General features: G+C 38.4%; 7 protein-coding genes across 11 annotated transcripts; 4 read left to right on the forward strand and 3 right to left on the reverse strand.

The window, feature by feature from the left end:
- Window positions 1-400: 400 nt before the first annotated feature.
- Window positions 401-10416, forward strand: JOSD1 (Josephin domain containing 1). 3 transcript variants are annotated; one of them, XM_007441786.4, is made up of 5 exons: window positions 401-542; window positions 1243-2059; window positions 6236-6364; window positions 6458-6652; window positions 8284-10416. In XM_007441786.4, exons 2-5 carry the CDS (start codon window positions 1875-1877, stop codon window positions 8381-8383), a joined length of 609 nt encoding a protein of 202 aa, XP_007441848.1. In that variant the 5' UTR covers window positions 401-542; window positions 1243-1874; the 3' UTR covers window positions 8384-10416. The 3 variants fall into 3 exon arrangements, with proteins under 3 accessions (XP_007441848.1, XP_025031181.1, XP_025031180.1); XM_025175413.2 differs by having other exon boundaries at window positions 434-762; XM_025175412.2 differs by having other exon boundaries at window positions 434-2059.
- A 524-nt stretch (window positions 10417-10940) lies between these two features.
- Window positions 10941-15767, reverse strand: TOMM22 (translocase of outer mitochondrial membrane 22). The gene is made up of 4 exons (XM_007441787.4): window positions 15609-15767; window positions 15187-15305; window positions 13210-13327; window positions 10941-11566 (listed from the first exon to the last, which is right to left on the reverse strand). The coding sequence occupies exons 1-4, from the start codon at window positions 15711-15713 to the stop codon at window positions 11492-11494; spliced, it is 417 nt and encodes a 138-aa protein (XP_007441849.1). The 5' UTR covers window positions 15714-15767; the 3' UTR covers window positions 10941-11491.
- A 1603-nt stretch (window positions 15768-17370) lies between these two features.
- On the reverse strand, window positions 17371-27112 carry CBY1 (chibby 1, beta catenin antagonist). 2 transcript variants are annotated; one of them, XM_088141034.1, is made up of 5 exons: window positions 27012-27112; window positions 25439-25536; window positions 24459-24564; window positions 20606-20721; window positions 17371-18342 (listed from the first exon to the last, which is right to left on the reverse strand). In XM_088141034.1, exons 2-5 carry the CDS (start codon window positions 25514-25516, stop codon window positions 18265-18267), a joined length of 378 nt encoding a protein of 125 aa, XP_087997160.1. In that variant the 5' UTR covers window positions 25517-25536; window positions 27012-27112; the 3' UTR covers window positions 17371-18264. The 2 variants fall into 2 exon arrangements, with proteins under 2 accessions (XP_087997160.1, XP_087997161.1); XM_088141035.1 differs by having other exon boundaries at window positions 26956-27043.
- Window positions 27113-27647: 535 nt separating this feature from the next.
- Window positions 27648-51425, forward strand: FAM227A (family with sequence similarity 227 member A). Its single transcript, XM_088141036.1, has 16 exons — window positions 27648-27788; window positions 28815-28936; window positions 29662-29747; window positions 30441-30519; window positions 31109-31197; window positions 33356-33502; window positions 34399-34500; window positions 35878-35982; window positions 37288-37411; window positions 38592-38699; window positions 39916-39977; window positions 40960-41074; window positions 42947-43065; window positions 43791-43948; window positions 44627-44776; window positions 48083-51425. The coding sequence occupies exons 1-16, from the start codon at window positions 27763-27765 to the stop codon at window positions 48216-48218; spliced, it is 1728 nt and encodes a 575-aa protein (XP_087997162.1). The 5' UTR covers window positions 27648-27762; the 3' UTR covers window positions 48219-51425.
- Window positions 51426-52629: 1204 nt separating this feature from the next.
- Window positions 52630-69877, forward strand: DMC1 (DNA meiotic recombinase 1). Of its 2 annotated transcripts, XM_007442988.2 has the most exons (13): window positions 52630-52686; window positions 53242-53286; window positions 58236-58382; window positions 60253-60335; window positions 60982-61034; window positions 61739-61780; window positions 62997-63069; window positions 63795-63886; window positions 64887-64960; window positions 65078-65192; window positions 65755-65815; window positions 67127-67243; window positions 69808-69877. In XM_007442988.2, the coding sequence occupies exons 1-13, from the start codon at window positions 52630-52632 to the stop codon at window positions 69875-69877; spliced, it is 1029 nt and encodes a 342-aa protein (XP_007443050.1). The 2 variants fall into 2 exon arrangements, with proteins under 2 accessions (XP_007443050.1, XP_007443051.1); XM_007442989.2 differs by lacking the exons at window positions 62997-63069; window positions 63795-63886.
- Window positions 69878-74242: 4365 nt separating this feature from the next.
- On the forward strand, window positions 74243-95325 carry DDX17 (DEAD-box helicase 17). Its single transcript, XM_007441547.3, has 13 exons — window positions 74243-74563; window positions 78189-78327; window positions 79701-79800; window positions 80046-80179; window positions 83149-83214; window positions 83384-83525; window positions 84026-84186; window positions 84271-84443; window positions 84867-84977; window positions 87126-87187; window positions 87381-87440; window positions 91260-91496; window positions 92484-95325. Exons 1-13 carry the CDS (start codon window positions 74520-74522, stop codon window positions 92996-92998), a joined length of 1944 nt encoding a protein of 647 aa, XP_007441609.1. The 5' UTR covers window positions 74243-74519; the 3' UTR covers window positions 92999-95325.
- Window positions 95326-95956: 631 nt separating this feature from the next.
- Window positions 95957-109418, reverse strand: KDELR3 (KDEL endoplasmic reticulum protein retention receptor 3). Its single transcript, XM_007441546.3, has 5 exons — window positions 108892-109418; window positions 101473-101573; window positions 97450-97608; window positions 97066-97318; window positions 95957-96263 (listed from the first exon to the last, which is right to left on the reverse strand). Exons 1-5 carry the CDS (start codon window positions 108980-108982, stop codon window positions 96223-96225), a joined length of 645 nt encoding a protein of 214 aa, XP_007441608.1. The 5' UTR covers window positions 108983-109418; the 3' UTR covers window positions 95957-96222.
- Window positions 109419-144179: the final 34761 nt, after the last annotated feature.

The following is a 144179-nucleotide window of genomic DNA, read 5'->3' on the forward strand; positions in this document are numbered from 1 at the left end:
CTACAGATATGAATATTGTTTGTGGGAGGGTATTGCTCAATAAAGATAATGGAAATCCAATACATCAGAAGATCAGATTAAAAATAGACTGGTGTGCGCGCGCGCGTACACGCAAAACCTCCTAGGGCGCTCAGCAAGGACTACGTCCCCATTTGATTTTCATATCAGCCATGCTCTGAAGCAAGTCGAGAGAGGAATACCGTAACCAGAACGGTCTTCGTGATACAGCAGGACCCTATCTACAGTCTAATTCACCGGAAAATTCCACACATAACGCAGATTGGTGGCCCGAGTCCCCCAGTAGCCTGCAATAATCAGAATTCAATTTGCACAGACCGCCGACTAGCGCCGAACTGCGCGCGCCCTCCAGCAGGCGGAGGGAAACTGGGCGGCCTCTGACATCAGGCGCCCAGACGCTCGCGACGTAAAGCTGCGGTGAGGCTGAGCGAGCGTCGGCGCGACGGGCCAGGACTCCGTGGAGGGCTGCGCATGCGCCTCCTGCTAGGTGGCTGTTGGTCCAAGCAGGCTGGGGCTGCGAGAGGGTAAGTACCGTGACGGCCGCCTCGGGAGGACTGGGGTGTGCTCGCGAAGGAGGCGTTTTGGTTCCCGCTCCCCTCCGGCGGGGAGCCTGGTTCGGGAGTCTGGAAGAAGGCGGGGAAACCTCTGGGGCTGTTTGAGTAGGGGAGCCCTCTCCCCAGCGTCCCCCTGGCTGGTCGCCCTCCTCGCGGGCAGTGGGTGTCTCGGCTCCGTCCAAGTATGCAGGTATTTAGCCCCGCCGCCGCCGCCGCCGCCGCTTTTCTCCTCTCGAAGGAGGGGCTTACCTGAGCTTTGGTTTGCCCACCCTGAGAAAGAGAGGGGCGCTTCGAAGGGCCTCCTGGCTGCACCACTGCGGTTTGGAGAGGACAAGCCAGAATTGCTGAGATTGTAAACACAGAGTCCCCTCCGCGGCCACGCACGCATGAACCACACGCAGGCTCTGAAGGGCTTTTCTTCTGACAGCGCGTGACGCTGGAAAGTGGCAGCTTGTCACGGTAAAGGGTCCGAAAGGGTTGGAGGACTGAGAGCTTAGCTTTCCCGAGGGCGGATCCTAGAAAAGCGCAGGCCTTGAATCTTCGTTGGGTTGTTAGTTTGCGAGTATTTCTGGCTCGAGAAGCTTGTTTGGGAGCCGTTTAGAAACTGATGGCCCTTGCCCACTGATCAGCAAAATCCTATGCTTAATTGAATATTTTCTTTCTCCATCAGGAATACGAGGCCGGGCAAGGACTCTTTGCTTATCGAAGGTGGAGCAGTTTTCTCCCCCCCCCCATCTTAGGGGAAGTAGCTTCTTCCCTGTTTTTTGATATCTGTGTTTCGGAGGCCTAGTAACTCTTTCCAGAATGCAAAGATGCACTTGATGCTTTCCTGGGGGCCTGGTGTTCTTTATGAACAGTAGTAGCACCCTGGGCTTGTTGAATTTCAGACTCTCTTTTCCTATATTGGGGAGAGAGGCAGGCCGTGGATTTTGGCTTTACAGTCATCATTGACCAAAAGAAATGGAGGAGAAGGAGCGATGTGATCAATTCAATCTGACACTCCTATGTTAAATTCTCTTAAACTATTTTTCAAGGCAAGATCAGAGGAGAAGAGAACAATATACTAAAAGCAATTTCTGCAAGTTAAGGAAGCAGGTAGGAGAATGGAAGAAGAATTATTCAAATTTTGAAGTTGCTTTTGCAGCTATCAAGTAAAGATAACAATTGAAATCAACCATAGGTTTATTATTTGTGCTGAAGTTGTCTATAAAGAAAAGGGCAGTTTGTTCTTTGTTTCTTTTGTACAAAAAGAACCTTCACAAACGTTATCTCCAATCTTCACATCTACACTGCTTTAAAAAAATGAGTTGCATGCCATGGAAAGGTGACAAAACAAAATCTGAATCGCCAGAAATGCCACAGGTGATGCCAGTGCACATTTATCATGAAAAACAACGCAGAGAGCTATGTGCCCTCCATGCTCTTAATAATGTCTTCCAGGACAGCAATGCCTTTACACGAGACACATTACAGGACATTTTCCAGAGGTAGGAAAAATGGTTTTATCATATTATTGTGGAGTGCTTGTTTACATTTCTTTGGATAGATTAGAGCCTTTGAAAGCCTAGATCTTCTAGTGATTTCCTGATGTTTTACTATTAAGCCCTCCTAGCACTCAGTTCAATTTGACCTTTGTGTATTAGTCTACCTGCCTGTCTTAACTTCAGACAAAGAAGTAAAATCCACTTAGGGTTGCATTACACATTTTTAATGTAAATTATGTAGTGAATGAGTCAGTAGTTAGGTACAATTTTCTGTTAAGGGGAACTGATACTAATTCATGGTATAAAATTCAACTCTAGCTATTGTGCGGTGGCCCCTAATCCATTAAGCTTCAACTGGCAAACTTAATCAGCAAGTCTGTGAGCCTTCCTGTCTTTTCCTATCCATTTTTAACTGCAAGAGTTGAGATTGTTTGTGCCAAGTGCCTAATACATCTGTCTTCCTGATTTACTCATGAGTAAAAGATATGAAAAAAATTCAACTGTTCTATTAATATTTCCTTTAAAAAGCAGCATCATGAGTGCCCTATATGACTCATCTAAAAATCAGAGCGCCCAATTTTTTACTTCATGTGATTATTGTGCTTGTGTTCAAAATTTATGATACACCTTTAAATTCTCTACTATAGAACAGTTTTTGTTCTCAGTGATATACTTACATGGTTGGCTTTAACTGCTTAGGTACCTTTTTCCTATACGGTAGCTATGGCACTGCCACAGTTCATCTCTAAAAGTAGCCAGTAATTTTCTTCTATTTTTCCTTGAGCAATGTTGGTGGCTTAAAATAGACTTGGCAATTTTTATACAAATAGAAAACCTAAAAATCATCCTGATGCACATTAAAATATAATACTACTGAAGTCTTTTTTGGTTAGAGGAGTCATTGAGATACTAGTCCAATCCCCTACCTTTTTTAAAGGATTGGAAAGAGAGAAGGACCATCTGCTGTCTCCATCTGCCATTCCTGTCTGTAGGACAAACTGGCACTTCCTATAGGACCTGCTAAAATACTTCTGTACTGCAGGATCTGATTTGCATGCAGAACAGTCCAGGTTCTTGCAATTACTAGGTAATGCTGAGAAGAACTGATATCCACAAGAGCTGCTGCCAATCAATACTGAACTAGATGAACCAATGGTTTGACATTATAAGGCTATTCCCCACGTTTTATATTTGATATCAACTTCTAAAGCAAAAATAGATAATAGGTTTCTACCAAAATATTGTGAGTAATTGCAGACTGGCTTGAGTTAAAAAGCTGTGCTCCTGTTTACAAACTTCATTTTTCTAACACTAGGTACATTTCTTTGCCCATTTACAAGATGTAAATGCATAGAATCATGCTTTATATTTGGAAATATAGCAATTTGTAATAGTCATTAAAATGAAAACTATAATGCAGTTAATTCAATAGCTCCTTGTGTTGTTTATGCAGTGACTTCTTGGTGGTATGAGAGTTATACTATATCTGGGCTTTACAAGAATCATTAAGAAGCAATGCATTAAAAGTTAATTCTTGTGAATGATGAACTTAGTGAATTTTCTTGAGTTGTGATCTTTAATTTATTGTAGCTGAAAACGTAAATTTATTAAATGTTCAGGAACTTTGAGAAGAGTTATTAAAATTAGGATTTTGATTTTAAAAATATAGTTTGCATGCTTACAAATATATGGGAGTATTACACTAATAATTAATTAGTCACCAGAACACTCGTCCTTGCCACATCAAAAATGTATGGTTTTATTTCTTTTAATACATTTTGGTGCCCATTTTCTGTGCTAACTAGCCTTGGATAACAGAAGCTATGCAATTTGTACTTGGAAGAAAGACTATTAGGGAATACTAGATTGTGAGGTTTAAAAAAATCCTGGAATAAGGTAATGGCAAGCCACCTTTGCATTATTGTCAAGAAAACCATGTGATCCATGAAGTCACCAGGAGTCATACTCGACTTACAGAGTTTACTTTTTAACAAACATTTTATTGCTGTAATTTATAAACAAAAAGAAGACATGAATTCAATACAAGAAAAAAATTAAAAGGTGACAGATGAAAAAAAAGTAAACCAAAAAACCCATAATAAAATAAATGTATAGCCAAACCTTGATTAGTTCTCAAACAGCAAATTAAACTCTAACTACATGGAATAATATTGACTGAGGCATCTGGTATTGATAAAAAGCCAGTTCATTTGTAGAGATTGAACACATATCTTCAATCAAGGGCTTCAAATCACATGCAGTAAAGAATTCTTCACATGTCAGTAGATTCTGAACTTTCAATATACATTTAACAACACATTCATTTCTCTTCCCAATATTATATTAACAGCTGTATGAGAATTAAACCAAAATAGTACAACCATAGAACAAACTCAAAACAACAGAGTTTCCTCTATAACATTATACTTTCAGGTTAAAAAGTTGGAATTGAATCCTTTCTTAATAACCCGGGGGCTGGGGGAAGTCCAGTAAATATGAAAAAGATTCTCTTGTTGAATTAATTCAATTAATTAATTAAATCGCCCTCTGGGGGAGATGGGCTGCATATAAATTTAATTAATAAATAAATAAATAAATAGTATATTATAGGATACAAATTTAACATTCTTTAATTCTTAAAACTGTAGCCCAGTGATACAGGATATTCTGGCTCTATCCCAGATTTCCTATATCTGTCTTAGTAATACATTGAAATTAAATGTAGGTTTAGGAAACTCTAAAACTTTTTCCAGTTATATTAATAACTTAGGAGTTTTGGACATTGCTAATACATTGAGTCAAAACTATAGGGTCAAAAGATAGGGCAATTCAGTTTTTTTTTTAAATTTTATATATATATCATATAATAGCAATTTCTCATAATTTAGAAACTTTATTTATTTGATCAGCTATAGTGTAACTGCTACTAAGAACTTCAGAAGCATATAAAAATAGATTTCCCCAATCCATAAAGTAGAACCGTTCCTTTTTAATCCTAGGAAGAAATAAAAAGTGCTATTATACATCCATAACAATTATGAATTTTTAAAAATACCATCTGCCTGTAGAGAGAAGGCTCTTGATATGGTAACTGCTCTGAGGGTAACTGAGTTTCAGATGTAGTCTGAATGACTGATGGATATTGCTAGAGCACAGTATATTCCTGGTCTAACCTACCTGGCTATAGATACTTGATGTTTGCATTTTTCAGCAGGTTTATACAATTAAGCATGAGATTGCTTTTTAGATCATGCTCCCAAAAGTTAGGATTTTCTTTTTTTCTTAAAATGTTTTTTTTTAAAGTGTTCTGTATTAAAGTCTTTGTTACTGTCATGAGATTTATTTAACATTAAGTTTATATTTTTGCTTTAAGATAATTTGGAACCTTATGTTGCAGGTTCTGTAGTGGTTTCTGTGTGTTAGTAGTATCTTTTCAAGAGATACATTGATTGGTAATAGGAAAATGCCAGGCTTACTTATTAATTCATAGGTGCCAAGAAGAACTGGGAGAGAAAAATGCAAAGTTTTGGGTTGCAAGTGCATAAAGAGTATTGGCAGTTTTTAATAGGCAGCTTTCTTTACTCAACCAGGTTATCTAGTACCTCCGTCATATAATTTAGGATAGACGCTACAGTTATACTCTTTGTTTCATGCACTGATACTCTGCCTTTTCTCTGAATGATCAAGATAATGTCTAGAAGGATTTCCCCTAATTTTATGTTTACACAAAAAAACTTTGTGTAACTTGGGCTGAGAGAGTCTGACTGGCTTAAAGAAACCTGGTGAGCTCTTTGGTCAAATGGGAACTTGAACTGGAACTTCCTCAATCCAAGTTCATGTAATGACATGTTGAGAATTGGAGAGAAATCCACTTTCTAACTAGCTGGACATTCCTCCATTATCAGTTAAGAAAATTGTTCACACATGAACCATTAGGAGATGGAGAAAGTCTCTGCCTTAGGAAACAAATTCTAAAGGGGGAAAACAAGCCAATTGTTGAGATTTCTGTAACCTTATCCTGCCTTCTTTCAATAAATCTTGGTAAAGAAAGATTCTTATTGGAAAAAGCATGCTTATTCTGAGGGATGAGGAAGCCAAAAACTTGACAAGTCAACACCCTAATTACTACAGTACAGTGTTTCAGTGTTTATACATTTGTACTATTTGTTTCATAACTAGGTTATCTCCTAATACCATGGTGACACCACACAAGAAAAGTATGCTGGGGAATGGGAACTATGATGTGAATGTCATCATGGCAGCTCTTCAAACCAAAGGTTATGAAGCAGTTTGGTGGGATAAACGCAGGTAAAGTGAAGCAGGGTATAAGTTTACCACCATCAAGTTTCCTAACTGAAAGGATGTAAGAACTTACTTTTTCCCTCCTCTTTCCTGGTTCAGGGATGTTAACGTAATTGCCCTCTCTAATGTCATGGGTTTCATAATGAATCTGCCCTCAAGCTTGTGCTGGGGTCCACTGAAACTTCCTCTTAAACGGCAACATTGGATCTGTGTCCGGGAAGTGGGAGGAGCCTACTATAACCTTGACTCCAAACTCAAGGTTCCTGAATGGATTGGTGGTGAAAGTGAGCTCAGGTAGGTTGTCTTTGTTAGCCTGTGACGTGGGTGCTATTGTCTGCACACACTGAATCTATCATCTGAATAGCATTGTTTGGTTTTAGCCAATGAGTCCCCCCCAACCCCTCCAAATTAATAAAATGTTCCAACAAAGGTAAATAATTGAAATTGTCTCACATTGGATTCTGTTCTTATACCTTCACATTTCAAGAGATTTAGGAATACCATCAGTATTATAGTAAAGACTTTTATGTCATTATTTTCACTGCTCATGGCAAATATAAGTTTTGAACTGAGTTGCTCAGCAGTCTGGAGATAGTATCAGTTGCTGGATTACAGCTGAATTCGGCAAAATTTGTACAACTCGGTAATAAACTATCTAATGCCAAGATCAAGCCACTAGCACCAGTTGAATTTTAGCCACCAAAAGTCAGCACACAGAGAGGTCCTAGCTGCTTTAGGCTTCAGCAGATCCAAACCACAGATTTGCTATTTTTATTTTGACATAGTGTTTAAATGGCTTGATCTCAGAACAAAATGGGAAGTGAATATGGAAGGAAACAGCACAATTGAAAATGTTTTGTTTCAAGTAGTGTGCTGCTGAATCCGGCAAAGATCCAACAGCAGTGCATGAAGAACATGAAAAGCAAAAATACACTTCTCTGGTTATTAGATTGAGGCTTCTCTCAATCGCACATTCACAGTATGTATTTTTACATCTGACATGTAAAACTCAGCAAGCAGAGCAACATAGCTTTTATGCTTGGTTACCTATAGACTCAACAGTGTAAGAATGCTATCTGTGAGGCAAAATGCACACTGCTATATTTGGCAACCTGCCTAAAAAAAGCATACCAAATAACATATTGCAACCCATGAACTCTTAAATTTCACTGTAGCAAAATATTTAAAAACAGCACAAACTAACCCGTTGGCAGCAGTCCTTTTCTTATGTTTAAAATGGTTCTCAATCTCTGAATACAGGCATACCTCAGAAATATTGCAGGTTCAGTTCCAGACCACGGCAATAAAGTGAATGTCCCAATAAAGGAAGTCATATGAATTTTTTGGTTTCCCAGTGCATATAAAAGTTATGTTTACACTATACTGTAGTCTATTAAGCGTGCAGTAGCATTATGTCTAAAAATACAACGTATGTACCTTAATTAAAAAAATTCTTAAAATAAGACAACGGTGAAGTTTGCCACATTGACTTTCTTTCACGAAAGATTTCTTTGTACCATGTGATGGTTTGATAAACACAGTATCTGCGAAGCGCAGTAAAGCAAAGCACAATAAAACGAGGTATGCCTGTATATAACTTAGTGTCTCTTCCATTACTGCTTTGTCCCATTAACTAGCTCCAATAAATCCAGCAGAGATGTTATCTGTGCCTCCCATTTCATTGATTACTATGCTTTCTCTGAGTCTCTATGATTGAAGAAAGTAATAAGTTCCAGGTAGGACAGTGGAACTTTCAAATCACCAGACAGGATGTTTTTTTCTGAGTTTAGAACACTTGACATGGTTATGTTGAGCTCAGAATACTTTGCATATTCCTAACATTCAGCTACTTTACAAAAACTCCAAAATATACTCAAACTTTATTTGTGTCTTTTGTTTTTGTTGCTTCCTTTTTATCTCCACAGGAAGTTTTTAAGAAACCAGCTGCAAGGAAAGAACTGTGAACTTCTGCTGGTAGTACCTGAAGAGGTAGAAGTACATCAAAGTTGGAGAGTTGATGCATGACCTGCAAAATATCTTATCTTTGCACTACAGTACTGGTCCTTATCCCTTCCAATTTCTGATGTCCTGTGATGTGGATAATGAGCACTCTTCTCTTCCCAGGAACTTTGGAATTCTTTCCATTATGAGGGTGCAATAAGGCAGTCACAAGGTACTGTCAGGGCCAAACCAGACAGATAATAGAAGCTGGACTTACTAGGGGAGGAAGTAGAAGAAAGCCAGTTTTGCATTCTTTCATTATAATGCATAGTGTGAATTAGGAATGGGGTATTGGAATCCTCTCCTTTAATTTCTGATTCACTTCCTTACCCATCATCCTAAAATACTTTATATTGAATTGCACACTACTGTCTCCAGGAGTCTCTACAGCTAGATGGTTTGTCTCTCCTTCAGGGGAGGATTGAGGCCAAGCATGTTCCCTCCATATCTGACTCCCTTCTCTACCAAACTTATGTTGAAGAAATTTGCAAACGGTATGGGTCTCTCAGGAAATTTTAGATACTCTTAGCAATGGTATGGTGCTTGCAGATTCCCTTTTTAAATAGCAATTGTGCCAAGAGTTAAGGGGCATATTGACAAAACGGGACCATAATTCTAGAACTCCTATTGGAGTTTGGGGCTTTTCTTTGTCCTACTTGATATTTTTGTTGGTCTGAGAATGAAAGAATGAATAATTTGGGGAGATAATTGATGCTTATTTTTTAAAAGCCTCAAATATTTTTGGTTAGGTAGGTCAGGTATAGCCTATTTTTATTTATCTTGTCTGTCCTGTAATTCAGGGAAATAATTCACTGAGCAGGGAATATATCTACAGACTGCTTGAGGATGAAATCATGACATAAAAGGAAATCATAGCCAAGTTTTAGCAAAGTAGGACGCTGTTGAAAGGGCAAATGTTAATTTTACAAGCTATAATGGGGAACAAATCTAAGGATTAGATTTTTGTTGCTCCTATTTCAGCTGGTAATAGCTGAGGTAAAAAGCTTCTAGGGAAGTTTGATGCGGGTAGATGAAGACTATTTAAAACAGGTAGGCTGAGTCACATTCTTCCATTCCGTCTGGCAGGAAAACATAACCTGTTTCCCACTAAATTAATAAAAGAGCTGAAGTCTGGCAATAACCTTATTAGTTTTCCCTTTCACTTCATCTAAGTGTGCCTCATTTATTCTTGCCACGGGTTTACCCTGTTGCATTTTTCATTATTACTTTGTACCAGTGTCATTTACATTAGTATTGGAACATCAAAAATAGGACCCATATTTCCAGCATCACCTAGTAAAGGAAAGATGAAAGTAGCCCTTGTAACTTTCAAGGATGCCTTTTGGTTTCCATTTTGAGTAAGAGCAAGATAGACACCTTTTAATTTGGTATTTGAACTCTCCTTTCACAATCAAATACTTTGGAGATGAGAATGAGATCAAGATGAATCTTGTTTAATGATGCCTGGATAACTTGCAGCCATTATAGTGGGAAACTGAGTTGGCTCTTCTCTGCATGTACTGCAGTCCAAACACAATACTTCTATTTTAATAGAAGCTCTCTTTTCTTCTGGACTATACATTCCAGTGACAAAACCAGCTGACATAATTTGTATACATACATTTTTCATCAGCAGAACATCAGGCCTGAAGTTCTGCTTCTGACTTGAAGCCATTTTTTTCATGAGACTATTCTCTATGCTGACTAAAATAGCACTTTGGAGAGACCCTGTTTGCATGGAAGCCAATGGACCAGTGCATAATATACAAATACCTTTAAAACATAAGGCTATTTCTTTCCTCTCTGTATACTGTCATTGTTCTGGCCATAGGGAAAGCAGTGTGATTCAGCAGCTCAGGAACAGGGAACATGTAATCACACGCACTTCTGGACCAGAGTTATGGCATGAGAGGAGAATGATCAGCCCAGTCCAATTGCTTGGGAATGGGAAAGCCCATGGTTGTTTTCTTGCTTGTTTGGTTTTGTTATAGCCTTGTCTTGGGTTTGTTTACAGAGATGTATTTTGTTTAACTAAATATTAAAAATGAGAAAACCTTTCCAAGTGTCCTGACACTTTTGTGTGAAATTGAGCTGCTCTGCATGAATGTAAAAGGGGGGAAATTTTGCACCTCATAAACCCAACTTAGTTTACATGCACACATTCTATCTCAGACTATAACTTAGGACAGATATAACTAACAACCTTTACTTTTCCTCACCAGTATTTAAGATATTCTACCCACTGAAAAGTTCAGCTCAAAAATCATTTTATAACCCTGGAATTGGCCTAATGAAATTATTGCTTTATTAAACATTTATATTCCCCCCCAAGGCCAGCTCAGCTACCTTGATTTTTTAAAAAGCTATTGATTCAAAGCTGAAGACTTAAGACTGTGCTGGTAGCCTTTTAATACCCAGCTTGAAAATATGGTTCAACAGAGAACCTATTGCCAGTGTGGTCAACTTTTTATCATAGAATGCAATTAAGCAGAAAGTGAATAGCCACCACTAGAAAGGCTTCAGAGGTGGCAACTTTGAATTCTATGGTTAAAGCTGAAATAATGAAGAAAACATTCCATGGTTGCACTCAAACTATTTAATACAAAATTGCTGTAGCTGACTTCAGTACTAATAGATGCAGCAGAATTGGTGAAAATGATTATCCAGCTTCCCTCATTATTGAAACAACATGTAACTCAAGTAGAAGTTCACTCGGTGAAATTTAGTATACACCAGATTGTTCCATACACTGTACTTGTAGTATATATATTTCAGTTTTTGCTGTTTCTACTCTGAAATCCATCTTCAGTACACCAGGAGAGAAACACAGGACTATATAGACAAACATTACTAAATTTGCCAGAATCTGGCATGTCCTGAGGTGGTTTTCTGGAGATAAGGATACCAAAATAGAAGCTTCCAAAGTCCTTGTTAATTGCTTTGATTATAAACTGAGAGAGGAAATGAAAAAAAAAATCATGACTGCCTAAGAATTAAAGGAAAGGTCAATGTCGTGAAATTCATATTGGGTTTGCCTCCATCATGAACAGATGTCCAAGAAAAAAAAATACTTCTGCCTAACAAACAAACAATTTCAGTATTTTTTTCCATAATATGGCTCCAGTGGCTTGATTAAATCTTTCCAGGAAGAGAAGGCAGAGCACCTGGCATTCCTCCAGAGAGCCCTGTATTTGGTCCTAATAAAATCTGTAAGAAATGAAAACATGTCAAAAATGGTTGAAATGCCAAACTAACGTTCAAATTTCTGCAACTTGAGAAGAATTTCTATTTCAAATGTCACAAACACAACAATTACCTTGTTATCATTTTTACCCATAAAGAATACAAATCCAGCATTTCTTGTTTTCTGTCTTTCACTATAAAAATATACTTCTCAGTTCACATGATTAGATTTACTGTACATGAAGCAACATTTGTAAGATGCACTGCCCAGTGCACTCTTATGTTTTTGAATTCTGAAATGTGCAAATACCTTGCTATACTAAATCTCAATATTCTGGTTAGGTATGAGACCTGTAAAGTTTTCTTCTGTCAAGAATTCATTTGGTTTTCTCCAAAGGTGGCTGCTATTGTTCTATTTCCTAGTTTACCAGATTGGCTTTATTTTTGTTCTTTAAATTTGTAAATAATCCTGTTCATATTTTCAATGAAGACTGGTGTATAAATCCAAGTAATTATAATACTCCAGCAAGAGAGGGAAATCAACAATCAAAAACAAATTTACCCATACTGGTAAGGGAGCAATGACACTGCTTACAAAAATGACATGATGAAATACATTTTTACTATGTAAGAAAGCAGTGTCAGATAGTCCACTTCAAGGAGTTGATTTTCTGAAAGTACTAACAATGCAATACTGCAGCAGCCATACTAATCACCACAAAATATGCCACTTTCAGCTGAGAATTATGGCCTCCAGTGTAAAGGCTAAAAGATACCCATGACATCCAGCAGTAACTGGAACATCTATTGGAATAACTAGACATCACTGTGATAAAAATACAAACATACATATTTATTAATGTGAATTATTACATAAGCTAATGAGTTACACTGTTGTTAGTATTACTATTATGGGTGAATGTGTTTAAGGGACGGGGAATACATACGTATACATATATACAGTGAATATATGTATTTCCTTTGAGTCAATTTTGACTTGTGGCAAATATATGGACAAGCCCACTCAGTTTTCTTGGCAATTGTTTCAGAAGTGGTGATGAGCTACCAGGCCAAATGGCCGCAGTCTAGTTTTTCTAGTGTCCTAACATGTTGCCAGCAGCTGTTAGGACACCAGAAAACTCGATTGCGACCATTTAGCCTGGAAGCTCATCATTGCTTGATTGACGCCAGCCATGAAAGCCTGCATCAGCATATTTTCAGAAGTGGTTTGCCATTGCCTTTTTCCTAGTGCTGAGAGAGAGCAACTGGCCCATGATTACCTAGCTGCTTTCCGTACCCAAGGTAGAATTAGAACTCAGTCTCCTGCCTTCTGGTCCAGTGTCTTTAACCATTACACTACAACTGACTCTCACGGTAATCAGAGACAGGTATACAGAACTTTCACCAATCTTGTGCTTTCCAAATGTGTTGGACTAATAGTGTGCAGAATTCCAAGCCAGTAGAGTGAATGAAAAACATTAAACTGGGGAAGACTGGTATAGAAACTGAATTACAGTTGAAGAGCTACGTTAAATAAAATACAGCTTTCCAAAGAGTTTCTTTGATAGCTCAGAGAATAAGGACATGGGAAGTTCACAGATAAAAGGAACTTATTCTGAGAAAATGATTAGATTAATTAAATTAGAGCTATAGAAGACAGTATTCACCTGCCGTTGTTGTAACTGCTGCTGCTGCTCCATTTGCAGTTTCTCGGTTTCAAAAACAACAGGAAGAACTAGGATCATGAAAGAAGTGGTCCCAATCCATAAAGCTGCCCTGGAGAATCTTGGGGAAGATGGGAGAAAGCAGAAGTATATTCTGATTTTTGCTGTGATGAAAAGCAGCTACTCTACAGTTCTGGTATGAAAGTGACCCATTTCACATGGAAAGATTCATGTAGTCTGAAATGAATTATATTTTGCTGTTCTATTTTTGCTTCCAATTTTTGCTTCCTCCAAATTTCATATCCATCACAATTTGAAAAAACATCTTTTAAAACTACCAATACACCATTCAGACCCATCATAAAGCATACATTAAGAAATATACATTAAATTCACCCAGTCTTTGATTGTACACATAATTAAAACTGATCTTTTGATCCTGTAACAGGATTTAAAAAAATAAATTCTCACTGTTTAAGGAAGAAGTTGTGACCATAGGGTTGTGCTAGCCTGAGAAACTAAGAGTGGTACTCTTTAACACAGATGTACAGCACTTAGGATTTGATTTCCAAAAGGTACTTCAAAATGCATAGTAGCATGAACATAAAACCTGTCTGCAACATTTTAAAACAGCTACATCTTTTTTTCTGGGATTGTACAACTGTCCTCCATAGTTGTTCCAAAATCACAGGAAAAGGGGCAGCTGCTTTAACCCACTGTAAACAGGTGCTACATTTATACTTTGAAGTACTTTTTGAAGATTGAACCCAAAATGCTACACAGCCCTGCTTTTCAAACAAGATATAACACCATTTTTATTTTATTCTGTAATCCAGCCACCAAAGCGTTTAGGATGCCTTTCCAAACAAGAACCAGGGGATAAAATCCACATTCAGTTGAATACAACGACCGATATGAGATAGACGTATGGAGGGAGGGAGGGAAAACAGCTGTTGGTTTAGTAGGTTCATCTTGCAGAAATGTGAATCATATTGTTAGATTTATATTCTGCCTTTTCTTTAGGACTTCAATGTGGCATATATAGAACCCACTCCTACATTGTTCCCTCACAACAACCATTCCTTGAGGTATGCTAGGCTTCTTTAGTCATACTACTGAACTCCAGCAAGACCAGAGAGGCTATAACATATAAAATAATGAGTTGTCTTACTGCCAAAAAATATTTGGATAGAGTTACTTCATTACGTTCAGGAAAAAAAGAAAAGCATTCTCTAACAGAATTTTGGGGGGGAATACCAAGAAATTGGAACCATAATTTATGACACAGTGATATTTGGCTTCTGATTATTTTAACTCTGTATAGCTTTTTTCTACATACATGGATATTTTGTGTTTAGTTTTAATTTCAATTATGTGTTAGAAGAACATAAAGAACGAAGGCTCCAATATATTTAATAATGAACCCTTTATTGACCAGAATGTATTAGTAAATGTGCCTATGCTGTGCAAAATCACATAGCTTCCTATAATTTACGCTGCTCTTTCTAAGTCCATCTCTCCACTCCAACAACTTCAGTGACCCTAGCATCTCAAGTAATAATTTACAATCCTGGCCCTCTGGATCTCTTGCAGCTTTTGATACCATCAACCGTGTATCCTGCACCAGTTTCAGGGGCTGCGCCTCTTAAGCAGACTCAATCCTTATTTGGTTTGCATTTTAGTTATTACATAATTGCTACTGTGTAATTGCTACATTAGATACTGCAAGATGAATTAAAGCTTTATTCGTAGCTTCATCTGAACTGCCTTAAGCGGAACAGATTCTGACCACATACTGAAGCAATGTCTCTCCAGCAGACTGATATATATGAAACAGACACCAGTTCTGTATTCCTTTTGCAATAGACATATAATACTGAAATAGTGGTAGGTTATCAAATCACCCAGAAAATACATCCCACATAATCTCAGCATCTTTGGACTATGTGCCTACTCTACTTTTCCATTTCCTTATCTCACCTGTACATTTTCTGAGCTACAGAAAGGGATACATCGAAGGTAGCTCCAGCTGCCGATCGAAGGCTCTCTGGAAACATCTCTGTCAGACCCCAAAGTCTCTCTGCCAGGGTCTCATCCAGCTGCAACAAGGCGAGAAATACGAAAGCTAGGAGCCTGCCTGACCCTCCAGTCTGCTCTCCCACACTGCAGTTGAAGACGCGTGCACTTCAACTGTTGGGACTACGACTATTCATGCACCCCGCCTGGAGGCCCTCCTCCAAAGCACCGAGATCGCACAGCGCCCTCACCGACGCGCTCGAAGTAACCGCGTGGGCCTGCAGCCCGACCCGCTCTGCTCCGCCCCCAGGAGAGGTCATGTCTTGCATGTCTTGGCACAGCCCACCAAGGCACCGTACGGAATTCCGCGGCAACGGCCTGCTTACCTCATCTTCCTCCTCCTCTGTATCCTCTTCCAGCTCCTCAGTTTTACCGGTGCCTCCCTTGGACAGCAGCAGGTCTTCAGGAGACAGTGGCGTCGAGTCAGCCATGACTGCAACTGAGGGAATAAAGAGTGCGGAAACAGGGGCCCGGCAGCGGCTAGACCGTTACCGGAAGTGAAGACTTTGAGTCCGCAGCCTCGCGGCCCTACTGCGGTTGCACAGCGACGCTTAGCGCACCGGAAGAGGTGGCGGCGGCATAAAGGCCTAGCCCTAAAAAAGAGACGGATTCACCCCCGGACAGATATGAGGAAGTGCATGTGTTGATTTATAAATAGGATCTGCAATATTAATGCCTCTCGCTTTCCTCTCTGGGACTCGACCCAGTCACCTTTTCTTCCAGGATAACGATATTAGGCGTTCAGGGTTTTTCACCCATGTTTTGCGATTCTCAGCTGAAATTCAATGTTCTGAGCCTCTTGTGCAGATTCAGTCCTCATTTGGTTTGCGTTTTAATTATTACACAATTGCTATTACGGGATATGATTTGCTACATTAGAACAACATGTTAGAATTACATTAACTTTTTTTTTTTTCTTCCGAGGAGATCGGGGAGAGCATAAAGCGTTAACCAATCTCGCTAAAACCTGCAAGGTAGGCAGTGACTAAACCAGAAAATCCTATGGGCTGCAGGCATTTATTATGAAAAAGATCAAATCCTAAAGCTTTATTTCTCTATAAAAATAGAAATATTCTAAAAATAAGGGAAAAAAACCTTTAATGATTGAGTTCATATATGCTAAGTCATAATGTGGTTTGTGTGATTTTGGCTTAGCGTATTGCGTGAATCTGGCTTTTCAAATCATGATTTATGACAATATGTTCCATAAAGTCAGCCAATTGTACATTATGCATTAAATCATGGTTATATAAGACATAGCTTAGCGCCATCCATCCATCCATCCATGCATGCATGCATGCATGCATGCATGCATCCCAGGCAATATAATAAATGCTAATGTGTAGCTTTCTATAGAGTTAATAATTTCCTGTTGAATTAATCTTGAAAATGGCCACTTTTCCTGTACTTAATCTGTACTAAAAGAAAAACACACACAGGAGTACAATTAATAAAATTAATGAAAAAAGTAAACAGGGAACCAATATTTATTTTAAAATATAAAAATAGACTTAAAAAGTGATTCAATATTTTTCTTTAAAATGGTCTGAGTGTATCTGCAAATTACACAAAAGTAAATACCTTAAAAAGAAAAAAAATGCCCCCCATCCCCCCTCAGATAACAGCTAAAGGTGTAATATATAGAATTCCACAAGAAGTGATTATTATGAACTAAGGAACAGAAATAATAAGAATTGGCTGTTCAATGTGAAGTTCATAGAAATAAGGCTGTTCAGCACAGGCTTGGGTATGATATAAAAAAGCAGTGATTTTTGCACTTTACAGGTAAATTCTTGTAGTATGTAAGGTAACTAAAGTCTATTGTAGAATTGTAGAATAAATAGGCCATTTTTGAGATGAATAAACGTATTATGTCATCAAAGTTCTTGTCTGTGAACAAGTGACAGTACTCTATAAAAGCAGATGCCTCAACAATTTTGTTAGCTTTTAAAGTTCTTCAAGATTTGTCCTTTTTCTGATGCCATAGATAAGCAAGATTATCTCACTGGTGACTGTACTATATAATTTTAGGAAAAGATGCAGAGGCATTTGTGATACCTCCTATAATAACAGATCCTTCACAAGAACTACATAAAAAGATGTGGTGCACCATTTATTTTGTCTGCCATATACCAGCTCATTGGCATTAACTACAATCCAGAGGTATTTTGCACCCCAAACATTAGATTCCTGCCAAGGAATACATGACTAATGAACCTAAAGTAGATTAAGGAGAGATAATGGCATATTTTAGACACGTGAATCCAGACATGATAAGCCAGAACAATGAGCATGTGTTCAAGTGCATTCCCTTTGCAGGCAGCCAATTCCTCTATTTGTGTGAAGAAAAAGCAGGCTAGATTGCTTAGTTCACACTTAACACCTGTTAAGTGTGAACTAAGAACTTCCAGTTAAGTCAGGATTTATAATATAAAGCTGACTTCCATTCCTGACTTGTTTAGATGCAATTTACTATGTTTTCAGTCTGATGAATTATGGGTAAATTCAGCTTTCTAGCTTGTTTTACAATTCACATAAAGTGAAGGAAGTGAGTACATGCCACTTGTACACATGCCAGAATATGTATTCTGGCTTAATAAACTGACATTTCATTATCAGTAAGTGTCCTGAGATATACTGCAGGGAGTGTTCATATCCTCTCTTCTGACACCTTCCAGAATGGTTGCTAACTTCTTGGGAAGATAACATACATGTTATCTATACATCACCAGTTATTAGTAACATAATATATATTAAGAGCACTTGGATAGAAGTTTCACAAAGAAGAGGAGAAAGTAGATAACAGCTTCCTGACAGCACTGGAACCTACTAATATTTCTTACTTGGGACCCTGGTTATCAAGTGTCCAGGATAGCAAAGTCTTCCAAGGCAGATGTGACTTCACCAGCAGTGAGTATCACTGCTTTAAATCATACTTGTCTGTTCTTTCCTCCCCTGTCCTAGTGATTGCCAATTTATAGTTCACTTTCTCCTTCGGCTGTAATTTTTCAGTTCTAATTCCTTCTCCATGAGGTGGGATTCAGCAGTTGTCTCAGAGAGCTGAAAATGAAAGGCATAAATGGTAATGAAAATACATTCATTTCCTCCTGTTATACTAATGCTGCCAGCACACCCAGAAGTATTATTGTTTTGGTTCTATTCTAAAGCAGTGGGATTTAGTCAGATGGGCTATGTTTAAATATGTATTTGGGGTAAAAGTAATACTTTAAAAATAAATCATTAGCTGCAGATAATCTATAATATATATGGATTAATGAATGGCAGGTTTTGTCCACTGGGAATTTTCCTTATGGACTATCGTGTGTTGTGGCCAAAATCTGGCTCACCTAAAGCAATCAAATCAATCTGAAGATACAACACAAATTTATTAAGCATGAAAACAACAAACAGCGTACATCAGGCTCCCAGCAAAGCATTGGCAGCTTGCTGAGCAGCCCTGTGCAAAAGCAGAACCACAGTTTATATACCTTTGGCCCACTACCTTTTACCACAATGCTTGGAACTGACATGTCTGACACCCATGCAGCCTATTAGGGAGGAGTGGGATGCAATAGCACAACAAACCTTCAAATCATGTTAGTTAATAATAGGAAGAAATCCAAATCTGAAAATAGCAAAGCAGTCTTTTTTGTTGGAAAACATGCATGGAGTGGAGTGTATTTTTTTATTTATTTATGGATTTATAAATTGCTTCAGCCAACTGACTTTTAACTCTGTAAACAAAACCAAATGATTTTTTGCTATCTGAGGGGCTGCAGCATAAATATTAGTCAAAAAATGTTAAGTGGCGATATCTTCAGCTGACAGGCTTCTTAATATCTTCGTATGGGCCAGCAGCACTACAGAACCTCCTTAATGTATAAAACAAGGTAACAAACTCCCTACAAAATATGCTAATTGTTAAAATTATTTATAAGTAGTTGTTAAAATAGATTGTTAGGTATTATTTGGGAAAGCGTGGAATAGGGAATTGGCCCATCCAATAATCCACACCAATGAAAAGCTACTTAGCATCTCTAAATTATATTTATATAGACTTAAAATTACAATGAATTCAATAACAATAATTATTCTGTGTATATTGGACACACATGCATCTTTCAGGAAGAAATTAAGGGATACAGCTAATTGCTGGAGCTCTGGTTGTCACAATACAACCATGGTTATACAAAGTGGTCATGCTGTAATAACTGACATTTGGCCAGAAGTCATCTCACATATTAACTTGGTTTTGGTTTTTGTAGCAAGCTAATTCACCACTGAACACAATTCGGCTAACCTTTATATTTCTGCAGACATAATGTAAAGAAACCCAAACATAATTTTTAAGCAGGAGAATATTAGAATGATGATCATGTTAAAGCTCTCATATTTTATGGAGTTCAACAAGAAATAATAATAGGATTTGGGGTAGATTCCTTTTTTCATTCAAACATGTATGTTCTGTTGTTTCCCTTCAAAATAGCATAACTCAAAGCAGCTTACAAAATGTAAAAACAAATACTAAAAGCGATAATTTGTGTCCTAATGATTACCAGACAAAAACAAATCACTTGTTAACACTAACACTAACAATACAGTAATTAAAATTACTAAATTATGCAATAACACAATTATTGTTTTAAGAAAATGTTTACTAGAGGAACATAAACCTAAGCTTTAAGATAAAGAGGACAAAGAAATTCCACATGTTCATGTCTTGGCATCAGTCTCAAAGATGATGGCAATCAAGAGAAGGATGACAGCAGATCTTAAAGAATGGCAGATCCACAAAGGAAAAGAAAGGTTTTCAAGTATCTTGGTAACCTTGTCCCAAGCAATTTTAAACATTAAACAGAATCTGGACTCTTGCAAGAATGAATTCTTAAAATGGCCTCCAACTTAGTGTTGCATTTTCTACAATACTGCATTAGGAAGTCATATTAGTGTAAATCCTAGGATTTTTTTTAATCAAGAGAATTTTCAGAGTTGTCTTTTTAATTTACCAAAAAAAACCCAATAGAGGATCTAATGGCACTTAAAATGAATATGTATAGCATATAACTGTAAACTAGAATCTACTTCATTAGAGAAATGTTACTCTAAATTGGCATATACTCTGTGGTGTGTGTACGTAAAAAGTGGGAGGGATAGTAAGCAATGAGGTTCAAGGGAAGTGAAATGATGTAAGCTCAGAGGTAAAATGTTAAGTGTAATTCATAAAGCAATAATATAAACTGATAATATAATATCCTGGCATTAGAAAACTAAATAACTCCTGAAGTGTGATAAAAAGAGAGATGACACATTGACCTATTCTCACCATATCCAACAAAAGGTCCACTTTCAGCCGAAGGAGGTTGTTCTCTTCTTCCAACTGCTGATTCCGTTTGCGAAGACGCTGTGTCTCCCTGCGGTCTCCACTGCTTCCAAATGATTCTGGAACAGAGAAGAGCTGGCATTAGAATCACACAACACAAGGTTATTTAATTTCTCTTGCTCTAGGGATCTAATGGAGGATGATCACTAAACCAGAACCACAGCAAAAGCCAGTCAGTCTAGATTTATTAAAATAGAGAAAATGATATGTCAGAAAAACAATGAAAATCTGATACAAAATAACATTGTATATAGGATTATTAAAGCATAATAAATGAAACTATTGCAAACCATATATTACAACAAATGGTTTAGGTCTGGCCTAGTATAAAACCGAGGTTAGAAGAGATATTTCTGCATATGTTAACATTTTACTTGCAGCTAAAAATTCTAAAATTACAGTGGTTACAGCCAGAATTTTTAATGATGACTGTAAAAATAAAGTCTTTATTAGTAAGGTTGAGTTTGTAAATGCTTTATGTAATACGATATCTATCAAATTATTAACATCTGTGGCTGTTCAGCTTTAAAGGTGGTATTTCATCATGTATGTCTGTGACTGATCAGGAGACCTTTCCATGAATCCTTTCTGCATTCCAGTCTGCAAGATAGCTTTACCTTTCATCTCCCAGTTGGACAGATAGAAGCCCATTATAGTTTTCAGAGCAAGACTCCAACTCAGGCCCAGTTTGATTCAGGCCCTGTTCTTTCCTCCTTGTTTACAGCATCCCAGAATTCAGAATAAGTATCCCAAAGTTTCCAAATACTACTCATATTAGGATACATGTCCACCCCTTACAGCATTGTAATATAGCCAGTCTGTCTTGAAGTAATACTTCTCATTTGCAATTCATGATTATTTTAGATTTTTAATAACTGAAGTTCTCTGGGCATTACAACTTTATTTAAAATAATAAGTATTTCTGAAAATATTAAAAAACTGAAACAATAAAATACAAACACAATATAACACAGGGAATATAAAATCCATCACTCTGTTGTAAAACAAGACCTTAAAATCAAACTGAAGACCTAACAACAGAAACACCTATCAGTATGTTTTGGTGCATATTAAGACTATTATTGGTGCTGGAGGGCGGAGCTGGCGTCGCGGCGATACGGCGGGCGATCCTGGGCTCCCAGGATCGCAGCCGATATCTCCTCCCCCGGACGGTCCCGATGGACCTAAGCCGTCCCGTAGAGATGGCGATCGCAAAGGGCGCGTCCCGCGGATCTCAGGGACGCCGCAAGTCCCAGATTGATCCCGGGAGAAGCTCTTGAAGCCGGCGGAGGAGAGGCAGCCAAAATGGCTGCGAAAGCCGGGACAGCTCCAAAGGAAGAAGGAAGAGAGGGGTGTCAACTGGGTGAGATGGACTTTTACTATTCAACTATTCTTAGAGAACACCTTAAGTAACTTAAAGAGATTTTTAAAAGTGAAGAAAAGTGGATTAAGTGGCGAGATTGAGCCTTATAAAAAAAGGGGCGAAAATTTTTTTTCTTTTCAACTTTCCCTTTTTAGTGGAATTGGCAAGATGTTTTTCTTTTAAAAAAATATATTTTTAACTGGATTGGCTTTTTCTTTTTAATACTCAATAACTCTTTATCTTAAGCCTTTTTTTTGACTAAGATTTCTTTATTGTTATAAGAAATTTATACTTTTTGATTTTGAAATGGGGAAAGTGGAGTTAAGAGAAAGTAAATGAAAGAAAGTTGCACTGCCATCTAGAGGCTCGACATAGTGCTTTTTCTCTTCTATTGTGACGCATGCTCAAGGACCCTGTGCTTTCTAAAAAGATAGTGGGATGTGCATGTTTATACAGGTGCCATCCGTAACTATAAACAAGAAAGTGGAGTTGAAAGCGATTTTGAAAATATCAAGATGGAAAGTTTGAGCTAGTCACAAGAGCCCTGATTAGTGGCAGTAGCTCTTCTTTCTGCTAGAAGCTCTGCTTTGCTCTCCATTCCCCCCTCAGTTGGATTTTTTTTTTAAAGAGACTTAGTCTTTTCCCTCCTCTTCTTTTTTTTTTTTTCTCCTCTTGCTTTTTTTTTTTCTTATTTTTGGCAAGAACAAAGATAAAGAATCCTTTGACTCAATAAAGGTTTATCAAGATAATAAATTATACGAGAAACACAATGCAGAAAAAGATCTTTAAACTATTGAGGATGACTATAAAAAACTGGAAGAAGAGCTGCAGAAATTCCCGCAAAAAAAAAAGAAAAAAGATATTAAAGCTAAAATGGACTTAATTAAACATAAAACGGGATCAATGGAAAAGGAAGAAATAGTACAAGAAATCAGAACATTAAACAGAATTATTGTGAGGCCTATAAACTGAGAATTAAAAGGGTTAATCAACTGATAAATGAAGAGGGACAGACTTGTTCTTGGCACTGAGGGTGAGAAAAAGATTATACAAGATTATAATGGAAAATCGTACTAAGAGAATGCACAAAAAGAAGAAGTAAAACAATATTGAAAGAAACTACTTCAGATGTTTAAAGAAAAAACGAGGGGAATACAACAATGATGGAACTGACAGAAGCTTCAAAAAGCAGAATGTTTGAAAGGACATTTATTATTGCTTTCTTTTATCCAATAATATAGAAAAAGGAATAAACAGCTAGATATTTTGGGATATTGAATGAAAAGGGTGAACTCAAAATTATGCAAGCGCTGGAATAAAGTATAAATCCGAGATATATAGTTAAAAATTGTATTTGATTGTAAATGTTTCAAGAGATTAGACTAAAATTTATACATGGTTGAATATAGTAACATATAGATTTTAAACTAGAGACATTTTTGTTGAAACATGTAGTGAAGAATCTGGTTAGAACTGTAATTCGGTTAGAACTGTAACTGATATTGTAACTGATACTGGTTAGAACTGTAACTTTTAAGAATTGGAAAAATTAAAAAGTACTTATGCAGGAGGAAGTTATTGAAAATTATGGAATGTGCAGAGATGAGTTAAATTGAGATTTGAAATTAGAGTAAGAAGATAAGTAATTTTATATGACACTGAGAAAATATAGTAATGTAATGGATTAGGAAATTTTATAATAGAAATTTGATATTAATTATTATATATATACACATATAATCGATAGATGAAAATGTATTACTAATCCTATTGAAAGTTAAAATTTCTTGTAATAAATGATTCTATAGATTAGCTATGAATGATTAATAATTGTCAATTGATAAGTATACAAGTATATTTTGAATAGATGATATGAGAATTTAAGATTATGAAAGGGGCACCAACGAGTTGGTAACTGGTTGACACACGGTATAAAATGGAAGATGCTTTTTTTATGCCTTTTTATGTTTTTGTTTGTTCATGTATGTTCTGTGTTTGTTGTAAAAATAAAAAAATATTTTTTTAAAAAAAAGACTATTATTGGTGCTATAAAATTAGAATTGGTGCTATAAAAAAGATTAGATGGAACAAGGTCTCTCTCAACCTCTAATTTAGCAAAAATACCAAAGCGGATCCAAACTATGGCATGAATGCCACCCCAACACAATAACAGTCATTACTACTTGCACACCCAACACAATAACGATCATCAGGTTTTGCAGAAGCACATCAAAAGAAAGATGATGGTAGGAAGCACTTCAGCCTCATTGAATATGCTCCCTTTTGGAAGGAATCAGGATGTAAACTATCTCATCCTTAAGCACTTAGGGTAGTGGCCATACATGCCTGGATATATACTGCCAGATTAGAGCTATACCTCTGATACTATGCAGAATACTGCAGTCACTGAGATAATTGCTCCTTTTCTCTTACCAGTTATCCACTGGCCATTCTCAAACTTCAGACTCTGTCCAGTAAGTGTCATAACAGGAGTTCCATATTCTAAGCCTAACTCAATTTCACGGGTAGATCTGTCCAGCTGTAAAGAAGAGAAGTCAATGCAATACTTTCCCAAATATTTTATTTCCCTTAGTTCCTGTTCATTTTCTTAGCATTAGGCAAACCTGTACAAAATATGCTAAATCAATTTATTCCAGAGCATAAAAACATATATCCTATTTAAGTATGCCTGGGAAGTTGTTTATCATCCCAACACAGATGCTCCCATAATGTTGCATCATACTAAGGGAGCATGGATGCAATTCTATAGCTCTACAGTGCCACAGGCATTGCAGAATATGTTGGATTCCCACCATCAAGATCAGGAAACTTCCAATATCAGATTTCTTTTCCAACTTCCTCTGAAGCCAGCTCCTCCTGAGATTGGGAAATCTGAACCACAAAAAGTCCAGAACAAAAGAATAGTAAGAGGTGGACTAGGCTGAGCTAGAATGTAAATCCCACTCACTCCTCTATCTTCCAATACAGAATGGAAATTTCATAGAGCTTGAGAACTGCTCTAAATCTCTTTGTTTGCACACAATGCAAGGAATTTTTAAAAGTATTTTATTTATTCAGTACTTTCTTCAAAGAAAGATAGATGGCCAAGTTCATTTTGCTTATAAAATAGAAATATTATGTGGTTCCTGTAGCCAACTATTTCATATTTTTCTGTTCACGCAGTTTTAGGGTTTGTTATTTATTGTAAATAGGTTATTTTATTATTTATTTTACATAAATAAAAATGGGTAAAGGTGGAGCTATACCTGTATAACATCACAAATGGGATTCAACAAATAACAGTACTGGTTCTCCCTTTCTGAATAATTATTTGTATGTGACAGTGGCTTAAAGACTCTCATATTCTGATGAAAAACATTGCATAAGTCTCTTCAGTCCCCTCCAGAACTTACCGAATGGAGGTTGGAAAGTGAGGCTGATTTTCTGGGTGGAGTTTTCTTTGGACTGAATGTGTTTCCAAAAAGTGGCATCTTATCTAAATTCCTCTTATCTTTGTTAAAAAAAAAAAAGGATTGTTATTTCATTTAATAATATATACATTTTTTTTACTAAGGGCATTGTTATGTCCCAGGCTGCTTTCATACTAGACATTTGCTATGGAATCACCAAGCATCATTTGCCTATATTTTACATGGGATCCAGAAAATATGGTAGCTTTTTTTCCTATCATACAAAACCCAACATTGTTTTTTAGAAACAATAATAGAACAATAGCACAACTTTGATAGGTGTGGATACTCCTAAAAGGTTTTTTTTCCCCTTCAATCTTATGTTGGGGCAAATATCTCATCAAAGAGTATGGCCATGCTGGCTAGAGAAAATGCAAGATGTAATTCAAAATATCTGGTTTGGGGCACCAGGTAAATGAAAATTGACATGAATTATTTTCTTTACACACAATTATCAAGTCTTTATACCTTTCATTATTGTTGCTTCTTACTTATATTCTACCTTCCCCCTCAGAGGATACATATTATTTACCCCAGACATCAAGATTAATAAGTACCATAACATCTTCCACAAATGATCTTATCTCAGAAGGAGTTTTACTGGATGTATATCAAGCTTGGAATTAACTACACCAGTAATCTTAAATTTCTCATGAAAAAAAGCTCTTACTATACTATGTGCATAAATTCCCTGCAAGAGGTAAGGTTACTAGACGTCCGGCAAAAGGAGGGCATGTCCTCCTTTTTGTCCTCTTGTCTTCTGTCCAGCAGGCAATTCTATATTATATTATCACTAGCATATATTCTTGAAAATAAAGAGTTCTTGGAAAAATATTGCAATTAAAAAACTGGTCTTTCTGATGCTGGAAAAAGTAATTTCATATATGTGTAGGCCTAAGTGTGTTTTTTTTTGTTGTTTTTTTGTTTTTTGCTGTTTTAGATAATTGGTAACTCTATGCAAGAGTGACATCACTGTGTCTTGCCTGGTTAAGCTCAGTGCAGAAATGAATCACTGCCCACAACGGTTGGAAACAGAGAAGTATCTGACCTCAACCAGACTATAAATTCCCAGCTACCATGGGCTATATAGTAGCCCAACATCTCCAGGAGGTACCAGGTTAGGCAAAACAGCCTTGCACAACCATGCAAACAAACTGCTTTAATCAGATGCAACATGTGAGCATGTGTGCAATTGTGGCTGCTCAGCTGAATCTTAGCCTGACGTGCCGCTGGGTAGAGACCGTCTCCTCAAGGGGGTGGGTTGCAATTTTAATGTATCTCAAGCGACCCACCCCTATCAGCCATCTCTGCTCCAAGCAAAATCCCGCTCCAGGATGTTTATGAGAACCTGACATTCCAGACTTCCCGTGCTAGAAATGCCGAATCCAAGCTAACACCACCTTTAAAGGAGCATCATGACAAAGGGCGCTGTGTTCTTGAAGCCCCTCCGTGTTTCGTACCTAGTACGTCGAGCCAAATTTGGGGGACTTTCACACTCAACAAAGACAACACATACCACAGCTGCAACCTTCGAAAACAATCTGCGCAGGCGTACTCTTAACCGATGTTTGAAGCTTCGCGACCCGCCGTAGCCCAGGGACGATCGCGCTGGGGTAGCTGGGCCAGCAGGCACTACCACACAAGGAGAGGGGAAATTATTTTTATTGCAAAATTACGAACGTGAGCCTTTATATACAGGCATTTAAATTGAATATATAAAACTAATAACGCGTAACTGAATCTCTGAACATGAGAAAGATGGTCGTATGTGTAGAAAGCTTGCGAAGTTATAACCCCAATCAGAAGATACAGCCCGTTCTCGTGTAATGGTAGCGACCTAAGCTGCTGTGAATGGAGTGAAGAACAGCCGCGCCGGTGGGATCTTACCATCATTGTAACCTGGGGGGGGAGGAAGAAACAAAAAATAATAATTTTGATACAGATTTTTTTAATGCTGCTGTTCAGTAGCTGAGTTCTCATATAAATTATTCCCAACATATTACATTCTCCGCTAATAGCGAAGAGGTGCTAGGCTCTCCTTAAGACTGGTATACAGGTGGACTAAGGAAATAGTTTCTTCCGCCTGGTTGCTGCGGTAACAGAGAGGACGCCTCGTGAGGGAGCGAACTTCCGGGAGAGGGCGGTCCGTGGCGCAAGCCGAGGGTTGGCTGCCCCCGGAAAGTGAGCATTTTATCCCCGTAATAGCCGTCCCCAAACTGAGCGGTGGCTGGGAGTTCTGAGTGTGGTGTGTGGTTCCTGAGTGGACAATGACTCAGCAGATTGTAGTTCCCAGGTACCAAATTAGAGAATTGGAAAAGGCATTTAGGCCGTCGAGTCTCAGCCCGCCTAGTCTCCTCTTGGACAGATTTAGACAGGAAAAGGAGCGCGGAACGTTTAGTTCTACTGTCGAATTTCTGGCGTTGTTAGGAAGCTTTTTTTTTTTTTTAATATTCTATCGGAATCTATGTTCCAGTAACTTAAATCCATTATTCCGGATCCTACACTTTGGAACAGTAGAGAAGAGATCTTCATTATTTTCTGTGTGACATCTTTTTAGTGACAGCTTGATTTACCATACCCGGATGTAACGTGGTGGACTTAATTTCCACTGTGATTTATGTCATCACATAAATACATGTATTCCCCACAGTGCCCTCTTTTCCAATTCAGTGGACATTTCTGAATGTGCCCACCCCCCAACAATTCAGGTTAGAAACTGGGCAGTAATTATCCAATATAGCTAGATCCAAGGTCACTCTCTTGAGGAGGGTCACACTGGAGCCCACTTCAGAGTCCCCAGCATCTCCCCCCTGCTGCATTCATGATAGCCCCAATCCAATCTCCTCCTCCCTCCCTGGCAGCTGATGCAACTACTTGCCACTCTGGCCACTTCCTCAAGATCAACAGGTGCAAATTCTTCCCAGATGACATCACAAAGAGTCACCCTGGAAGACAAAGAACCCTCACAGTCCCATTACTGGACTCTGGCCAGCCAGCCTCTAACTCCAAAGAAAAATAAATAATTCTATCTACAAAATACTTTGCTAATATAGCTCAGCAGCTCATCTTCCTTAATAGGGTCCAGGCCATTTTAAAAAGGGCAGTTCAACAGCAGCCTGCAGATACAGTTTACTATGTAAGTGACTCCTTTTGATTCCACAAGGAGATCCTAAAATACATTCCAGCACAATCTGATGATAATTTGGTCACTCCAAGGAAGATTGAGCTTTAGGAGCAGGAAAGTAAAATGACTGAATAAAAGTGTGTTTCAAATGGAAATGTGTTTTCCTTCCCGCTTTTTTAATGTTGTTTTCTGCAGGATGGACTTAATACATACTAAAGCATTTTTAAGCCCCCTAAAGGGGTTCCTGATTTTGCCATCCTCAACCCAAGAAGAGAGAAGTGACACCATGAATTGCAATTTAGATGACCTTCCACATTGTATCCTTTTTTCCCTAATTATAAACAACATGAAGTCTGCATGAAAATATTGCTTGTAGATACACATATATATTTCCATTTAGCTGAAAGATGCTTTTGTTATAAAATTGTTATTGGACTAAGTCCCTACTCAATTTTTTTTTTTTAAATAAATCCACTTGAAGTGGACCTCTGAACCTAAGTGCTTGTTATGAAAAATACAAGTAAACGCAACTAAACATACTAGATTCTGTTTGAATTGTGATAAAAATAATTATTTGTTCAGAGCCTTACAAATCAGAATAAGCTTCAGATCTGTGATAGGCAACAAGAGGGTCAAATCTGGCAATCAAATGGACATCCTTTGGTTCCCCACATGGTTATAAAAGAAATTTTTGTATCTGCAGTTCGGTCTCATTGCAGAATTTGGAGTCAGGGAGAGAAGCTACCAGAGTTAAACCCCAACAACTCCTTCTGAAAACTCTATCTTCCAGCAAATGTCATCTAAGAATTTAGTAGTATTAATTATGAGAAGTAAATGCAACTAATTCAGAAACTGAATTCCAGCCTTGCACTGACCAAGATCAGTATTCTAGGAAGTCTACTTTCTATAGTCTTCAATTAAATAATACATATTATATTTAAAAAGCGATATTTAAACCAAAGGAAAAACAGATAGAAATAACAGCAACATTTATATACTGTCTCTATAGACTTTTGAAAAAATCCTTAACAAGATCTATTAGTGTATGCCATTGGCAATATACAAAATGTGAATCAAAAAATCTCTCATTTAGAACTGGGAGTGAGAAGATATGACAGTAGTGATGTAGTAAGTAAAGATATATTGCAGCATTTTTAGCATGCAGAATCCCAGTGTGTTTTTCTTATCTAACTTTAAGCAATTTAGGAATTGTCAAGTACCTTGCTTAGCCTTTCTGATGACAAGGTAAAAATCAATGCAATTTTTCTCTTTTTAAATAGAAAAGAAATTCTAGAGTTACACTTATATAACTAAGTAGGTGCAGAGAATAAAAAGCACATGCCAAGTTGATGATGCTGTTGCATGAACTGGGTTTAAATGATGGAAGCTTTTCAGCTTGAAAGTACTTATGCACAAATGTACATAGCACAAGAAGACAAAAGTAGTTATCAGTATTTGGAGTAGGGTACTAGTGACTATTAGCTGTACTGTTATTCTTCAGACCACTATTAGAGCACTCTTGATCTACATGACTGAATTATTTATCAGCTTGAACATTGCTAGGCATATAGAGATTTTAATTTCTTTAAGTAAATTAAAATTTATAGAGCAACTGAAAATGAACATGATTCTACTAAAGATAAGCATTTTTAAATCCCATTACTTTCAATGGAGGAGATGTAGTATTTTAACTGTTCAGATAAACAGGAATTACAGAATAGAGAATATTTCCTTTTACAGTTCTCCACAAATAAAATAAATTTCAGAACTTTTAAAGAAACTGATATCTATTTATCTTTTTCTTCATTGTTATCACTGAAGGTGATTGAGGATACGATGCTGAGGAAATATACAGGACTGAAGGGTCCTAGAAAAGGAAGACATATAACCAAGGGGAAAGGTAAACATAATGACAATATTAAATCAGTGGTCTAATTGTTTCAAACATAAGGTTTCATTAGAACATATATAATAATGTTCCTTTTTGTCACTGTTGCTTAACTCAAATGTCTTACTAAACTGTTCTTCTAGAATCCAGAATGTTTGAGGAAACTGCCATTAGACTTGGACATCTACTTTTTTCCCTCTTCTATCTACTCAACATACAGCTTCAAAAGTTCACTCATGCAGTCTCTTGAGGTGGAGCATGGGTGCATTGGGGAGAAGGGGCAGAGCAATGGTCCTAATTTTGGCTTGTCAGAGGACTATGATTCAGGGCTAATACCAAATCACAATAGCTGGTTTCATACTATAATGTTGTTTGTTTATGACTTTATGAAATACTACATGTGAACTAAATCATTAGTTTTTTGTGTATATATTGGCTCCCTCTAGCTTTCAGTGCAATGACAAAACAAAATTATTGACATGGAACTTATCAGTATTGACATGGAACACTCTGTGCCTAGATAATTACATACCAACCAAGTTTGCATATTTTGTGAGCTTCTGCTCAGTTGCTCAGTAGGAGTATTCTTCTTACGTTGCAGAGAAGGATCAGGTAGTGATGCAGAAGTCTGGCAGGCACAGTTCAGACGTGGATACTTTAAGACATCAGAGCAAAATAGCTCAGAAAAAGGTATAATACTGAGTGATAAGTCAAGAGTCACCCTTTCCTATAAGCATATGTAATATTTAGAAAAAGTTAGAAGCTATATTATTCTTAATGGTCAGGATATACAAGCCTTACTGGGAGATGTATGCTGTGAAGAAATCATGCAGGATAAGGATCTTTATCTTGTGTGGCCATTAAACTAGCATTTGTAACCTATTCCACCAATTATGCTGATATTGCAAAAGATTTGATTGTGCTTGCTTGGAATTCTGGGAGCTTCTGTAAAAAAACATCTAAAATGTGCGTGTTTGAAAAAAATTTATAAATGTTCTTAAAATATTTTCATTTATGTAATAAAGTATTTAGCATTTAGTAAGGGGTAAGCAACTTATGGCCTAGAAAACCTTTTTTTTAAAACTCACAGAACCTATTTTGACTCCTCTTGCTGAAAATTGACAGTATAATTTCCCACCATACTTAGGCAAGATACATATAAAACCATAGTTGAAATCCCCTAAAATAAAATTAAAATAGTTATAAAAACCAAGAAAACTCTGGAAGCTAAAGAAAAAATGAAATCCTAGCCCTCTCCATGTATATGTGACATATTTATGCTCATTTTGTATTATTGCCACACCCACTGAAACTTTTGGCCTCACCCCTAAATATTAAATGGTTCCCCACTCCTGATTAACACAGGAGTTCTGAATATTCAAGGAATTTCTTTTTTAAATTATATTTTATTGTTAAAATATTGAAATACAAAAGAAGGAAATGAGATAGAACAAAAAAAAAAGACTACTATGTATGGAGTAAAAAAAGAAAAAGGCATAGTAAAAACATTCTGATGATAGATCCTCCCCTTCCTTTCTACTTGTTTCTCCAACCCCTAACCATAGTTTGAATATTTATACTTTACATTGAACATTAGTAGTTATTAATTTCTATTTAAGTCCTAAAAACGGTATTCCATATTACATTCAAGAAGTTTCTGAATTCATTTTCTTATTGTAGCCTATAAAATAACCCAGAATCCGTATCAACTCCATATTGTAAATAAGAGTTGAGGGTGAAGGCCAAACCACACATGAAATGGAACACCTGGCAAGTAATTACTTATATTAGCCAGGGTAGGTGGGAGTTCTGTCAGAATCACTGTGCATGGAAGATAATCCTTTCCTCCCATGAGAAAATCTTCCTCCTACTTGCACTTGCTGGTAAGCCCAGGGAAGTAAGCTCTGACTGGTATAAATGACAGCTTGCTTTCTTTTATCTACCAGGACGTAACCTTTGTTTCAAGTATTCCACAGCTTGGCCTGGAATGACTTTATACAGCTTCATTTGGACACTAATGCTAGCCTTTCCTGCTAAAGGAAGATCTAGCCTTAGTTATGAATCCCATAGTCTGAGGTTGGACTACGATAATATACTCTGTACAAAAATGAAAATATTATTTTCCTAATAATTATAATTACATTAATAATTAAATAAAATACAGTATTCATAATTATAATAATCAAATATTGTTATGGAAATAATGTAGAATCTTCAGCAGCTAGAGTTTATTGTTGTCATCATGCACCACTTGTATGTGAGGAAAAAAGTTAAATACTCCCTCATGCTTGAATAATCATATACATTGTCCCTCCCGTGTCAATTCAAATCCTCTAATATTGCTTGTTTAGTAAAAGAAATGTTTAAAAGAGCCAATAAAGAATTCCTGTCTATTATGTAGTTTGGCCCACAGTCACACGCTAAGCAAGCAAATTTAATCTACAAACTCTGTAAGGATCAGGAAGCATAAAGTAGTTTGTTCTGGCCTGTTGCTGTATATGGTAACTGTGTCATTTTACTTAGCCTCTTACAGTGTCTTCCTTTAATCAGATCTGAGGCTTGAATTCCACTTAATAATTCTTAGGTCATCACTACCAGAACAACTGGGGCTTAATTTGTTTCATACATTGAGAGACACTCAAGTCCACAGTCCAGACTTACTTATTAAGACATTACACTGAACTTAATATATTCTGGGACAATCTTGCACCTTGATTAAAAGGTAGCCAACCATGCATTTTATTACGCATAGGACATTCATTTTTCCTGAACAGATTGCCCCAGTAGAAACCACTGGATTTTGGGCCTCCTACGTTTCTCATGTATTATTTCTTCCTTTGATCCCTAGGTGGTCACAGAAAAGAATAAACTTGTAGAATTGTATCAGTACCCAGGATATCGTAAGGAGGAACTGACACCACTGCCCAATGGAATACAGATGGATGAAATTTTGGAGAAAGTGATTCATGCTCAAAGTAAAACTGCAGCTGGGAAGGTACTTCAGACCTTCACTATTATGTGGCAATACTCTTATCTTCTGGAGAGAAATAGTAGGGATAGATTAATTATGTATTTACTTGTTTTAATGTCTGTTGGCACCTGATATTTATGAGCAGCCATAATGCCTAATTGTGGCGACTGCACAGTGTACTTGTTTTTTTTCCTTGCTGAGGAAAAAAAGTGAGTTCATTAGGTCTAGTTATCTTTCTAATTAAAGGAGTATCTAGACATAGCTACCTGACACAAACAGGAGACCTGCCATTACTCAGTTAAACAGAGGATAAATGTTGTGTCTATGTGCTCCTCCTCATTTCATTTCCCCTTCTGTCTTGTGATTGACAATGTTCATAGTGAATCACCATTTGTCATTACATCCAAAACTGGAAGCTTCCGCTTATCTCAGATGCCAGGATATAAAACCAAGGATGTAAGGAACAACTTTCCTGATTTACAAACTGAGATAAAACCAGTTTTATAGTTTGAATTGATTTGGTTGAGAGTGTGATCTTAATTATTTTTTTCAGGTTTTAACCATGCTTCCTTATTCAGATTAGCTCACAGTCTGGAGAGCTGAGATTCAAAGTAATTTAAATCCCTTGCTATGACTGCTTAATATACTGTAGTTCTGATTAGGCCCCCTAGATCTAAGGTTAAAAAGGACAATGGAGTAAAATATACAGAAAAATATTCTTTCCAGACAGTTTTTAAAATATCTTGACTAGCTGTTCCCAGCTGACTTCCTCCAGATGTGTAAGGTAGCAAGTCCCATTGTTGCCAAGCTTTGTCCATGCTCAGAGGGAAGTCAGGGAATTGCAGTTCCACACATGTGGAGGTCATTACATTAGGAAAGACACATCTAGACTATGGTGTTACTCTTTTGTTTGTTTACAGACACAGTGGGCTGTGAAAATGCTGCACAGGTTTCTTGATGCTCCATGTACCCGAGCTGTTTTGCTGGATAGTTTCTGGTGGCAGTTCCTGCACCTGTATCATGTAAGGATAAGGGCTGATTATTGATTAGATTGTTAGATTCCATTTTTTCTGATTTTCTATTTTTGATTCACCATTTTTTTTATTGTTCCACTTGTTTTGAAATGATGCTATACCAAATTTAGTGCCATTTATATCTCTCATGTGTACTATACAAATACAAAATTACAATAACATATTCAAAACTTTGAAATAATTGGCAAAGAAACAAATATAACAGATTTTTTTTTAAAAAAAAGATCTTATAACTATTGTTTTAATTTGGATTTTTGCATTAACAGGAATGGGTTCACCAGCCTAAGGGGACCCTTCCAACTCTGTGATTCTCTACCAAATAATGTTAAAACAATGTTGTTGTTAAAACCAGTGAGGTACATATTTATTGTATTCACTTATGTATCATGTTAAAGATTTTGTAGAGGGGAGAGAAAGAATATCTGATCATATATCTCAAAAATATGTATATTGCAAACCAAGGGCATCAATGTCACAAGATTACTACAAGGATAAAGCGGGAGGAAACCTGATAGTATCTATCTATCTATCTATCTATCTATCTATCTATCTATCTATCTATCTATCTATCTATCTATGGTGTTTTTGGAAAACCCATATATGATTTTCTCTTCCTACTCTCCCTCTCTCTCTTCCTGGCTAACTTGTGACATTTTATAAATGACTGTGGCCATTCTAGGGATGTTATGAGGATAGTCTAGTTTGTTCTTGCTTTTGTTTCCTCATTCCCCACCCAAAAAATTCTATTTCTTAAGTAAAATTGTGTGATAAGCCTGGAATTGATGGATAGCTTTCTTTTGTTTAGGAAACTTGAATTATCTATATATTGGAGGCCTTTTGGAAAGAAAATTAGGAACCTAGAGAAGTAGATTTTACTAGAAGCCTGGGATAGAGGAGAATATTAAGTTTTACTTTTGACAATAATAAAAATAAAAGCCATCTAAAATCTAAGTGTTGATGCAGAACTGTACTTATAAGGCCTAGAAGTATATGATACATGCCACAGATGTTAATTAAAAACTTAGTTGATTGCCCTTAAATGATAGCATTGAGGAAGGCTGATGAACCTCCAAAGTCTGTAAGTTAACATTCATACTCTATATTACGCTGAGCTATAGATTTCAATTTTCAAAATTCAGTTCAAAAAGCAATGATGAATATAGTATGTTCCAGTTACAGGAACAGTATTTTAAGTGAACTGAAGTTTCTAAATACTTCTCAAAGGCTGTCCCATTTATAAACAACTATGCTTTTCCTATAGGCTTCTTGTAACTACAGTTTTCCTTCCTAGAGTTCCATTGCTATGGCATTGTGATTAAATAAATATGCCTTCAATAACCATGCAATTTATTCTTCTCCCAATAGCCAAATCGAGAAATTCAGGGGCATTTGTTTGAACGTATTGCAGAAAATTATGCCCGCATTCTATTAGGCTGTCACAAGGTTTCCAACCAGGAATGCATCCTCAAAGTGAGTAAAAATTTGAAGTATTGGATTTTAAGCAAGATTAATGTTATTTTTTAAAATCAAATCTTAAGTGTGATATGATGCTTTAAATTTCAGAAATACAAGAAGACGTTTTAAATGTAAGGGTTAAAGTCTAGAAATGGGGCACTGTTGAATGTTACACTGAAATTTCCTTTTGAAAAATCAACTTAAGGCTCTTTATTCTTGTGTAAAATGTGTGCTATCTCTTCTTGATTCCCAGTTGATGCTGATGCTTGCCCCTCCTAGGAAAATGAGATCAAAATAAAGATCCACTTAATCTACTACTCTGTTTTCCTAAGGGGTCAGTGTTTCTGGGAAGCTTGCAAACAGAATATAATGACAACAACTTTTCTCTATTGCTTATCTCTAGCATCTGGTTTTCAAGGAATATGGAAATTTACCTGAATGTGCAAGTTCTCTCTAGCTTTCATTAATAGTAAATTAATTAATTAAAACTCATTATCTGTGTAATTCTCTACATCTTTTTTTTTTACTGTAATTATTGCTCCAACAGCATACACAGACATTTTCTATTCTTGCGCTTGTGACAAGTTACGGTTTTTGAGGACTAAGCTAGATTCAGCATCACCACTTGAGCTATTATGTAATGTTTTCCCTCAGGTCTGCTTCCATAGTATGACAGAGCAAGCTCCTAGTTATGAGTTACCCTTTATCTCTCCCTCATCTGTTTATTCTTGAAACAACAACTTGTTATTTTTACTTGATGTTTTAATCCTATTGTGAAAACTGCCTAGAATAAATTCTGTGATCCATAAATAAATAAAAATAAGAGTTGCTATTGCTAATTATATCAATAGTATCAGTTCTTTTTTGCCTTTAGTACTTGATCATGTATCTCTTTTTAGCTTTTCTTAACTGATAGACATACTTTCCATGTTCAGGGAACACTTTTAACTTTTAGCAAGTAATCTTTCCACGTTTGCCCATAAGCAGTATAGAAAAATTAGTAATTCAATAATGTATGTGGAATACTGATGTGACCCATTGGTCTGCATGAACTGAGAATGCAAAAAAATCACACACAAACTCTTGTGGCTGTGCTCTGCTGGAAGAAGGTTAGTTATAGATAACAAGATGATTTTCAGTGAAGCGTGACTGCCACCATTAAGCTTCTAATTGAGGAACTTGTGAAAAGGTTTTAAGGAGGCTTGATATTCCTATAACATAGTTTGAAAAATAATTGGCTGAGAAATTTAAATATTCAAAACACAATTGCCATAATTTTATTTGAGATTCCCCCCACTCCTGCTTTGTTTGAGTCTTTAGTTTTTTCCATCACTACTGAGTCAAGCCGTGTACACCTGCTTCTGCTCCTGTTTCCCGAGGTCCTGGTTTAATACCTCTGAATTCAAGGCCCAGCTCTGTGATGTATTCTCCGAGTGGCTGGGAGGTGAGATGCCCTGATATCCTTACTCAAGGAATGGATCATACAGGTTTTGACCAGGGATTTGTGTTCCATATTATGCAATACCACATTGGGTTTGGCAGTATTTCAAAATATGATCTATCTCACTTCCCCTCAGCTTACTTTGCTCATCCTAGGTGGGAATCAAAGGATTAATCTACTACTTACACATTCCAGAAATTAGTTTTTTAAATGATTGCAACAAAAATGTTGATCATGGCATAGGTTTTTGCGAACTAGAGGACAGAGTATGCCATAATAATCATTCTTTAAAATGTTGTGAGATTCTTTGTTGTTTCAACTAGTTATGCGCCCAAGAGAATTTGTCCTTGTATTTTTTAAGCACAGTATTTCTTATGTCAGTTAGGTAACTTCTTGAATAGACATTTAAATGCAGCATGTAATATGACATATGGAAGAAAGCTGTTTATAGAGAAGACAGCATATTCCACGCCTATAGTGTTTTATTAGCTTCTGGTGGTATAATCCTTTTATGGTTATCCTGCAAGAACTCAGGGAAAATATCTGAAAAGGGGTAGCAATATTCTGTCTCCAAAGTTTTCCTAATTGCTTGAATACTTGGAATTCTACCACCCTCAGCAGCTACTGTACCTGTAGTTAGGCTGTCTACCAGTATATACGACACGCTAGCCTTCCATAATTTACTACCTTCCAGATGCATTAAAGTTTAGTTCTGTTGCCTAAGCTGCTTAGACATTATAGGAGTTGAAGTTTTAATATATTTGGATGGCCCAAGTTGTAAGGCATATGCACCAAAGGCTTTTTCCCAGTATAAAGTGGTGGTTCATAATCTGAAAAAAAAAACATGATGTAGTGCTGAAACAAAGCAGATCTATCCCTCTTGGCTGTCTGAATGGAGACTGCTTGGGAAAAATAAACATTGAATTCTTTAGATAATCTTTAAATAATCTGATACAACATTTAAGTAAACTAAAATATTACATTACTTGCAAAACACATCCTGTTGTATTCATTTGAATTCATTTAGTTCTTTAAATTGTTTTGATTGTGGTCTTCCATCAATTTCTCCTTCTCACTCCTTTTGTTTCAGCATAAAAAGCAAGTTACACACAACATCATCCAATAGATTATGTTAATAATGTTTTGTTTTTCACCATGAATCCTTTTTTGCACAACCTTGTAGGTACACTGCATGAACCAAGAAGTTTCAATAAATGGGATTATTCCCAGTTGGAACCAGAACGATCCAGGAGAGAAGATTTGATGTCAGGAAAGAAAAAATTAGGGACTGGTAAAAATCCTGATCAAATTTATGTTTTCTTTCTTATGTAAAGAAAAATGCTCACTGTTTTAAATGAAGTATTTTCTCATTATGAACCATTACAAAGTGTTATGTGGTAAACAAAAAAATTATCAGTAAAATTTAAACAATATGCCAATTCGCCCTTCTGTTACATTTCAACTATGCTAAGGAGTCAAAATAAAACCATGTTTTGTATAGAGTTGGCATGGATTAGTCCTAAATACATGTTTTGTTTGCAGAAGATCCCAATTTTAGATATCCCCAATTAATAGCATTTCAATAGAGAACATGAGAAATCTTGAATCTTCTTGCCAGAGTATAATGCAGGGCTGGATAGATAGATCAATGGCCTAAATCAGTACAAATTACCCCTATCATATATTCTTCTGAGTTTTCAAAATTAAAGTTTTAGCCAAAGCTAAAATTTATATGGGGGTAGATATTAAGGTAAAATATCATTAACAGTACACAAATCTTAAAGCAAAGATCAACTGCAGTGAATAGATTAATCTGAAAAAAAATGTACACAATTTGTTTACTATTATTCTGTTTAAGATTTTATAGAATGTGAGCATTACTGGATGAAGATGGCTATTGCAAGTCCTATTCCTACTTTCTAACCCACTCTATCACATGAACTATAATATAAGCCTAGACACTTGCTTTAGTTTTCTCAGGATCATGTACCTGCACAATACCAGAAATTTCCCATATGGAGATAAATGGCAAGCTAAAACAGCTCTGATCATACTATGCCTTAGATATTGAGAGCAACTCATAGGTTGTGTGTTTCCATCCCTGCCTCTTTCGAAAATAAGTTGCAAGTATTGTAGAGTGTGCACTGGATTCAAGGCAGGGAGAGAGTTCCAGCTTTGTATTGTCGAAGGCTTTCACGGCCGGAATACGATGGCTGGTGTGGGTCTTCCAGACTGTGTGGCCATGTTCTGGAAGTTTTGTTTCCTAACGTTTCGCCAGCATCTGTGACCGGCATCTTCAGAGAGCAGGAGCACAGACAGGAGCAGTTCCTGGGCAGAGAGAGAACTGTTCCTGTCTGTGCTCCTGCTCTCTGAAGATGCCGGTCACAGATGCTGGTGAAACGTTAGGAAACAAAACTTCCAGAACACGGCCACACAGCCCGGAAGACCCACACCAGCCATAGTTCCAGCTTTCTTCATTAAATTTCAAGGCTCTTTCATTTCTATAGACACTGATGTTCCCTTTGAGAGCTACAAGCAATACAGTTCAAAGGGAAAAGCTCACTTGCAAGTTCAGAAGGTAAAATATGAATTAGTTTATCTATTAGTATTGGAGATACAGCCATTTCTATTTCTATTCTGTTTGGAATGTGAAGAAAAGAATTTACCAAATGCTAAGGCTAGATTTCATGTCAATTAGCCCTTTAAGAATATGATTTTACCAAAAAAATCAAAACAATTTTTGCAGCAAGGAATCATGTACAATTATTTGGCTTGTTCTTTTCAAAGAGCAAGGGATCTTAGGTTTCCAAATATATAGTGAAGTGGCTACATGGATGACTGTTAGGGAATTTCTCCATAGTCATCAGTTTCACTTCCCAATTCCTCAGAAACATTTTTGCATCAGCCCTCAAATGCTCACTGCTACCAACCTCTCCATGAACTAATTAGTGCTCTTTCCAGTTGACCAAAGGGGAGAGCAAAAATCAGCCTATGGTCTTTCCTCTCTATTCTTATCCTTGCCTCACCACATTTGTTTTGAGAGAGAAAAAAAAGCCAGTTTTTGCTCAGTTTAAGCCTATGCACCTTGACTTCAACAGAGAAGGGAAAGAGTGAAGAGGTGGGACAACACAAGAGTTCCTTTGAAAGAGAAACTACCTGCACTGAACTAGCTGAACTATTAACATTGATAATTACCATTATCAACATTAATAGTTCATCTTTTATCACAGGCACCTATTGGATAATACCTGTGACAAAATTGCCTGGGACAGTTTTACCGCTGTTGAGTTCAATAAAAGATCCACATTATTGTGGGTGTTCAAAGAAAAATGGGTCTTTAAAGAAAAATGCCAAGATACCTACTCCTTCTGTAATGCCTTACTACCCTTCTAAAGTCTTCCCCCTCATCTACACCATTTGAACTCTATTTTTCTTTGAAAATTGTGCCAACCCATACATCATACTGTAAGACACCTCTAGTTCTCTTTTCTAAAGTCTGATATTCTGATATGATGTGATATTCAAGTTTTCTTCATCTTCTGATCTTGAAGCAGATTCCTTCAAGAAAAGCATTTAACATATTCATTAAAAAAGCCAGGAAAACTGTATCTGGGAAAAAAGATCAAAAGCAGCTTTCCAAAAAAGTTAGCACATTGAAAAGTAAAGGTAATATACACAGAATTTTCTGCAATACCTACTTTAACAATGTATATGTGGGATTTTTACAGATTAAGGAAGCAATAATAATGTAGAATGCTCCAATTACAAAGAGTATGTTATTTGTATATATCACCTAACCGTATTCCTATGACAGAAAGATACAAATGTGCTACTTAGTTGATTTGTAGAGAATTCACAAGAGGGTAACCTTGTATTGCAGAGAAGCAATTCTGTGCTTTTTAGATCATATAATACTGCATTTTCTCCTAAGGATTCTGTGGAAGCACAGAAGTTCTAGACTGTTGTGCTTCCATAGCATCAGCATTGTTGAAGATGAGCTGATTTATTTTCAGGTCAGCTTCTATGTAACTGAAAATTCTGTGAAGCTACAGTTGTTTTTAAAAATGCTATCTACTTCCCCATTGATTACAAGAAAATTTGCTTCATCCCCCTTCCTAGCTCCTGAACTTCAGCTACAGTAGCTTGATGGCTTTGTAACTCCACCTCAGTAGCCAGTTACCCAGACAAAGCTCTTGTCTGCTTAGTTTTTCCTTTCCCTTTGATAGGGTGGTGTTGGTAAGAGGAATCAGCAGGACGAACTGAGGCAGCCTGTTCTCTAGTCTGTCTGGTTGTCTGTGTTTCAGCAGACTTCCAAGTGCTATTGCTGCCTTTAGTTTTTTCTGATTTCTCTTGCTAATATCTTCTGTTTGACTCTGTTGTTCTTCAGAAATAGTTATTAATCTCTATAAGATTGTTATGGCTGTTTGGGCTGTAAGAAACCAGTAACTGGCAATTGGTGTCTATTTGGGAACAGACAGGTTCAGTTTGGGAATACCCCTTGACTCCCAACTGTCACTGGATTTGCAGGTGGAGGCTGTAGTAAGGAACACAATTACAGCTAGAGTGCTGACTGCAGCTCTTCCTGAACCAGTTGGACCTAGTGACAGTTATTCAGGCCTTGATACAACCCATTTCAGCTACTGTTACGTTTATAAAGATGTCATAAATAAGTAAAGAAATAATAGTAATACAAGTTTAATCACTCAATTACTTATTTATTTATGACATCTTTAAACCTCAAGGAGCCTGAGTGGTGTAAAGGAATAATGGAAACATAGCCAAGGCAACATACAGTATGATAAATACAGTTAATCCAAAACATAACTATTATTATAATACTAATATTCATACCAGCTAATCTGTGCAGAGTACATGGATCATATGATGCATGTATTAAACATTTTGCTCTGGCTAATTGGCTCCCAAGCACAATTTAAGTGCTGATGTTGATCTCTAAAGCCCTAAACAGCTTATGGCCAAAACATCTGTGGACGACATCTGTACCTGTGAATCTGTACAGTTATTTAGATCAGCAGGGGAGGCTCTTCTGAAGATGTTCCCACTGCCAGAACGTCAACTATCAGGTATATGGGAAAGAGAATGTGGCTCCTAAGCTATAGTATATGCTCCCTAAGGAAGACTCTCACTCTTCCAATATTTAGGAAGATGGTAAAAATGTATCCTTTTCACCAAGCTTTTAATTGTCAATTATTTTGATGGCTGATTTTAATTTTGGTTTTAATTGTATTAATTTTGTTGTTTTCTGCTTCGTATTTTTTTAAAAGCCATCTTGAGTATTGGAATTGTATAAGAAAGCATAAGATTACAATCTCAATGAAATATATTAAGGAGCCCTGACTCTGATCTGCTAATAGAACAGCATATTTGCTCATCTTTCTTCCATACCTGATTAAGAGTAATCACTCCTTTGGAAAGTAAACTATGCATATTATTTATTTATTGATGGGTTATTTGAATATATAATTCCTAATAAATACATAACTGATTAATACTTATCAAATGGATGCTCTTTTTTAGAAATAAAGCATGCTGCATCAAGTATTGACCAGCTTAAAGAGGATAGTGAGAAAGATGTATGGAGCAGCCACCAGAACTTACCCCCTCAAAAATTAAAGATAACTTTGCTTCCTCGAGAGGTGATATCATTTATGAATAATAAAAATGTTAAAATAATGTAATTACTAGTGGTTCTGGGTAAAATAAAAATTTATTCCTTACTCCTGTCCAAATTAGCCTTTGACTTAATAACTTAATGCTTTTCAATTATTTCAACATAATATTTGCTTGATTTATTTTGAGGCAAAAGAAATCAGCTCTCTCCAAGACAATGAAAATAGTTTGTCTAAAATGAACTAATGATACAGATGTGTTTTACAAATCAGAGAGCTGTTCAAGATTATGTTTTAAATTGGTTCATATTCAGTAGCAGCCTCCTTGAGAGTGTGATGGGTTCAGAGTCAGCCTGACAATAAGCATCACTCATATAGAAAGACTCGCTGCATTTAGATGCAGTAACTTGTTTTATATAATAGTTAAGATTAGTATATGTTGGATATTGAATAGAATATTCATATATATGAAGAACGTTATTTACCAAAATTCATAAGAGAATTTAAGAAGAAAATTATCCAGATTACAGATTTTCCAATATATGCATATAAAATATGTTATTAGAAACAGCTATACAGAAGCAAGATCTAAACAGTGACCATTGTGAACAGTTTTAAATATATTGCCAAAGTTGTGGCATAATTATTCACTTAAGATAATTATGCCCGGATAAAAACTATTCATCCTGAATGTTGCTGTAGTAATAGATCTAGCCCAAAATCACTAATAGCTGTGTTTATTTACTTTCTAGTCACACCCAGCTTGCCGTGGTCCTGAGTTTACATGGCATCGCTTCAATATTAGTGGTCACAGCCCACTAATTCAACATTTCTTCCAGAAACAGTGTGCTGAATCAAAATCGGGATGTGACATATTTCTGTCTAGGAGGGAGATATGCAAACCAATGCCATATCCTTATGATGTTCAGAAAAGAAGTGTTGATGGAAAATTCTTAAGACTGAGCTTCATGGCTCTCTAATATAATTTTTGTCAGTATAATCTATTAAGAAATGCATTGTTAAACTTACACATAAATGTGTAGGTTAGAGTTTTATCCAAGTTCCTTTGAATTTAAATGTTTTGACTTATTAAGTAAAAGTTTAATCTTTGTAAACTTAAAAAATGATAAGCCATTGAGTCAATTTAAAGATAAGAGTGGTTTTCTAACTGGTTTTGGGGGAATCTTATCATTTCTCTAAACTTTATGAGGGATTACTCAATAATGGTAACCAAACATTCATAAAGAACAACTCTGCTCAGTATTATGTATCTTCCCCTGAAATAATATATAACTTCAGAGCAGTATGTGTCTTCTGGTAAGCAATTTAGCCAAATTGGCTTGCCAAGACCCCATATGAATTGTGTACATGCTTAAAATAATTTCAAGCAACTGCAGAATGAAGAGATTCTTCAGAAATGAAAGAATGTGTAAAACCAGTATCTAGAATATTCATCAATAAATTTGCCCTTTTTTTCCCCAGATCATTAGCAAAATATTTTGGGGTGTGGGGAACCCATTACTTTTTCTTTGTGGTTTACTTAAGAAAAAGAAATCTGAGTAGAATTTTCCTTTACATTTAAATTCACTGATTCTGTCCAAACATATGCAGAAGTGATCAAGGAAGGTTTTCATATCCTCCACCAGAGGCGCAAAGCCTTCAGAAAATGTTATTGGAAACAATACAGAGAAATGAGGAATTTTGAGGAACAGAACAAGTATAACCAGGAACTTTACAGGTACATAAAGTGTATATTGAAACCATGTAATCTTATGCATATAATGTCCACATTTTAAGACTGTTACGGAATGTAGATACGGCTTATGTATCAGCCACGTTCTTTTCTTCCTACACTACTTTCAATTTTTGTTTTTTATCATCTTGTCTGATGAAGAGATCTTACTCATTATTTTGTAACAGAATTGGCCAAAGAAATCTATTGCTTTAATAAAGAATTGAAATGACTTCTAGCATTACAATATCAATATCAATATTTATTTATTTATTTATTTATATTTATTTATTTATTATTAAATTTTTATGCCACCCATCTCCCCTAATGGGTGACTCTGGGCGGCTCACAATTAAAATCAAAAACCCATAAACAATTAAAAATACCCCATAAATAATTAAAATTAATTAATCCATTAAAAGTCAACTGTAAAACAAACCCTATCTATACATATGAGGGAAACAGGAATTTCCAGATTCTTACACAATGCATTTATCGTTAATTCTTATTTCTTCATTCACTACTATGAACTATTCATTACACTAACCTAATACATTGGTTTATACAGTACATTCTTGTTTTTTTTTTTTAATTCTCACACTTACATGCTTTATTTGCCCTGAGTTTCATAGTTCAACAAATCCAAGCCTTTACTTTGTACCATCTGTATGTTGTCTCCAAGAATTGTTGGGTGGGTGTTACATCTTTCCTGCAATTAACGTGATTTTTTTAACCTGGAAAAAAAAACAAAGTAAATTAAATATATAAATGTTTTTCTTTTCCTACACTGGAGAACTCAACTGCTTAAATACTTTTAATAAGATGACAGCAGCAAGTTCTTATCGCATCCGCACTCCTGCAGCCTAGTTGTCTCCCCATCCCCACCCCTCATCTATTATATTTGGATGAAATATGTATTTGTTTTAGGAAAAGAATGTGCAGTGTCTCATAAGTAGTTGGACTGTAATTTGGACTCACTGTGAAAGGCTCCATTTATGTATATATGTATACATATATTTCAAGCATTTACAAGTTTATTTATTTATTTATTTATTTATTAAATTTTTCAACCACCCATCTCCCCCCAATGGGGGAACTCTGGGCGATTCACAACAAACATTAAAAACATAAATATATATAAATACATAAAACATTAATTAAAAACATTACTAAAAAGGAGAAGGAGAGTCCAAGAGGATGAACAATCTGAGGCTGAAGGCAGAGGCCTCTATGGGGCTAGCCATCCCCATGCTTGAGGTATTCCCTCCCCACCCCAGGCCAGGTGGCAGAACCAGGTCTTCAAAGCCTTACGGAAGGCCAGGAGTGTGGGGGCCAATCGCACCTCCGGGGGCAGAATGTTCCAAAGAGCAGGGGCTACCGCAGAGAAGGCCCACCTTCTGGACCCCGCCAGTTAAAGTTCTTTCACTGAGGGGGTCTGAAGCATGCCCTCTCTGTGTGATTGGGTGGGACGGGTTGAAGTCATAGGGGAGAGGCGGTCCCTTAGATAACCTGGTCCCATGCCATGTAGGGCTTTAAAGGTGATAACCAACACCTTGAATTGGACCCAGAAGCAAACTGGCACCCAATGCAGCTCGGGGAGCAGAGGCATTACATGGGCCCTCCTTGGGGCTCCAACAATAGCCTGCGCGGCTGCATTCTGGACCAGCTGCAGCTTCCGGATACTCTTCAAGGGTAGCCCCATGTAGAGCGCATTGCAGTAGTCTATATGGGAGATAACAAGGGTGTGAGTGACTGTTTGAAGGGCATCCCAATCCAGGAAAGGGCATAACTGATGCATAACCCGAAGTTGTGCAAAGGCCCTCCTTGCCACGGCTGCCACCTGCTCTTCAAGCAGGAGCCGTGAGTCTAGGAGGACCCCCAGATTATGCACTGGGTCTGTCTGGGGCAGTGCCACCCCGTCCAGCACCAAAGATGACAAAATCCCGGATACAGAGGAGTCATTAACCCACAGCCACTCCGTCTTACCAGGGTTCAGCCGAAGCCTGTTGCTCCCCATCCAAACCCTTACAGCCTCCAGGCACCGCGAAAGGGTGGCCACAGCATCACTTACTTCACCAGGGATGGAGATGTATAGCTGCATATCATCAGCATACTGATGATACCTCATCCCATGATGACGGATGTTCTCACCCAGTGGTTTCATGTAGATGTTGAAAAGGGGCGGAGAGAGAACCGAGCCCTGCGGCACCCCACAAAGGAGGGGCCAAGGATGTCCCCTCTCGCTCCCTATCACCACCGATTGGGATCGGCCCTGGAGAAAGGAGGCGAACCAGCACAAGACTGTGCCGCCCCCCCCCCAATTCCCTGAGCCATCCCAACAGGATACCGTGGTCGACGGTATCGAACGCCGCTGAGAGATCAAGGAGAGCAAGGATGGTCGCACTTCCACCATCCCGCTCCCACCAGAGGTCATCCATAAGTGTGACCAATGCCATTTCCGTTCCATATCCGGGCCTGAAACCTGACTGGAAGGGATCCAGATAATCCGTTTCCTCCAGAACCCTTTGGAGCTGTGAGGCCACCACTTTCTCAACCACCTTCCCCAAAAAGGGGAGGTGGGAGACTGGACGAAAATTGTCCAGCACAGTAGGATCCAGGGAGGGTTTCTTGAGGAGGGGGTGCACCAATGCCTCCTTAAAAGCAGCTGGAAACACTCCCTCCTGCAAGGATGTAGTAACCATCGCCTGGATCCAACCACATGTCACCTCCCGAGCTGCTTTCACTAGCCAGGTGGGGCATGGGTCCAGATGGCAAGTGGTGGCCTTCACAGTCCCCAGGATCCTGTCCACTTCCTCAGGAGCAACAGGATCAAACCGTTCCCAGATAACTGGATAAGAAGAGTCCCCCAGTATCTCCCCAGACCCTGCACCACGCTCGGAGTCTAACTTGGAATGAATCCGAGCGACTTTGTCCTGCAGATGCTCTGAAAATTCCTCTGCACGGCCCTGCAAATGAACCCCCACATCCCCCTTACCAAGGAGGGACCTAGTGATCCTAAACAGGGCTGCCGGGCGGCATTCTGCGGACACGATAAGGGCGGAGAAGTAGTGGCGCTTTGCCGCTCTTATTGCCACAAGGTAGGCCTTGATAGTGGCTCTAACCTGTGTTGGGTCAGATTCTGTCTTTGTTTTCCTCCAGCGGTGCTCTTGACAGCTTTATTAGAAAACATGGGTTCAGTCTTTAGCTATAATCATAACCTAGGTTTCTTCTCAGCTTCAACATTCAGATAATTTCTATTACTTGCACTATTCAAATTAATTTCAAGTTTTCTCTTGTCTCCTTATTCTGCAGACAAGCTATACAAGAAGAGATGAAGAAGAGAAAGGCACAAAAACAAAAAGAATTGCTTTCTCTCAGGGATGGGCAGAATAGTTCAGAACCTTCATCCCTGTTTTCAAAAGATTCATCTGGGAAACACTCTAGTTAACTTAGATGTCTCCTTTTGAACTGGACAAGGATTAAATTCACTGGAAGCATGTTACAAAAAGACAATTTAAATAAAATTAGTGAACCTAGGTTTGGTACAAAATGTAAATGCATTGCTAATTAAAAATAAATGAGTACTACTACATTAAGGGGGAAGCATAAGATAATGCTTTGAGAACACTACTGGATATAGTTTCTTTTATTACTTCTGAATATGACATGTATAATTATTTCCCATTATATTTGATTTTGTTGTCATTTTTTGTCCAGTTTAAGAATATATTGACTCTAAATTGGATTATTTTCAGCTTTTCTAACACCAGTTTCATCTTAGACTGAACAGATAAAGTATTAACAGCAATACTTCTTTTTTAAAGAATTATAATATGTAGGTTTCCTTTAGAATGTTTAATCTGTTATCTGAATTCTACATTTTAGCTCCTAATGAATCTTATGTGCCGGGTGTTATTTTTCTTTGTTCCCCCACCTCAGCCCTAGTAAAAGAAATTTTTTAAAGTATCTCTTTTTAAAGAACAGCATTTCCAAATATTAAAATGTTTATCCATATTGCAGTACATAATGTATTTTTCAACTTATGCTAGCACTGTTATGTCTGTAATATGTTATAATTATGTTGTAATTTGATTATGTTGTAATTATTACAACAATAGATATGGATTGTAAATATATCAAATTAAGAGAAGTCATTGTTTCTTTCTATTCTGTGTTTGTCAGACCTCATCTAGAATATTAAGTTCTGAGCACTTCCTTTTAAGGAGGACATTGCTAAACTGGAGCATGTGCAGAGGAGAGCAACCAAGATAATAAGTGGCCTAGAAATTTAAATTTGTAAGGAACCATTGGAAGTGTTGAGTATTCTCAGCCTGAAGGGAAAACTGGGGAGACATGATAAGTCTCCTCAAGTATCTGAAGGGCTGCTATATACAAGTTGGGGCAGAATTGTTCAAGTTGTTCCTGACGATATGACAAGAAAAATTGAGCTTAAAGGAGGTAGATGTTTTCATTTGGTCACAAGAAAAAATCCTAACAGTAAGAGCTGCTCTTCTATCTAGCTGTTCTTAATTGTTAGGAAGCTTTTTCTTAAATCCATTATTCTGTGTTCTTTGGAATGGTACAGCAGCGTTTCCCAATCTTGGCAACTTACTGTGGAATTCTGGGAGTTGAAGCCCACATATCTGGAAATTGCCAGGGTTGGGAAAGTGATACAGAGCAAGGCTTGACCATCTTCTGTGGACATCCTTTCAGGTTTTTGAAGAGTACTATTATATCCCTGCTCAGTCTTAAGTACTCTCTTCATAGTACTTAAAGATTAGTCCTGAGGTCATCCATTTTTCTGAATATGTTCCAGTTCCTCTGAATCTTTGAAGGGTGGTGCCCAAAACTGGGGAGAATACTTCAGTTGGGAGTCTGACGAAGCAGAATAAAATTGGATTTTTTGCCCCAGGTGTCTTGTGCTATTGTGCATATGCCGCAACCATCCATGTCACAGTCACTTAAATCCTAAAAACCTCTGGCGCTTAACCAAGGCTGAAAGCAACCTGGCATAATCAGATCCCAGAGTTTCCTTTTTGGACCAGCCATCCTGGGAATCCTCCACTGGAAAATGTGACCAATAAGCATCAACAACTCTTTTTACTTTATCATTTTGGACCATCTCTGGTCATTCCTCATCATGCCTCATCACACATACAACTGGTGTCTGTGTGAACTGAAAACATCTTTATTTGCATTTCTATTGTATCATGAATTAATCTACTTCAACTTTCCTTGCCATGAAACAGTAAATTTCTTTTGGACTGTGAGAAACCTTTGTACTGTATAAAATAAAGCTGTGTATTAAATGGTATGTATGTATTCTTGTGAAAGCAAAATAATGGAATTATTACTTTACATTATTAGAATCTATACTTTTTTTTTTACTTTTTGTACAATGTTTATTAGTCAATTTTTAAACAAATGTAAAATAAAATAAAAATGATTGATTTACCTTATACAAATACTCAAGGAAAGAAAAACATTATACAACCAACCAACCAACAAAAACTGTAATTTTGTAATATATCCCAAGTACACCTGTTCTTGTAAGTCTTAAAAAAAGAACCCTAAGCTTTCAATGTTGACCAAGCATGTTCAAGAATTTTTTCCAAAGGGAAAGATAATCAGATAACATTTTCTGATTAACTGAATATATAATTTTCTCAAAAACTGCTAAGTCACACATCTCTGAAATTCAATCCTTTATATCTGTAATTATAGTATTATTTTTTTTTAGCTAGGGAATTCTGGGAGTTGAAGTCTACACATCTTAAAGTTGCCAAGTTTCAAAAACACCGCTTGAGAACCTAACTTCTTTTTCCCTTCCCATTTGGGAGCTCCGTCCCCAGCAGCTGTAACTTTGTCCTTCAAACTCCATGTCTGAGTTGCAGGCCGGTCTGTTTCAACTTGGGCCAAACTCAGCTACGTATAAAGCAAGGTCTGAGCAGCATTTCAGGTGAAGGGAAATGATCATCTCTGTCCCTAAAGCTGCAAACTATTCTCCCAGGTTTTCTCTCCCAGCTAGGTTTACTTTTAATATTATTAACAAGTTGGCATAAAAGCGACATGAGGAGAGAACTGAGAGGAGATAAACTTCTTCCTAACTTACCTCACAACCTAATGCTCTTCATTTTACCTATCTAATTTACCTCACGGCAGAACATCTGATGAGGTAAATACTGGTGAGAGTAGGGGAAACTTGATATGCCATTCTGAGCTCCTTTGCAAGTACTTTGTGATAAAAATGTAACTTTTTTTATGGAAGAGAAAGGAAGGAGGCCTTTGCAAAATTTACACTTTCAGCTTTCGTTCTGAGATAAGTCTTCAGAATAAGAGTTGGCCCTTCTTAGAGAAAATCTGTATTAAAATGTGTTCTAGAAGGATGTGGATCAGAAATGTTGTATGTGCAGTACGCCAGGTTTTTAAAAAATTGCATTTTAAACAATATATCACCTCTCATTTGTTAGATGAATATTGCAGATTTAGGAAAATGAGGCCTATGATAGAAGTGAACAACACTTTTTTATATATGTGGTAACATTATATACGATTATATAATTATCTATATATAAGTAATATACAATTATACTTACCAGAGTGTAATTTAAAGATGATTATTAAGTTGCAAACACCAATGACATGAATTGATAAATCTCACCATAATAAAATTCACTATGAACCTATTATTTTATTGTTATAGTAGTTTTATTACCATGATGGTATACTGTATCCTGCATTTATTGTTATTACTACTGTTAATTATGATTTTATCTTGGAAACAGAACAATAACCCATGGTGTTTAGTCTTTAATTGGACAGGAGAGCATGTTCCCTTGCCTTCCAGCTAACTCAGGTTGAATCTCTTTTTACCCTACCTGTTGATGGGAAATTGAGCTTCTGAACTTTATGTGTGTGCAAGCACATTTAAGTCTTAACAAATTGCATATAACAACTTTAGCAAAATAGGTTTCAGAACACTGGAGGACACTGAAGAAATTGAAAATACTAAGAGCTTTATTAACAAATTGTCCTAAAATACAAGAAAGCTAATGCAGTATATGAAAATATTTGAACATTAATTAGAAAGCAGCATAAATTAATATAAGTATAGTCAGAGATACTGTTTGATGCATTTTGAGTAACCATAGCTTTATGCTTGCTTCCTTTCCTCCCAAGCAGTATCTCTGTTAAAGTTATTAATTTCATTCAGAGTATTATCATTTCACAAGTTTAGCCTAATTAAACATACTTGCTTGAGGGAGATTTGGCTCTGTCCAAGCATGAAACAGAAAGAACTGTATGGGACACTCATCTCAAAAGGGAAGGCAGTACCATTAATTTCATCATATCCAGATTTAAATTTTTCATTATTGCCCATATTCTGGATGCTGATTTATAATGTCCTAAAGAGCTGTGGACATTAAATTTAAAACATATAGTAAATATGTAGTGATTAAGGACTGCCTTCATGTATTACAGATACTCATAATTACAGTGAACTGGATGTGAAAAAGGTTGTTTTTACTTGCAATGTTAGCAGTAATCTCTCAAATTTTCTTGCACATTTTTGGTATCTTTCTCCTTTTGTATCTTCTAATTGGAAAGGATCTAGATCAATGCTGATCCAGGGCCCAGCTCACTGCAGTAATGGGTAATATATAATTTTTGGATGAAATGTCTTTCATCTGGGTTAATGTACTTCAGCAGTCTTCTTAGGCTAGGCAAAAATGTGCTGTTATGACAGCATAATGTGGTATACACCAAAAACTCATAAAATAATTAGCTTATTTTGCTTTTTAACAGTATTGAATTGGTTTCTGCAGCACTGACTGAATTCTATTAGCTCAACTTTCACAATGAAATCTCTAGAAGATCAAGTTGTACAGGAAGAACTAGGATACCAAGATGAAGAGGTATGAAAACACATTTGGTTCAGTAGCAGTTCTCAGTGTTGGCTGTTCTTTGAGAAAATTCCATACAAGAAATGGAAGAAAATGGATAGTTCATCTACAAATAAATTAAACGTGTGTGTGTGTGTGTGTGTGTGTGTGTGTATTCTCATTTCTTATTAGCATCAAAAGAATAAAAGTTAGGTGGCAGCAGGTAGGTAACCTCAGCTGAGAACAAAAGAGTTAAGCAGGATTGGACTTGAATGGGAGACCATGAGCAGATACCGGCGCTGTAGACTAAATTGGAAAATTGAGACTTGGATGGGAAGAAACAGGCTGAACCCGAACCAAAGCAAGATGGAGTTTGCATTTATTCATCAAGGTTGTCAACTAGTTCCTGTATTTTCTCTGGATGGAGTGGCACTGCCCTGAGGGTGCGACTGACTTGGATGTCCTCCTTGATTCACAGCTACTACTAAGTATAGTTAAGATATACTTTACCTTTTACCATATGTAATGAATTATGGGTTCATAAGTATCAAAATAACCAATATTCTTTCTAATTTTACATATCTTTAGGAATCATTTTTCCAGGACATTGATCTGTTACAGAAGCATGGAATTGTAAGTACATTCAAGGATTAATCTACATCTGGCTATTTAGTTGAGAGAGGACAACCTACATTCTTTGTGCTAATCTGAAAAGCCCAATCGATTAATATCTATAGCAAGATGGCGCACATAGAGACAGAGATAGGTTGCAAGTATTAAACTACAATACCATAACAACAGCAAAAGTAGACATTTCCCCAATGGATGTTAACTGTTTTACATATATATAAACATGATTCTGTCTTTCACTCTCTTTTATTACTTTCCCTTCCAAATGCAGCTACCCCTTGTCCTTATGTTTATCTTCATTCTTTTTTGCTGTCTGTGCTAGAAGGAGGGAGGTTGTACCTATGTGTGTATTTATTTATATGTGTGTATTTATCTGTATCTTTGTGAAAGTGGTTTGTGTGAGAGAGAAAGAATGGCTACTGTGAGAGAGAATTGTTGACATCAATTAATTCTGTAAAGGAACTACCATCTTTTACAGGCAATTAATTAATAGTTCTTAATTCAACAAACATAATGTCTTTTCCTGACCGTGCCCTTTTTTAGTGTATGGATTGTAGCAGTGCAGTTATACATGCATACATACATATGGATATATAACTGTACCTCCTGTACACATTTATTGGTGGAAGAGGGGTGAAATCTCCAGCACTGGTTTCAGCTGGAGTTGCCAAGACTAGGCTGACAAGATGAAGACACTATTCCAAAGAATGTTTATTTCTGGGAAGATCATCTTAAATTCAGGGTCATCTTCCTTTCAGGTAAATAAAGTATAATCTAAGATAACAAAGTGAAAATTACAAAACCCATTGTCTAATAAATTTGTATATAATGTATAATGAAAAAAGAAATATCTTCTGGAGCTATATAATTTCAGAGCAAGCAGTCCTTGCCTCTGTCAGAAAAAAGTAAATCCAAATACTGAGGATACCTATAAACTATCTACCTAGCAAATGAGGTACAAATTATAATCCTCTATAGTAATTATTTTAAAAACACCAAATACTTAGTATTCATAAATATATGAACTTAGAGGAAATAAAAAGTGGTAAGGATTTCAGCCTCACCTTCCACCAGAATGTGGCCTTGGAATCTAACGGATTACCTACAAAGGAATATGGTTCTTGATAGAAAAGAAGTTATATCCAAGTCCTTGGAAGATTTGGCTTGTATTGTTAAAGCATATGGCCATTATTAGTGTGTACCTAATATAAAAATATAATGTACATATTGGGGATGCTTTCACATGGGGCTACTCTGTGACATGTCTAACTAGGATTATTTTCTGGTTTATATTCCTAACCTCCAAATGCAATATATATATATATATTGCATTTGGAGGTTAATAAATAAATATTTGTTTGTTTGTTTGTTTGTTTAATAGACTTTCCCCGCCCATCTCCCCACAATGGGGGACTCTGGGCGGCTTACAACAAACTAAAATCAGAAATACATAATTAAAAATTCTAAAAACCACACTTACAGAGATAAAAAGGCTAAAAAATCCAAGAGGCCGATAGAGGCCACACCAGGCCGCTAAGGGACCAGCCAACCCCATTTTTGACATCTTCCCTCCCCGCCCCAGGCCAGATGGCAGAGCCAAGTCTTCAAATCCCTCCGAAAGGCCTGGAGTGAGGGGGCCTGTCTCACCTCTGGGGGCAAGATGTTCCAAAGGGCGGGGGCTATAGCAGAGAAGGCCCGCCTTCTGGACCCCGCTAATCGAAGTTCTTTTACCACGGGGGGCCGGAGCATGCCCTCTCTGTGAGATCGGATGGGACGGGTTGAAATCGTGGGGGCGAGGCGGTCCTTCAGGTTACCTGGCCCCATGCCATATAGGGCTTTAAAGGTGATAACCAACACCTTGAATTGGACCCAGAAGCAAACCGGTAACCAATGCAGCTCATGGAGCAAAGGTGTTATATGGGTCCTTCTTCGGGCCCCAAAAATTGCTCGCATGGCTGCATTCTGGACCAGCTGAAGCCTCCGGATACTCTTCAAGGGTAGCCCCATGTAGAGCGCATTGTAGTAGTCTATCTGGGAGATAACAAGGGCATGAGTGATCGTTCGCAAGGCATCCCAATCCAGGAAAGGGCGTAACTGGTGCACAACCCGAAGCTGTGCAAAAGCCCTCCTGGCCATGGTTGCCACCTGCTCTTTGAGCAGGAGCCGTGAGTCCAGGAGGACCCCCAAATTACGCACTGGGTCTGTCTGGGGCAGTGCTACCCCATCCAGCTCCAACGATGACAACATCCCGGATACAGAGGAGCCATTAACCCACAGCCACTTCGTCTTGCCAGGGTTCAGCTGGAGCCTGTTGTTCCCCATCCAAACCCTCACAGCCTCCAGACACTGCGAGAGGGCGGTCACGGCATCACTTACCTCACCAGGGATGGAGATATATAGTTGAGTATCATCAGCATACTGATGATACCTCATCCCATGATGACGGATGATCTCTCCTAGCGGTTTCATATAGATGTTGAAAAGGGGCGGAGAGAGAACCGAACCCTGTGGCACCCCACAAAGGAGGGGCCGAGGATGGGACCTCTCGCTCCCTATCACCACCGATTGGGATCAGCCCCAGAAAAAGGAGGTGAACCAGCACAAAACTGTGCCGCCCACCCCCATATCCCTGAGCCGTCCCAATAGGATACCGTGGTCGACGGTATCGAACGCCGCTGAGAGATCAAGGAGAGCAAGGATGGTCGCACTTCCACCATCCCGCTCCCGCCAGAGATCATCCATAAGTGCGACCAATGCCATTTCTGTTCCATAGCCGGGCCTGAAACCTGACTGATAAGGGTCCAGATAATCCGTTTCCTCCAGGACCCTTTGGAGCTGCGAAGCCACCACTTTCTCAACCACCTTCCCCAAAAAGGGGAGGTGGGAGACTGGACGAAAGTTGTCCAGTACAGTAGAATCCAGGGAGGGCTTCTTGAGGAGGGGGTGCACCAACGCCTCTTTAAAGGGCGCTGGAAACACTCCCTCCTGCAAGGATGTGTTAACCATCGCCTGGATCCAACCACATGTCACCTCCCAAGCTGCCTTCACCAGCCAGGAGGGGCATGGGTCCAGATGACAAGTGGTGGCCCTCACAGTCTGGAGGATCCTGTCCACTTCCTCAGGAGCAACAGGATCAAACTGTTCCCAGATAACTAGGCAAGAACGATCCCCCGGTATCTCCCCAGACCCTGCACCACGCTCGGAGTCCAACTTGGAACGAATCCGAGCGATTTTATCCTGCAAGTGCTCTGCAAATTCCTCCGTGCGGCCCTGCAAATGAACCACCACATCCCCCTTACCAAGGAGGGACCTGGTGATCCCAAACAGGACCACAGGGCGGCACTCTGCAGACGCAATAAGGGTGGAGAAGTATTGGCGCTTCGCCGCCCTTATCGCCATGATGTAGGCCTTAATAGCGGCTCTAACATGTGTTCGGTCGGATTCGGTCCGTGTCTTCCTCCAGCGGTGCTCTAGACGTCTCTTAACCCTCTTCAGCACCCTCAACTCCTCCGTAAACCACGGGGTGTGTCGGGGCCGACGTGGCAAGACAGGCCGCATAGGCGCGATCCTGTCCAAGGCCCCGGCCGCTTCTCTATTCCAGGCAGCAGCAAGGGCCTCCACTGGACCGTGCAGCAGGTCCACGGGAATATCCCCCAGTTCCTTCTGAAACCCTGACGGGTCCATCAGGCGCCGGGGGCGGACCAATCACATGGGTCCTGCCTCCCTGCAGAGGGGGATGGCATAGGAGAAACTCAGGGTCAGTCATCCTCTTAATATTCTTATAACTCACTGTTGGAAAACTCTTATTATGTTGGACTATCTCTGTATTATGACATGATTATCATATCCTGAATTTCAAGCAAGGAAAATGTACCTTTTAAAATGTGACTTGAACTAATTTCAGCAATATCTCTTAACATGCCAATATTGCCACAGCAGCCAATGTGGTATAATATTTATAGCAGCCATCTGCAATCTGTTAGTGCTTTCTTGATGTGTTGGACTACTACTTTAATTTCCACTGAGAGGGATGATGGAATATGTAGTGCTCTTTGCTACTCACACATCTATAAAGTAATACTGGTTTATATAGCCACAATTTGAATTCAATGCATATTTCTAAAAACTGGCTTTAAAAATCCATCTAGAGTAATTACCAAATATACTTAAAATAATATAATCCATCATAAATCAGAATAGCATGTGCCCCATCACAAGTGAAGTGAGTTAAGAGGGGTAGCCTCTTGAGAAAAGGTGTTCTTCATAATAACATCCTGGCTACAGATTAGCCTCCCTAGAGATCCTTGCTAGGTTCCTTGAGTGTTTTCTTGTGCAATAAATTAATTGCCCTTATAACTAACTACAAAAGGGGAGTTCCAATATTTGAGCTGGGTTTTCTTCTATAATCTGCATTGCTAATTGATTTTATTTTACCTCTTGTAGTGAGGAAAATATGCTGCATTTATGATTAACATTGTCATATTTCAATAATTTATGCTGTGTTAAATACAAAATCAATCAAACTTTACCAGAAAGAAAAGAAAAGAAAAAAAAGAACAAAAGAAAGAGGGACTGCTTGAATGTTTTTTCTTAGAGACACATTTTTACCATTTTTTTAAAATCACTATATCAGATCTCATCTTTTAAATGTTCATTTCAACCCTCACTCGGTGTAAAGCTTATACAACAGTAATAATAATATTAAATTTTAAAGATAAATTACAACTTAGATAAGTTTGGGATTATACTGCTACGTATGTATTCTATTCCTTTCCTTCTTCTTTGTTTTTTTTTTCTGTTGATTTTTACTTAATTAATAAAAATAAACATTATATTTGAAAATAAATTATTACCAACATTAGGAATTTGCCAAAATTCTTCTCATTCTGATTAAAAACATGGTTAAGTTTCATCAATATTACTACTTCAGACCATATTTATTTCCTTCACAGAATGTGGCGGATATTAAGAAGCTGAAATCAGTAGGAATTTGCACAATCAAAGGGATTCAGATGACAACTAAGCGGGCATTATGTAACGTGAAGGGACTTTCAGAGGCCAAAGTAGACAAGATAAAAGACGCAGCCAACAAACTTATAGTAAGCAAAATCTGTCCCTCACATTAAGATTCTCCTTATAGTTATTTCCTACTAGCAGCCTGAGAACGTATAGAACAGTCTTAATTATTTTAAATTTAATTATAAACTGGTGTAGTTATTGATATATTCTAAGTGAAGCACTTCTTTCTTCCAAGAATACTAATCTTAAATCTCTGTATGTAGTGAATCTTTTAATATGCAAGGCAGTTGCATAAATTTATTATAGCAACTTGCACACATCCCAGTTTTATTCAGGCCCTAGTGTATTGCTATTTGGAAAACTGCCCACTTTGCCTTGAACTGATTTGGTGGCCCCTCATTTGACTTAAAGCCCAAATCCAAATCTCATTCTGAAAAGCAAATAACCTATTGACTATAATTATAAATGAACATTGGCTATAATGAGTTTTCATTTCCTGTTTGGCAAAATTGGATGAAACTTTTATTGATAATTATACCATGCAAGGGTGGTACATGCTAATGTTCACACAAATACAAGTAGGAGTTTATATGGTTGGTGCCTTTACATTTTGCTTTTAGAAAGAAAATTGCTGATATCATATGTTGGTCTCTTGGAACTTGTCTAACTGCTTTTTATATCACAAGTCTTCTGAAACTTTTAACAAATTTCTTAGCTACTGACAATTAGCCATTTTCTTAGCAATCTCAGGGTTGTTGTTATAGTATTGCCTTCTTGGCAGCCTGGAGTTTTCCCATCACTTTCCAGCTCATCCCATTTCTTTACATTGTTCTTTGTTTGAAAGTTTTTGACCTGACTTTTCCCCATTCTTCTGCCTCCAACATTTTTCACTCATCCTTCATTATACTATAGAATCAATGAATATAAATATTACAGTAGTAATAATCAACATATATCTGTAATTATAGAAATTACAATAAACAAAATAACAAACAAGCACTAATAAGTATTATTTATGTGATTCACTAAACTTGGATGTGCCACATTTTCCATGTAAGCACTATTGTTATACTCTCCTGGCTTTCTTTTCTTTTCTTTTACTTTCTTTTCTTTTCACTTTTCCTGATCCTCAGAAAGACTAGCAAAAAACACTAAGATTTGACAATGTCTTGCACTATATTAGTTTAGCTCTCAAGATTGGAGAGTTCTGATAAAATTATTCAAAGTTATTAGAAACAAGAGCTGGTGGTGACAGAACTCTCCTAACACTCTTTCCCTCTTCTCCTCATTTAACAGTTTTTCTTAAAATGGACAGTTTGTGAAAAAATCAGTTTTTGCAAATCGCTAACCAATTGTTTGGAAGGGCTCTGTAATTTGAATTCAGTCTTCGTCAGATCCTGCTTTGATTCAGTCACCTTACAAATCAATCCAATATGGTTCAGTTATGAGTTCTGCCAAATCTAACACATATCCCTAATTTATTTCACCACATATTAATTTTGATAGTTTGCTGCATGGAATCAAGCTTTGCAATACCTAGTCATAATAAACAAATGGTGAAAATCTAGAGTAAGTGCAAATTCATTGGTTCAGCTCAGCAATCTGAAATGGTCCTGTTAACATAATATGTTTACATTTCTTTATATAACATTTCTTTTATTGCCTTGTACAAAATGAGCAGTAGCCATCTTGTTGAGATCTTTTAATTCAAGAGCTATTCTATACAAACTTGGAAATATGTCCCACTAAATATTATGCAAATTACACTGGATAACATATTTAGGACTGTACTAGTATTTTCACTACTACATAGTTAGGAGTTTTGATCAAATATTATATAATTGTTTGCTACTTTCTACTTGCATTATTTTTTCAGTGTACAAAGGAATTTACAAATCATAAATGACAGTGACACCAAGACACATTAAATGGTTTCATTTTTTTCCCTAGGAACCAGGGTTTCTGACTGCTTTTGAGTATAGTGAGAAGCGAAAGATGGTATTCCATATTACCACTGGAAGCCAAGAATTTGAGTTAGTAAACTGACAACCCCCATACCCCTATTTTCTATTTCATTCTCTCCATGTTTAAATTTTTGTTATTGTTTTGATTTTAATTAATTGCCTCACCAGTTTACCATGATGAAGCATTTAACAGTACCCCTTACATGTAACTTTAGTCCCAGAGATTATACTGTCTGTTAGGTAAAATGAAAAACGTCTGAATGGGCCAAAAGATGCCTATTCTGCCTATTAAAGAACGAACTATTTTAAAATTAATTAATTAAATTAATATATTGTATACTCTGTAAACAACTGAGAGTCACCTGATTGTAGTAGGGTACTAGTTTAATAAAAAGGCATGCATAATCCCATCTAATTAAATGGTTGCTTTGAATTATAAATCAAATTTTGAAACAAAAACAAAATGGAATATTCTGGTTAATAATATCAGTCATTGCACATTATTTATATCTCCTTCTTTTCCAATATTATGCAGATCAAGTAAACAATTGATTTTATTAATATATCCTGGTATTTTTAAAGTTACATGTTTACTCTTACTTTTCTGTTAAGCAATACATTACAGTAGGTTCCTAGATAATCTAGCACCCTAGATACAAGTTCTATCAGCTCCAATTTCATGATTTATTAATGAAGTTTTCTTTCTTCCTTCCAGTAAACTCCTAGGTGGTGGGATTGAAAGCATGGCAATCACAGAAGCCTTTGGAGGTTAGTGAAAATAGTTACTAAAGCTATGGGAATTGTAAGTATATTGAATGGGCACTGTATTTTGATTTGTGTGACTATGTTTGAAAGTCATAGCCTTTTTTAGCACTTGTGCAGTACTGGAAGGAGCTATACCTAGTTTTTTGCATTGTGGGACATACCTTATATGTAAGTAAAAGATATAAGATTACAGTATATTAATTTGTAATCTAGATCAGTTTTCTCAGTGTGGCACCATTCAGATTTGTTGGATAGAATTTCCTGAAGATATTTGGGTTGCGAATTCTGGTGGTAGTCATTCCAGAGCATCTCGAGCATGCCTGACTGGGAAAGGAGTTATGTGTGCTTCTAGAACAGCACATATTATGCCTCTGCTCTGAGAGCTGCATTGGTTGCCAGTCTGCTTCTGGGTCCAATTCAAGGTGCTGGTTTTGACCTTTAAAACTCTTCATGGCATGGGGCTGGGTTATTTGAGGGACTCCCTCTCCCTGATTATATCTGCTCGTCCCATCAGATCTGGCAAGAGAGTCATGCTGTGGGTCGCATCTCTCAGGGAACTACACTTGGTGGGTAATTATTTTTGTTAGTCTTTGAAACAAAAACAATAAAGAAACTTTGGATTAATTAGCTAATGTACGTATCCTTGCATAATCTGACTTCCTTTTTATATTTAGCATATTTCATTTTTTAAATTTCTGATTTTGTAGAATTCCGAACAGGCAAAACTCAACTTTCCCATACTCTTTGTGGTATGTATAAAAAAATAGTTATATTGAAAATTTCATGTTCAATATGCAAAAATGTGCTGATGTTTTTTAAAATAACACACATGCATATATATACGATGTATGAACACTCTAAATATTATACTAATTGAAGAATTAGCTTTTTTCGCTTCAGTGGTGAATGGTATCTCTCACCAGGTAAGGATAACTCTAATCTTGCCTTCAGCCCGATAGCCCTTCTGACTCCCCTAGTACGAAAGCAAGTCCCTAGCATGCCCCATTACAAAGAAAGGAGTTATATATCTCAAGATCCAGGGTAGCAGAAATATTTCCAATCAGACTCTGCAAATATTTATTTACAGTGGTACCTCTACTTATGAACGCCCCTACTTACGAAATTTTCGAGATACGATCAGCTCTGGCTCCAAAAATTTACCTCTACTTACGAACTCGCCTCAACTTACGAGCCATTTTCCACCCATTCCATGTGGTCTGCGGCCATTTTTCCGCCCGTTCCACGTGGTCCACGGCCATTTTCCGCCCGTTCCACATGGTCCACGGCCGTTTTTCCGCCCTGCTGCATGGTCAGCGGCCGTTTTTCCGCCCCTGAAGCATGGTCCGCGGACGCCGGAACGGATTAACGGTAATTACATTGAACCTTACGGGAAAATTTACTTCGACTTGTGACCAACTCGACTTGTGATCAGAGTCACGGAACGGATTAAGTTCGTAAGTAGAGGTACCACTGTTTTTGTACAGGACATAAGGCAGTTTACAACATACAAAGAAGAAAATACAAATATACAAATTTACAGCCAACACAAAATACAATAATGAAAACAAATCTACAGTATATAGCAGCCTTACCACCATTATTGCCCATATACCCTAGAAAATGCCACTTCTAAAATGATTTTAGACTAAGTTCAACCCTTTCATTTTGTTGTTCACTCACCTACTTAACATAATAGTATGGAGCTTTTGACTCAGAGACCCATAGAAAAGGGGGAATTTATGCAAGATTCATTGTTTTGAGAGTAACCCCTTGACTTTGGAAACTTATGAAAACTGACAATTTCTACACAGCTGAAATGCTGCCCAAAGGACCACAGGATTGCTTTGTGCCTATGATAATCTCTTTTGACATTTGCCAACAAAGGAAAATAATTTATTGTCAGGTGGCAAAGTAGTTAAGATTGTCACTCTGGTTGATTTGTTTATTTTTTATTACTCATTTTAGTGACAGCCCAACTTCCAGGAGCAGATGGATATACAGGTGGGAAAATTATTTTTATTGATACAGAAAACACATTGTATCCTTCTGAGTATATCACTTTAATTGAATGGGGTGAAAGGATTTCCTGTACAGTATTAATAATACATTTTAAATTTGAGTTTATGGTACAGTATAAGCAGAAGAGACACTTAATATACAGAGAAGAGAAGGTGAAAGCTAATTAAACAACTTTACCACATGAAATGCAGTGGAGATGGTCTTCCATATGCCATTCATTTGCAATGTATTTTAATACCTACTTGGATTCTACACATTGTCCTCACAATCTGCAAGTCACAAGCACTTTTACTATGAGGTTTGTCAATATGTTTGTCAGTCTGGAACTCACAGAGAACACCGTCTTGATGCCAATCATTCTGAAGCTAGGCTGGATGAAACATATGCTAGGAGCTGAGAGGTAAGATATATGGCAGGAAGTCACTGAAATGGGAAAACAAATGCCCATAATCACAGGATGAATTTAATGAAACATGAATTTAATTTGTCTCTCAAGTGAGGTAGAAAAAATGCAAATAGATTTTTAGGTGTTGTAATAAGTTTTGGAAATTTGCATTGCATCAAGACTGGTTTGCAGGTAACATTGTGCAATCAACAGAGCATAGTTCCTAAAAAGCATGGAAAATTAGCATCTGGAAGTGCTCAGTTTTGAGGGGATATTTGCTTTTATGAATGGGCTTGAGCTATATCTATATCTGAGAAACTGAATTAAAAATGAGATACCTTAACTAAGAAACACGCCAGTCGTCCAGACCGCCTTCGTGACATTGCTGATCGCTTCAATGCAGACCATGATGCAGTTCTTGACAATGTATTGTATGCACGGGCTTATACTAGTAAGATTGCAACAAGATGGCAGGAATCCTGCTCACTTTAAGAATGAACTATTATGCATCAAAGGGTCATAATTTGAATTATGTTTACTTTTCAGTTTGTGTTTTCTGTTTTGAATATACTCAGAGCTTTTTTTTACTAAAAATTTCAAATAGTGTTACTTAAAATAATTTCCAACAGGATTTTTTTACATACGTTTGGGTTATAAAGCTTCCCAACATCTGAACATATTATCAGTTTATTCCTTGTCCCCAAAGAAATAGTTATGCTGCCTTCTCTTGAAACCATATCACTATATGAGTTCTGTATTGTGGGTTTTGTTTATAACACACGAGAGACAGTTTTCTTAAGGAAATTCACATTATAAAGATAATGTTGGTTTCTTTTTCTAATATTCTATATAAAAACTCTTTTAACGGTTTAATCTGAATTGTCTAAGTTACTGTGAGAATACTATATTTTTACAAGATTGTTACAAAGTAGATTAGTCTTATTAAATAAACAAATTTTCTAAGTTACTGTGCGAAGACCATATTTTTACAAGATTGTTACAAAGTAGATTAGTCTTATTAAATAAACAAATAAGTAAATTAGGAAAGTCACATCAAATGTCTGAACATGATATTACACATAACTTCTATGTGGAAATACTGCAGGATTATAGGCAATAATAAAATTAAATATAGAAACCTATTTAAAAATTTTATGTGATTTCTCAGCTAGAAATGAATATTAATTATCGTGTGTTGCAGAATTTTCAAGAGAGGATTTCAAGTATTTATGAAATATTTAGCTTCTTTTGGAATTATTTTAAAGTGAAGTTTTAAAAATAGTGAGCTAAATACTTCAAAATATATTAAAGATTTAGTTATGTGAGTTATGACAGGAACTCAGTTACTGTACATGTTGGTCTAGCAACTCTTTTTCTACTTTTTTTTAAAATAACATTATTATTATTAGTAATATTATTACTATTATTTTATTACATTTTCTCCTTGGAAGGTGAGCATCAGATGGAATTACTTGATTATGTTGCTGGCAAATTCCATGAGGAACCTGGCATCTTTAAACTACTGGTATACATTTTATAATCCTGTTTATTATATGCTCCAATTCCTTTAATTAGTACTTTAATTTTTTTAAGTAATTTCTTCTTGTGAACAAATATTGCATTTTTGACATTTAATATACAGATAATAGATTCCATTATGGCGCTGTTTCGTGTGGATTTCAGTGGTCGTGGGGAATTAGCTGAAAGGCAACAGAAACTTGCTCAGATGCTCTCAAGACTTCAGAAAATATCAGAAGGTGGGAGAAATATTTCCCAGATAAAGTAAAAACAAAACTTGTTTAGCTTAAACACATGATTTTATGTAATCTGTTATCTCTTTTGAAAATCCCAATGAGATTGGCAGACATAAGAGATAAAGTCTTTTTAGTAATACCCCCTGCTAATTGGGACTCCACACAAGGACACCTGGCTTTTAATTAGACTTCTACAATGCCTTTTAATTTTAAGTTGGTTTTAATAATCTGGATTTTAAATTGATACTGCTGTTCTTTTCGTTAGTATTTCCCAACCTTGACAACTTCCAGATGTGTATATTTCAACTCCCAGAATTCTCAGCAATGGGCAATTTTGGGAGTTGATGTCTATACATCTGAGAGTTAGAACATTTTCCATAATACTGTTTTATTAGTCTGTTAGAGTTATTAAAACTGATCTTCAGGATTTTTCAATATTGTGGAGACTTTTATAGGCATAGTTTATTAGAAGTGCTTTAACAAAAAATTGTGGAAAGAATACTAACAGAGTAATTTTTCTCCCTTTATGTCTATCCCATCCTTTGGCCTATCTTTTTTACTGCAGAATATAATGTAGCTGTGTTTGTGACTAACCAAATGACCTCTGATCCAGGAGCAACTATGACGTAAGCAAATTATTATTAATAATATTTCCTTATGATATTCTTAAATCACAGAAATAGGATTTCTTAAATTATATTCTTAAACCACAGAAAAAGATAGCCTAGAGATCCAAAGAAGACACAATTTCATTTTGAACTACACTTATAAGGTATTCTAGGGAAATAGTTCACATGAATGTCAGTTCAGATAGGAAAAATGAATGAAAGGTCCAAACTAGATATGTTATTTAAATGTGTCTTTACATTTAAAATGCATATTTTAAAAAAGTATCTGGAAAATGAGCTGAAAGTTTCTGAGCCAAATTGGGCACAAAGAAGAAACATAACTGCTTCTTCTGCTGCCTGATCTGAAGAAAAATACTTCTCTTGAAACTAGTATTTGCTTTTGGAGTGGAGTTAGGGGATTCTCAGATTGGTACCAATTGGGACTCGTTTTCAATGATCCTGAGAGGGACTGAAACCCCTATCTCCTTTTCCTATTGCACATTATACAGAGTTCAGAGCAAGGCTTGCTACTAAAGCTTGCTTGCAAATGATGTGTTCCTGGCTCCCTGCATAAACATAGTAGCTGATGGGTCAGTCAACTGTAGTTTCAGAAATAGGAATGAGTGTTGAGTCAAGAACTCCTCCATTCTCCTTTCCTTTTCTCAAGCATTAGCTCTGTTGTAAACATTCTCATTTGTATTCAGATGGAGTTTTGGGCTATTGTTAAACTGAAGAGTGATTGGTTATTATTTTATTATTTATGTCTATGCCCTTCTTTGTCCAACATCAATAAAGCCAATGATCATTAATATGTGGAGAGAGAGAGAGAGAGAGAGCGCCAGTTTGGTCTAGTGGTTAAGGCACCAAACTGCAGGGACTTGTCCAAGCTGTTACCAGGAGTCAACACTGATTGGGAGGGAGGGAGGGAGGGAGGGAGGGAGAGAAAGAGAGAGTTTGGTCTAGTGGTTAAGGCTCCAGGCTAGAAACCAGAAGTCTGTGAGTTCTAGTCCTGCCTTAGGCATGAAAGTTGGCTGGGTGACTTTGGGCCAGTCACTCTCTCTCAGACCCCAACATCAGGTTGGTCAATTCCTGTTGCAACCAATGGATCAACAATCAGTTGATCCGGAAGAAAAACAGACCCTGCACATGTGGGAAAAACGCTAGGAAGGATACACAAACACATATATACGTACATATACATATGATAATTAAAAGACTGACTTTTTAATATTGATGTATAGTTTACCGTGGCTTATTTTTCAAGATTTTCAGTAATTTGGACCCATATTCCCCACTTTGGATATAACTACTTGTTTTTATTCGATGTAGCTTTCAGGCTGACCCCAAGAAACCCATTGGAGGTCATATCCTTGCTCATGCTTCTACAACAAGGATTAGTTTGCGGAAGGGAAGAGGAGAATTACGTATTGCCAAGATATATGATAGGTAATATAGAAGCTGACTAGCACAGTACACTATATTTCAGCATATATGATCATTGTATCTTATTTGGTTTCTAGTTTTTAAATGAGCGTTTGAAAAATTGAGAAATATAACCAAACCAACTCAGTGTGCTTGTCAATACACATTTGTGTCTTATCCATTTATTTATGACCCTATCACTTCTTGTTCTACAACACACATTTCTTGGTAACCCATTTCTACTGCATTAAGTGTTTATGTTTCTCCTGACATCTCCAATTCTTATCTCCATATTACACAGTGGACAGAAGCATGCTCTTACATATAACCATCCATGTTTGCTTCTTTTAGCAAGTATTCATTCCTCACAACAGACTATATGCTACCCATTACCAGCAGTGCACACCTTAAAATGCATACTTGTTTTTCCATCTTTAGTAAGCATTATACTAAGTACACAAATTCTGCCACCTATGCTAATTTTCTTCCATTTCGGTGTAACTTGCACTTGTTCATTCCATTTCACTTGTCAAACTCAACTGCTGTACCTCAGTTCTCAATACATTATTCAAGTCTAAACTTGTTGTGTTATGCAATCTTTCTAACATTCATTGCATATCAGCTAAAAACAAGGCATCATCTACATGCAAAGTATACGCATTTTCATGTCTCCAACAAAAACATCTCTAACATCATCATAAGTATTCTTTATTTATCTATACTGTAAATATTAAAGAACCAAGAGGACATTACACATCCTTGTTTTATTCCCTGGTCAGTTTTGAACTACTTGCTAAGCATTCCATTTGTTCTCACACATGTTTTACTTTCATAATTTACTGTTCTTATCACATAATAATTAACCTTCAGGTTCACATTCTCTATTTTTATACAGTGTATATGTTATAGAGGTAGTCCTTGACTTACGACCATAACTGGGACCAGAACCTCTGTCACTAAGCGATGTGGTTGTTAAGTGAGTCACACCCAATTTTATGACCTTTTAAGCGAATCAGATGGTCGGATTCCCACATTGACTTTGCTTGTCAGAAGCCACCTGGGAAGGTCACAAATGGTGATCATGTGACCCTGGGATACTGCAACCACCATAAAGACATGCTGGTTGCCAAGTGTCCAAATTTTAATTGTGTGACTGCAGGGATGCTGCGATAGTTGTAAGTGCAACGACTGGTCGTAAGTCACTTTTTTCAGCACCATCGTAACTTTGAACGGCTATTAAACGAATGGTCATAAATCAAGCACTGTTTGTATATCCCATAGAATAGCATCTGGTTACTTATGTTTGACAAGCTCAAAATAGGATAAAACTGATCATGGTTTCAAAGATGAAACTGGTCACCTAAACTCCTGGTGCTCAGTGTAACTGAAAACACCATCTAGCATAAGCATTGTGTAAAAATAGACAAACATAGAGAAATCCCCCCCTCCCAGGATTTATGTGAAAATAATGTAAAAGCCTATATGTGGGGGCATGATATAATGTAACATCTGCTGCAATGCTTTTATCACTGGCCTACATAACAGGATCTCCAAAAAGTGTGTAACAATTGCTTCTACTCTGTCAAATGAGATATAAAATACAGTATATTTTCAGTGAGAAAACGTTTCGTTACCCGGCTAGGAAACATCTTCAGTGCTAGAATGGAATGGGGTTTGCTCTCTGTTTATATACTGTGGCATGCCCTGCCAGGGTTGGTGGGGGTGTGGGTTTCGTTTTGTTTTTTCCCTCTGGTAGTTCCTTGATTAGGGTATTGTTTACTGCTGATTGTATGTCTGGTGATAATCCTGGTGTTAATCTCTGCTTATCTGGGTGATGATTGCTGGTGAGGAGATGTTCTGGTCTTTTGTTTTCCTTTCTGTTGTCTCTTTTGAATAGTGTGTAGATGTTGTTTATCTCTATGTGCCTGTTGATGGCTGCCTTGTCAGAATACCAAGCTTCCAGGAATTCCCTCATATTTTTGGATTTAGCTTGGTCTAAGATGCTGACAGTTTCCCAGTTGAAACTATGGTTAAGTCTGTCCACGTGTTGTGAGATTAAGGAGTTCTCATCGTGTCTTCTAACTGCTAGTTGGCTTCAGGCTAGCAGAGCACATCCATGATGACAGAGGGAAAAAACAAAATGAAACCCACACCCCCACCAACACTGGCAGGGCATGCCACAATATATAAACAGAGAGCAAACCCCATTCCATTCTAGCACTGAAGATGTTAACTAGCCAGGTAACAAAACGTTTGCAAGAAAACAGCCAAGCTCAGAGAACCCTGAGGACTCCACAGTTCAACCCTGAGCTACACATATTCGCTTCTATCAGTATGGAAAGCTAAACAAAAGTGTCTACATTACTTTCTGAAGGTAAGTAACAGTACCTATAATGTATAGTTCTGAGCTGCAAAAATACCACCACTATATGGGGGCAAAAAGATACAGAAGACTAACTCTTTGCCCCCATTTAGCGTTCATCTGAATTTCTGCAGCCAGTTCTATAACGTATGCATAGTATCTCTCAATTTATTTACATGATCACCAAAGAAAGGTAAAGGAATTAATTTTTATTTCTTTTTTTCAGTCCTGAAATGCCTGAAAATGAAGCCACATTTGCAATAACTGCTGGAGGAATAGGAGATGCAAAAGAGTAGGCTGAATTTAGTGATAAACAGCTGAGAGACTCCCATCAAAATTATATCAAAAGTTACTCAGTTCCTAGTTACTTATGTTTCTTGTTCCAAATTTAGAAAATTCAAAATCGAGAGGCAGCAATATGATTGCTGGAAATATTCTGATCTTTTGATATTGCTGAGCATATCTACTTTGTGCACAGGGCAAGTCAATCATGTGCAACCATCCTTTTCATAAAAACACTGATTCTGTGCAAGACAATTGTACTAAGCAGTTAACAGCACCAATGCACTGCAGTTTCAAAAGTCTGAAAAAAGTCCAGAGATCATGAGAATCAAGACTTATAGAAAACATCTCAAAATACTTTAAGGATCCTTAAATACTTCAAGGACCGTTAGTGTCTTAATTTTATTTTTAACACATAGGGTAGAATGAATATATGAACTGTAACTGACCATCATTTAAAAAAATAGATTTGTTAACTCTCTAGATAAAGAGTTTTTAGATAAAGTAGGCTGGAATGAAAAAAATGGAAATTGGTTTTACTCAAAGAATATTCATTGTTTGCAAAGTTTAAACATCTTGCTTAATTGTAATTAAAAAGTCTATACATTTTGTTGTTGTTCAGTCATTAAGTCGTGTCCGACTCTTCGTGACCCCATGAACCATATTGCGCCAGGCCTTCCTGTCCTTCACTGCCTCCCTGAGTTTGCTCAGTTTCATGCTCATTGCTTCAGTGATGCTATCTAACCATCTCACCCTCTGCCATCCTCTTCTCCTTTTGCCTTCAATCTTTCCCAGCATCAGGGTCTTTTCCAAAGAGTCCTCTCTTCGCATTAGGTGACCAAAGTATCTGAACTTGAGCTTCATTATCAATCCTTCCAATGAGCAATCAGGGTTGATTTCCTTTAGGACTGACTGGTTTGATCTTCTAGAAGTCCAGGGGACTCTTAAGAGTCTTCTCCAGCACCACAGTTCAAAGGCATCAATTCTTCGGCGCTCAGCCTTCTTTATGGTCCAGCTCTCACAGCCATACATTACTACTGGAAAAACCATGGCTTTGATTGTGCGGATCTTTGTTGGCAAGGTGACATCTCTGCTTTTTAATATGCTATCTAGGTTTGCCATAGCTTTCCTCCCAAGGAGCAAGCGTCTTTTAATTTCATGGCTGCAGTCTCTGTCTGCGGTGATCTTGGAGCCCAAATAAATGAAGTCTGCTACTGCTTCCATTTCTACCCCTTCTATTTGCCGGTTCTAACTGTTGCTTCTTGGCCCGCGTACAGATTTCTCAGGAGACAGGTAAGATGGTCTGGTACCGCCCATCTCTTTAAGAATTTGCCACAGTTTGTTGTGATCCACACAATCAAAGGCTTTTGCATAGTCAATGAAGCAGAAGTAGATGTTTTTCTGGAATTCTCATGTTTTCTCCATGATCCAGCGAATGTTGGCAATTTGATCTTTAGTTCCTCTGCCTCTTCGAAACCCAGCTTGTACATCCGGTAGTTCTCGGTTCACGTACTGCTGAAGCCTGGCTTGTAGGATTTTGAGCATAACCTTGCTAGCATGTGAAATGAGTGCAATTGTGCGATAGTTTGAGCATTCTTTGGCATTGCCCTTCTTTGGAATTGGAACGTAAACTGACCTTTTCCAATCCCGTGGCCACTGTTGCGTTTTCCAAACTTGCTGGCATATTGAGTGCAGCACTTTAACAGCATCATCTTTTAGTATTTTAAATAACTCAGCTGGAATACTGTCATCTCCACTAGCTTTGTTGTTAGCAATGCTTCCTAAGGCCCACTTGACTTCAGTCTCTAGGATGTCTGGCTCAAGGTCAGTGACCACACCAGCATGGACATCAGGGACATTAAGATCTTTCTTGTATAGTTCTTCTGTGTATTCTTGCCACCTCTTCTTAATCTCTTCTGCTTCTGTTAGGTCCCTGCCTTTTTTGTCCTTTATCATGCCCATCTTTGCACTAAACAAGCTCATGATCTGAGCCACAGTCAGCTCCTGGTCTTGTTTTTGCTGTCTGTATAGAGCTTCTCCATCTTTGGCTGCAAAGTATATAATCAGTCTGGTTTCGGTATTGACCATCTGGTGATGTCCATGTGTAGAGTCGTCTCTTGTGTTGTTGGAGAAGAGTGTTTGCTATGACTAGCTTGTTCTCTTGACAGAACTCTATTAGCCTTTGCCCTGCTTCATTTTGTGCTCCAAGGCCAAACTTGCCTGTTATTCCGATTACTCCTTGACTTCCTACTTTAGCATTCCAATCCCCTATGATGAAAAGGACATCTTTTTTTGGTGCTAGTTCTAGAAGGTGTTGTAGGTCTTCATAGAACCAGTCAACTTCAGCTTCTTCGGCATCAGTGGTTGGGGCATAGACTTGGATTACTGTGATGTTGAATGGTTTGCCTTGGATATGCACTGAGATCATTCTGACATTTTTGAGGTTGTACCCCATTACTGCCTTTCCCACTCTCTTATTGACTATGAGTGCAACTCCATTTCTTCTAAGGGTTTCTTGGCCACAGTAGTAGATATAATGGTCACCTGAATTAAATTCACCCATTCCCGTCCATTTCAATTCGCTGATTCCCAAGATGTCGACGTTCAATCTTGTCATCTCATGTTTGACCACATCCAGCTTGCCTTGGTTCATAGATCTTACATTCCAGGTACCTATACAATATTGTTCTTTATAGCATCGGACCTTCTTTTCGCTTCCAGATACATCCACAGCTGAACGTCCTTTCGGCTTTGGCCCAGCCGCTTCACTCTTTCTGGAGCTACTTGGAATTGCCCTCCGCTCTTCCCCAGTAGCATATTGGACACCTTCCGACCTGAGGGGCTCATCTTCCGGCGTCATATCTTTTAGCCTTTTAACATTGTCCATGGGGTTTTCTTGGCAAGGATACTGGAGTGGGTTGCCATTTCCTTCTCCAGTGGACCACATTTTGTCAGAACTCTCTGTCATGACCTGTCCGTCCGCCCTGCACAGCCACAAAAATCTAACTAAATATTTTGTGGCTTATTCTTTTCCTTTTCTCTGTTGCAGCAAATTCATATATGGACCTGCTTTTCTTTAATAGAAATTAATTTCCATAATCAATCAATCAATCACCAGAAATTAACACTGAGCATTCTGAACATAATTGGAAGTTCATGATCCCCAGACTGAGTATTTCCCTTTTCATACTCTAATGCAGCAGTCAGAAGTTGAAAGTATCCACTTCCATTTGTAAATGAACTGCAGTAGACAATATGATTGTTTAAACTATGGTTACTGGAACAATCTAAGATAAAACCTCAAGACCATTATCTATCTAGTAAGTGCTCACGTTAGACAACCAAATGTTATGGCGTTAGTAGACTATCTAGTGCCTGTCAGATGTTTTGAACTATAACTGTCAGTCTTTCGCCACGGCCATACTGGCTGGAATAATGGGAGAGTTCCACATACCGAGAGGGCACCAAGCCCCCCCCCCAGGGCATGAGTGAAAAACCATCCTTCTACTTATACTGTGTACTTCAGTACTTGATGGGAAAGGCATACTATCTTTGATACCATAGAAAGTGTGCAGCTACCATGGCATTGCTGTGGGATCCCTATCACACACCATTGTTAAGAAAGAGGATGCCAGTTAGAGATATAATGGCAGATAACTAACTACCAAGACAGGATGGCAGGCCAGGGCATCTGAAAATGAAGGGACTGGGAGAGGAGGGATAAGACCTGCCAGAGCTCAGCCCTGCCATAGTAGAGTGGTAATCACAATCAATTTTTATATTGTTCTAAAGTAACAGCTTTCAATTAGCAAAGTAAACTGAATTGTAGGAGACAACAGTCTGTATTTTGAAACATGAAAGAGAAGCAGTTACTGGGGAAACTAATTCTATGTTATAGATATTGGAACTACAGTATTTGTCTTATAAGTCTCATGTATTTTCTTTCAGTACAGCTGACAGGCATGATTTCTAAGCGGCACACGCTGCAGAGTTCACGTAACTCAGCAGTTTCTACGCAAAATGGGCGACTAGTTTTTCCTCTCAAAATGTGATACTGAACTAAGCGTCGGCAACGGAAGTCCAAGGGACTAGCACTTCCGTATTTCCTTGCTTCTCTTTAAGGTTGCTAACACAGAAACTTCGCGTACATGTGTTTCAAGAATAGACAAAAAGTTGGCTCTTCACGTAAAGAGTTCTTAGACAGCATCGTACATTCCCCACGGCGCAACCTAGCGAAATCTTCTTAAACCATTCCTACGAAACGTGATCAGCGTACGCGATCACTGCTCGAGAATAAGCGTAAAGAAATCCTCTCTCTCTCCTCGGTGATTCAAGAGACGTATCTTACGCAACAACCGGGCCGGCCGATAGCGTAAGAGGCTTCAAACCAGGGTGACGGCGGCCATTTTGTGTCAGGAGGCCGGAGAAGAAAGGCTGATTCGCTTTTCAACCAGCGCCAAACGGTTCCTGACGCGATACGGCTCTCAGAGACTCCAGAAAACGAGCCCCGCCGGCTGTCTAGCCAGGGAAATTAAGTCCCGAGAGTTGTTTTTATAGCCACAGAGCAACAGTAAAGTTCAGAGCAGGCGCGCTTGGGCCTCTCAGCGCCGCCCTTCACCTAGTCCCGCACAAGGGTCCCTTTTTCTGCTTGGGAGGATGCGAGGCTTCGGTGACCGAGGCCGCGATCGTGACCGCGGCGGGTAAGGACGATCTGGAGGAGGGAACCGGGCTTATTTCAAGGGTTTATCGTATCTTCGAACCCCCCGGCCCCGCGAGTGTTCTTTCTGCTGCATGGCAGGCAGAAATACTTCGGGTACAGTATCGCCATCATTGCCTGAGTGCTGATCATGCTGAATTTCTGCCTTCCTCGTAGTTATTAAAGCGCCGAAGGACACCAAGAAGAGGGGTGGGGTTCTGCCATTTTGTCGAAATGGGAAAAGGGCGAAGTTGGGAACAAGTTCCTCGGAACTCGCCGGGACTTTTTAATTAACCTGCACAGTATTAGGCTGTGCGGAGAGCAGCTGTAACGGATGAGGGCTGCCAGTTTGTAAGATTTGGGCTTTTATGTCGTGCGGAAAACAGCACTTTAACAGAGGGATTTTTTTTCGTGAGGAAAAAAGGCTCATTTTCCGGGTTGCTTTTATTTCTCATATTTCTAAGGTTACGGAAGCTTTGCCGGAAAATTTTATGCGGGGGGCTGAAAGATGGCGTCACAATATGGAGGTGAACGTTTGGCTGGGAGGTGCCAAGTTAATGTCGGCCCAGGAGGAGGTGGAGACGGAAGCGCTAGGCTTCGGAAGGAGATAACTAGGCGCCCCGCGGACAGATTTTGCTCAGTTTGCCTTCCGGCATTTTCTTTCCTTTTGAGCAGAGGGCTTCTGTTGCATTGTCATAGGTGACTAGACATGGGCTCTAACCCTCACAGGCTATATATTCACTTCTCTTTTCTTCTGAGCCCGCATACCCTGTTTCTCTTCCTGTCCTGTTGAATAGGATCAGTACAGTAATTAGTAACTGTTGAAATCGGAGTGGCTGCTTTGGAATAATGAGCTAAAAATTAGCTCATTAAACTTCTTGGAAGAAGTATTTTAATATGATTTTTCTCTGCTTCTGTCCATATTCTAGTCAAGTTTTTATTTGTAATGGTAGTCTTATATTGCCTACTTACAAAATTTATATGCTGCTCTAGTTGAAGACTCTGGGTGACTTAAAAATCATACAAACACAATACAAAACTTATAACCAATAATCGGTACTCAGTTAAATCAAACTAAAACAGATAGAAAATCAACAGTCTTCCCAATGTAGTGGCATTCTAAGCTTGGAACTCTTAGATGAAAAGCTCCATTTTTACCACCCTCTTAAAAGTTCACAAAGAGGGGACCATTGTAACCTCAGGTAGAAAATTGTTGCATGTTTCATATGCCCACTACCTCGGTTTCCATGGGGCAGGGAGATTTGTAGCATCCTTTCTGAGTTTACACTAGGCAGGAAAACTAAACCAGGCAAAGACTGTCTTGCAGATAACAAGGACCCAAGTCATAAAGGGTTTTACAGGTTATAGGCAGCACTTTTTTGCATAGCTATTATCTTCCAGCAAGTGCATGCTGCATTCTGTTCCAGTTCAAGTTTCTGGGTTCCCTACAGTGGCAGCATGAAGTACAGTTCATTACAGTAATTCATTCTTGAGGTTATGAGTGCTTGAATTACTGTCATGTAGGTATTCTCCTCCAAATAATGCAACTGAAGCACAGACAAAAGCTGGACAAAAGCTTCCCTGGCCATTGTCTCCACATGCTTCTCCCACCAGATTCATGAGTTTAGGAGAACCCCCAAATCATACACCTGTTCTTTTAGGGAGAGAGTGACTCCCTCCACAGCAACTGCAGGAACCAGCATGGAGCCAGGTTGCTTCTGGACAAACAATACTCCTGGTTCCTGGGATTCAATTTCAGCCCATTTCATTCTGGCCCTGAGATGGAGAAATATAGCTGATATTATCAGCATACTGATACATCATCTCAGAATAATTTTGTCCATATAAATATTCAAGCTATCTGGAAGATGGAGCTGAGCTTTGTGGCATTTTGCCAGAGGCTTGACCACTCATCTTCCACAAATTCCACAATACTGTCTGCTAAGGAAGTAGTGGAACCATTGTAAAAAGGTGCTACCAGTCCCAAACGCTTGCCAGTAGTATCGAGAAGGATGCCATGGTGTATAGTGTTGAATGTCACTGAGAGATTAAGTCATGTTGTAAATGATCAATTAATACCACACTTATTTTACTTCAGAACACCTATATGTTCTGATAAAATTAAGGGAGGTTAACATCCAAATAAACATATTTTGATTAGTACAGGTAGGTGCCAGTTTAAGAATGAGTTCTGTTCTGGGTCTGGCCTTAAGTGGAATTTGTATGTAAGCCGGAATAAGTGTAAGTAGTATTGTGTATTTAACTCAAATCATTGTGTATTTAACTTGAATTTTGCTACAGTAGGCTCTGTTCTTAACTATGGGTTGTCTGTAATCCGGGCGTTCTTAATCCGGGAACTACTTGTATTTAATTAGGAAGTTAGGAATCACTGGGCATTTTACTGGGTAGTCCCAGGGATTAGTTCCATACCATATGAGAAGCTACATGAATTATTCTGAGAGATATTTATTGTGCTGAGTGATTCTGAGGCAGTTACAATAGTACTATTATTGCAGTGTTACCCATACAGGCTGACATAAATCTTAAAAATGTGGGAGATATTTGTTGATATAGTGTGACTGATGATTAAAATTCATCTTATACTGAATGGAAGCACTCTGCTAAAGCAGTCCTAACTATACTTATGCAGAAATCATATTAATTGTATACATTAGGACTTGCTCCAGAATAAGTATGCTTTCACTGTAGCTCACAAGAGTAAGAATCAAACTGCTTTTTGATTATTAAGTGGAGTTATGTATTCTTAAGATAAGGAGAATAACACTTAGCAGCCTTAACCGGAAAGGTCAAACTAGTTGAGCAACCGTTCTCTCCTTCCTTTAAGTGAAGAATCTGAAAACCCTGATATTTTCATGAAATCAGAAGGGTGTATGAGCACTACAAAGTAATTTTTGTCAAGTATGTTACTTCTGTATTTTACCAATACAAGTTTAACTGTGCTCATTAATAATATACTTCTCATTGTCTTTAGCAATATATGGGAACAAATATCATTGAACATAGTGGATTTCTAACTGGTTACCATGCTTAGTTTCCTATGCTTAGTTTCTACATGGCTTTGTTGATGTTAGATGTTGCAATTAAAACTGCATTCTAATGTATGTTTTTTTCAGTAATTTGCTACTCTTAAGTAGAAAGAAGATTGATTGCAAAATTACATTTTTCTTTATTTTTATGTAAAACTTCTGAAAATTTGCCATTTTGTAATTTTCACTGGAAAGTGTTAGGGAAGTACATATAAATAAAACATTTTTACATATTTTCAACACTTCTTAATATTACTTTCCAAAACACTTTGTTCAAACCAATGATTTGTGCTTGCCTCCTGTATATAAATGTTACTTAATCCAGATTCGGTCATGTATATGAAATGAATATGATTTTTCACTGATTTGTTCCATTAATTTCAGAGGCTCTAATTTAAGCATGGCTTAAATTAGATCTGCCATATTCTATAGAATAAAATTTATTACCCTTGCTATTGAATGCTTTTTGACATAAGAAATTTGGCAACACTTTTACTCTTCATAAAATAATGCTATTTCAAGTTAATCAACTTGGGGAAATCTTCACCCCAAAATGTAATCATTTCGATCTAATCCTTTAAGGTTTGGTAGCCCTCTGCCTCCTAAAAAGTTTGGAAATCCAGGAGAGCGTTTGCGTAAGAAGAAATGGGACTTGAATGAATTGCCCAAATTTGAGAAGAACTTTTATGTTGAACATCCGGAAGTAGCAAGACTCACTCCTGTAAGTTCTGTCTTTTCTTTCACTTTTGATTTACTTGTAAACTACTCCAGTTTTAATACCTCCAAATGCTCTGGCAACGAAAAAGACTAGAATTGCCACCATTGCAGTGGTGAGATTTTCTAACTTTGGATGCCACTAGGTGGCAGAAAAAAATACTGCAAATGAAATTTTTGCAACCCAGATCTGGCAGTCCTATTCTGATCCATCTTTTCTTTTCTTTTTCTTAAAAAAATGCACTCATTTACCCATTCTAGGTGTAATGTTTTTGGGGCAACAGTTTGAAGGCAGGAAAAACAGAAGCCCCTTAAAATACAATTACTAGTATTTCATACGCTTTATTTCCTTCTTAATCTCTCCCTGAGGTTATATATAAAATAAATGTTATATAAAATAAAAACACTCAAAGCCACCCACTGTTTCTTTCTAATACATATATCCCAATAAGATTACCAGAAGTAAAGTATTTGCTTGTCTTTTATGCTAGTAGCCTGTAGTTTTTTTTCTTTCTGCTCCTTATTCCTGCTAACTGTCTGGTCAACAGGAAGCAGCTAAGCAGCAAAACAGGTGGCTGTGGAGTCCTGTTGCAGAACTGAGTCTCCAGCTGTGCTCCTTTTTTCTAGCTGCTGTTTCCTAGCTTACAGGAAATTTTCTAGTGTTGTTCTGACCATATTCCAAGCTCAAAACACTTGGGTGTGGTTGGAAAAAGGTCATTTTGAGTTTGGAACACTTAAGTTTGGATTGGTTTCTTCCATTTCAGAATGTTTGCACAACTGAATAAATCAGAATATCGCTAATCAGATGCAACATCTTCAAGGAAGACTGAGAAAACAATTTGCTATACTAACTTAATACAGGTTAAAACATTAATACAGATAAACAGCTTCACTTTTCATGTTAAAAAGTATATGAAGTATACTTAGCTTGTTGAAAAGTTTTGCTGCAGATTTACTTAAAATCTTTCGGATGGCTAACCTGAAGAAAGAAAGAGTGTGTGTGTGTGTGTGTATGTACATACACATGCTCACCTGCACATACAAGATTATATTCCTAGAAGTTACAGTGTCTAAATGCACGAAATTTGGTAACTGCTAAGTGGAGAGGGTTTTGAATACGAATCCCAATCTGTATTTCATTGTACATTCTGATAAGTTCTCAAAAATGAAGTTAATAAAAGGAGAGTAATAGTTCTCTGTCAAAAGAATTAGTAGAACAAAAAAAGTTAAGACTTTAAAATATGGAGAGTACAATGAGAGAGTGATTATTTGCTGTGAAAGGAATGAAAGTTCATGTTCAGTGATTGCTAATAATAATAAAGGGACGTTATAGAATTTCTGTTTTTCACAAAGTTTACTTGCAATTTTCACTCTAAATAGTATGAAGTTGAAGAATTGAGAAGAAAGAAAGAGATTACTGTTAGAGGGTCAGATGGTTGTCCCAAGCCTGTATTTGCCTTTCATCAGTGTAACTTTCCACGTGAGTATTCTGCTGTGCCCAAATCAACAGTGTTCGAGGATGGGTGGATATCTTAAATGGCACCATTTGACTGGATGTATTTAGTTCCAGAAAATGAGCTTAATGACATAGAGTTTTAGGAAAGTTACCCTCTGAAATTAATGTTGTGATCTAAATTTATTTCAGTACAAGCTTTACTTATATAGCATTTGTAATATAGATGCCATGCTCTTTATTTGTGTATTTTTATCTGTGTTACTTTTTAGAATATGTAATGGATGTCTTGATGGACCAGCATTTTACTGAACCAACTCCAATTCAGTGTCAGGGCTTTCCCTTGGCCCTTAGTGGACGTGATATGGTGGGCATTGCACAGACTGGCTCTGGGAAAACATTGGCGGTATGTATTTTTCAGTTTCTTTGGGTTTTCTTTTGTCTAGGGATCTGTTAAAGTGTTTTTATTGTGTTTTGTTCAGGTAGAATGTAATTAATTCATAAACAAAATGGAAAATGTAATTTCTTTAAACTTGGAACAAATCATCTTGGTGTCCCAGTAGTTATGCTATAGGAAACAGTGGGAACTTGCCAGATGTTGGCTCTGTGGTTTGCACCCCAGGGCCACAACACTAGGTGGGGTGACAGTGCTACTTACTACTAGCCAGCCAGTTTGCAGAACTTCGCCAAAAGGATGATTTCTAAAAATGTTTACGAAAAAGTGCTTATAGGAAAGCATTGGCATAGGGAAAATGCATTAATCTATCAGAAAAGCCAGGTTCTTGACTGTTTTTCAAATGAATCCTCTGGGACGTCAGCAAACACATTACAAGTAGTCCTCAACTAAAAACCATTTGTTTAATGACTCTTTGAAGTTACGATGGTACTGAAAAGTGGCTTATGACCGATCCTTGCACGTACAACCATTGTAGCATCTCCATGGTCATATGATTTGGGCACTTGGTAACCAGCTTGTATTTACAATGATTGCAGTGTCCTGGGGCGACGTGATCACCATTTGCGACCTTCCCAGCTGGCTTCTGACAAGCAAAATCAGTGGGGAACCATGATTCATTTAACAACTATGTGATTCACTTAAATGGCAACATGATTCACTTAACGATCATGGTGATTTGCTTAACTATCGCCATAAAAAATGTCATAAAATTGGGTGCAGTCACATGATGCCTCGTTTAATGACTGCACTGCTTAATGATGAATTTTCTGATCCCTATTGTCATAAGTCGAGGACTACTTGTACACTATAAGAGAGAATGAGATAGCTAGTCTCTTTTATCAAACATTCTTTAGTAAAGCCAACATTTAGTTTATTGCCGTAAGTAAGCCAGCAGTTTCCAAAAACATGCAGGTATAAATTTCATTTAATATATGTGTTTCTACTATTTTGTTTACTTTTGTTTTAAAAGTAATTTTTTACCTAAGTGGTGCTGCTACCTGCAATTAATAACTTGCATGAGTAAACAAGGTGATGATTTTTATAATTTGTACTGCCCCAGTAGAGGAAGATCTATTAAATGCATTCTGAAAAGGAACAGGAATTGCACAGATAGAGAGCTGAGCCAGCAAAAGTTAAACTGAAGAGTTGTGCAATCCAAGAAAGCATCAGCAATCCCAAATGGAATCTTGAGGCTTGTGCTATTATCGTGTGGATGGATATATGTCATATAGCAAACAGCACAGTGGTGCTCTGTACTAGCATATATACCTAATCAGAGGAATGGATAAGCTGCCTTATTTGAGGTGGGGGGAGGGGAAATCTTGTTTTAAACTTTAAAAGGGGACCATTTGAACAGCAGGGAAATTCCTTTGTTCACCAACCCACTATCCTGCATTCAAAGTAAAGTACAAGCACTGTTAAAAATTCTAAGGTAGAATGAGGTGTGAAGGCAAGAAGCCACAAATATTCAGTAATAATGGGAAGCAGGTGCAGTCAGTCATAGGAATCCTCTTGGTCCTGTTCAGCAGTATCTGGACCAAGAAGATCTCTCCACAGAGGCATCTTCTGCTTTTCTCAGCATTCTACCTTCCAGATCATCCCATCCAGGCTAGCCTAATAGCAGCAGAAACACGAGGACTTAAAAAAGAATCCAATCACAAGCATCAACTTAGAAATCCAATTCCTGTGTTTGGAACTGTTAGAACATTTGAAATGATCTGATTGGAAAGTAGCCAAGTTGTGTTTTCAAGACTGCCATGTTGGGGTTAATGTTTTACACAATCTTCTTTCCCACCATGCTCACTCAAGCATCCTAAGCACTCACCCCTCTACAAATGTTATGGCTGAGTTTACCAAATGGGCTGCATTTCCACAAGATACTGCCCCCCCCCCACAAAGGATTAAAACTAGTCAAATTTGGTATTTATATAAATGCAGAGCTAGGTCTTCAGTTATCTGGTAAAGACTGTTCTATAAACACAGTGAAAGTTTATAGGCTCCATTTGAAATTAGCTTGTATCCATTCATCAAGATTTTTATACTATCTTGTAACTTCTTATAAAAACATATATCTACAAATAAAATGAATATTAAGGCTTATATTTGGTTTGTATTTTCATATATCATAAAACTTAATTATTTATTTACTTATTAAGTAGTAAATCCCATTTACATCATTGAAACTTATTCTGAGATAAGTGTTTATAGGATTTCAGTGTTAGACTGGGAAAAGCTAAATTCTGACTTGGGAATATTGGGGATTATGAAAGATACTGTCACACACATTTCCTTAGGCTTTCTAGGGATGGGGAAAGCATTCATTCATTTCTCATGAATACAAGATCTCTAGGTCTGTGAAAATAGTACTGAAGTGGATGAATTGTAAAAAAAATGGTCCCATAAAGGGAATATTTACATGGTTCATGGCATTTGTTGTATATGGTATACTGTTAGCCATAGCGGCAGCTCAGACCACTTCAGTCCTATTAATTTGTTATTATTTCTTTGGGCTGAAGGATCAGATGCTACTCCTGTCTTTCTTCCTGAATGTAATAAATAAATGCGTAACTTCACACAGACACTTAAATTTAATCAGTGCAGCATTTCTTCAGGAACGAGGGGCATAAAAATTATTGTCCCATTAGCACATTAGTGCATTATTACTCTTTCTATTTTCAGTATATCCCTCAGATTTAAATGGGTAGAAGCTGTAAACTGCACTTTTAATTTAAATCGTACTCTTACTGTTGCAATACCTACTCCAGATCTTTCTCCATTTAATTTTATTTTTAGCTTCTAATGTCTTCTTGTTCTTTTCTGGAGAAAGTAAGAATGGATGTACAAATGATTCAAAACAACTGATCAGCTATTGTCTTAATCAACTGTCACAAATAAAATAAGTTTCTCTGTTTTTTCAGTATTTGCTACCTGCAATTGTTCATATAAACCACCAACCATATTTGGAAAGAGGAGATGGTCCAATTGTGAGTATTACTATTATTGATATACATGCTTGCGCACTGCTTTATCATATTACAGTTATGGGTCTTAGATAAATTGGAGATGGCAGTTCCGTAAGCTCTGCTTCTAAATTTAAGTACAAATACCAAAAATGTAAGTGTGTCATTCAGTGTTTGGTTGGTTTCTTCTCAGTGTTTAGTTTTAGCTCCTACCCGAGAACTGGCCCAGCAGGTCCAACAAGTAGCTGATGATTATGGTAAATGTTCAAGACTGAAGAGTACCTGTATATATGGAGGAGCACCTAAAGGTCCCCAAATTAGAGACTTAGAAAGAGGTAATTATGATGGACTCACATATTAAAGGGTGATTGTCATGATCTAAATTGCTTTATTAAATTCATTAAAATGACTAATGGAAATTTGTACTTTGGTATAAGATGGGAATAAATCAATAAACAGGCTAAGGCTAAATTTAATCAGTGCAGCATTTCTTCAGTGAATTTTGTATGTGCTTGTGAATGTGTTTGTATGCATGCATATGTGTAAGACACACATGCATGTGCAGTTCTAGTGAGGCTTTTTTTTAGAAAGGTACCAGTTTTTTAAAAGCCATGATATGGAACATGGTGTTTTATTTTCATTAAATAAATTGCTTTTGCACAAAGATAAGTATTGTTGTAGTCTGTTTAATAGTATAAACTGAAGTTGCACAGTATGTCCATGAAATGGTTTAGAAGAGGTACATGTGTTTCCACAGCAAGTTTTGTTGGTAAGAGACTGTTAGGTTATTGCCTGACTTTTTGTATTCTCTCTGTTCTGCTCCATTCTTTGGAAGGTGTTGAAATTTGTATTGCTACACCTGGTCGTCTGATTGATTTCCTGGAAGCAGGGAAAACTAATCTTCGCCGCTGTACATATCTTGTACTGGATGAAGCTGACAGAATGCTGGATATGGGTTTTGAACCTCAAATTCGTAAAATTGTTGATCAGATACGGGTCAGTAACCGTTAATATAGTTTTAACTTTTTCTTGAATTGTCATTTAAAGATTACCTTCCAGATAACACATTTCTTCTTTCAGCCTGACAGGCAAACGCTCATGTGGAGTGCCACTTGGCCAAAGGAGGTGCGCCAGCTGGCTGAGGATTTCCTGCATGACTACGTCCAGATCAATGTGGGGAACCTAGAACTGAGTGCCAATCATAATATCCTGCAGATAGTGGATGTGTGCATGGAGAGCGAGAAGGATCATAAGTATGGATGCTGTTATATTCTCAGATTTTATCTTGATTAGAATTGATAATTTTAAGACTAGCATTCTTAGGATGAGCTGAGATGGTTCAGTTACACAGGCAGACTTACAAGGTCTTATAAATTATTTTTATATTTTTATTCTGCCTTTTTTTTATCTTAATTAGATTTAAAAGCCCTCCTAAGAAAACCATTAAGTCAGTGCCATCTGTTTAGATATTTTAGTAGTAGTTCAAGCCAGACACCTAAATCCAGTATTTTTTTCCTGTCAAAAGAACGTGGGGCGGGGGCAGAGAGAAGCTATGATTTGCCTTTTTCAATATTGTAACTAATTATAATTCATTGATTGTAGAGGTATGCACAGAATGGAATTTATGGAAAAAGAATGAAACAATATCTTGTTTGTTGTTTGTATTTGTTTAAAAGATTAATACAGCTGATGGAAGAAATCATGGCTGAAAAAGAAAATAAGACTATTATCTTTGTGGAGACAAAACGGCGATGTGATGACCTAACTCGAAGAATGCGTAGAGATGGGTAGGTCTTTTAGTCCAGATTTTAACATTGTTGCATTTAGAAATACATAGATTAGTTTTGCAACCCTTCACCATCTTATAGTAAAGATGTTTTAATGGGTTATAATTAGATCCTGACTGTGAAAGGATAGATGAGACTGATTACTTGAAAAGTTAGACTGCCACACTTTATTTGAAATACCAGCTAACAGATATTATTATGAGGTTGTTACAGTTCATCAAAATGATAAAAAGAAAATAGTAGTCCTCGCTTAACAACCATTTGTTCAGCAACTGTTTGAAGTTATGGCAGTGCTGAACGAATGGTACTCACACCTGGTCTCTGAAGTTATGGCTGTTGCAGCACCCCTGCAGTCACATGATCAACTCCCTCACCTTCCTATCTTCCCCCAGTCTCTGCCCTTTTGGCCTCCCTGCACAGCAGCACTCCTTGGTGGCACTGGGGCTGAAGTAGAGGCCCAGGGCCTTCAGCAGTCTCAGTGATACTAAGGAGTGCCGCTGTGCAGGGCGTTTCTGTTCTCACATTGCTTTGAAAAGCCTTCAGAAAGCTTTTGAGGCCTTCCGAAACATTGCAAAAAGGCTACACCTGCTGTTTTTGTGATGCTTTGGAAAGCCTTCAGAAAGCTGCTGAGGCCTTCCATAGCTTCTCAAGAACAGTGCGCCTGCTGTTCTCCAAATCACATGTGCTGTTCTCACAATGCTTCAGAAGGCCTCAGAAGCTTTCCAAAGCATCACAAGAACGGCATGCACTATTTGGAGAATAGTGCAAGCGGCCTCGGGAAGAAGGCCTGGTGTGGCCAGCAGCTGCCTTGCATAGGCCAGGCAGATGGCAAAGGTCAGCTGGGCACAACAAGGCCTATGGACCACAGGGCAATGCGGGCAGCTGGGGCTTTGCACTGTAGTACTGAGGTGGCTGGCTGCAGCATGGGACTTGAGGCAGCACTCCTCGGCGGTGCCAGCACCACTGGGGCTGAAGTAGAGGCCTGGGTGTGGTGGCGGCTGGCTGAGACCGCTGAAGGCCCGGAGCCTCTACTTCAACCCCAGTCATGATGCCACTGCCACCAAGGAGTGCTGCTGTGCAGGGTGGCCAAAAGGGCAGCGATTGGGGGGGAGTTGAAGCTGAAGAGGAGGCCATCCCTTACCTTACTGAGGCTCGGGGGTGGGAGGGACCACGCTGGGAACGGCTTGGATTGGGGTGGGCCTGCACCTAATGACTGGTGGGATTTTGTTGACGGAGACTGCCGGGATTGTTGTCACTAAGCAATGTGGTCGTGTGACATCACTTTTTACAACCATATTGCTTAGCAGTGGAAATTCCAGTCCCAATTGCCATTGTAACTCAAGGACTACCTGTAATACTGCACTTCAACTTAAGGGGATGTGGACTGTTAAAAGACGATATATAGATAATTATGCTATTTCAGAAATACACAGATTATAATTTGACAATACAAGCAAAGGATAGAAGAACATGACATGATTTCCAAATGCTTTTTGATCTTACCCTCACATGTAACACTCCATCCAGAAGTGTTCTGCACATACGTTAACCTACATTGAGTTGCATATAATCCTAGTACTGGTGGGGATCAGGCAATATTGGAATCAAATATTCAGTTTAAGTTATTTGAACTGATTTTAAAAAATTGCTCCACTGCAGAGAAACAAATTGTAAATTGGATTGTTTCAATATGGATTTCTGACTTCATTCAGAAAAAGCTGTGGAGTGTATGGAAAAGCATCACTCACTTCAGAAATATGATGTTGTTTAGAAAAGTAGTTTCTCAGATATTTGTTCAGATTTCTAAATCAAATTTTTGCACACTCCAGACCAAAAGGTAGCCTTTAAAATTCCTGAAAATTACGGTAAACACCTACTTTAGTGGTTTAATAAACTTTAGATAGCATGGGTAAATTTTCTGTTCAGGATTCATCCTAATTCAATAGACTAACACCCAGAATTATACAAATGATAATACAAGTGACAAAAATGAATGCAAACGATATACCTTTAAAGTGATGCCCCCAAATGATTAAATTAAGTTTTTACTATATTTACATTCACCTATATTGTTAATTTGTAAAAAGGTTCATATTTTTGGAATATACTTACTTGGTAGCTAAGAACGTTGAAAACTCTTTGTTTCAGTTGGCCAGCTATGTGTATTCATGGAGACAAGAGTCAACCTGAACGAGATTGGGTGCTTAATGGTGAGTTGTAGAAAAAAAATTGGTTTACCAGAGAATGCTGTGTTTTATTCATCCACAAGTAATATACTATCATGCTGTTTAGTCCATCTATGTGCATATTTATTGCATAATTTAAACATTAATAATAAAACAGTTTTTAAAATGTGGTTTTATGAGCTGGAAATTTACAGCAAGATTGTTTCTCTTCTTTCAGAATTTCGTTCTGGAAAGGCTCCTATCCTCATTGCCACAGATGTTGCATCTCGTGGGCTAGGTTTGTACACATAAGCTTCCTGCCTGTCATTTCTTTAGATTGACAATTTTTCCCCAAAGAATTTTAAAGCGTGACTTTACCTCACATATGAAATGCCTTTTTAACATTGATCTTTTTTTTTCTTTCATATTCAAAATCTCTTCCTGCTCCTAATGAACAGGCTTTGGTCTGCAGCAAGGCCTAGGCATGACTAATCGATCGCCAATGGGGAGAAGAGACGTCCAATTACTCAACCCAATTCTTCCACTATACCCATCTCCTTTAATTCCAGCTTTGTGGCTGGGTGGTTAGGACTGGACTGCATTCATTACGTTGTTATTCAGAATTACTAGATGGTAGAACAAGCATTCCTTTAACAATCCTTTTCTGTCCAAATGCATTACTAATGTAATTGCACCTTAATACTTGCCCACTTCAGTATCACAGAACATAGATTTATATGTGTGAGCATATTTTGCTTTTTTACACATATTCTGTTTCACTTTTCCTCCTCAATTGGATTGTTGAGGTTATAATAAAAACTCCAAGGGAGGGTTGGAATGAAAATCAATCTTCTTTCAGTGCTTTCATCTCCTGGATGTTTAAGCAAACGGTTCCACTTAATATATACTTACCTCTGATGTTCAAATTCTACATCTAGTACATTCAGAAAGTCAGATTTCTCATGTGATTGTAGATGCTTGAGAAACCTTGAAGAGGGTACTCCTGAAAAGTCTTTAATTATGTTGAGTTCAGTAGGCTTGCTCAATCTTTTATTAAAAGTAATCTCTCAAATATTTCAGAGAGATCTATGTTATATATAGGAGCATTTAAAAACCAATTTTTGAAAACGCTGAAAAGACAGTTGCTGTTAGCATTTCTGAAAAATGATAAATAAGGTGCTAGTCATTCCTCACATAAACTTCATTCTCCCATGCCATCCCCAAATTATCCCAGTGCTTCTCTAGTTCATGTGGTTTCAGTCTCTGTCTTCTGGGGTCATGTCTGGACCTATGCAGGTAGAACTTGGGCCTGTTAGGAGAAGGGGTGAGGCCAGTTTTTTTTTTCTTAAACAAAAGACAATACTTTGGTTGGCAACACTTTGGTTTTTAAACAGGCTTGCTGTGTGCTGGTAGCTTCTTTGTGCATCTTGCCTAGACACTTAAATCAGCCCTTCTCCTCATATATTTCCCCAAAACAACTCATTTGGATACTATTGGAAGAAAACAGTCTCCCCGTTCTGCCTTCTCCACTTCACTGAGGCTGTGGGGAAAAGGTATCAGAGTCTGTTTCTTGTTACTAATAACATCTTGGCTTGTTTTGGGGCCCAGAGTTTGCTACTTCATAAAAAAATAATATCTAACTGGCAAACCTCTGGACGAATTCCTCCAAGTTCCTGGAAAGTGAAGGCTTCTACCTAAAACATAGAACAGGGGCGCGCACTTTTTGGCTGAGTCACCAGGGTTTTTCCTTCTACTCAAATGAACATTGGTCTCAGAAAACTCCTTCCAGGTAAGTTGAGTGCCCCATAATGGCTTGTTTGTGAATCACCCCCAGGACAGAAGACTTCCCTCCGCACTGTTCATTAAAAATTTGGTTACACTTCACTCTGTTAAAGTCAAATCATTAAATTTCTTTTTGTTTGTTTTCTTTAACAGAAACTTTGATATCAGCTGCCGATCACTCAGTGCAGGTCTGGGGACATATCTACATTGGTGGTCGAAGCAGCTTTCTAGATGATCGTGTTTGCTAGTTTCTGCCCCTCCCAATTAACAATCAGACATTCCTTTGGGGGGCATCTCAGTGGATATGCATCCCCAGGTAGTCATATTCCTTTTTAGAATGAACAAGTTCTGTGGAAGAAACACTGTGATGAGCACAATTTTACAGCAGTGCAAGATAGATAGTAAGAAACCTTCATTATAACTGCATGTTCTCTCCCTGGGTCCCCAGTCATATAATATGGATGTCATAACCGCCTTTTGAAGGTGAAAATTGGCCCTGCTGCCTCCTCTTTCCCCTCCTTCTTGTCCTTTCATGGATTTCCTAACAAAATCCATTTCCCAGTACCTTCGTTGTTAACTTGACAATGTCTGTGCTTCCTAACAAGCAAATGCTTCCTGGTATTCATTATGGCCATTTTGCTAATGGATGTACATAATGGGATTGATTGGGGCCCACAACCTGCTGTTTGTCAGACTCCATGAAACCCTAGCTATGAAGATGTGAATGCACACAGTGTGCTGTCCTGTCCTTATCTCATACAAGCCCTTTGTGATCTTTGCACCAAGGACCCTAGTTGGAGACTCGCGCTGCCCCCTGTGAAATCTGCCTTCTCACTTTTTGGTGTGATTCAGGACTTTGGAGTCTGGAAAGATTGAGGAGCCCCCCCTTGCTGTAATAAGAAACAGACATCCCTTTGCCACTACTACAACCCACTTTCATTTTTGCCCTCCCTCCCTCCCACCCCCTTCCTTTTATTTGAAATTAATGCAGTCTGGGCAATAGATGCAGCCTGACCTGTTGGATGTAATTTTTTGCATCTTCAATTTTGGCCCCTTTAAGCCCTGTGAAGGGACAAAAAGTGTTGGAGGACCTGAAACGTTTACGTGAACCCAGGTTCTCAGGCGCTTGACAGCCAAATGGGCTACAGAGAAGCATCTAAGCCAGTTCACAGAGTGAGCGTGTGTGGGGACTTCTCGCTGCCATGGACCCTTGATGCATGCTCCCCGCGCTCCAGTGGTCCCGTGTCAGAGGGCGGAGTTTTCGAAAGGAGGCCGCCAAAAATAAAAGGCAAAGAGACGGGATCGGCTGCAGCGATTTCCCACAGGAGGAGGGAGTGTGCATCGGTCTGGTAACAAAACAGGGAATGTTTCTCTTTTTTTTAAAGAAAAGTCAATCTGTGTTTTATCTTGGATATAATCTGAATATTCTCTGTAAAATGCAGATTTTTAATGAGTTGTTAATTTTTAATGTAATACTGCTTTTGTTTGACAGTTTTTTTTTTATCAAAGCAGTACACTAACATTTATTTGTTTTCTGTCCTCATTTCTGAAGTCTCAGATGTTTAAGGCTTTAAATGTTTGCATCTGGGTTGTTCTCTTTGTCAGGTTAAACTGTAAACAATTTTATGCTAAAAATTTCACTAAAATGAATATGGTGATGTGATGAAATGTTAGTGTGGTGTATTTTTAAAAGGAGGTTTAAAATAAGCTAGTTATCCATTTACCCAAACTGGCTATCTTAAGATATCTTTTGGATATCAGGAAGAGGGGAAAATATATTAATTATTACGTAAAACTTTTTGGAAAAGGTTTGTGTTCTATCCCTTGTGATGACTAGAAGGTAAGTGCTCTTGTATTGCTAGTTTTTGTAGACTTCTCCTAACAGAGTTAAAGGTATTCGGCAGTTTTCTCCCTCACTCACTCTGGTTTGCTGCGTTTGTAATAAAAATGGCACATTTGTTCCTTTTTGACGTGCTGTTGTGGAGCAAAATTGCCTGAATTATGTAAGACAAGGTTTCAGAAATGAGAATAATGTGTGTGTGTGTGTTCATGACATGCATGCAGCAAAAGATGGATGAACTTGAGAGGAATTATGAACTGCTTTGACTTGGTATTTGCTTTCTGATCACAAACTCCTATTTTTCATCCACAATTATCTCAGTTTAGCCTTGTGCTCTGTTGGGAAGAGTCTATACTGTTTTTGTATTTTACAAATACTAACTTTTTTCTTTTCTCTTGTTACTGTCACTTGCATTTGTACTCCCCACCTTCTGTTGGCACATCCTTCCTCCACTGCTGTCCTCAATTCCTCACTGTGCTTTGGTTGCCTTACAAGATGTGGAAGATGTAAAGTTTGTGATAAACTACGACTATCCAAACAGTTCAGAGGATTATGTGCACAGAATTGGCCGTACTGCCCGTAGCACCAACAAAGGCACTGCCTATACGTTCTTCACACCAGGAAATCTGAAACAGGCTAGAGAGTTAATAAAGGTTCTAGAAGAAGCCAATCAGGCCATCAATCCAAAACTGATGCAGCTTGTGGACCATAGAGGAGGTGGTGGCGGAGGAGGTAAGAGGTGGTTTTATTGGCTCTTTCTGTGTCTTTAAGCTGTGCTTGGTTTCCCGGCACATGATAACACCTTGTTAAATTTGTTAAAACAGGCTGAATCAATTATTTTTATCATATACATTTCCTTCTATAATGTTCTGCACCTGATCTAAACTTCTTTCTTTCTGTTATTGGGAGTTCTTCCCCCACACCACCCCCTGCGTATTGTGTGTCAGGAATGCTTCAAATATTATCAAAGTATATATATATTACTGGAAATATGAATTATATAGGTATGTCTGTGTGGGTATCTGTATAATTTTGGACACTTTTAAACATGTTTGGAGAACAATATTGGAGTATTGTTGGCATGTAATTACTCCAAACAAGTGGCTAGTCATAAGAGAGGTAGCTTGGTTCTGGCAACAATCTTTCCAACCTTTTTAAAAATTAAAGTGGGCCTAGCACAGACAAATCTACAGCTTAACTAATTGATATACTTGTACCCAAAACTTCTTGGAGATATTGCCCATCAGATTAGCTTGCCTGTTGCTGCTGCTATTACAAATTTTTGGTCTGCTCTTGGGATAATCTGATATAAAATTATAGCAAAAATTATAAAGATAAATAACAAATCTTCACAATTTATTATCTGTAGCCAGTAATAGCTCACCCAATTCATTCTATTGTGCCAGAATGAGATTGGAAAACTAGGCTTTTGGTAGGAATAGGCAAATGACAGCTTTGATTAACTGGAGAAGTAAAATTGAGTTTCATTCTTTCACCAGTGTTAAGAATGAAACATTTGTGTGTATGTGTATGCATGCCAAATTGAGTCTGTATTATAAACATAGTAAAAAAAAAACCTACTGAATTACACGAGGGCTTTCATGATGAACTAGCAAACATGTTTGGCTGTAGTACTGAAAATATTCAGTGGAAATCAATCTTAGACAGCAATAATTAAATTTCACATACTAAATTCATACTACTACATACTATTACCAGGTGGTCGTTCTCGTTACCGCACAAGCAATTCATCCAACAATCCTAATCTGATGTACCAGGAGGAGTGTGAGCGGAGGCTCCGAGGAGTTAAGGATGGCCGAAGAGACTCAAGTAGTTTCCGAGACCGTGATCGTAGTGACAGCTTTGCCAATGGAGCCAACAAAGCCTATGGTGGTGCCTATGGAAGTGCAAGTTCTGCATTTGGGGCACAGCAGGGCCAATATGGTTATGCCCAGGGAGCCTATGGAGCTACTGCTTACGGAGCAAGTGGTTATGGGGCAGAATATGGTGCTGCTGGGTATGGTGGAGCCAGCACTGCCAATGCTGGGAGAAACTCACAAACTACCAACCAACAGCAGTATGCAGGGATGGGCCGTTCAGGCCAGCAGCCACAGCCTCTCATGTCGCAACAGTTTCCTCAGCCTCCAGGCACCAACGTAATGGGCTATATGGGGCAGACTGCCAACTACCAGTATCCTCCACCTCCACCACCCCCTCCTCCTTCACGCAAATGAAGCCACTTGATTTAGTGGTTGTCAGTCAAGATTTGCAACCTTTTGTCCCTTTTTCTGTCTCCTCCCCCTCCCAACCCATCCCAATTGTGATGTTTTTCTTAATGCAGGTTAGCTTTAGAGTTCACCATCCAAATTCTGCCCACAAAAATGGTCCTGGTGCACATTACTGATTTATTTTTTAAAAAATAGTGTTGACTGGAAAACTAATTTCCTTATGCATATTTTGGCCTTGCATGTTAAGTAATCTGAAATTTTCTGTCTCAAAAAAAGAAAGACTTCTACAAGGCAGATTTGTCCCAGTCCAGTTGTTATTGTGTCTGAGGCTTGTGTATGAAAAATTGCTGCAGAGAGGACTTCTCTATGATACAAACATCAAGAAAGATGGTGCTAAGGAGTACTTCCTTTTTAACAATATTAAATATGGTGTGATTTTTGCTTAGTGAAATTGGGACTGTATTTTCTACAGTTATTGAAATGAAGCCTTGGATTTGGCATAAGAAAATTTGGGAAGATAGTTACTTTGGTGTGACTCAACTTATTCTTTCAAACTTCCATAAAATGTAAAAAGAATTGAGTTCAGCTAGCATTTCTGCAGCTCCTTGCCAGCCCTTTGCATAAGGGATGTAAGTGTTGGAGATGAGTGTTCTTTTCTGTTGCAATGCATTTTCACCCCAGATGTAAATCACAGAATTGTTACACTTTATTAGATTTTTCTATGGCTCTTAGATTTCACCCAAGATATCACAAATGACACCTGCCCTGTAGTTTCAACTCCGGGGTTAAATTTGTACTTTTAACAGAAGATATATATAAATATATATATATATATAGGGGAACCTATATAGTTACTTGGTGTCTATCTCCTGATCCATTTACTTGGTGTCTGGCTCCTCACTGGACATGCTTAAGATCCCACTGCACTAAGCAAAAGGGTTCCGTTTTTCAAATCTTAAAGATTTATTTTAAGCTAAACGAAATCTTAAAACCTCTTAAAGGGGATGAGGAGGAGATGGCTAATATGTCTTGAAGCTGCGTTTATATCCATATCTGACTAGGCTTTCCAGTGGCTTATGAGTGAGTTTCTTCAGCTGTCTCTTACACTCAGCTTTTACAGGTAGGTAGCATCCTAGATTTTAGGAAGAGATAGAACTTTAGCAAATGCTTTCATTCAACCTTGTTTTTTTTTTTTCCAGTCTGAAAAAGGCTTAAAGTTGATGGGTTGGGTGGGTGGGATGGGATTATTCAGACATTAAAGTTTCTGTCTTGTAACTAGCAGGAGAAAGTTGGTAGTAGTTGGCTTCACCTGTCATGTCCAGATAAACATGGCAGAAAATCTCTTTTGTCTTGAGAGGCAGAATCTGTGGGGTTTTCTTTTTTCCTTTCTTTTCCTTTTTTTTTTTTTTTAAGTTTTGGGAAATAGGTAGTTAAAACAAGACAGCCCAATTATTTATAGTAATGTGGGTTTGGCTTATAAAAATGGGACTTAAATATGTGTTTCTCAATAAGGGAGCAGGCTGGGGAATGATAAACCACTTGTGTGTCTGCGCACATCATACAGGTAGGTTGTTGGTACAGACCATGTACAATAAAGGCTTTCTAGTTAAATTCCTTGTGCCCAATTTGGCTTCCATAATCATAATTAGGAGATGTTGGCAGTTACCTTCAATGTTGAAAAGATTAGAAATGAACATTCATCTACTGAATGCTGCCTGATCTTTATTTCCTTTCCTAATAAAAACATCATGGAGCTGCTGTTCATGCAGAAATGAATCTACAGGCCTAGAGGAGGAGGGGCAGAATAAATTCTTCCCCATTATCTTTAAAGGGGTTTGGTCTTCATCTTTGCCAGTGTATTAGGGCCTTGCAGTGCTGTCCTGTAGCTTGAAGATAGTTACAGCTTAGAGTGTGTTATGCTCAGACCGAGCATTAACAAACCATTGGTCTCTGACATGTACAGCTTATTTCCACTTACCAGCTTAAAAAATATTGGCAATTAGTAATATCCATTGTTTGCTCAGTAAATGTACCAATATCTAGCATATATTCCCTTCTACAAAAGTTATTGTGTAGGCTTTGTTCAGTTAAAAGATACAGACTCTTAAAACCCTGCAGGCTTCTTGGGTTGAATCATTGGACTGTTTTATCCCACATTGGTATTTGAACACATTCCTGTTCTGTTAATAAAGACTTGAAAAGAGATTCATAGCTCTGTGATGTTCAGGCACAGTATATTAAAAAGCTATGTTACTATTAGTTTGTAAATTGTCCTTTTGATACCATCTTGTTTTCTTTTGTAGGTATGAATAAAAACACTGTTGTCAATAAAATCCAGGAATCTTGTTTTTTATTTAAAAATGCAGTTGAATATTTAAAAATATGTCGTATCCAACCCTAGAGGAAACATTGATCTTTTAGGAAGGAATATTAGGTCACAGCTGTTTTAATCTTTAAACAGCTGAAGTTTGTCTGAAGTTTTTAGAATAGGGTGTGGCTATAATAGAGGATATAATGGCTAAATCAATCTGGTTTCTTTAGTTTTCATCTAATATATATGAACCCAGCCATTGTGATTTTGTTAACAAGCCGTGGTTTGTTAATCCAGTGAGTATATGAAATTGTGTTTCTCCTTATTTGCCAGATTATTATAACTGGATGTTTTTCCTCACATGCTGGCATTCCCTGTATGGCTTTTATTTATTACTGAGGAAATAATCTGGGAAAAATTACAGTGACACCAAATAAAAACCCATTATTTGAAAACCTGAACGTAAGCTATAGCAGTATCAACCATCAAATTACTCAAAAAAACTCATCAAAACAAAAGTATTCTGGAATTGTCAGGACTTCTTGGCTTAATTTAGAATTTACAATTAGACTATTGTTAATATGGATTAAAATGAACACAATTTTACCTTTGGAGTAATTTCACCTGCACAGAGATCAAATGGGTGCATATAGTTAAAGACTTTTATTTATTATAAGAAGAGTTCAGTCATTGAAGGAACATTTCTGAACAAAAAATTCCAGATAAGTTGTCTTCCACACTAAATAGTTAAGCTCAGAAATATGAGTTATTTAGGCCTCAGTCCCTCTGGCACAATTGAGTTTGCTAGTCAAAATGTAAAGAAAAAGTCATATGCTCTGAATGCAAGTAGCCACATGGAAAAAGAGTCTTGCAATCCTGAAGCCGGGACTTCATATGCTTTCTTCAGTTGTGCATGTCTTCATATAGGTACTGGGAGACTCAGTTTCTTCCCTTTTAGTACTACATGGAGAGGAGGGGGGAAAAATTAAAATTTGCCCAATAAATGGTCTTTTAGTTTCTATATTTTTCTGTTAGATAAAGACCATGTAATGGTGTCCTTAGCACAAGAAAGTACATTAATTTCTATGCAACTTAAAGCTAGGATGAGTTATTACCTAAAGCCACTAGTATCTAGTAATCCTAGAACCACAAAGATTGTGGGGGGAGGGGAAACAGCATAATTAGAAGTTACTATGGTTTTGTTTTGTGCTTGCAGTTTAGAAGACACTGCCATGATGTTCCCTCCAAAATCTTTTTTTTCCTGTATAAGTATATTATTTCTGTTAAAAATTATGAATGAAAAAGTACAATTAAAGGGTGGAAGTGATGGGGAAGCTGAAAGTTTCAGCTGATTAAGAATACTGTGCTCTACTTAAATCTTTCTAGATAGTGGTGTTCTGCAAAAGTTTGTTAGGTTCTCAAACTTCGTGACTCCCCTCAAAAATAAGAAAAAATATGCAAATAATAAATAAAATTGCTGTGATTGACAGACCACAGGTCCAGCCATCTCAAACTAGCTTGGGGGGTGGGGGTTCAAATTCAGGAGCAAAGCCTGCAGTGGGCTTGCCCAGGCACAGCTGGAACACATTTTAACAGTGCTCCCCCAAACCAGGAATGCTGTCAAAAGTTGCTCCAGACTTTGCATAAATTCTGTGACCCTGCCCTCTAAGTTGTTCACAATCCAAGAAATAACCCAAACCTGTGGTTCATGCCACAATAAGCATGCTATAATCCATTTTTTCTTACTCTTGGTGATTCTTACCTTTGGTGACATAGAGATAAAAAAAGTCACAATAGAAGATTGTCTGTACTACTCCAGAAACAATAGCAATTTGATCATAGAAGTTTTCTGTGTGATAACGCCAGATCCAGTTGGCAAGATAAAGCAGACGATAGAGGCCCAAGAAGAAAAGGTAATGTGTTGTGATTGTCTCAGCTTCACCTGTTTTGCTAATCATAAAAAGTTGTGGAAGGATAGCCACTGATTCTAGATAAATTGAAAATGTCCATAGTATCTGAGGAAGAACAATAAATCCAAAATTAATATCCAAAGCATTGATACAGAAAGTTACAAACAGGCATAAGGTATTTAATAAGGGGTTTCAGAAAGCCAAGCTCAAAAATCTGCTGGACTCCGTTGTCTTACCTCTAAAGGAGTGAATTTGTAGTTTTCCAAAAATGAGAGACCTGTGACAGGAACCAAAAGGCATTCAAGACGGAAAGTATCATTTTCGCTGTCAAAAGTTTTCCGGAATTTTCCATAGATCAGGAACACAGTAGCATAGGCACAAAGTAAGAAAATAACCTACAGAGAAACAGAAATCCTTACATGCTATTTCTTACATTTTCCCTGTCCAGGGACAGCTTTTCAGAATTGGTCAATGATACTAATTGTTGACCAGTTAGACTGGTAGCACCTCCAAGAGTAACATCTGAAGTGAGCTGCAGCTCCTGAAAACTTGTGGGCCCAATAAGGCGGGTTAGTCTTGAAGGTTTTACTTGACTTTATTTTGTTGCCACAGATTAACCTGGCTCTTTCCCGTCTTTACTAAAATTATTTAACATTTAAGAGAAATACCTTTTGATAGGTTTTCTAAATGTCAAGCAAGCAGAGGAAACATTTCATAGCACGGAAGCAGTGAAGGATAAGGGGCTTTTCCCATGTGCCAGAAAAATGGGCTCTTGCAGCAGGGGCATTTTAAAAACCATCTCTCACAGTTCTTAACAACTAAATGATTCATAACAGGTTACGTAGTCTCTTAGGCCCTAAATCAGTGGCTCTTATAGTGACCCAATTACCCCTTTTCCTGGTCTCAAATGATGTCATCATTCTGATAAAAAACCCAGGCTGTTCTTTTACAAGCATTTCAGCGGCAGTTCCAAACTTTTGACTCACAAAGAAGCCATTACAAATTGCTTTGTTTCCCGCAGGATATCCCCAAATTATCCCCAGTGTAAGAACCACTGCCTTAAACTGTTTAGGGTTTTTAAAATTAATACCAACCCTTTACATTGTGCCCATACTGGCAACCAGTGCAGCTACTTCCCTATGACCTGCCTTGACATGAGTCCAAGTTGAGACAGATCACACTGATGTTCCTAAAGAATAATGCAAATTGTTCTTAAGAAGCCATTGACTCTTTGGGCATCCTCTTTTAACATATTGGTGGACAAGATGCCACTTAGTACAGATCAGCGATGGCAACTTGTTCTGGTTGGACAGTGGAGGCTGAGAAGCAAGCACTTCTGCCTCCACGGCAGCAGAACAGGCATTCAAACAGGTCTCTTTCCACATATATCCAGTTCATCCCAAGAACTCCACTGCACCCCATGACCCATCTGTGTTATCAGTCTTGGCTCCCTAGTAAACAAATGGGTTTATCTTACTCTGCAACAATGTCATCCCGCTAGGCCATCTCCATACTTCACATATCAGCCAAGGATCCATTGGTTCCTGGGTCAGAATTAAATTAGTTTTTCACTCCTGTAAATACTGACTGTTGGTCTAAAACTGGCCAGGGCATGATAGGTAGAGCAATGCCTCTCATTTGGAAATGTGTGAACCCATTAATGTTGGTGATTATTGGGGGTTATTTACCAGATTACAGACCAGATAGATACATTCTAATTTTGTTTTGTACCTAAGACATTCTGGTTTGGTACTTTTAATACAAGCTAATGTTATTTGCAGCAACATTTAGTTACGTGTGATTTTTAATATGAAGCCAATTATGACATTTTCCTAATCACACGGGTCTCCTTGACAAGCTATATAATAACAGTCAGGAGCGGAAGGCTATGTGATTCTTCACAGCTGAGCATACTAGAATGGAGTCAAATCTGGTCTACACACATATTTAGAACTGTTGAGCACAACAACAGCACTAGCATAGCACAGCATTTGTGTAATTGTGATAGATGTTTTATATCAGGTAAAAGTGTAAAGCACCCACCACAATTAAAGAAAGGCTGCACTCTGCTAGTGCTGCTGTTGTTATGCTCCGTCAAGTCACAACTGATGTCTTGGTGATTATTATTCTGCTGGATGAAAGCTCTACATGTCATCCTGTCTCTTGCTGTACAGGTATTACCTAATTCTTGCTGGTATATTTCTGTGACTTGCAGTACCCCATCTATCCACCTCATGTATTGTCTGCCTCATCTTTTGTCCACCTTGCCCAGCATCACCTTGCCTGGCATTATTATCTTTTCCATAGATGCATCAGTCCTCAAGATGCGTGAGGATCCAAAGTATGACAGTTTTTGTTTCTTGATTCTTGTTTCCAATCTGGCTTGAATTCCTCAAGTATTGAATAACTGTTTTTCATGGCTTTTGGAGAAATAGCCTTTCCCAACACCATCTTTCAGATGAGTCAATCTTCTTTCTCTGGCTCTTGTGCAGAGTCCATCCCTTGCATCTATACTTCATAACAGGAATACCACTGAGTTGACCATTAAATGCTAATGCTACTTAATGGCTTTTTCATATATTGCAGTAACCCATGGTTTTAACTATAGTTAGTTTGTGACTTAGTACAATTTTGGATCTAGCCCAAGGTCTTGAACATTATGACTCCGCCTTCATGCCGTCATGCATGCTCAGTCCTTTGCAATGGGAGGCGAATAGCATTTTTTTCTATCTCAATGAAGGTTAATCCCAGAAGGTGGGTGGCTTAATCAGCATTGCTAAGAGAAAGGAGTACCTTACTGCTCTCTCATTATTGACATGGGAAAAGGCGTTTTTGCATCACACTAGCTCCTTCCTTCCTATATATGAGGCCTATATTCTATTCAGTCTTTTTTATCTGTCTATATTAATGCAGGGAAGCATTTCAATGTATTTTATTTTGTGAGTTTTATAAGTTTGAATCGAAAGCAAAGATATGGGGACTTTAGCATATCTGAACTTTTGGAAGCTTGAGGGCAGCGTCAACAAACTGGTAAATTTGGCAGTGGAAATATAGAAATACCTTGTAGCTCCCCACTTTTAATCCCGCCAGGATGGGATATGAACAACTGGAGAAATCAAAAACATCTATGGTGCTGAGCCTTTGCTGCTTGGGGGCTTAATACCCTTCTTTTGTTGAGATGAGGCATAGACTCTAATTCAAGAATAGTTCAGCATATGGCACCAAGAAGCAAAGACTGTTTTAGAAATAGAATCCCTGCATTCCAAGTTCCTTTCTCTTTGTAGCCTCAGATCCCAATTTTATTGCTTCTGTTTCAGTGCAGCTGCCTTATAAACACCAATGTAAAAAACTGAGGAAGTTAACATAAGTCTGATGTAGTACATAAAAGAAAGGAGATCACTATTTCTTATTCCTTTATTTTTCAAATTGGATAAAACCAGTTTTATACTCCCTTACAGTGGCATCTGCAGGGTGTAGTCAAAGAAGTAAAGATGGTGGCCCCAAAGGTGCAATCAGAGCTTCTGTCACACTGTTGTGGTTGATATCTTGACTTATTTTTGCCATAACCTTTGGGCACCCCTGCTCCCTTTAATATCAGGAGTATTTGATGAAAATCGAGGTGGGCCTTGTGATTTGAACTGAAGTAAGTGCAGTGGGAAAATCAAATTGCTCAGTTTGAGATCTTTGATGGCATGTCTAATTGCTTCCTGGTTTCTCTTCATCCCCCTAATTTTTTGCAAGTGGAACCAGGAAAGTGCCAAGAGAGCAGACTCTACTTTTTTTATCCTACTGTAGTTCTGCTTTGTAAGAGATGGAAAGCAATAGATAGTTTTGGCAGAAGTGATGCCAACAAGGCAAGGTTTGGGAGGTCCATTCAGCAGGATGAACGGGGGGGGGGGGGGGTCTTGTCACATTTTGACATAAGTGATCCATACTAGAGTGATCCACCTAAAGTAGGCCTACCATATCTGGGTAGCAAAAATCTAGATAACCTCTAGCTGAAAGCAAAGTCCCTCAAAGTTTTGCAGCCCAGATATGGTAGGGCTAATCTCAAGAGTCACTGTCAGACCACTACATTAACAATCTAAAATTACTCATGGTACAGGACCTTACTTTGAAGGCAGGGCACTAGAGGGGAGAGACTGGTTGGCTATCCCCTATTGAAAATGGGGAAATCATATAAATCCCTGCAAGGCTTAAAACATCTGAATTACCTAATGGAAAAAAACCTGAACCCAGCTTTTTTTCTGTTTCCTTACCTTCATGATGGTATTGTAGAAGGAGATGAAGTTTGTGAAGAGGTCAAGGTAGCGGCTTGTGAAAACAAGTGCGAAAAGGATCTGACTCTTTCCTGAAATACCTGCGGATCGTGAGATAAAATGAATGAGCAGCAAAGATAAGAAAGGAAACCAAGGGAAGGCAGTTTTGAGGCTTTAAGCCTGAAGATGCAGACTGCTTAGTTGGCTGTGGGAGGCAGCAATTGATACCTGATGCCACAGCTGCCCACGAGAATCCTCTGAGAAGTAAAGCACCAGTTCTGCCAAGGAAAAAGACAGCTACAGGGAAGGAAGAGCCGCCAGTCAGCCCCAACGCTCAGGCAGCTGAGTAGCCCAGCCCAGGCACGCCAGGTTCACCCATTATTCTCTTGTGTTTTGTTTCATGGTTACAATTGCAAAAGCGTGTTCCTTTAAAACATAAAAAAAGCTGCTTTGGCTGCAAGGAGGAAATTAGGAAAAACACACAGTTCTGTTTGCAAGGCTCAGAAGCTAATTACTGTGGCCTTTAGAACTCAGAGGCAACTTTTCTTCATAACCTGGAATTAGCATTTCCTCTCAGAAATGGGACAACTAGGTGGGACTGCAAAACTTCAAACTCCTTTGTTGGTCAGCCAGATGTTTATATTCCAGATCGGGCAGCCCTGCTCAGAAAGTCTGGTATTTTTGTTTGTGCAAATGGTTTATATATATATAAGTAACTGTAATTCAGCAATGGAATATTGTATGTATGTATTTATATATATATGCCTTCAAATCAGTCTCCTGGCAAATGCCTGGACTAGTCCCTGCAGTTTTCATGGCAAGGTTTTCAGAAGTGATTTGCCCTTGCCTGCTTCCTAGGGCTGAGAGAGAGTGACTGGCCCAAGGTCACCCAGATGGCTTTGTGCCTAAGGTCAGACTAGTCTTCATAGTCTCCAGGTTTCTAGCCTGGTGCTTTAACCTTTACACCACACTGGCTCTCTAGTTTAAGATATCTACATATATATCTATATAGATATAAAAACATTTTAATGCAAAAAAAAATCACTAAAATCGTTTAAACATCTTTAAGCCAATGTCTGTCTAAAGGCAGTAACATCAAACAAAGCCTGATATAAACGAATGAAAGCAGCTAAAAATAAATAAAATTAGAATCACCTCTTGGGGTTTTTTTAGAAGTACAAAGACGCAGTAGAAACTATTAATAAGAGTAGTCATTGTCCCACAATATCTGAGTAACACTTACTGTGTTCTTACTGTGAACAGACTGGTATTAGCAATCTTTTTAAAAGAGAGAACAATGATCAAAGTAAGAGTTAAGAAAGCTAATAATCTTTCAGCCTTGCTTTGAAGCAATGGTGGTTTCTGGGCAGTTTTCAAAGGCAGTAATATATACAACATGCTGAAATTGTCTAACCATGTTGCCTTATTTTGAGAGGGTAGGGAGCTGCATCAGGATAATTTAGAAGTAAGTTTTCATTCAAAGTACTGGATATACATATGGTTCTTTGTCACGACAGCAATAGTTGACAACTGTAAGGAGGAAGGAATAAGAGGCATGCTTGATTTCTCTATATAGGGTGTCTTTTTTCCATACATACCTCTCTTGCTCTCATTCACACATACACACACACAAAATGTCAAATGCTTCCATCCTGTCTGAGAAGCAAATCATTTGATAATTCCAGTGATCCAAAATCTTCCCATACTTTTGTTATTCCCCCAAACAAATACTATTTATAAAAGAGAAAAAGTTAGATGGGTGAATCAGCAAGTTGAAGATAAATCTTTAGACATTTTAATTCAATCATTCAACTGACAGATTCTTCTACATTTCTCACAGTGTAACTCTGGGACTGATGAAGAAAGATATGAACATTGGTTGCAACCCACCCAACCAGTTATGAAATTTTCATCTTGTTTGGGTGGATTGCAACCACATTGTACAAGGGGATGCAGTACATTGGAGTTAAATCAGTATAGATTAGGAAGCAAATCTTAAACTTGTGCCTGTCCCCACAGGATTGTTCTACCATTCATCATTTAGAACATTATAAAATGAATGGCAAGTCCCATTAATCTCTCTCCATCCCCTTTCCATTCATACATTCCCTCTGGAGGAAAAAAACAAGCTTACAACATAGAGGACACTTACTTTGGAGTAAGCCTCACTGAATTCAATAATAGTTAAATCAATTTCTAAATGTATGTACAGTATAGCTAACTTGAACATACACCTCTGTCATTCTACTGTACAGTCTTCAACAATATCTAGCTTTTCAAGTGTTGTAGACTTATTCGTGCTTATTGGCCCATTTTTATGACAAGCACTTCTTGATTCCTGAATTGATTTGTGTGTGTAAGAGAGAGAGAGAAAGAGGTGAAGAGAAGGAATAGGAACCAACCCAAAAGAGAGAGAGCTGGAAAGGACACTAGCTTTGTCTCTGGCCTTATTCACTACTGGATCTGACTCCATCCATCATCTGCTAATTTGTTCCCTCTTTGGATATTTTTCCTGAGACTTCTTAAAATGTCCAGCCCACTGGATGGGAAAAGAGAGTTACTAGAACACATTCACATATGCAGGGAGGGGAAAAGAGAAGCCTTTGTCTTTTTACAATTACCCTGAGTTATCTCTCTTTTCTCAGTGACAATTTGAAATTGGCTGGTAGCTTCAGAAAAACACTGGCATAAAATGATTGCAAATAACAATGGAAGGAAAACAACATGTTGGAGAACATAGAAAGAAAAAGGTAGTCTTAACCCCTAAGAAGCAACAATTTTATGAGCTAGACCAGTGTTCCTCAACCTTCGCAACTTTAAGATATGTGGACTTCAACTCCCAGAATTCCCCAGCCAGCATGGGAGTTGAAGTCCACATATCTTAAAGTTGCAAAGGTTGAGGAACACTGAGCTAGAGCACTGCTTTTCAAACTTGGCAACTGTAGGATGTATGGACCCGCTGGGGAATTCTGGAAGTTGAAGTCCACACAACTTGCCAAGTTTGAAAAACACAGAGCTAGAGCATAAAAAAGAAAAGTTCTAATATATCTTGATGGCCAAGATTTATTGTACAGCTAAGGCCTACAAGAAATCTGTCATTCTTTAATATCCCACATGATTCTTTTTCTTTCTCTAGATAGCCATTCTGGCTACCTGTCTGGATTTTATTGGGGTTTCTTTCCCATTGCTTTGCCCCAAACAGAAATCTGAAGATGCCTTAAACAAAGTTTTAAAAAGTTAAAAGAAGACACCTGGATGGAGGGTTGAGAGGGCAACAGGGAAATACAAACGTAAGAGGACTGTTAAGGCTTAATCCAAGCTTGCTTGTACTCTGCTATTTTAAAGTGAAAACGCATCACAAGGCATCTCTGATGTCTTTGGCAGCACAGACACCCTAGTTACTGAAGTCAGGGAATATCACACTTGGTCCTCCATCTCTGCCATCCAAAGTTAGAGGGGGTGGGGTGGGGGTGGGTGGGGGTGGGGGTGGGGGTGGGTGGGGACAAGGAGACTAGAAATTCACCAGTGCTACATCTGTTTCTGAAATCCACCAAAGAAAGGCTGGGGGTGGGGAGACACAGAGAGAGACAAGTAGAGAAGAAATTGAACTTCAAGGACATTGGTGGATATTGGTGACTGCTCTCTGTGTAAGCTACCTTTCTAGCTTTGATGCTTGAGTCTGGAATAAACACTGTGTGCAGCTGCAAGTGTTCAAAGTTTCATAGGGCTGGTCTTCAGGTGGAAGAAATCAAAGATGAATATTCCCATTTATCAGTGCACTTTTCTTCAACAATAGTGCCTTTCTATTTTATGGAGGCAAGGCAGGCTCCATAAACATTAATCTATAAACAGGGAAAGATGCTTACTTCTGCTTTATTTAATCTACCTCCACTACTTGTTTACTGTATATCAGATGTGTACACACCAACATCAGAAGCTGGACAATGTTTGCATTATGCAACATCATAGCACCACTCCTTTTAAACACACATTTAATTCTGCTCAGAATCAGGGACGAGATTGGTGGGATGGAGTAGGATGGGCTTGCAGGAAAGAAAGTGGGAATGGAAGGATTTTTTTCAAGGTTGAGGAAATACTTCTGTGGCAAAGGATGTGACAAGAAATCAAGAAAATTAAGCAACTAGTATGAAGTTGGAGACTTAGAAACTTTTCTCAGGGACTTATTCAGGCTTCAGTATCTTGGTGAAAGATTTAACATTTTTGTTCTAGACTATAATAAAGATTATACTGTTAAAATGGATTGTGATTTATTGTTGCTATCTTTACTGTGGGGCAAATATGCAGACCAAGGCGAAAATACAGGTAGCCTGAAATAGACTGTGTAATAAATGTCATTCTTGCTTTTCTTCTACAGGTATTTTATGTACAGCACCTATATCCATCTGATTGTGCCTCAAAAGTACATTCCATTTGATCATTAAGGACTGTAATTAAGAATGGATAGCTAAGTATTTTTCTCTCCCTTTTTTCTTTTTGCGTTGTGTGCTTTTAGTTTATTAGCCAGTGGGCAGGAGGTCTATCCTTTTATTGAACTGTAAGCTTTCCTGTAAACTTTTCTTCCTGGTAAATAAATATTTAAAAGAATGAAAAAAAGAAAAATGCATTCCAGTGCAGCCTTAATGAAACTACAGGAAAGGAACTAAGAGGGGACAAGTGTTGCAGGTAAACCAAAGCAATCTGAATTCCTAGGGATCAAAATGTGGTCACTAGAGAGCAGGTTTGCTCAGAATCATCTCTCTGTAGTTCAGCTTCCGCTGGCCCTAATTGGTCAGAACAAGAGTGGAAAACAGTCTCAAAGGCCACACACAGCCATGAACTCCATTTTTTGTACCTTCCAGGACTACCTTCGACCATGGTTGCTAAAAGCTGCTGGTGTGGCTTCCTGCTATTTTGAGGCAAGAAAAATGAAAGTGTAAGCCCAAAGACTAAAGATAGTTTTTCAAAAAATCAAAAATTCCCAATCTACCCCAACTCTACTCCAAATGTCAAAAAAAGGGGCTGTTGCTATGGTAACATAAGATGAATACCTCAAGTAGCAAACATTATGGACATCAGGGGAAGGGGGCGGGTGGGGTGGCATTCTGCCTTCCTTGCATCCCCTTGGCTAGTCTGTTGCTGTTAAGCATGGTGGAGCACCACTTTATGAGCTGCTCCTCCAGTTGGTTTTGGCCCTAGCACTGGTAGAGAGAAGGGGTGTCATCTTTTTGCTTACCTTAGGCTACAAATGCTCTTGGCTAAGCCTGAAGTTTCCAAGTCTCTTAGTTCATTTCCTTTAAATCCCTGTCAGATAGGTTTTCTTGCCGCCTCCTCCTCCATAATGAAAAATTTTACTCAACTTAAAATGATGGTTCTCCCCCCCTTCCTAAACTTTTAATTTATCCAAGTGGATCTATTATGTCTTGGGTAGTGGGAGGACCCTGAGGGAATGCACAAGTCACCATAAATTTTAGCTTACAGAAAGTCAGGATGACCACTACATGGATGTCTCAACAAGCAGATTGGGAACACCTGAATAGCTTCTGTCTCTAGGAGCCCATTCTGGTCGAAAGATACCCCTCCTACTGGAGTTCCTTGGTCTGGTGTGCAGGAAAGGGCCTTCTTTTTCATGGTTTCTTGGCTGTGGAATGTACTCCCAGGGGAGATGTCCTTGGCTTCCATTCTCCCAGGATTTAGGGAACTGACAAATGCAACTCTTCTGCCAGGCTTTTAATTGTTAATTTATTTTATCTTAATGTTTCTTTTTGTCAGGAATTTAAATGTATTAATGTAAGGTTAGCTTTTGTATTTTTAATGTTGTAAACTGCCTTGATTGCCAGATGAATAAAAAGGTAGGGCATAAATCCAATAAGAATTATAGAATACAGACAGGCACCTGCCACACAACACCCCAGACTTAACAATTGTTGATAAGAAAAGCAAAAAAGTCTGGATAGCGGGCATTGCAATACCTGGAGACAGCAGAAGAGAAGAGAAAGAACTGGAGAAAATCACAAGATACAAATACCTGCAAATAGAAATAGAACAACTATAGCAAAAGAAAGCAAAGATAGTACCAATAGTTATAGGTGTCTTAGGTGCAATCCTAAAACATCTGAGCACCATTTGAACACCATCAGCATTGACAAAATCACCATCAGTCAATTGCAGAAGGCAACTTTACTTGGAACAGCTTATATCCTGTGATGGTACCTTTAACACCATCAAACAACATCTGCCTAACCCAGGTCCTTGGGAAGGACTCGATAGGTAGATAAAAATGCCAAATCCAGTCTAAACATCTGGCTGCGCTACCAACCATAGTAGTAGTAGTAGTAGTAGTAGTAGTAGTAATAATTTAAACAAACAAACAAATAATAATAAACCAATTGTCAAAGAAGAAAGGCATGCATTGGCTGATTATGTAAAAGATAGCCAAAAACAAGCAGTGATACAGGTTAAAAATTGGAACTTACTGAATGTACAGGAAACAAAACATGAATATCGAAATAATGTAATAAAAACACAAACAGAATGCTGGCAAGGAAAAGCATTACATGGTCAATTTCTACAAATGACTGAAGGGAAAGGGGATAAAGATCAAATCTGGCAATGACTTACAACTGGAAGATTAAGAAAAGAAACTGAAGGCTTGATTTTGGCTGCTCAAGAGCAAGCTATTTGAACTAATGCAATTAAGGCCAGAATGGAAAAATCATCAAATGATTCAAAGTGCAGATTGTGCAAAGAAGCAGAAGAAACAATAGATCATATATTCAGTTCATGCAAGAAGATTACCCAAACTGACGATAAACAACAACATAACACAATCATCAAAATGATTCACTGGCGCATCTGTAAAATGATCATCTGCCAGTACCGAAAAATTGGTGGGAACATATAGTTGAAAAAGTAGTTAAAAAAGAGCAGGTTAAAATATTGTGGGATTTCCTAATACAAACTGATAAAATCTTGGGACATAACACACCAGATTTAACTGGTTGAAAAGAAGAAAGTATAGATAATTGATGTGGCAATAGCAGGGGATAGTAGAAGACAAAGAATTGGAGAAGATCACAAAGTATCAAGATTTGAAAACTGAAGTTGAAAGATTATGGCATAAACTGGCAGTGGAGGTCCCAGTGGTTATCAGCACACTGGGTGCCATATCAAAAAGCCTTGGATGACACTTAGAAAATCTGCACATTAACAAAACTTCCATCTGTCAATTTCAAAAAGCCACACTGCTGGAATCCGCACGTATACTACATTGATACATTATGAGATCCTAAGTTCTTGGGAAGAACTCAATTCAAATGAAGGCCAACACCAGCTAAAGAACTAGCAACTGTGATTTCATGTTGATGTAATAATAATAATAATAGTAGTAGTAGTAGTAGTAATAGTAATAGTAATACCTACCAGCACATGACTTTGATCTCCAGATTTTCAGTAGCAAAATTATCATAGCTAAGAGATGAGAGATATCTCCCAGGATCCGAAATACATTCATGATGGCTCAAGAATGTCCCACAGGAATCTGAAGAAAAGCAAGTTAATGTAACTTGAAAAGGAAGATGCCAATAGCAGTTCACTTCTTATTCTCCACGCTCGAAGCTTGGAAAAAGGTGCTGCTGCTCCTCTTTGTCAGCTTTTTGCTTAATGATCCCTTTTCATTAAATTTCTTTGTGTATCTGTGGGTGTGCCTGTGTGTAGGTAAAGACTTCTTTCAGAGCAGAATTCTTCAGAAATATTCTGCAGGGAAGTTTGAAATTAAAACTTGGTTGTACTCTGCACAGGCCAAAAGAAATTTCTTTTACACTTCTTCTGCACTCCTGTGGAAAGTTTCTAGCTCACTGTTTCTCTGAAACTGATCAGCTCCTTTCAACCAAGTAATGGAAGAACATTAGAGCACAGCCCCAGTGCAGGCACTGGGTGACGTGGCATGGATGCTGTTTGTACAGAGAGGATGGTGGAGGGAGGCGGGAGCAGCAGCTAAGCCAAATTAGCTAAACTTTCTCCTGCATCCCTTCACTTCTCAAGTTACAGCTTATGTCCTTAAAGGGGAAAAGGGGAAAAAACAGGGAGGAGGCAGATATCTCTTTTCAAGTTGGAGGGGGAACTATTGAAGTGGCTTCAGATTCTGGAGATGGGGAATGGCCCATTATTAAATAACAACCCCCACTTGGGATCATGGTGGGGGCCCTGTGCAGGGTTATATTCCCTTCAATATTCAGTATTCTGTGCAGATTTCTTTAGTCTTGTTGCAAAGGGATTTGAGAAGTCAATGGATGCCTTCCAAATGTTAAATGAGTTTTCTTTATAATGTTTCAAGTTAGACTGCTTGCATTTCATCCTATCTGAAGAGCATATTTTCTTGATCCAAGTTATTCTGAGGAAGAAAACATGTACTTGGGGATGGAAACAGAATTAATTTATTCATTAATACCTATTTTTTCTTCCATGAAGCTCAGAATGATAGACCTGGTTCATCTACTCACTCCATCCATGCAGTCTGAGACTCATGGGACTTGAAACTCCAACCCCTCTGATGGGAGATCCTCTATATATTGGGCTAAGCCACTGATGCCATGGCAGTGTGACTAGCTTGTGTTGACAGTGACAGCCCAGGTTCCCTTTTGAGCAGCTTTCCAGGATGAATCCTTTATTTGGACTCATATTTTTCCCCCACCCACCACCATTTCTTGGTCTGCACATGCATTCCTTCTTCCACACTCACAGTTTTATTGGCGCACACTTAAAGAACTGCTGAGGATCTGGAAAGAATGCAGAGAAGGATGGAAAGAAGCTTACAGGTTAAATCCTACAAAGATTGGTTAAAGGAACTTGATATATTTAGTCTAAAAAAGAGAAAGCTAAGGCTAAGGGTTAGGGGTGCAGCCTTTGAATACAGGAAGGGATGTCCAGAGCAGAGGGGTGTGGACTTATTCTCCATAGCACCTGAGGATAAGACAAGACCCAATGGTGGGAGCTTTACAGTGAGAGACCTAAATTTAAAGTAAAGAGGAATTTCCTGACTGTGAGAGCTCTTAGGCAGTAAATCAGTCTGTCTCCTGGAGTTGTTACTGCTCTATCACTGGAGATTTCAAGAAAAAGCTGGACAGACTTTTGTCCAGGATAGGAGGAGGATTCCTGCATTTGGCAGGGGGCTGGACTAGTGACCTACAAGGTCCCTTCCAACCCTATGATTCTATGTGTTAATGAGTGCAACATAACTAACCTCCTCTAGAAAGTAATGGCATCCATGGGTAATTAAAAATGTGCAAATACATTAGGAAACAAAAGAGATTTGAATTTAAAATGGCTCCTCTTAGTAATAAGGGGGATGGGGTTGCAAATTAAAGCAGGCTTCAAAATTATTAGTTTGTCAAAATGTGGACCTTTTTAGAAGGCCAGAACTAGACATTTCTGTACCTTCAGAGGATCTGAAGGGTAGGCCTGGGGTGGGGAGGGAATACTTCAAGCGTGGGGATGGCTAGCCCCATAGAGGCCTGCTGTCTTCAGCCCCAGATCCTTCATCTTCTTGGACTCTCTTCTTCTTTTTTAGTAATGTTTTTTAAATTTTTATGTTTTATGTATTTATATGTATTTATGGATTTTAATGTTTTGTGTGAGCCCCCAGAGGAGATGGGTGGGGGAGAAATTTAATATCTATCTATCTATCTATCTATCTATCTATCTATCTATCTATCTATCTATCTATCTATCTATCTATCTATCTCTGGGTCTCAGTTTGAGCAAAATATTATGGTTACAGAATCCTTCCTTTTGGTTCTTTCATCCTATGTAACTGAATGATGAGAAATTCAGGACAAACAAAGGGAAGGTACATCTCCATGCAGTTATAAACTTTGGAATACATACTACAAGATGAGGTGATAGTCACCCCCTTAGATGGGCTTCAAAGGAAGCTGAATTGACTATTATGAAAACAGGATGTTCAGTCCAACCCAGGACATTTTGCTTCCTAAAACAAAGGATATCCCCCTAACCCCAAAGGGTACACATTTTTGCCTCTCTGCACCCTTCTGCCATCTGCTCATTACCCCAGCTGGGAGCTGTTTCATCTGCTCAGACATGCTACTTTATAATAGCACCATCATGTATCATGTGAACAGAGTAATACTGAAGCATGCACAACTCCTGATGGATATTATGGCCTGGGAAAGATGCCTTTTCGCCAGATCTCTTAACAACGTGTTTTTCCAATCATTTTGTCAGTTCTTTATAAACTGGTCTGACGCGCCACCCCCCCCCATTATACATCATATGTTTAGTTTGTTTACAGAGCTACAGTATGTACCTTGCTTACCGTACATTTATCTGCTTTTCTTAACAGACAGCTGTACCCTCCAGCTTACTCAGGCTTCTGTTCTTACTGAGTTCTCCCTTGCCATATAAAGTATTGGTTCCTCCTATTCACTGATCAGGATCACACTTTACAACGGTGACTTCCTGAGATAAGCAGGCAACCTCACCAGCAAAAAGCAAGCCTCTCAGGAGGCTGAGAACTATTAAGAGAACAACACTCTTGTCCTAGCCTCATCATTTGAGGGGAGCATCCCTCTGCTTAAAAGTAGGACCTCCCTTTCCTTTGATCCAGTATGATTATATTTAGATTCTTAATGTTGGAAATACAATTTCATTTGCACTGTCTTTAGCACCTCATAACTTACTGAGCACAAGAGGCAGTGGGGTATAGGCAGAGATGAATTAATTTCGTCTTCCCTCTTTTTTTTATTTGCTCCTTGTGAGATTGTTAATCTCAGTGTGCTTGTTTTAAAATAGGGAGTGGCTGCAATACAATGTTTTTTCTGAATGTGTCACTGTGCCCAGCAAAAAAGACACAGGTACCTGGGGGTGTGGGGTTTCTAGTAAATATCCCAGAGATGCTAAAGAGGGTGGTAGGGAACAACCTCAAAATATTGCTTTCCTATACATTTTTGTTTTGAGAATGGCCATCAACTATGGCACCCATTTTCTCTGAGTGTTTTCATTTGTTGAAATGATAGTGATTACATCTTGTGATGTCACTTGACAGGTTTTGGAGCATGTGGATCTTGAGGAAGTAAAGGGGATACTCTGTGATCTTAATTCTACCATTTGTGGATTGGGCCACTGCCCTGCTTGCTGGTCAAAGAGGCCACAGAAGGTACTAGGAGTTGAATCCTGGTGGAACGTAATGTTTCTTTGAAGAAAGTAGAAGTTCCAACAACTCTGAAAAAGGCACTGGTCCTCCCTCTCCTCAAAAATCCAGCCTTGGATCCAATGGTAATAGAAAACTACCATCATGTGTTCAACCTTCCCTGTTGTTAAGGTTTTTAAGAAAATGGTAGAACTGCAACTACAGAGAGGTCTGGTGGATACAGATTATCTGGACCCATGACCATTATCAGGCCTGGGAATGAGACAGAAATCACACTGGTCATTCTCCTGGGTAACTTGTAGTGGGATTTGGGTGGAAGGAACATGCCTATCTTTGTCCTCTTAGACCTATTAGCAGCCTTTGATACTGTTGACCACAGTATCCTTCTGGACCACCCGTGAGGACTGGAAATTGGAGCCACTGAATTACGGCAGTTCTATACCTACCAGAGGAACAGATCTAATTGATATCCCAAGACTCTGTCCTTTCCCCTATCCTGGTTACCATCCACATGAAATTGCTGACAGAAGTTGTCCATGCTGGTACCATACAGATTCCAGACCGTACCAAGTTTGACTCTTTATGGTTGTGCTCCCCCAAGGACAGCAGGCTTACAATCCAGGGGTCCTCCAGGACTCGCAAGTTGTAATTTCTGGAGGGCCTTCACCCATCTTTGATTGGTTTATCAATTGGAATGTTACTTGAAACAGGATGTATTGGAAAATGTCACTCATGCCCTTGTCATCTATTATCAGGATTACTATAATTCACTGGATATAGGGCTGCCCTTGAAGACCACTCAGAAACTTCAGCTGATGCAAAATACAGCAGCTCACAAGCTTTCTGACTAGTCAGACAACAGCCAAGTTTACACTGCTGCTGTGGGAGCTTCACTGGCTATCACTGTATTTCCAAGCGCAAATCGAAGTGCTGAGAAATTACCTTTAAAGTCATACATAGCTCAGAGCCTGGGTATTTAAGAGACCACATCTCCCAGATAGATTCTGCCTGAGTGACCTGTATCATTCCAGAGTGTCTGCTAAGGGTCCCCACCTATCATGCATCCTCTCCGAGAGCTCCCCTCCTTTAGAACAGCCTGCCTTCTGTGATGAGGATGGCCTCCACGCTCATAGTCTTCTGGAAGATGGGCCTTTCAGAATGCTTTGGGATTGATTGTGAAGTTATTAGTAGCCTGCTAGTTTCTTATTGTTGTTGTTGTTGTTATTGGTAATCTACAATTAAATTTACAGTCAAAGACTGGTGAAAACTTAATAATTCAAGTCCTAACCAAGGACCTAAGAATTATTAAGGTGGCATCTGAGGATATAGGCAGTTCCAAGCAGGGTATTTTTTTGTAAAATTAGGGTGTTCAGGTCCGATAAATTCAAAATTTCCAAATATCAAGGGAGTCCTTTAGGTATTGCTCCAAGGGCTCCAATCACAATTATTATTGTTGTTGTTGTTGGTCACACAGTCAGCCAAATGTTTAGACTGGATTTGGTATTTTTATCCACCTATCAAGTCCTTCCCAAGGACCTGGGATAGGCAGATGTTGTTTGATGGTATTTAAGGTATTGTTGAGGATGTAAGCTGTTCCAAGTAAAGTTGCCTTTTGCAGTTGACTGATGATGGTTTTGTTAGTGCTGATGGTCTTCAAGTGGTACTCCAGATGTTCTTCGCTTTCTTTTGCCACAGTTCTATTTCTATTTGCAGGCCTTTGTATCTTGTGATTTTCTCCAGTTCTTTCTCTTCTATTCTGCTGCCTTCAGGTATTGCAATGTCCAATATCCAGACTTTTTTGTCTTTCTTATCAACAATTGTTAAGTCTGGGGTGTTGTGTGGCAGGTGCTTGTCTGAATTCTAAAGTCCCAGAGCACTTTAGCTTCTTCATTTTCGATTACTTTTATTTATTTTTATTTTATTTTAATAGACTTGTCCCCGCCCATCTCCCCACAACGGGGGACTCTGGGCGGCTTACAACAAACTAAAATCAGAAATACAATTAGAAGTTATAAAAACCAGACATTACAAAGATAAAAAGGCTAAAAAATCCAAGAGGCCGATAGGGGCACACCAGGCCGCTAAGGGGCCAGCCAACCCCATTTCTGATATCCTCCCTCCCCGCCCCAGGCCAGATGGCAGAGCCAGGTCTTCAAATCCCTCCGAAAGGCCTGGAATGAGGGGGCCTGTCTCACCTCCGGGGGCAAGATGTTCCAAAGTGCGGGGGCTACAGCAGAGAAGACCTGCCTTCTGGACCCCGCTAATCGAAGTTCTTTTACTGCAGGGATCCGGAGCATGCTCTCTCTGTGAGATTGGGTGGGACGGGTTGAAATCGTGGGGGCGAGGCGGTCCTTCAGGTAACCTGGCCCCATGCCGTGTAGGGCTTTAAAGGTGATAACAAAGGTGAACTTTGTCTGTTTTGTAGTCCCACCAGTTCTTGCTTGCAGGCAAATAGTATTTCTTGCAGATATTCCAATGCACCATTGTTGCTACTTTGTCATGCTGTTGTATTATTATTATTATTATTATTATTATTATTATTATTATTATTATTCTATTTATTATTGTTGTATTTTATCATTGGTATCTGTATACCCCTGGAGTCCATTAAGATTCAGATGGAAGAGGAATCCATCAGATAGATAGATACTGTAGATGTTATGCTGAATGCCAAATGTGGCCACTGGCTCAAAATTGTTGGGGATTCCCAGTCTATATAATACTCATATGGCTATATCTATGTCTATGTCTATGTCTATGTCTATGTCTATGTCTAGGTCTAGGTCTAGGTCTAGGTCTAGGTCTAGGTCTAGGTCTATATCTATATGCTTTGTGGCTGTACATTATCATCAGATATTATGGTTGATAACTGGCTTCTTTTGCTCCTATTGTATGAGCAATTCATTCGAGTACAGCCATACTCCCACAAGCAGTCCATGCTAGTCCCCTTATATGAATTCTCTTATTCATTGTTACATTGCCCAAATTTCATCCATCTTCTCACTTAATTTGACTGCATGAAGCTTTCTAGTATAGAATTGTCTTTCTACAATGTTGAGTGATGACTTGATAGCAGAATATATTAAAGGATGGAAACATAAGTACACATCTGGAAACCACAGGGAAAAAACAAGTAGATGAAAGATGAGTGTGCTAGTCTTATTTTATCTTTTTAAGACTTTGTTCTGTAGGCTGCATCTCATCACCCTACTTGTGCTGTAGGTTATTTTAGATCCTGGAATTTAAGATCTTATGAAGATCTCTTTTTGTAAAGCCACATGTATTCCTTGGCAATAAGCAACATTCTGCCATAAAAAAAAAAATACATTTTTTCAAATTAAAAATTAGTAACACAAGCTATGTTACCATCCATCCATTCACCCATCCATCTATTGCTTTTTCATATCACATCTTTCTTCTGACAACTCAAGGCAGTGTATATATAAGGTTGCTGCCCCCAGCTAGACATGTTTTTAAAAATTAGAAGAAAAGAATGCTGTAGCTTATACCATCAGCTCCCATGGACCCCAGCATGCCCATATCAGTCCAGAAGCTGATGCTGAGCTTATTTCTTTTACTGTCAATCTTTACTTATTGGAACTTTGAAATACATGCTTGCCAATTGTCCTGAGGAGCTTCAGGACAATTTCTTTTCTGTTAACATTAGTGCCACAGCAACCACATAAAGAGATGACTTCAGCTGCCCAGGTCCATCAGGAGGGCCATGCCATTGCCACGTGCTCTCTCATAAGGACCTATTCACTGCCTGGTCTTCAGCTCACATGTGACAAGGAGACTGTGGACAATATCATAGTCTGAGTGCCAGAAAGACTACATTACAGAAGAGACAGACACAGTGCTGCAGAGGGCACAGAGAGGCCTGAGGTTTGGGGGTTTGAAGAAGATTGCCCAAGGGCCTTTTTAAAAAAAAATTCAGAGCATAGTATTTTATTGTCAAAACCTTCTGCAGAGTTAAAATTACTTTTCTTATCCAGAAGAGTATTCTATTTTCAAAGTCTTGTTAATTATTGCACTTTGCCTAAACAGAAATTAAAGAAAAACAACAAAATTCAGTTCTTCATGTTCTGTGCAAGGCAGAAAATGTATAAAGCCATTCAGAAAAGGAAATACATATGCCTTTTGGGAAACTTGTGTCTGTGATCTCTCGATAATCCCTGGCGGCATTCATGATGTAAAGAGACATAGATCTACTAGAAAATATAAGGCCAACATGGAAAGTCAAAGTAGTTCAAAATCTTTTACACAAGTACAATAGTTTAAAATTGTCCACATAATCCAGTAAAAGAGCAGAGAATGCAGAATTACTTTCTCAGAGTTCTTTTTTTAAAAATTCAGCAGCACAATTTGCCATTTGCTGTAAATGACCATTTCAGTAAACATGTAGACAGAATGTTTAAATATGCATGCAAATGTACAAGATCACCCTATCCATCACAATGAAAAATAGAGCATAGGTGTCATCACAAAATAATTGACACAATGATTTGCTTGGTCTGGACATAAGGGAAGACTCATTCCCCCATACCAAACCCTGCTTTCAATTCAAGTTACTAATCGATTGTTTGGGTCCATACTTTTAGAATTTGAGGGGCCAAAAAAATGCATCATTCTGTCTGGGGAGAACTGTAAATAAATATTTTGTGGGGGTGCTGTCCTCCTGACATGTTAGTAGATATAGGCCCAGCCCGAGCTGTACCACCACACCCTGCAGAGATGGCCAAGATCCAGCAAAAGGAAGGATGCCTCTAAAAAACACTAATATTCTTTGTTCACCTTTTGTATGTAAAGTAGGAACAAGAACCTGCATTTGTTTCATAAATAAGAAATATTCTCCAGCAAGTAGAAAATACAATTACAGTTGTCAGTGGAGCTAGAAACATGAAGCAGGGGTGTACAACCTGAAGCCTTAAAGGTGCAAACAGCCCCTCTAAGGTTGCTAATAAATTGAATTTTTTTAATGACAGAAGGAAAAAATTATTATATATATATATGGGGTGAGATCACATTGATTGATTTTGCCCTGGCTCTGCCCACATCTTTTACCTGACCTCACCTAGGTTTTTTTGGTGTGTGGGTCTCAGCTTGTCCATTAAAGTCCAAGAGTGATGCTCCCCTCTCTTAAAGAGCTGAGTGATGAGCAGGTACTTGGCAGGTGACACCACATTCCCTTGCCAAACAAATTATCACCTCTAGTAGATATGCTAGGCATGTCCCAGGATCTTTTGAGGGTAAAGGAAAAATGCTGACCCACACAAACCCCTGCAAGTATGGAGCACCACAGTCTGTTTCCCCTGGTTTAGAGTTTGGCCTGCAATGAGTGCCCACAGTAGCCTGGCTCAAAAGGAAGGAGATGAGTAGACAGGGGCCCATCTCTTTCCCTTCAAAATCAACTTGCCCTACTGCCCTCTGAAAGCTGCCTTTTCATGCCATGTTCTTCAGGCTGAGGAGAAGGCAGAGGAGGAGGCAATCAGGGCATGAGTGATCCAAAGGCTCTGAATGTGACATCCATGTGCCATCAAATGGCTGAGGGAGGATGTGGGTGAAGACAGGCTTGAAAGAAGGGGGAAGAGCTTCCAAATTTGGAATAACTGAGAAAGAAAAAGTTGGCACATGAAGTGGGAACAATTAAAAATAAACCTCCCCATTCCCCCCACCTCCTCTCTTGCTGCAACATAAGCTTGAAGAGCCTCACTCCAGGTGTCTCCCTGTCTCCTAAAATAACCCAGAATGCTGCTACTGTCTCTCTCTTTCTCTCTGTGATGCTTCCCTCCCCATCTAACGAATGCCTTGAGTTTCCATGGTGACAGCAAGCCATGTCGCTAGGGTGACAAGAAAGAGAAATATTTGAAAAATCAAAAGAGAGGTATTCTTCTGGTGGGTTTTTTTTAACTAGAATGATTTATTTATTCTTCTTCCTTACCAAGATGAGGCCTAGTCATTTTCAGCCTTGTCCATCTCAGTAAGGCTATTCTGGAGGCTATGGCTATGCTGCCTAAGGATCTAACATCCCTGATGACAGTATGCTGAGGAAGGCATCCTTTTTCACAAGACCTCTTCTCCATCCCAACTGCTTACATATTCATAGAGTATGAGAATATCTTGCAGGAAATACATGATTCCTCTCTCATATCAGCAGTAGCAGACAATGCAGACAATGCTCCTTAGGAGTTCTCCCATGTGGCATGTTGATCTCAGAGTTGGTTTTGATTAGAGTGGTTTATAAGCCCAACCAAATAAATAAATAATCCAATGTTTGTTGTGGTTATAGAGATCATGCACATGCCACTTCAAAGCATCAAGGCATGTGCTTGAAGGTCAGGACTGCTAAGCACAGGTCTGAGTCTTGAATCAGGGCTTCCAAGCAGTTGGGGCTCTGCTATATTTATGTATTTATGGTGATATTTATATACCTCTGTCCTCTGCACAATTCTAGGTTGCTCACAACAATTAGTAATACAGAAATATAAAACAATGGAACAATTGGAGAGAAACATAACAGCAGCAATTAAAAATGAAAGCGTGATAAAAGCAACAAGTTTATACACTGAAGGCTTTCCTCTGTGGAACTTCATTAATTTCCCAAATTTCCTAGGCAAAGCTACTGCAAAGGGCCTCTTAGACCTCTCAGGAGTCCTCTCCAACATCAAAAGCATCAATTCTCTTTGTATCCTGCTTCTTCAAACTCCAACTTTCATTTCCATAAAGTGTCACAGGGAATACCATTGCTTGCACTTTTCTGATTTTTGTAGGTATAGAGACATCACAACAACTGAATAGCTTTTTGAAGGCCTTCATGGCTGCTCTACTCTCAAGTGCTATTTGGTATTACTTGACTACCTACCTATTATTGCTGGCCAAAAGTTAGGGTTGTATCATCTTTTTGGGCTGTGGGCATTTTAAACTGGGAATAAACCAGAAATACTTTGATTTCTCTTCAGATTACATAAATCTTTCAAACTGGGGATAAACCAAGAAATTGGTGAGGTCAAGACAAAACCAAATGTTGATTTAATTAGTTTTCATGTATTTAAGAATGTATGTATCTTTTCACATTAAAAATTACATTTGGGGAGCAAGTTCTGAAAGCCTCTGGGAGCTGTCCTCAGGACTGGAACTCATCCCACCAAAGACTGTGCGCTCCTGTTCTATAACAACTGTGTCTTAAGACCTTCAGTGAATATCTTTCTCTGAGTCCCCTCTCTAAGGGAAAGAGATTCTGTTATGAGAAGGGAATGGTCTTTTCCACAGTAGTACTGTGATTTTGGAATATACTTTTAGAGGTGCTGTATCTATCTGAAAGGGAGAGTAGTGTTTTATCTCCAAATAATTTAATTTAAATTGGTAGGGTCACCTTAGATTCACTGAGAACACAGTAATATACGTGTGGGTGTTTCTGTATAATATTTTTTGGAAGATGTAGTTGTAAATTCAATGTTGTTGTTCTTGGGTAAATATAATACAACTAGCATTGATTTTAACATATTTTTGGTAGTATGTGAAAACATTTTAATGTGGTTCTCTTGCTTTGCCTGTTTTATGGATCCTAGCTGCCTTATAAAAAAAGAGTTCTTGTTTGAGTAGTTTATTATATCACATTTTATGTATTTAGTTTTATTTAGGCCAACTGTATATTACCCTGGTAATGAAAGACACCCTGGGAAAATGTTTACACATAAATAAAGGCTTAGTCAAGTTTTACATTCTGTACTTTTTGTTTCAAAAAGATATTCAAGGTGCATTACTTCAGTTTGAAAAAAGCAATTTACCAAGTAGCAATTAAGTGACTTTCAGATAGATTACAGTGAATGTGTTCACACAAGACAACCAACCCACTCTTCCCTTTCCCTAGTCAACAGATTCATCTTTGTGTCTCAGCAGCACACAGCACAAAGACACTGTCATGCAGCCATCATATTTAAGTAAACCGGGATGCTATCACTCTGCCTGGACCTTAATTTTTTTCCTCAAGGTGAGGATAAACTATGATGATGATGATGATGATGATGCAATCAGGGCTGTCATAGCATGATCAGGTAATGGAGCAAACATTCTTCCCCATTCCTTCTTCAATCCCTTTCTTCCATGTGTCTGCTGGAGCTTGAAAACTAACTGAAAACTGAAAAGTATTAAGGAGATAGAGAATTGAGTTTCTAGATAGGCCCTAATTTGGGGGGCCTTTCTAAGATTTTGTCTAAGTCTCAGGAGCAGGAGAATCAACACATTCCTGATTAAATAGTTTACAGAGCACATGGAGATTTTCTTTAGCCTTAGACAATACCAGGACTTGTTGGGGCTAACTAACCTCCCTCTGGGTTGATTAGAGAGTCAGCTGAATATACTTTCCTGCCCCATGACCTAGTTAACATGTTGTATGAACAAGCCAATGGAAACCAAAGACTGAGATAAAATCCATGCAGGATTTTAGAGCTCAAATATATCAGTATGTTAGCAATGCCTATTGAAATAATAAAACAACTCAGGTAACAATAAATTAACAATTAGGCTCCACAGAAAAGATGTTCTATAAACTTGTGTGGTTACTGAGATATTCTGTGTTTCAGCCAGATGTTCCTCCTGTATATCACTCACACATATAATAGAGCCTCCCAACTTATGGTAATACTTTTAATACAGGTTCATATGGATAATATTGTAACTTGATCTTCAGCCATTTAGGCTGTGACTAAAGTCACAATTTTCACTTCAGACTGAGTCTGGATATGAATGAGCCAATGAATCCATAAGGACTCACAATTACTGCATGACAAATTGATGTATTCTCATGTAATTCAACAGTGCCCCCCAGAGTGTCTAGTCAATTGGCAATGTTCCAAGGAATAGTGTGAATCTTACATTTTCTTTCCTAATATATATTCAATATTTAAGCTTTCCCACTTATGCTTTTTGCCCAGCTGAAGCTTGTTTTTATCCACTTGATATTTTATTTAATTGTTGTACACTGCCCAGAGTCACTTCGTGTGAGATGGGTGGCTATATAAATGTGACGTATAAATAAATAATAAAATAAGTAAGCTGTTCTGTATTTTTATAAATTAAGTGTAAGATCCTTAAGAAAATGGGTGCACTGATAGTTAATTTTTTAATCCTTGGTAGATGACTGACTTCAGCAATGGAAAGTATCTCTCTATTGGATAAAGTAACAGTCAGACTTTGCTTTGCTAAGAGGCTGGTTTTCTGGCTTTTCACTGATCTCAGCTGTTCCTACTTTGAGTGTTTGTTCCCCTTCTGTATTTCTCTATTAAATAAAGAAGCCAAGATCTTTTCTCTCTGACCATTTTCTTTACATCTCTGCACATGTTCTGAAAACAAGACGGTATTCGTGTAATGTCAATTAAATACCTTGTATTCATTTTATTTGTTATTCTGTTGCACACTGTCATATTTTTCATTCCCCAAACCTCAAAAACAGTTTTAATCTGAACTGTACTCATCTTTATCACCCTCCTTAAAATACTGGAAATAAGGAGCAAAGAATGTCAAACTATCACTTCCCTGCCCCTAACTATTGCAGATCCTGGAGTTTAAAGCAAACTTCCTTATCTCCGCTTGATGGAAGTAGAAAATAATTTTAAAAAGCCCACCTCTTTTTTGCATGTTCTCAGGAGCTGGGAAGCAGGAATTCTTTCAACTAGAGGAACTAGAAAATACTAGTAGCATCAGCAATCCAACTCTTGGGATTGGAAACTTTCAACCCATCAGGATGAGCCTATGCATATGGGAGTTGGGTTCCTTTGTTCTCCATTTCCCCTTTCCAAACTAAATTTTTTTTTTAGCTGTATATTTGGCTGTATTGTTTTACAAAAGGAACTTCTCCCTAGAACATCACTCCTGTACAGGTCTGCATGGTTGCCATGCTATCTTTCATACTGCTAGGATTTTCAAAAAGTTGTCTTGATCCTGTTGCTGCTTTTGTATTCAGTATTTCTGGAGGGAAATTCTTTATTTGTTTGTTTGTTTGAATTTATTAGCCACCCAACTCCACTTGGGAGATCCCAAGTGGTTTTTAATTCTCCCCCAAACCAAAGTTGAAATGAAAGGCAAACTTAGAAGAAAGAATTCCCCAGCTGAAAAGGCTGGAATATAAGAAGCTTTAGCCTGACTTGTAGCAGCTCCTCAGAAAATCCTTGGAAAGGAGGGATCAGTTGGGAGGGAAAGCCATCCTATTTTCCATAACCCTGACAGACTGGTTCCAATTATTCTAACTGACTTATTCTGCATCCCATTTCCCACAGTGATCAATTTTATTCACATTATTAAGACTAAAAGATGTATGTCTGTTCCATAAACTGTCCAGAGTCACTTCCTGGTGAGATGTGCGGTGACCAAATTTGAAATATAAATAAAAGTAAGTATTCCTTCCTATATAAAAGTATCTCAAAGTGCTTTACCAAATATAAAATAAGAATAAGTTAACAATATACATACATACAGTAAAAAGGAAGTGAGAAAGAAATCAAAAGCAGAAATAAAAACATCCAGTATTTATACAGAAAAGCCCTGGTTAAAAAGATAGTTTGAAACAGTTGTTCAGATGGTTCTTCTGTCTTGGGGGGAGAGCTAATATGAGCCAAATATATACATCAGGCCAATACCAGTTTGCCTTTTCTGATTATCCAGTGCTTAACTACTGATTTACTCCCTGAAAATGCTTTGTGCTCTGAGAAAGGAATCTCTTCAAACTCATGGGCATTCAAGTACAGTACCTATGTGGCAATGATTGACTAATAAAAAATGTCTAGAGACTAGGTAACATCCCTGAGCACATAACAGTTAATTTTCAACAATCTGTGTCAGTCTTCCCTAACTTGGTCCCCTCCAAGTATGTTCGGATTTAACCCCAAAATTCCTTACCATGTTATTATTGAGGAAGCTGGTTTGCCATATGCTGAGCAGAAGTTAGATCAGTTTTTAAAAAAAATACTGATCAGTTTTTTAAAAATAAAATTGATTGCAACAGAATACCAATCTTCATGTTCAGTTCATTATACACTGAGTAGCAGCATGTGGCATTCTTATTACCATCTTAGCAGTGGCAGGGATCAACATGTATTAACTGAAAGCATGACTATCAGCTGCTCAGATGGTGGTGTGAATGAACACTTTGCATCTTCCCAGTTCTAATTCTGGATTCCAGTTGAATCAGCCTAATATTATGTAAAGGCCTTGACAAGAAACAAGGAGAAACTTCAGTCATTGCATCCCCTTTTAAATGAGAAAGAATACCACAAAGAAATTATTAAGAGAAAATGTTATGAAAACACTGCTAAAATGCGAAGATAAACAGCTAGCATTCTGAATGCTGTACACCAAGAATGTAGAACCTCCAACTGCAGACCTGATGTGACCTTCAATGCTCCTCATCTAGCCTACTGAGGACTGAATGGAAGTTCCTCTCTTTCCCCAAACTCCACACCATTCCTGCAATCTCCCCCTTTTCTTATTTTCTCTTGCAAACCAGATTGCTCCATTCCTTTCTGTTTTCACAGTGTAAAGAAACAATATGATACTGGAGATTTGGGCTTTTTCTAATGATAGGTCATTGATCCTGAGTGCTGAGATTTGCAGGAGGGAAAGGTTTGGATGAAGAGGAAACCAATTTTGATATCAGGTTCTCTGGGAAGCAATTTACCCTGTAAATGACCTTCATCCTATCCTACACAATACTCAACTTATATTTAGAAAAGTAAGTTCTGAAAACTGCCATTAACACCTATAAGAATTTGGCCACCTGGTATCGCAGTCTGGAAGGTGGCATCAACTTCAGCTCGGGACAGGTGGATGAAGAGATTATTTTCCTACTTTTCCAAGGAGCTACTAGTTCTTCTCCATTCCTACACCTCCCCCAACCCCACAACATTAGCAGCAGGAAAGGTTGGCGGAATGGGACTATTTTGGGGAACGTCTCCCTAGCAACGGCTGCTGCCACCGTCTGTGGTGGTTTATCCATAGGTGCTAAAATATTCTATGCTTCTTAATAAAGAAAGCAGCTGGTAAAGCAAAGTTGGAGGTAGGAAGGATTGTCTACCCAGCCACCTTGCCCAGTGACTTCAAACCTTGGAGCCTGGAACATATACTCTTTATATATATATATATATATATATATATATATATATATATATATATATATGAGTATATGTAGAGTATGAATGTTGTTTTAAGATAGAATTTGTTTTGACAATAGTTTCATTAAGATCTTCATCAGGAAGCAGACACACAGCCTCCTACTGGTGAAAAGTCTCAGTTTGTATTTACAGTCCAAGTGGTTACATCCCCAATCGCAAGGTAAAGATGGAAAGATTGAAAAAAAAAAAAAGCTTTTTCACTTCTTTTGCTTTATCTTCTTTACTTCTGTTGCTTATACAGTGGTACCTTGGGTCACGAACTTAATTTGTTCCGCAACTTTGGTCGTGAACCGAATTGGCTGCGACCTGAATCAAATTTTCCCCAAAGGTTCAATGTAAATATGGTTAATCCGTTCTGACCCCTACGAATTTGGTCGCCAACCGATTTTGGTCGCGACCTGAATCAAATTTTCCCATAAGGTTCAATGTAAATACGGTTAATCCGTTATGAACCATATGTATTTTTTTTTTAAATCACAAAAATATGAAACAAAGTACAGTATAGTACAGTATGAAGAGAGAGAACACTGACCTCACTTGAGGTGACTTCTGGCGTGGAGGACAGGAAGGCAGGTGGGGAGGCGGTTATTGTTTGGAGGGAGAGTCCCCCTCCAAAAGGACATCGGGGAGATCTCCTTCAGGGGTTTCCTCTCTTCTTTGCCTCTTAGCTGCAGGCTGAGTTTTGGCGAAAAATCTGTCTAATGTCGTTTGTTATTTCCTATGCTGCATAACCCTCCAGAAGAGCCCTGTTTCATCGCAGTTGAACACTTGCTGAGCAACGTATCCTTCCGCCTTCATGAATTCCATTAATTCTTTCTTGTAGGTTTCTACAGCAGCCTTGTCAGAACTGGAAGCTTCACCATGTCTTGTCACCTGTGGATGCCACTTCTCTTGTGGAATTTACCACACCAGCCTCTGCTGGCTTTAAATTCTTCACTTGCTGTGCTTGTAGAGGGGTTTTTTTTTGCAGTAAATCATTGTGCAATTTCCTGACTTTTTCACAGATCATAGCTTCACTAACGCTATCACCTGCCAGTTCATTCAACCACACTAACAAAAGTTTTTCCACCTCTTCCAGCACTTGTGTCCTCTGCTTGGTTAATGTTGTTACTCCTTTTGCCACATCAGCTCCTTTGATGGCATCTTTATTCTTCAAAATAGTCGAGATTGCCGACTTTGCCATCTTGTACTCCGAGCCCAGATCAGTTACACGAATACCACGCTCATGCTTTTCTACAATTTCCTTCTTCAATTCAATGGTTATTTTCTTCAAAACCTTATTCTTACCATGCTTGCTCTGCACTTTCTTTTTACCACCATGCTTGCTCTGCGTTTCTTTGGAGCCATGCTAAAAAGCACACCAAAAAGCTTCACAGCCAGTGTCTGTCTGCGACCGCGATCTCGCCTACAGGAAGCCATGACCATGTGTCACGGCAGGGAAAATGACTGTGGATCCTGTTCGTCACCCAACACGGAGTTCGCAAACGGAAGCAAAATTTTGCGAACGGTGCTGTTCGTGAACTGAATTGTTCGTGAACAGAAGCGTTCGTGACCCGAAGTACCACTGTAGTTATATTTGCTGAAGAAGGCTTTTGTTTTGGAATGGAAGAATATGATAAATTCTTTCCTATGGGATGATCTAATTAATTCCTATGGTTTAACAAAAGAGCTCAGCAGAAGATTAAGTAAGTCTGAAAAAGAAAGTGTGTACTTAGAGAATATATCAGCTTTCCCTAATCATTTCTACTCTACATGGATGGAATTCTAAGATTTTAGAGCAGGAAAAAGAGTCCTTGGATGATGTCTGCATTCACCCAGGTGGATGATCTACACTGGGTAGACCAAAGAAACTTTTCTCATACAGATGATGAAGATGACAGCCCTTAGGAACTTCAGGATCACATAGAACCTCATATGCTATCTGAAGTGAGTTTGTTAAAAAGTCACTGTAAGTATATGTGCAGGAAGGGGGGGGGCAGTCTATCTTTATTTCTGGATTGCCTTATATTTATTTTTTGTTTCATATTCCCCCTTCAGCTAAAACAGTCTCTCAAAGCAATTTACAAATTAGATAGAGTAAAATATACCATAGTATCACCATAAAATATGAAATAACTTGGAGTTGAAAGACAAGAGAAATAAGAATGCCTTGACCATTCACTTAAAGCTGTCATTCCCAACCCATGCTAATTGGTGGATGATGGAAATTGTAATCTAACATATCTGAAGAACAACAGCTGGGAGGGAGGTTACTCTAAAGACCGAAATAGAAGGAGCCAGCTGAGCATCCTGAAAAAGGACAATAAAGTGTTTGTCCAGGGGAATTTCTGGCCCTGGAAGCATGATTAAACCTGAAAATAGAGATGGGGGGAAGTGCTAGAAGTAATTATGCTGAATGGACTTGAAGATCAAGCAAACCTGGAATTACTTTTAGAGCTAAGATGAAGAAGAAGAAAAAGAAGAAGAACTGAAGAACACAAACTCAAGGTCAATCAGAGAACAAACAGCACACATTACTCAACATCTCTGAAGCAAAATAAAATTCCTTTTTTAAGCATGAAAGAACATCTCAGGGAAAAGTTATGAAACTGAGAAGTATAAAAGTCATGCAATCAAGTAGTTACTAGTATGCAAACCAAAATACTTCAAGGGGTGAAACAAGGGGTGAAACCCAAGTGAACATTATCAGTTCATCTCTCATAAGGACTGGAACTCTTCAAGATTAGGTCATTTTCTTCTGCAAAGGCTCTGGATTGGCCAGTTTATAAATATTCATGCAGGTTAATTCATTGGGCTAGTGGTAAATTGGTAGTCAATTTTTTTCTATGGATCCGTAGACTTGTGGGAATAATGTATTTTAAAAAGTGGAGGAAACACTTCTTTGGGTTTTTTTTAGGTGTGTTCAAGATCATTAACAGAAAAGGCAAGAAATGTAGTTTTTAAAGTTTTATTCCTTCTACAAAACAACAAATGTCTCATCAATTTTGTGAAGTGTGAGGTAGTAGTGTTATTTACCTAATTAACATATTTACTGGTGTAATGGTATGTGGGAATGACCTTGGGAGATGAGGGTGGGGTGGGGGGAAGAGATACTGCCAAGGGAACGATCAGATAAGAGTGGGTATAGCCTGCAGCTGGATTATAGGCAGAGAAAGAAACTCAGAAAGGAACCCTCCCTAACTTAACAGGCTGTAAAAGAGAAGTTGGGAGATTTGTACTTTCAGACTTGCAAGTTTCTGTTAATGTAGAATTAGCTCATCTGGTCATCTTTCCTGTCTAGTCTACCTGGGAAGACTGACAACTAGTCACTTTTGATCTTCAATTTTCTGGCTGGTATGAAATTGGACAAAATAAGTAAGGAAAGAAAAGAATACATAATAAAATAAGGTTACAGCAGAATGGAATAAAATTCCAGCATAAAGATTAACACCTAATAATTAAAATCAATACATGATAAATTGCATGATCCAAGTAATAGAGAGTCTTAGGGGGTATATTATAAAATGATAAACTTGGGAAGAGCAAGGGGATAAATGTGAGTGCCTGGAGACTGTGGGCTGCAAGAAAGTGCCTCCAAAAATTATACAAGGCTTGTAGACAGCAGATTGCCCATCTGTGACATAGAACTATTTGAAAAATCTAACGATAAATGGCCTTCATTTTAATTTTACTTCCAGTATCAAAAGGAGAGTATAGTTTTTCTGTCTTTGTTCCTATATTATGAATATAAGTACCTAAATTGTTTCACACAGCATTATCCTAACCTGGATTGAACCTATTTAGGTTAAGAGTGAAAACAAAGATCTATTTCTTGTATAGTTGCTGCTTGAAAGGTCCAATGGGATTGTGTTTGTGATGGCGACACAGTTTAGTTTCCTGTATGGCTGGCACTTCCTGCTAACTGGCTGTCCCTGCTTTGTAATCCCACAAAGGGTATTTTAAACCTGTGTGTACATAGCAACTTTCTGTATCCTATATTGTACACTGCCTAGAGACATGTCACATGAGATGGACGGCCATATAAATATGATAAATATGATAAATAAATAAACTCTACAGACCTCTACTCTAAAGCTGTTCAGTGGCATAAGCTGATCCACAAAACCGTTCATGTTGCTGCTCTGGTATGTCATAGTGTTAGAGTCTGAGTCTGTGTGGGACATGGAAATGTTTATGTTATGGTACATATATACATCATTGATGGATTATTTAGTTCAATCATATATCATTCCAGCCACTCCCAATCTCTCCAGGTGGGCATCAGACTGGACAGACATTCTGGTGTTTGCACCCTTAACACATCTAGTGGGCACCATGGTGACTCTCATTTAAAAGACACAGTGGAAGACACATTGAAAAGACTCAAAGACACATTGAAAAGTACAATTTCAGTAATGATACCAACTGTAATAATTAATAGCTGCATCTAAAAGCACATGTGTTATAGAAATTAGTATGTGGGCATATGCATTTAGTATATGGGTACATGGTATTTGATCAGTTACAACATGCATGATGGTACCTGTGATAGACTCAGGGTTGCATGGTGCCATATCAGTGAAATGTGAGATTTGGGTAGGGAAGGGTATCATAGGATAGGGGGAATGGTGAAGAACAAGAAACAAGATTTAAGTTGCAAAAAGAGGGGAGCTGAACTTGTGCCTTTTTCATGATTAGGCAAAACTTTTCTGACATCTACACATATTATTGTATGTGTATTGTACTGATTGTAACATTGGACTAGTCATGTGACATTCCCAGTTGGCTTGCTTAGCCTGTGGTTAGGTTAATCAGCTCCAGTCAGAGTTCATCTAGCTCAGCTTCCAGTTCCATGCAGAATTACGCTGACCATTCCTGTGTCCTCTTTCACCAGCTTTGCTTTGAAACAGGAAACCCAGCTCACATATGCCATACTCTGCCCAGATCTTTTCAACTCATATTTTAAGTTGCCGGCCAGAAATGGTCAACACTTCAGTGGTTCGAGCCCAGCTCCGCGCAACAGAGTGAGCTCCTGCTTCCTCCCCAGCTCCTGCCAACCCAGCACCTCGAAAACGTACGTGAGTAGATAAATGGGTACTCTCACCCCGGTGGGAGGAAAAATGCTGGCGGCACCTTGCAAAGGAGACGGAAGCAGTTGCCGGTAACGCAGAAGCTGCGCACACCCAAAAAAGGTGCAAAGCAACGGAAACCCTGCCTCCTGCGCTCGCCAGCTGGGCTCTACTCTAGGAAGGAGGCCATGGCAAACCACTTCTGAAACACCTTGCCTTGAAAACTGCAGGGACTCGTCCAGGCAGTCACCGCAGAATCGGTAACGATTGAGTGCGGATTAAAAAAAAAAAAAATGGTTATGCTCGAGGAAGCTATGCAGGAAGCTGAAATGCCTGCCTTGAATAACACATTTGGGGCACCAATAAAACATAATTTGTACTCTATATTATTTATGGGGTAATTTGAATTTTTAGCACAAATACAAACTGAGTTGGGTTAGTCCTGGGTTATGATGTCACATTAAGGCATCCAGGGAGAAAGTTCTGGAAATGCAGTAGAACTTACTTTTATCTGTGCTACTGTGGAGAAGACTCAGGTTGCAACAATTATAGAAAATAGAAAAACACAAGGAACAGATCTATACGTTTTCTGGAACAGCGCCAAACCTCTTCAGACCAGAGTATTCTGTGCTAAGATGCTTGGGGCTTTGCACTGGTGGCCATATGCATTCCCACTACTGTTTCCATTGCTTTGGATTGTACTCCTGTCATTCCCCATTGCTGCATCTGCAGCTTGTATCCATGGTTTTGAGATCACACACAGGGATGGGTTAAAGTAGTGGAAGGCTGTTGGATTCTAGTGGAGTTGCTGACTTCTTAGTTACAGACTGCACAGCAATTAGATAACGGGAAGCAAGCAATTTGAAAGGAAGGAGTGAGAAAGACGATCAGATAGAGAAAAGCAAGAGGAAGACCAAACCCTGAAAGAAAAGTGTGAATGAAACAGCAGGAGTGTAAAACAGAAGGCAATGGGGTAGGGGGTGAGGAGGAAAGGCAATATTGTTTGAAGAGCCCAGGACTGAGCTGCAAATCTGCAAATGGGAACTCCTCACGGAGCATGTTAAAATCAGAAAACTGCCGAACAAAGAAGAGAAAAGAAGACTGAGAAAACAATGAAGGAAAGTTGGAGGAAGACCAAGAGCAGAAGAAACTATAGCGAGTTACTTGGAAACCTGACAAAAGAGATGGACCTAAAAAGGGAACACTTTTAGGGGATAAAAATGAAACTGAATGGGATACAGACAATGCTCTCTTCTCCTTCCCCTTGATAGCTGGATTTTGCAGGACTCAGATGGAATAAACTGGCCTCAGGACAGGTAAGAGATCATTTGTGGCACTTATGTACCATGTATTTGCTTTATCCTGAAGTTGGTGCAATTTCAGTACCTATTTGGGTAAACAAGGGTATACTGTATGCCTGTGTATCTGTTTCAGTGAAAGCACATAATCTATTGTTGGCTGAAATTCTGAGCATCGCTGCTTTTATTCCAGCAAAGGCTTGTTAGGAGGTGGGGGCGGGGAAGACTCTGGTCCATCTACAAAAACTTATGTTATCACAGATCTGTTCATCTTTGAGATGCTATACTACTTAGAATGTTCACTCAAAGAACACTTGCTTGCTTTATTTTGTACGCTCAGTCAAAACAACAGTGGACCATGTTTTTAATCCAACTTTGTGAAGATCAGTTCAGCATCTCTGTTCCTTGTCTGGACACTTCTTCTTCAATATGGCTTTCTAAGCTGCAGTTTTCAAGTTATTTTAGAAGGTCTGAAAACATTTTAATAGGATTAGCCCAGACTAAAGGTTTTTTTGGCAGGGAGCTCATGGGATTCTCATGGGAAGAGTGGGTCAAACATGTCAGTTTACTCCTAGAATATAGACGTACCAACGTTCTTTCTTGGATTAGAACTAGCCTGAATTCATCTTCTTTCCATCTCTCGCACTGCTGTGCTATAACACACAGTGACTCATTTCTATTAATTTTCTATTTTCTTATTCTACAGCAGCCTTTCCCAACCTGGTATATTCCAGATGTGTTGTGACTGCAACTCTTGAATTGGTTCTAACAATCTGGATGGTACCAGGCTGGAGAAGGCTATTCTATGCTCTGAAAGTCAACCACTGAGCTGTTTTTAGTGGTGGTAAAAGTAAATCCTCATATGTGATACAATCTAAAATAGCTCCAAATGCCAGCTTTCTTTACAGAATTCAAACTAATTGTCAAAGAAAAGATATCTTGAGTGAAGATAGTGGGAGTACAGCGTATCAGTAGTTTCAGATTATGCTCTTGACTACATTTCACCACTCTAATATGGCAAGAAATGGACAGCAATATATGTTTTGCTAAGTACAAGTATTTATTATTTCTTATTTACTGCAACCATAGCTACACCTCCCTTCATCCTTGAAGATAATAGAATGAAGGGTAAGAGTATGCTTAGAATCATAATACGATATAAAATTAAAACAAAAACTATGAAACAATCCTTAAAACCAAGAAAAAGTGGCAAATGTGATAAAGATACAAATCAGACCAACCATTTAAAACAGCTAAGCAAGCAAAAAAGTTTTGAGCTGATGTGCAATGCAGTGCCCTCCGGGGTGTTAAAACTAAGACAGCTTTTTCTCTTATATAATTCAAGCTACATAAACTGGGCAGGCTGATATAGAGACAGACATTCCTTCAAATTTTTGATTCCCAACTCTTTAGGCTTTAAAGGTAAAGACTACTTGATCTAAAGTGAATATTTATTCCAAAATCCTACTTTAAGACTACTTTTAATGATAAGGAGTCTAAAAAATAGATAATACCTTTTGGAATCAGCGTAATATGATTCTATCTAGCTGTAACAAATGTAATATTGGCTGCAGTATTCGGCCATAGATGAAGCGTTCACATTGTTTTCAAGGGCAGCCCCAGAGAAAATGCATTACAATAATCCAACTGAAAAGTGACTAGAGTATGAACTAATAGGACCAGATTATTTCTGCCCAAGAAAAATCATAACGGGTGAACCAGACAATGCTGGTCAATGGCAATTCTAACCTGTGCTACTTTGCCTTGTGGCACCTTTCTAGATTTAGTGATTTAATATTAAACTAGATAATCTTTCTCTTGACAAGCTATTTGTTTATTTGTTGATTGATTTGATCTGATTTCTACCCCCTAGCAATTTGAGCAGACTCTTGGCGACTTTCAAATAAGATAAAATACAATACATCAAAAACAAGAGCAACAAAATATAACCCAAAATGTATAACATACAGGTGTGTTCCCTAAGTGCTTCTTGCTGAATCCCTGGTATTCTGCAGGTGTGGTCAGATAATTAGGATGCAGATCTTGGGGCTGGTTATCTGGCCATTCTTATCGTGCACTGCTGATAACCGGGAGACCATCTTAAGCAATCTATCTAATCTTATATAAAACAGGACAAATTTAGTTATTAAGTCCTATGGAAACCCATAGTACAGCTTTCTACAATCTATGCCCTTCAAATGTGCTCACCTGCAAGTTTTTTAATCTCCTACATGCATGGCCAATGTCTATGGTCTATGGGCCATGCTGGTTGGGGATGAAGGAAGTTCTATTCCAACACCCTTGCACGGTATGAGGTTCGGAAATAAATATATTAACATGTTTGAATGTATGCATTTTCCTTGTATTATGTAGATGCACAGGCTAAAGAATGGCTCATTTCTGGAGCTATGCACAACAGAAATGTCTCACAAGTTGACATTCTAAATTATGAATATTGCATATACTATAGAGGATTAAATGACAAGATTCTCTTCGGCTAAACTCATTTAATATGGAATTATTGATTGTGAAGATCCAGTTAAAAACCACAAGCTTTGGGGCATTTTATAGAGCCAAACACTGAGTGCTTTTGATACTGACATTATGATGATTGATTATATGTATAAGAGGAAATTTGGCCTAAATATTATTAGGGTTTCTAATTGTGGCATGTTGTGAAAGCAACTGTATCTCCATTCAGCACAGTTTTATACAGTAGCACTAGGTGTTCATAGTGCAGCACAACAGAGATAATTAACAAACAGAGGTTAAGGATATAAAATGGCATGGAGAAGGAGAAGGAGAAGGAGAAGGAGAAGGAGAAGGAGAAGGAGAGTGGTGGTTGTGGTAGTATGTTCTGTTAAAAGAATAAAAGAGCTGTTAGAGAGAAAACAAATACATGCACTATTTAATCTTTGAGTCTATCTGCTGAAATGCTAATCAGTTACATTTTGGCTTGTGACTTTAAAAAATGGATTGTGTTATTGTCCTGCAAATTGGATTGTTGTCCACAGAAATTAGGTGGCAGCTTCCAAGGCACTGTAAAGCTGGAATCCAATATAGTCAGTGCAAGACAGAACTGACAGTTACACGTGTCATCACACTGGATCCTTCTTAATTTCTCCCTGATGCTTGTGCACAGTTTTTGCACAATTGCAATTCTTTATAGCAATTCAAAATGCTATAGAGCACCTATATGACATGACACTGGGATACGTCGGGCAATGTCCTACTAAGTTTCATTCTGCCTATCTAATCCAAACATCAAAGGAAGGCCTGCTAAGGATTTTGCCCCCATGAGAAGTGAAGGGGGCTTCAAAAAGGAGATAGGTCTAGTAACTCTCACACTCTGGAACATATTGCCACTAGAAGTAGAATTAGCAACCATCCTCCTTTGGTTTAGAAAGGCCCTTAAAGCTATCTTGTTTCAGTGGGTCTTTGGACCCTTGGAAGATTGGAGGAGTCGTCGGTTCTAATTATTGTGATTGTTTGGACAGTTTATTGATGATTTTAACTGCTGAGATTATTCTATTTGTTTTGGTCGTATGCACTATCCAGATTCAGTTCAAACTGAGGTGGTTTATAAATCAATAAAATAAAATAAAATCAGAGATTGACCCAAGCTATACTATTGAAAACTGCTATTTAAGACTGCAAAGCTAGGCACATTGACTTAGGAGTAACCCCCACTGAATACACTAGTGGAATTTACACCTGAATTAATGCACATTGGATTCTGCTGTCAACTATTTTCCTCTCCGTGAAATAAGTTCCCTTCATTAAGTTTCATTAGGAGGAACATAAATTGTTTTTTAAAAAGCATACAGCATGTGTTTGTGTGCAGGTGGAGGGAAAGTTCAGCTCCCTTTCCATCCACTCATGCACTACTTTAGATAACCCCCATTCTCCTTTATGCATTTGCTCACTGAAAATATCTCAAAAGTTTGTCCACAGGTTAAATGAGTATTTCCTTAATCCCTATGAAAGTAATGCCACAAAACTTCCCCTTCTATCTGGGATCATTTCACCTCCTTCCTTCCTTCCTTCCTTCCTTCCTTCCTTCCTTCCTTCCTTCCTTCCTTCCTTCCTTCCTTCCTTCCTTCCTTCCTTCCTTGGATCATCTAGTTGTAAATTATTCAATAAACCATGGCAAAACAAGCTGAGATTTAGCCCAGTATGTGTAAACCAGGTTACCCAGTTATCTCCATGGTCTACTTGGCATTTCAACCTAGGTCTCAGTGGCCCCAGTCCTATACCTTAAACACAATGCTTCTGACCCTATTTTCATAGGAGATCTACAATTATTCAGAACCAACCTGATATATAGATTTTTGGAATTTTTGGAATTTTGTGAATTGCTTTCTGAAGATTTACAGAATGGAAGGGAGAAGCACCTACTGTAACATTTGGGCTGCTATTTGGTGAAGACAGGAGATAACCCCCGGCCACCCATTGTGTCAATTCACCCATGATTTTTCTTCTGGATGGTCTACATTTCTGGAAAACACACTCACTGTAGTGAGTTGCTGCTTCAAATGATTCAATAGTCTCCAGATATTCCTGCCAAAAGTATGAAACCCTTTGCTTTTAAAAACGTGTGTGTGTGTGTGTGTGTGTGTGTGTGACTGTAGAATATCAATATTCTGTTTATTATTATTTTTTAAAAAAACAAGAGTAATAAAAGCTCTTAAAATTCTATTTTTAAAATACTCTATTTTAAAAATATTCTATTTAAAAAAAATATATATATTATTTACATATAGCTATCTTGTCTTGTAAAAAAACCCTTAAGGGTTTGCCATTACTTCTTCCTGAGAATAGTTTCCTTTCTCTCGGCAAGCAGGAAGGGGATGTTGGCCTACAATACAAGGCCAATTTCTAGATGCATGAACTACCTGACCCCTTTACAGCTTATATAAGAGAGGTTGAAGTGAGAAAAACATCAGGTGCCAAGAGAGGATTTTAAAGGTCCTCTCTGTTGGAAATGGTGCCTCCAGAGGAGTGAGTCATTGATGCATGAGGCCTTCTCTATAGAGCTTCTGACAATGGTAATAATTACACAGCAGAGAGAGAACAAATATTTTAAAGAGTAGTTCTGATGGGGATGGAAAAAGGGAGGTTAGTGAAGGAAAGGAGATGAGATGAACACAAGTGAGGAAAAGGGATGATGGAGACTAGGGAATGGAGCTGGCTTTCCCTCCTAAATTCTCTGTCCCACTTTTTCTTCTTTTCCTGGCTCTCTTCTCTCCATGCCCAGACCCAAACCTGTACTGGCAATCCACTGTTTCTCTTTTGAGACTGGCGCAGGGAACAAAACCCAGAACAACTGCCTCATTAGAATTTCATTTGCTACAAAAAGGGATACCTTTCACACTGAGACATTTTGGAGGTATGCATTTTTACTTAATCCAACCTTTTTCAAGCTGGTGAAAGATCAGGTGAACTTCAGAATCTCTTGTCACCCCACTGTGTATTCCTATAGCCATTATTCTGATTAACCTCAATGAAGTAAGAGACCATAGAAAACACTGGGGTCTATGCCTTCTGGAATTCACAGAACCCATGAAGTCTTTCTCCACCCCTGTCGAGCACCCCTTGTTTTAATGGAGAATACTTCATATTAAGGAAACCCAGACACCTGTGAATCTCTACTAGGGCACACAGAACAAGTCCATATCCGGATGATACAAGCTGGCTAATGATACTGAATATAAGGCTGAGTGGAAGCATAAAAAGCATTTATTCCAAACACTAATCCTTAATCTCCCTGCCCTGTATTTTACCTTATAATTGCAGTGCAACCAATCAAAAATGAAGGGAAAAGGCACAATGACTTTTTCTGTTTTCTTCCTTCCATTTCTCTGCTACCCACCAACACAGACAGGAAAACTCTCTCAGTGAAAGATGGTAATAGTGGTATTATTATTATTATTTGGTCCAATTTTGCAGATGAAAATGGAAAAATCAACACTTGCTCAAGCCTCACACATAACAGGACATTATCTGAAATCCCAGTTTCTGAGGCAATTAATCTTTGGTCCACTACACTGCTAAGGAAGTCATGCCAACCACAGATCAGCTAATAATTATGCATGTTTTGAATTGATTATGTTTTAACTTCGCCTGATTGTAGCTAGTTCAATCACACCAAGCAGTGCATATGACCATTTTTTTTATAAATCAGTTCTTTATTTGTAAATGTTCCCAGAATGCTCCATATATATGTATATGATAAAAATATCCTTGCCAGCACACAAATGTCTGTCAACAGATGATGCTAATAATAGCATGTGAATTTATTGTTGCTTCTGCATGCTTCATAGGCAAAAACTGAAATTGCTTTAAATGCTGTTGACCAGATTCAATTTAGAAAATCAGATCCAATTTATCTAACAGGGTAAATAATCCCTGCTTTTGAACAGTTTCTCAATTCTTTTACAGCAAGGATGAGAAATCCATTGTCCCTCTAGATGTTTGAGATTTTAATTTCCATATTTTTTTTATTAGTCATTCTGGATTGGGTCAATAAGAATTAAATTTCAAAGCATCTGGATGGCATCAGGATGAGATGTGCCTTGGCGGCCCATCAGTATATTTTGACCTTTGCAAATTTATTCATAGAGTCATACAGTACAGCCATTAAGAATTAGATGACTTTTATTAAACTCTTGCCTTAGGGACTTCCACATTGCCAACATTTTCATCCCCCCAAACCTTAGAAGCAGTTTGAAGGCAACCTATCATTGCATTTTCTTCTTCCAGTTTGCAATGTTGAGAAAAAGCAGCAAAAACCATTGCCTCACCCCCAACTCCTCCAAGTTCTACAGCAATAAAAATGTCCTTATCTTTATTCCACAATAAAGGAAGACAAGGAGATTCTCACCTGTGCAAAGCACTTTGCATGCCAACTCCTCTAGTGCTGAAAAAGGAGAAAAAGACTGACAAACTTTTGTCAGTTTCAGCCTTGCTTTTTATTTGGGTTAAGGAGAGGAAGCTGCAAAGCTATCAAGCTATCAGGGTCCTTCCCTTGATAGGACCTGAACTGCAGGAGTCCAGAGAAAGGATAAGGCAAGAGTTTCCTCCAGCGTAGAAATGGAATCACCATAGCTTAAACCAAGTCTATACCATGTGAGAGAAATCAACTTTATTTTTAAACTTTGCCAACATTGTAGGAAGACAGACATCTGGAGCTGTTTTCAAACTGGCTCTGAATTCTCGTATGAAAGAGCCATTACTCACACCAGCTCTGAATATCAAGAATGTTAAATATATATGGCATGAAAACATCCTTTTTTTGCCTATCACTAGTGTTAAAATCTCAAGTCCAAAAAGTTTCTGCCTTTCACAGACAATCGATTGGTGCAATATCCTTGTTGTGATTAGGGTGTGAGTACATAAATTTGCAAAGGTAACTGTCAATCCCCCTTCATGGATCACTGCCTTGTCGTGGCGAAGGGGCTTGCGTAACTCAGTGAAGCCATGAGCTTTACCGTGCAGGGCCACCCAAGACGGACAGGTCATGACAGAGAGTTCTGACAAAATGTGGTCCACTGGAGAAGGAAATGGACCAGTATACTTGCCAAGAAAACCCCATGGACAATGTTAAAAGGCTAAAAGATATGATGCCGGAAGATGAGCCCCTCAGGTCGGAAGGTGTCCAATATGCTACTGGGGAAGAGTGGAGGGCATTTCCAAGTAGCTCCAGAAAGAGTGAAGCAGCTGGGCCAAAGCCGAAAGGACGTTCAGCTGTGGATGTATCTGGAAGTGAAAAGAAGGTCCGATGCTGTAAAGAACAATATTGTATAGGTACCTGGAATGTAAGATCTATGAACCAAGGCAAGCTGGATGTGGTCAAACATGAGATGACAAGATTGAACATCGACATCTTGGGAATCAGCGAATTGAAATGGACGGGAATGGGTGAATTTAATTCAGGTGACCATTATATCTACTACTGTGGCCAAAAAACCCTTAGAAGAAATGGAGTTGTACTCATAGTCAATAAGAGAGTGGGAAAGGCAGTAATGGGGTACAACCTCAAAAATGACAGAATGATCTCAGTGCGTATCCAAGGCAAACCATTCAACATCACAGTAATCCAAGTCTATGCCCCAACCACTGATGCCGAAGAAGCTGAAGTTGACGTATGAAGACCTACAACACCTTCTAGAACTAGCACCAAAAAAAGATGTCCTTTTCATCATAGGGGATTGGAATGCTAAAGTAGGAAGCCAAGGAGTAATCGGGATAACAGGCAAGTTTGGCCTTGGAGCACAAAATGAAGCAGGGCAAAGGCTAATAGAGTTCTGTCAAGAGAACAAGCTAGTCATAGCAAACACTCTTTTCCAACAACACAAGAGGCGACTCTACACATGGACATCACCAGATGGTCAATACCGAAACCAGATTGATTGCAGCCAAAGATGGAGAAGCTCTATACAGACAGCAAAAACAAGACCAGGAGCTGACTGTGGCTCAGATCATGAGCTTCTTACTGCAAAATTTAGGCTTAAATTGAAGAATGTAGGGAAAACCACTAGACCACTCAGGTGTGACTTAGATCATATTCCTTGGGGGTACACAGTGAAGGTGATCAATAGATTTAGAGGATTAGATTTGGTAGACAGAGTGCCTGAAGAACTATGGACGGAGGTCTGTAACATTGTACAGCAGGAAGCAAGTAAAACCATCCCAAAGAAAAAGAAATGCAAGAAAGCAAAATGGCTGTCTGATGAGGCTTTACAAATAGCTGTGGAAAGAAGGAATGTGAAAAGCAAGGGTGAAAGGGAAAGATATAAGCAACTGAATGCAGATTTCCAGAGAATAGCAAGGAGAGATAAGAAGGCCTTCTTAAATGAACAATGCAAAGAAATTGAGGAAAACAATAGAATGGGGAAGACTAGAGATCTCTTCAAGAAAATTGGAGATATCAAAGGAACGTTTAGTGCAAAGATGGGCATGATAAAGGACAAAAAAGGCAGGGACCTAACAGAAGCAGAAGAGATTAAGAAGAGGTGGCAAGAATACACAGAAGAACTATACAAGAAAGATCTTAATGTCCCTGATGTCCATGCTGGTGTGGTCACGGACCTTGAGCCAGACATCCTAGAGAGTGAAGTCCAGTGGCCCTTAGGAAGCACTACTAACAACAAAGCTAGTGGAGATGACAGTATTCCAGCTGAGTTATTTAAAATACTAAAAGATGATGCTGTTAAAGTGCTGCACTCAATATGCCAGCAAGTTTGGAAAACGCAAGAGTGGCCACAAGATTGGAAAAGGTCAGTTTACGTTCCAATTCCAAAGAAGGGCAATGCCAAAGAATGCTCAAACTATCGCACAATTGCGCTCATTTCACATGCTAGCAAGGTTATGCTCAAAATCCTACAAGCTAGGCTTCAGCAGTACGTGAACCAAGAACTACCGGATGTACAAGCTGGGTTTCGAAGAGGCAGAGGAACTAGAGATCAAATTGCCAACATTCGCTGGATCATGGAGAAAGCACGAGAGTTCCAGAAAAACATCTACTTCTGCTTCATTGACTATGCAAAAGCCTTCGATTGTGTGGATCACAACAAACTGTGGCAAATTCTTAAAGAGATGGGGGTACCAGACCATCTTGCCTCTCTCCTGAGAAATCTGTATGCGGGCCAAGAAGCAACAGTTAGAACCGGTCACGGAACAACCGATTGGTTCAAAATAGGGAAAGGAGTACGACAAGGCTGTATACTGTCACCCTGCTTATTTAACCTATATGCAGAGTACATCATGAGAAATGCCAGGCTGGAAGAATCACAAGCCGGAATTAAGATTGCAGGGAGAATCATCAATAACCTCAGATATGCAGACGATACCACCCTAATGGCAGAAAGTGAAGAAGAACTAAAGAGCCTCTTGATGAGGGTGAAAGAGGAGAGTGCGAAAGCTGGCTTGAAACTCAACATTAAAAAAACTAAGATCATGGCATCTGGACCCATCAATTCCTGGCAAATAGAAGGGGTAGAAATGGAAGCAGTAGCAGACTTCATTTATTTGGGCTCCAAGATCACTGCAGACGGAGATTGCAGCCATGAAATTAAAAGACGCTTGCTCCTTGGGAGGAAAGCTATGGCAAACCTAGATAGCATATTAAAAAGCAGAGACATCACCTTGCCGACAAAGATCCGCATAGTCAAAGCTATGGTTTTTCCAGTAGTAATGTATGGCTGTGAGAGCTGGACCATAAAGAAGGCTGAGCACCGAAGAATTGATGCCTTTGAACTGTGGTGCTGGAGAAGACTCTTAAGAGTCCCCTGGACTGCTAGGAGGTCAAACCAGTCAATCTTAAAGGAAATCAACCCTGACTGCTCATTGGAAGGATTGATAATGAAGCTCAAGCTCAGATACTTTGGTCACCTAATGCGAAGAGAGGACTCTTTGGAAAAGACCCTGATGCTGGGAAAGACTGAAGGCAAAAGGAGAAGAGGACGGCAGAGGGTGAGATGGTTAGATAGCATCACTGAAGCAATGAGCATGAAACTGAGCAAACTCAGGGAGGCAGTGAAGGACAGGAAGGCCTGGCGCAATATGGTTCATCGGGTCACGAAGAGTCGGACACGACTTAACGATTGAACAACAACAACAACAACTGTCAATCATCAATCAATAACTCTAACCCAAACCCTAACCCATTTGGTGGGGAAAAAGGTGCAAGGCAGTCAAAATAGGTGGACGTGTGAAACTCACTGGTGGGCAAAAATTTTTGGTGGGCAAAAAAGAATCAAGAGCCCCCCCCCAAAATAACAATGCTAGATAAGACCTAAAGCCTAGATCAATCTGCTACGTGTTCTAGCAACAAATTTTATAACATTCTTGCTGACCCTTGGCATTCTCTAAAATATTGGGATTACAACTCACAGAATTCCCAGCCAACATGTTATGGCTATCAGAGTATATCTGAGTATGTACTGTGCAGAGGAGTATCTGTCACAGATCCTCAGGTCCACTGAAATTGGGTGTCTCTGAATTCAGTTTATAAGAAAAGAGGGGGAAAACCACCTCTTTATATATATATTTTCCTCTCCATGCATAATTTCATAAACTTCTCTCATGAATTTTTCACTCACATTTTCCTAAATTAAAATGTTATAACCTTTGCCCCCTCAATAATTTCATTTGCCTTTTCCAGCTCTACAATACTCTTTTTAAAGTGGGTGATGAAAGCTGTATTCCAGACTCTTCCAATAGAATTTGTTTGTTTTTTTTCCCTAGCAGCCACAACTCTACCCTGGTCACCACATAGTCTATCACAAACCTGCATGCCCTTTGCTGGTCTGCCACCAATATGGCAAGCTTGGCCATCTCATTGCTTATCCCTCCATTCTTCACCACTTATGAATACATTTTAAAGCACAGGTCCCAATTCAGGTCTCTGAAATGCTCCAGTGTCTTCCTTCTACTACTGCAATACTATCTGACACTTAGTCTTTCTCTCTATTTTCAGCTAATGAATTATTGAGCCATAAGAGAGTCTGTTCTCTTACCCCAGATCTTTGTCAAAAGCCTTATGAAGGTGCAACTGAACTGAGTCAACCATATCCACATATTTACTCTTTCTTTAACAAATCTAAGATTGGAGTCATACGTTGTATTAAACCACCGTATTTTTGGTTTATTCATTCATTTATTTAACATATGTCTGGCCTATTCATTTCCAATAAAGCCAGCCTGTAGTAGTTCACAATATAAATCCCAAACAACAATAATAAAATACAAAAATTGCAAATACATTATAAAACATATCCATTTTAACCATTATAACATCTATAGATAACAAAAATATATAGGTAATAAAACATTCATGGCTCCAACCCTAAAATATCCTAGTAGTAATCTTAAAGGAACATATTCTTGATGGGGAGGCTTGGGCTTATAAATAAGTTTTTACCTTAAAACAAGCCAGGGAAGAGCCATGATCTGAATTTCTAGTGGAAAAGAATTCCAGAAATCTACTTCCACCACTGAGAAAACCTTGCTCCTGACTGATTCTAAGTTAGTCTACCTCTGGATTAGAACCTCCAAGACACCACAGAGGATGATCAAGGAAAGCCATTCCACCAGGTATTCAGGGCCAAGGCCATGAAGACGTGTATTTATCAACACAACCATCTTGAATTTTATGGTTAGGGCTGTCTGTATGAACCCAGCCAATTATAATTGATTTAATATACTATGGTTTTAAAGCATGGGTTAGTGAGATGTTCAAGAAAGCAATGTGGCAATTCCTAATCAAATCCATTCACACTTAAAAATGTTCTGTTGCTTACCATTGTTTTCAGTTTAGGGTAATGGTGTTCTAACACTAATACTGTTTAGCTACACACACGCATACAGTGCTGCATAAGATTTAACAAACTCTTAAAACTTAAAGAATTAATATTTCCCAATTACACTGCTTGCTTTCTGCATCTCCTGACTTATAGCCTCTCAGTTAGTCATTAGAAGCACAAATGGCCAATGGGAAGAAGATGCAACAGACCTATACTGACCCTTGAACTCAATGGCAAAAAGGTACAAGGAGTGAAAACTTCACAAGGTGAAAGTCTAAGCTGTTCCAGTTATGAGTACAACTGTTACTCAAGACCTTTAAGTCCAGGGTAAAAAGCAATCAGAACTGTTTCTATGTGCCTCCTTCATTTCATTGAACTTTCCTTGCTTGTGTGGGGAGAGGTGACTGGTTTTATAGCCAGTGTTTATGTGTGCTGCCCTCAAATTGGTCCAGGTGTGTGGATCCTACTGCTCCTTCATGGGTCCCTCATCCCATTGCACCCTGAGCTGGCAAAAATTCCTTAACTCCCACCCCACTGATAGAAAGAATATAAAAGCTCATCAGCAGTCTTTTTGACCACCCTCATTCCATAATCAATCTAGTTTTTTTCCTGTGAACACATTGCAGACTGTTTTAAACCTAGGCAGGTAGTAGATTGAAAGGCTAGGTGGCTCTCATGCCTGAAGGGTGAAAATACAATCCCTAGGGCTCAAGGAGGAAGGAAGGAAG

The sequence above is a fragment of the Python bivittatus genome, unplaced genomic scaffold, assembly GCF_059951505.1.
Source record: "Python bivittatus isolate LINGU-HERP-01145 unplaced genomic scaffold, Pbiv_v1 ctg000330_np1212, whole genome shotgun sequence".
Taxonomy (NCBI): Eukaryota; Metazoa; Chordata; class Lepidosauria; order Squamata; family Pythonidae; genus Python; species Python bivittatus.

What these genes read in the sequence shown, in the direction of transcription:
- JOSD1 (XM_007441786.4), top strand. Translation starts at nt 1,875, where the DNA reads ATGAGTTGCATGCCATGGAAAGGTGACAAAACAAAATCTGAATCGCCA. An exon ending in TTACAGGACATTTTCCAGAG is followed by an intron (nt 2,060 to 6,235) that starts GTAGGAAAAATG and finishes TTTCATAACTAG; the next exon opens with GTTATCTCCTAATACCATGG. An exon ending in GGTGGTGAAAGTGAGCTCAG is followed by an intron (nt 6,653 to 8,283) that starts GTAGGTTGTCTT and finishes TTATCTCCACAG; the next exon opens with GAAGTTTTTAAGAAACCAGC.
- TOMM22 (XM_007441787.4), bottom strand. Translation starts at nt 15,713, where the DNA reads ATGGCTGACTCGACGCCACTGTCTCCTGAAGACCTGCTGCTGTCCAAG. An exon ending in GTAGCTCAGAAAATGTACAG is followed by an intron (nt 13,328 to 15,186) that starts GTGAGATAAGGA and finishes ATCTTCCCCAAG; the next exon opens with ATTCTCCAGGGCAGCTTTAT. An exon ending in AGCAGTTACAACAACGGCAG is followed by an intron (nt 11,567 to 13,209) that starts GTGAATACTGTC and finishes CATTTCTTACAG; the next exon opens with ATTTTATTAGGACCAAATAC.
- CBY1 (XM_088141034.1), bottom strand. Translation starts at nt 25,516, where the DNA reads ATGCCACTTTTTGGAAACACATTCAGTCCAAAGAAAACTCCACCCAGA. An exon ending in CACTTTCCAACCTCCATTCG is followed by an intron (nt 24,565 to 25,438) that starts GTAAGTTCTGGA and finishes TCTTCTTTACAG; the next exon opens with CTGGACAGATCTACCCGTGA. An exon ending in GAATGGCCAGTGGATAACTG is followed by an intron (nt 20,722 to 24,458) that starts GTAAGAGAAAAG and finishes TCTCTGTTCCAG; the next exon opens with AATCATTTGGAAGCAGTGGA.
- FAM227A (XM_088141036.1), top strand. Translation starts at nt 27,763, where the DNA reads ATGACTCAGCAGATTGTAGTTCCCAG. An exon ending in TAGCACATTGAAAAGTAAAG is followed by an intron (nt 41,075 to 42,946) that starts GTAATATACACA and finishes GCTCTTTTTTAG; the next exon opens with AAATAAAGCATGCTGCATCA. An exon ending in TAACTTTGCTTCCTCGAGAG is followed by an intron (nt 43,066 to 43,790) that starts GTGATATCATTT and finishes TTTACTTTCTAG; the next exon opens with TCACACCCAGCTTGCCGTGG.
- DMC1 (XM_007442988.2), top strand. Translation starts at nt 52,630, where the DNA reads ATGAAATCTCTAGAAGATCAAGTTGTACAGGAAGAACTAGGATACCAA. An exon ending in ATTGATACAGAAAACACATT is followed by an intron (nt 63,070 to 63,794) that starts GTATCCTTCTGA and finishes GAAACACGCCAG; the next exon opens with TCGTCCAGACCGCCTTCGTG. An exon ending in ACTTCAGAAAATATCAGAAG is followed by an intron (nt 65,193 to 65,754) that starts GTGGGAGAAATA and finishes TTTTTACTGCAG; the next exon opens with AATATAATGTAGCTGTGTTT.
- DDX17 (XM_007441547.3), top strand. Translation starts at nt 74,520, where the DNA reads ATGCGAGGCTTCGGTGACCGAGGCCGCGATCGTGACCGCGGCGG. An exon ending in CGCGATCGTGACCGCGGCGG is followed by an intron (nt 74,564 to 78,188) that starts GTAAGGACGATC and finishes TAATCCTTTAAG; the next exon opens with GTTTGGTAGCCCTCTGCCTC. An exon ending in TGTTGCATCTCGTGGGCTAG is followed by an intron (nt 87,441 to 91,259) that starts GTTTGTACACAT and finishes TTGCCTTACAAG; the next exon opens with ATGTGGAAGATGTAAAGTTT.
- KDELR3 (XM_007441546.3), bottom strand. Translation starts at nt 108,982, where the DNA reads ATGAATGTATTTCGGATCCTGGGAGATATCTCTCATCTCTTAGCTATG. An exon ending in TCTACAATACCATCATGAAG is followed by an intron (nt 97,609 to 101,472) that starts GTAAGGAAACAG and finishes GTTTCTCTGTAG; the next exon opens with GTTATTTTCTTACTTTGTGC. An exon ending in TTATCTCTATGTCACCAAAG is followed by an intron (nt 96,264 to 97,065) that starts GTAAGAATCACC and finishes CTCTCCATGTAG; the next exon opens with TACTAAAAGGGAAGAAACTG.